Source organism: Mauremys reevesii, linkage group 12, assembly GCF_016161935.1.
Source record: "Mauremys reevesii isolate NIE-2019 linkage group 12, ASM1616193v1, whole genome shotgun sequence".
NCBI lineage: Eukaryota > Metazoa > Chordata > Testudines > Geoemydidae > Mauremys > Mauremys reevesii.
Genome location: NC_052634.1, coordinates 51,162,869 through 51,303,788, shown reverse-complemented (window position 1 = coordinate 51,303,788; position 140,920 = coordinate 51,162,869). Strand labels below are relative to the sequence as shown.

Here is a 140,920-nt window from a genome sequence, read left to right as displayed (position 1 = left end):
ATGTGTATAAAATCACTGTTGGAAATCTAATAGCTGCAGAAAAATAGCTATTTTTGAATAGAATCTCCAGCTCTGGTAACAAACAAAGATTATGATCCAGCCCTGTATCCAGTCCCTTGCCTGGAACTGTGCCACCAAATTAAAGAAAAGCTGAGCATGTTTCGGGAAGCCAGTGCTTACTAACACTGCTGAAATTTGGAGTGGTTTTGTAAAGGATTCTACTTCAGAGAAGTGTAAATTTACCCTAACCAAGGCCAAGGATTCGGAAAGAACTGGGGTGGAAAGAGCACACACTCCGTTCTTGGTTTCCACCCCAGTAAAGGAAGCTATGATGACCAACGGCCCAAGGAAAATTGTTTGTACAACTCCACTTACTAGTTCAGTGTCACTGGTTACAGTTCCAGAGTTCAGCCAAGGTTAGATTGAGAAGAGTAACTAGGAGTCTGGACTCAAAAATCCAGAGGGCAGCTTAAAAATCATGAGATGTTTATAAATGCTCCCTTTGGGGGTAATGTTATTACTTTCTTGGTTTTTCTGAGACTCTTGGGCCCTGTTTTCTGGCTGAACTTGAAGGCTAAAAATGGACTTTTTAAAATAAACAAATGAAAAGGGAGATTTTTGTATCCTCATTAGGCTCCTAGATTGGGGTCTCATTGGGTTGGGCACTGCAGATACCTATCCAAGAGTGGGTGCCCTAGTTGGGCCAAGCACTGCAGAGACCCTGACCGAGAGTGGGGGCCCTGATTCTGCCAGGTGTTATACAACTCAGAGTGAGAGAGAGAGTCCTTGCTGCCAACACTCACAGGTGAAATAGACAAAAGTGTGGGAGGGCGGTTCCCATTTTACAGATAGGGAAACTGAGGCCTGAAGATGTGCTGTAATTTGTCCATGTTTGCACAGAAAATAATGGGACCAAACTGGGAACTGAATCCAAATTTTCTGAATCACAGCCTGGCCTTTAACCATGAGCCAAGCGTCGTTGATTGCATGGCAGAGGCCTCAATGGAAATTTTCAGAATCTCTGTCATTGGAGGATTTTAAGAAGGGGTTATACAAACACCTGTCAGGGATGGCCTAGGGATACTTGGTCCTGACTCTCGGGATCCCTCCCTGCCCCACCTTTCTATATGATTCAATGGATCATCCTATTTATAATGACCAAACTTTTCTCTCTGGAATTATCCATTAAATGTTTATTATCCCCCCTCTGTTGCCTGGGGTAGAATGGAAGAGGAGAAAAACCTGTCTCAACAGAGGATGCAAACGTCAGTTTGTTCTCTCTTCATGTTTTACAGAAGCTTAGAGAGAGGAAGACACATTACCTGCCTAAGGTGGTAGAGAGGACAGAGAGTTTATTTCATTTTGGGTTGTGAATATAAGTGGAAGAGTGGCTGTCACTACCACCCAATGTGGGGCTTTAATGCACGACCATGGGATTTAAAGTGTTATGTGCTACCAACTGAGCTAGCCAGGTCTGAGTCTGTTCAGCTGCCCAGTCTCTATGTAGAAGGAGCCCTGAGGGTATTTATTTGTGAGCTGAGGTTCCCTTTCTGACATTCGCCTTTTTTCCTGATTATGTCTCCAGCGAGCAAAACGGAGCTGTCACAAGGCTGGTTAGATGCTGCTTTCTAGACCAGAGAGCTGGGGTTGATTTAGCATGCTGTCGCCATCAGCTGGTCAGAGAAACCAGGGTGGGATTTAGGATTCTCCCACAATGGAGAGGTGCTGTTAGACTCATCTAGTGGGAGAGAGTCTGAAAAAGCTCCCAGAGAGGGGGCAGACAAGCTGGTGCCACACACACATTTTCACAGGGAATCAGGCCCCCGTTGGGAAAAACTCAAAAGAAACCCAGGCCCAGGAATGTCAGAGAAGGGAATCAGTTTGCGCTTTAAGAGGTGGGTGAGGTCCTTAGATCCCTCCAGCGCCTGATAGAACCATTTGTGGGGAAGGGCCAGGGAAGCGGAGGCGGACAAGGAGAAGGAAAAAGGGCTTGCAGCTGTTGTGCAATCACCATGCTCCCAGCAGAAGGGTCCGGGGAGTTCAGCACTTTGGCTGCTGGTTGAGGACACAGAACTCACAAGATGGCAAAGCTCAGAACCCCGTTACACGGAGTCACAATGTGATCAGCTGACACCCAGGGGGAGCAACACCCCTCCCTTGGTCTCTGTGCCAGAGCTCCTATCAGCTCAGTGTCCTTCCTGCAAGAGTCGGCTGCTGAGAGGGTTTCGATGGGTTAAATGAAGGCAGAGGACAATTGTTCCTCATGGTTTTTCTTTGTATTGCTCTGTGATCCTGCTGGAGGAAGCTGAAGCATCATTTGAGTTTGTTTCAGTGGCTTGGGCTCAGGTTGTGACCCTGAGTACAGGGATTCCTGCACTCTCTGCTCTTAGCCCCTCAGGGAGTGGACAATGGAGCAGCTTCAGAAATTGGACAGAAAGTAGCCTAAGGAAGTGTAGCATAAGTGAGAAGAAGAACAACATCATCACTCCTTGGTGGTCTAGTGGTTTGGATTTTGGCATTTTCACAGCAATGGTCTGGGTTCAATTCCCAGTCAGGGAAAAGTGACTTCACATCAGAAAACCTTCAATTATTTTTCACTTCCAATTTAAACAAATCCATGTTTTTTCCTGGTTCCCCCATCTTCTACATGATGTTGGGAAGGGCTTTGGAGACCATATAAAAATCAAAGCTTCCCACTGACTAGTAACAATATGGGCATGTTTCCCGTGTGCACCTGGAAGTCCAGGCTGCATGCCCTTTTACACAAATAGATGTGCAAATTATTTTTTCCCCCCCTTGCTAGCTAGCCTAACCAACATTATAATAACAATAATAGACATTCAGGTTGACCCAAGATGAATTTTTTTCCCCAATTTTCTTGCTGAAACAAAACCAAAAAATCATTTTGGGTTAACCAAAATATTTCAGCAAATAAAATATTCAGCCACAAATTTTCATCCCACTCTTTGGAAGTAACTATCCCGGAGAAACTGATCATTAGCCTCTTCCATTCCTGAGGTCTAGCTGCTGAAGTGTTCTAAGCATGGACAATGGGCCTTTCACCTGTTGCCCACTGGGTACTACCTTGCTCAGGTAGCTACTGATGAAAGGGAATGTGATTTAGTGGCAGACCTACTTCTATCTCTCTGCCCAACTAGGGATGTTTGTTTCAAATTGCTTGTAAAAATACAATAAATGCATTTTGTTGGTATCTAAACCTGAGGTCAAGATAAAACATTGTGATTGTAAGTCAGTGAGAAAATCTCTGCTGAGTTCTACAGAAGGAAGGTTTTCTCATCAGGCTCTCACACAAGATAAAAGTTCTGAAGGTTCTTAGAGCTTCCAGACACAGAGCCCAGAGTTTTCAGAAGGTCTCACACTCACCCCTAGAGCCAGAATTTCAGACGAACTCAGCTGCCATTTGGGCAACAAAAATGTTGGCCAGGTTTTCAGAAAGGCTGAACACACTGAGGGCTGAGCTATTTTGAAAACAAAAGGTGGTAGCAGTTTTAACTCAATCATCAGAAATGCTGCAAGAGCTCCTCCAATTTGCCCATCTCACAAGGAGACAAAACACAGTCAAATCTCCCAACCAACAAAGCTCACATCTACTCCCCTTTTCCATGGATATTTGCCTGACAGCTCCCAGGACCCATTCAACAAGACAGGAAATCCAAATTCAGTAAAGTCAAGGGAAAGTTTTTCACTGCAGGTTTCACTGACTGGGAAGGGTCATACAGAAAAGTTTGGTCATTTAATGCAAGACTACTAGGCTCTCCCTTATTCCGTTCCTGTCTCTGACATTTCCTTTTTCTCAGGCACAGGGAGTGACTTATGTCTGGATTCTCTCTGTCTCCCATCAGGTGTTGAGATAGTGAGTGAGAAAGAGGAGGAGAATCCCCAGCAGGAAGATGCTGAGCAAGTAGAACCACATGGGACGTTATCAGGAAGACCCAAAGGAAATGTTTCTGGGAGTTGTGCACTGCCAGAAAAAGCAAAAGCCTGTGAGACTCAGCAGAGGCCAGAGGAAAATTTACGTAGGCTCTCAGACCTTATTACACATGAGAGTATCAACTTGGAAGAGACACGCTACACATGCCATGAGTGTGGGAAAAGCTTCAATGGGAGTTCAGACCTTTTCACACATCAGGGAATCCACAGAGGAGAGAGACCCTACATGTGCTCTGAGTGTGGGAAAAGCTTCAGTCGGAGCTCACACCTTACCTCACATCACATAATCCACACAGGTGAGAAACCTTATGGATGCTCTGAGTGCGGGAAACGCTTCAGTTGGCGCTCACATCTTATCAGACATCAGAGAATCCACACAGGAGAGATGCCCTGCACATGCTCTGAGTGTGGGAAAAGCTTTAATTGGCACTCACAGCTTATCACACATCGTAGAATCCACACAGGAGAGACGCCCTACACGTGCTCTGAGTGCGGGAAACACTTCAGTCGGGGCTCAAGCCTTATCACACATTTGAGAATCCACACAGGAGAAATGCCCTACACATGTGCCGAGTGCGGGAAAAGCTTCAATCAGAACTCGCACCTTATCACACATCAGAGAATCCACACAGGAGAGACGCCCTACACATGCTCCGAGTGCGGGAAAAGCTTCAGTCAGAGCTCTAGCCTGAGCAGACATCAGAGAATCCACACAGGAGAGAGACCCTACACATGCTCTGAGTGTGGGAAAACCTTCATTGAGCGCTCAGACCTTGTCAGACATCGCAGAATCCACAGTGGAGAGAGACCCTACACGTGCTCTGCATTTGGGAAAAGCTTCAATCAGAGGTCATTCCCTATTAGACATCAGAAAATCCAAATGGGAGAGAACTGTAAGAAATGCCTTGATTAGGGCTGGCCAAAGATTTGTTTTTTAAAAAAATCACATTTGCTAATTCCAGTATAGTGATCTTTGCACCATCTTCACCGTGGTCTCTCAGCTCCCCCAGATGAGTTGCCTCTTTCTGCCTTTTGCAGCTCACCCTTCTTTGGGGTCAGTCCTGTGATCTTTTCTATCAACTGCTTTCCTTTTGACTCATAGGAGCGTGCCCCCCTCCAGCCAGGAATGTTCATCAGCTCCAGGTGGGGGAGAGAGGTTTGATTCCCAACAAGCAACACTGAGGCAAAAGCTACCTGTGCCTTCCATCCACTAGGGCTGCACATGGCGTTGGCTGCTCAAGTTAGTGATCTTGGTGTAAAAAGACAGTTATAGTTGTAGAGTGGATGCAGCCCAGGGGCAGTGGTTGGCATTAGCTTTCCCCTGGACCTGACCTAAACTCCATCACTTTTCCTAGTCTAAACAAACCCTGAGCATCACGGTTATACTATTCCCCCATTTCACAGCAATTGTTAGTCATTGAGTTCCCCCTTTGGAAACAAATTGTTTCATTCCCAGTTGCTCTGATGTTGCTTCAGGTTGTGCTGGGGAGCAGATATTTTTCCTACCATTTTCCTCACTTAAAATATATTGAACTATAACGAAGAGCAGCAACAGGGCAGGGATAGGGGAAAATGTCATTTCACCCTCTGTAACAACAGAAGAAGATAGGGTAAGTCAGAGGGATTCCGTTATTCCCCATCACCATCCCAATCCCTCTGTTGTTCAATCTGTTAGGTCAGTATTTTTCTAACGGTCTGGGAAGAGGATTCCCTAGTAAATGACTTTTAACTACACGATACCCCTGCATTGGGCTTCCAAAGCAGTTGTGGCCAGGCCCTGCAGGAGGTTGCTCCTGAAGAGATCTCCTTCCTAATCAGGTGCATGTTGCCTTTTATTTGGGAAATGCAATTCCTATCTAGGTAGAGATGGGAAAATGGAAGTGATGTTTCTGTTCAGCTCACCCCTGGGAGATGCTGCAAATATGTAGAAAATGAAATCCGTGTTGAATGTGACATAGCTGCAGAAAGAGACCTATTTTCCATAGATACCTGACATTTGGTGTTTTACAGGGATTCTAAACCGCACCTGAATTTAGTCCCTAATTTAAATCTGTGCCACCAGATTAAAGAAATGAAAGGGCATATTTGGGGGAGTTGTGCCTCACTATCGCTACTGATCTGTTGTGTGGTTGGTGAAGAATTCTACACCAGAGACGTGTAAAATTACTCCAAGTAAGGTCAAAGATTTGACAAGAACTCAGGGAGAAATTGCAGGTAGTGGTGGTTGATTTTCACCCCAGAGATGGAAGCTATGGTGACCTGTGGCCCAGGTAAACTATTTTTAGAACCCTGCTCCCTAGTTAAGTGACATTAGACACACTCCTAAAGGACGCCATGATTAAATTGGGCACAACTGTCTTTTACCATTTGGATCCAAAGTTTCATGAAGCACAGAAACAGTTGATTCCTTCAGAGTCATTCCATGCCTATGGGCCCCAATCTGGCTGTCTTGTTGGACAAGAAGCACTTCCGTGCTGGGCAAACGATGGTAGCCAATGAGGGAATGTATTAGATTCGAAGTTCAGATTGCAGGATAATTGAATGCTGAGTCCAGAGTCTCTGGTTTAGTCCAGGCCTGCACAACTCATAAAGCGGCGAGGGCAATATTGCTCCAAAGAAAACAGCTGAGGGTTGAAACCCCCCCGGTCCCACTAACCCCGTGCCGCTGAAATACCCCCAAATGCCACGCAGCCCTCCCAAAACAACCCCCAGCACCGCCCGCCCCATGGAAACAAACCCTCCTTCCCCAGCACTGCCCTGCCAAAACAGTGGTATTGCACCTTGGTAATATGTTATAGCAGGCCCCTAAGGTAGTGTAATTAAGGTAAAAGAAAAATGTCCTTTTGCTAGAAGTAGAATAAGATCTTCCCCCCACGTTGTAATCAGTTGCCCTGTTGAATGTATGAGGTGGGACTGAGGAAGGTGTAGAAGGTCAGCCACTGACTCACCACTCGCCTTCTCAGCCCCCCCACCTCCCGCTCACCTCCTCAGCCCCCCTCCACTGCCACCAGCTCACCCCCCCCACCACCACCACTGCCTGCCTGCTCGCCTCCTCAGCCCCCCACAGCTCACCTGCCTGCCCGCCCGCCGCCTCAGCCCCCCACCCCCCGCAGCTCACCTGACCCCCCCCCCACTGCCTGCCTGCTCGCCTCCTCAGCCCCTCACGGCTCACCTGCCTGCCCGCCCACCGCCTCAGCTCTCCTCCCCACCGCCAGCTCACCTGACCCCCACCACTGCCTTCCTGCTCGCCTCCTCAGCCCCCACAGCTCACCTGCCTGCCCGCCCGCCGCCTCAGCCCCCACCCCTGCAGCTCACCTGACCCCTACTGCCTTCCTGCTCGCCTCCTCAGCCCCCACAGCTCACCTGACTGCCCGCCCGCCGCCTCAGCCCCCACCCCGCAGCTCACCTGACCCCCACTGCCTGCCTGCTCGCCTCCTCAGCCCCCACGGCTCACCTGCCTGCCCGCCCACCGCCTCAGCTCTACTCCACCACCGCCAGCTCACCTGACCCCCCACCAATGCCCTCCTGCTCGCCTCCCCAGACCCCCACTCCCGGCTCACCTGCTCCCCGCTCACCTCAGCTCCCCATCCCCGGCTCGCATATTCACCCCCTGCCACTGCCCTTCCGCTCTCCTCCTCAGCCTCCCACCCCCCCGGGCCGTGATGAGCTGCCAAAATCTTAATAACCGGTTCCCGCCGCACCCCACACTGGGGTCATGGCCCACCCCGCCCCCGGGACTTCTGCCCCATCCAACCCCACATTCCTTGACACCCCCAGGGACCCCTACCCCATCCACCCTTCCCTGTCCCCTGACTGCCCCCCATAACCCCCCTCCAACCCCTCCTCTCATTACAGATGGCCCCCCGGGGCTCCATGCCCCCTCCAACCACCCCATCTCCCCGTCCCCTGACCGCCCCTGGAACCCCTGCCCCTGACGGTTCATGCAGGAAGCTTGGGAGGGCCGAGAAGCAAATGGTGGCTCAGGCCCAGGGAGGCAGAGGGGAGGTGAGTGAGCTGGTGTGGGGAGCGGTTCCCCTGTGTGCCCCCTGGGTTACCTGCTGCGGTGCGTGCGGCCCCCCTGCCCCAGCTCATCTTGTCTCTGTCTCCACCTTGCTGGGCCTGAGCGCGAAGCCGCCACACCACTTCTCTTCCCTCCAAGGCTTCCTGCACGAACAGCTGATTTGCGGGAAGCAGGGGGGAGGGGGGAAAGTGGGACGGGGCATTCAGGGGGGAGGCGGAGCGGAGGTGAGCTGGGGCCAGCTACCGGCTCATCTGCCACCCCACCACTGCCTGCCCTCTCGCCTCCTCAGGCCCTCTACCTTGCCGCCGGCTCACTTGTCCCCCCGCCACTGCCCACCCGCTCACCTCCTCCAACCCCCCTCCCTCACCCGCTATTGTGTCATACAGGAGGCCTGTGATATGCAGGGGGTCAGATTAGATGCTCTAATGGTCTTTTCTGGCCATAAAGTCGACTAATTTCTGAAAAACTGAGTGTAGCATTGGGAGCAGCATCTGATGTTTCCCTGTCTAGCCGGCTTGCTTCCTAGAACGAACGCTCCTTGAGTGGGGTGATCCCCAGGGAGTAGCTCAAACCTCCAAAGTGCCTGGGCAGGGGCAGGACATTAGCACAGCAAGGGAGGGGTGTGGCAGTGACATCACAAAGGCTTTTTGCAGGACCTCAGACTATTAGTCAAAGGTGGTGGGGAGGTGGTGACCTCACAGAGAGATGCTGACATCAGCCAGGCAGGACAGGGGCGAGGGGCCAGGGAAACCTCAGTGACCCCTGTGGCTTTGCTTCAGCAAGTCTCCTTCTCCAGGTCTCTCTTTGAGGACTGAGAGAGTATTTGGATTCACATATATGAGCGCCAGGAGGAACCTCTTTTGAGTTTTCTCCTTCCCTTTTCCTGATTTTACTAGAGACCATCCACCCCTGTTTAGAAGGTAAGAGCCTCCTCAAGGTTTGAAATCTGTTCAGTCTGATCCATCTGATGACGAAGTCTAAGCATGAAAAACATGAGCTTGAGGCAGAATTTTATTGCACACCTGGGATTTTGTTCCCTAGAGTTAAGAGGGGAGGGATAGCTCAGTGGTTTGAGCATTGCCTTGCTAAGCCCAGGGTTGTGAGTTCAATCCTTGAGAAGGCCACTTAGGGATCTGGGGCAAAAAATTGGTCCTCCTAGTGAAGGCAGGGGGCTGGACTCAATGACTTAATCAAGGTCCCTTCCAGTTTTAGGAGATTGGTATTTCTCCAATTATTACCTTTTACCTTAGAATTACTGGAGACATTAGGGTTTGTCTTTTGTGTTTCACCTTTTCCTCCATCCCTTCCTCCTTTCTCTTCTCTTGCTTCTTTTGTCCTTTCACCTGTTTCCCCCCCCCCAACACCAAGAGCGGGGTGTGTGTATGTGTTGCAGGGGAGTGCTCGGCAGCTCCCACTGTGGAAGGTCCACCCAAAAATGTGGGGCTGAAATAGTGCTCGGGCAGTGATCCCCACCAGTGACCTGGGCCATCCTTTGGGCTCTCTGGTGAGAACCCTCAGCTTCCCATCCTCAGTCTCTACCCTGATTGGCTGAGCAGGGGGTTATTGACAGGGAGGAGACTCAGGTCCTTGTTGTTCTCTTTTAAGACCAAGTAAATAAGTCAGAACCAGTTCTATGTTTGATGAATTTTGCTGCTTCTCTGCATTAATGGTCTCTGAGCAGTTCATGATTCTCTCTAACATTGCAGTTCTCCTCAAATACTTGCTGAATAATTACTGTGCACTGTTGTTGGTCTGGAGCTCATCTGAGAGCACTTTACTCAGGTCATTCAATGTTTGAAATTCAAGATCTGATGGTTAGTTTGAAAATCAGGGCTCTTGGGTCCTATTCCCAACTCTGCCACTGACTGGCTGTGTGACCTAAGACAAGTCAATTCTCCTTTCTCAGCCTGAGCTTCTCCCTCTTTCCAGTAGGGATAATAATGATCTGCTCCTACCTACCTTATGGTATGTGGAGGCAGGGCTGGCTCTAGGTTTTTTGCCTCCCCGAGCAAAAAATTTTTTGTCTGCCCTCCCATCGCCCTGCTGCCCGAGCCCTGGGTTCTCCCCTCCCCACACCTGCACCCCCTGCCTCCCCAGCTCTGGGCCTCCCACCACTCGCACCCCCCTGCTGCCCCAGCCCTGGGCTCTACCCCCTGACCCTCACCCCCCTGCCACCCCTGCCCTGGGCTCTCCCCCACACACCCTGTGCTGCCCCAGCTCTTGACTCTCCCCTTCCCCCCCCAGTGCTCCCCCACTCACACACCCCTTGCTGCCCCAGCCCTCGGCTCCTCCCCCCACCGCACCCTCCTTCTGCCCCAGCCCTGGGTCACTGGTAACTTGCTCCCAGTTTAATAGAATAGAAAAAAGAGAGGATTCAATGTGTAACAGGGAGTTTGGTAAATCTTGGTTATTTTATTTTTGCAACAGGCTCCTGTCCACCTCCAGTAGAATTTTCAGTCCCAATGGCAACTTACTTACCAAATGTAATACAGACTAGTCCATGCCTCCCAAGGGGATGTGGTTCTTGTTCTTCTGCACATTGTAGCCCGTGGAGGCCAAGGACCTGCAAATGTGTCTTCATGGGCCTTTGTTTAGTTGATGAAAACAAACCTAGACACTTAGAGGATTGGAACTGATTTCAGCTGGTGGACATGTTTGCTAGGTTTTTATGCATTTGCACAGGAAGATGTTGAGTGTTTCCATTCATCCCTAGTCAGTGGAGCTCCTGAACATAATAGAAATGGATATGCAATTACTTTTTGTTGAAGGACCAGGCTTTTAAGGGGGCACTTGGATTTGAACCAAGGACTACTTAAGCTGTAGTCAAACACTCTACCACTGAGCTATACCCCCCAACAATTACATTGGCAAGTCAGTGATCTTAAGGATCTTGAAACCTGAGAGTGGAGTTCGTTTCTTCCACACCAGTATTGCTGTCTGTGCATTCCGGAGCTATGGGGTGAGTGGGAAATGCCCACAACTAGCTTGTCAGTATCAAGAAAGGAGCAGCCGACATCAGGACCAACGAGACGTGTTGCTGGAGCATCAGGAAGAATCCACACTCCCAGAGACTTCTCGGCGAGGGCACAGTACACAATGGGGGCTACCTACCCGCCACGTCCCTGCAAGGGTCTGTCTAGTCCCACTTCAGTGTTACCCAATTTCTAATCAGTCTTTGGCCCAGATTCCCTCCCTGAGCGGCACCAGCACATACCTGGGCCCCCTGATAGTGTTAAATCTGCCTTGAGCTGGGATCCAGCTTGGCAAAGAGCCTGCAGCCCCCTCTGTGCTGGGGAGTGAGAGCAGCCCTGGCACTGGGCAGGGCAGCCCTGAGGGAATGAACCCAATGTGCCCGTGAGGCCCTGATCCAGAACCTCTGCCAGGCAGCTTGTGCTGCTCGGGCTTCTCTAGTCTCCGGTGAGGATTCAAAGCTTCTCTGCTCCAGGGGAATCCCTGGGGGAGGGAGGCAGGGCTCCTGCAGGATAAATCTTCCTGCTGGCAGAGCTCCGGTCCCCTCCTCATGGGCACAGGGCGTTGCACACGGCACCCACCACATGCACACACCCCTTTGTGGGGAGAATCAGCTCTGGGATATTGGGTCAACCCCCCCCCACCTCCTCCCTGCAAAGCTTCTCCTGGCTTCAGTGAGGGAATGGGGGCGTGAGGGGCTAGTGTGGTAACAGCAGCAGCGTGGCCGTGGGGCTCGGCCGGTGGCTGGGGCCAGTCACCTGAGCATGAACCCAGCCGACCCCAGGAGATGGACCTGGGTCACCAGCCCAACCCACCACGCGGCTGCTGCCGCTGCCCCGTTAGTGCGCGAGCTCCCACAGACCACGCTGGGGAGAGCCCCCAGCTGCAGGGGAGACGCCCCTGAGTGCCTGGCAGGGCCCAGCTCCTGGCTGACCTGCACTGCTGGGGGTCAGGGGGCTGGGTGACAGGGAGGCGTTGGCTCTGGGGTGGGACTGTCACTTCCCCCCCCGCCAAGCCAACAGGATCACAGCAAACAAAACCAGCTCGGCCAGCAGGGGAAGAGTTCAGTCCAGGGCCTGGTGCATTCTGGGAGCAGGGGCGGTGCAGAGAAAGGGCAGATAGGGGGCAGTTCTGAACACTCTGCACAGAACTGCCTGTCCTGTCCCACAGTCCCTGTTACAGGGGGCTTTTAGCCATAGTTTTAATCAGGCTGATAAATTGAAACAAACCCCTGTTAAATCATTGCTCAGCCCGAGTCCTTCACCCACATTCCTTAGGGCATTGGGTGTTTCATTTCCTGCCTCAATTTCACACAGAGACACAATTTCATTTGCACAGATCCGTGAACAGCAAAACCTCCCTGTGTCTCTGGTCTGAGCCAGGGCGTTCAATTCCAGTGAACCCTTCTCTCCTGCAATGGTGATGGTCAGACAGAGGGGACGTGGCACCTGCATCCCTGCCAGGGAGATATTGGCTCGGCTCTTTCTTTCTGCTGCTGTTCATAGTCCATGAAACGTCAAGGGTGGAATGCAAGGCTGAGTTCATGCACCAGCCCCCTGAAAAAATTTCAGTGCCCCAGAGAAATCCTGCCCCCTGCTATTGGAACGATGTGCTGGAGATTTGCCTAGGAAAGGGACTGTCTGAATTGTCAGAGTGGGGAATGAACAACAATCTACAGCAATGTCATTAACACAAACACACTCTCATCCTGCTCCAGCTGGAAGGGAAATGGGCAGGAATTCTCGCTGTTCAGCCAAGGACACACTTACGCTGATGCGCAGCCATGAATGTGCTGGGGGAGCTGGTCTGGGCAAACAATTTGAAGTGACAATTCAGTGAGAACAGAATCATCATGTAAGGAGACAGCTCTATATCAAGTAGTTGTGGCCGAGTGGTTAAGGCGATGGACTAGAAATCCATTGGGGTCTCCCTGCGCAGGTTCAAATCCTGCCTGCTGCACTGTAGTTATTATTACTGTAGACTTAGTGCCTGAGCATCCACAGTGCAAACTGAAGCCAGATTTATTTTCACTCTGTTGACACTTAAAACACTGCTGTGGCACTTTGGAGTAGAGGGGTTTTCCCATCCCTGTAATAGCTGCATTGGCAGAACAATTCTTCCTTTTCTTTAGCACTATCTAACCAGGGCTTAGGTCACCTTAACTCTATGGGTTTGGGGGTGAGTCACACCCTGAGACACATCGCTCTGCCAGTGAAGTGCCCAGCGTACACCAGCCCTTAGATCCCTCTTGGTATTTCAATGCAGGCACTGACCTGTGAGAGGAAAACATCAGCTCACAAATACACAGACTGAATTCCCCACATTTAATCTCGCTGCACGTTCCAGAAAGTCATGAAATTCAATTCATTCTTGCTAGGACAGAGAAAAAATAAGTGAGACTAAGTTTTTGGCTTGGTTAAATAAAATTAAGTGTTTAAATAATATAGTAAAAAATCTGTCCTGATTCCTCTAACTAACACCTCAGCGTGAAATAGGAACAGAGACAAATCTTGTCAGTGATGACTAATTTCGCAAATGATCTTCCCATTATTAATTTCCATGCTGCCCCCATTGGAGGTCTGGGCACTTCCAGTGTCATTGCTCTGCGTTCACCTTCCCCTTAGAATTGTTCTCGGACATTCGCCTTCCTCTGAGGCATGGGGCAAGGAGTCACTTGCTGGAGGATTCCCTGCACCTTGAGGTCTTTAAGCCACGATTTGAGGCCTTCAATAACTCAGACATAGGTTAGGGGTTTGTTACAGGAGTGGGTGGGTGAGATTCTGTGGCCTGAATTGTGCAGGAGGTCAGACTAGATGATCATAATGGTCCCTTCTGACCTTAAGTCTATGAATCTATGAATCTAGTCCCAAATTTGGAAAATTGTGCAGTTCAGAATGTGAATAGTGACCCCGGCTCCTTCCTGCACCTGCTCTACATTGCTCCACAGCAGCTTCTCCACCTGCAGTCACCCCAGCACTGCAGTGCAGCCGCCCAGGGTTCAGCAGGGGCCCCTGGCAAGGACAGTGAGTGCAGCTAACAGCCCGGTGTGCCTGGCAGTGAGGCAGCTGTAAAAAAAGCAACACCCCTCTAGAAGTACAGAGACTGAATTCCTCAACTATAACATCATGACCCCCTGTAGAAAGCCACATGTGTCAGTTGTATTGTCACAGGGAGATGCAAAAATCAAGTGACCAATTTTTAAGTTGAGTAAATAAAGTTGAGGAGATAGTTATTAACCTCCCAAAAATATACTAAAGATCCCTCAACATAACACCTGAAGGTGAATTATGAACAGAGACAAACCTTGTCAGCAAAGGCTCATTTCCCAAACGATCCTCAAAATGTTACTAATTCCCACCCCTCCTCCACAGGAGCTCTGTGCAGTGTAACTGTTCTGCAGGCAGCTTCCCATTCAATGCTGTTGGGGGACATTCCCAGACCTGGAAATGTACCAAGGACAGAATTTGAAGAGCAAAACTGGCTCCCCGCACCAGGCGGGATTTGAGTGTTTTGTCCCTGTCACTTAGTGTTTGTCAATAGTACAGACGCCATGGGCAGGACTCCAGGCTCTGCTTGAGGGATTCTGGCACAGGGGCTGGGGGGGAGAAAGGATTGTAGATTCTGACCTGTACTCTGGAGAGGAGGCAATAAGTGAAGGGGGCATTTTTGACTCTTCCCCTCCTCAGTATCCCTGGGCTGGAATTCTACCTTCCACAGGGCCAAATGAAGGCGTGGTGCCCTTTGGTTAATGAAAACCAGTGCTCTAGGTGAGGTTTGAACTCACAACCTCAGCATAGCTCCTCTCAGCACTGCCCTATAAGTACTGTGCACTAACCAATTGCGCCACCAGAGAACCTGTTAATGATGATTCTGTGAGACCCCCCCTAGGTTGATAAAGGTGAGGAGTGACCCCAAAACATTCTCAGTGGGGCTGAGAGCAGGTATCGACAAGTGTTGGCACTTGGTGGGGTGGATTCTTCTTAAAGGTTCCAGGCCCCATTTGACCCTTTTGTTCTTCCCTGTGTAATAACAGAGCTGGTTAAGACTCAATGGAGAGTCTTGCTGCAGACCAACAGAGCTGAAATCACTGATAACCAGCTCTAAGCATTAGTCCTGCTTTGGGACAGTGTCTCTCATGCAAGAAACTGCCCAGTCTGCGCTAGCCGTGAGGCTCCCTCACTAACAGCTGAAATCAGGGAGAGCTGTGTGAAGTGCAGGGCCCCAGGGGTGCCTGTACAGGGGGAAACAACACCCCAGGTGCCCAGAGGAGAAGAGGTGTGTTGGGCTCCAGCCTGGGACTCTGCCTCCCTCCTGCCTAGCCCTGACTGTGAAGCCTGGCCCTGACCCTCCTTCTTTTAAATGCCATGTGGGCAAGAGGAAAAGTGTGGCAGCTGCAGGGACCAAAGTTTTGGACATCAGGTGAAGCAGCAAGAAGCAACCATATGATCAATCCACAGGAATCTCTAGCCAGACTGTTAAGTTCTAGGACCCCAACCTATAGCCGCCATCCTATTGAACCAGCCCGACCAAAGACCTATCTCCCGTGGGGATCGGTCACCCAGCGTGAGGGAAAAACACCTCACTCTAGTTAACCCTGAGAGAAGGTAGCCAAACACATTGAGCTCCAGTGCTTTGTAGCAAAGCAACGTATCGCCATGAAGTCCCACTGAGATTTGAACTCAGATTCCAAGACTCAAATCCTTGAGTGCTGTCCATTACACCATGGGACCTGCTGCTGTTTTGTTTTCTAGACCCCTGTGACTCTTGGCTGGTTTGCACTCTGCACTTATTGCTTCCCACCATCAGCTTCCTCTCGCGGGACTCTCTCTCCTCCTCCAGTGACTGTGGTCCTGCACTATCACATCCGTGGGTCCTGCCCTGAGTCCCTGCATCCCCCTGCTTTGTCTCCGTTCCCTGCAGGCTGCAAAAATGTCAGGGGAGACTGCTCCTCCCTTCACTCGGTGCTCCCGCTCATATCAGCCAACTGCAGCCTCATCTGCTGGAACTCGGGCAGCTGTCGCTTGATCCGATCGTACAGTCACACGCTGACTGGCTCCCCTGCCTGGATGCTCTTGTGGAAATCCCACAGGTGACACTGCAGGACTTGGCACTGTTGGTTTCTTTAATGTTGTGGTGTTTCCCCGGCCGCCGGAACAAAGCCGCCAACTCCTCCCTCACCGACTCCCACCAATCCCTCTGGTAACCACAGAACCCTCTGATGCTTTCCCGTTCTGCCAACACCTCCAGGCCTCGCCCCCCTGCTCCTTTATCTTGCAAGCTCTGGATGTTCAGCTTCCAATATCCTCCTCCCTGGGTCAGGGAATTGCCCACATTGAGCACACGGTGAGAGCTGCGTGATCCGAACAGTCCATTGGCTCCACCCTGCACTGGGCTGTCGACGCGCTCTCCTTCATGTAAATCCGGTCAATGCGACTCCTGGCCTGTCCCCGCAGAAAGGTGTATCCCCTCTGCGGCTGGTGTGAGCTCGGGTCAGAGGAATAGGAGGTTACTGCCCACCCTCCACTGGTTCACTGTGCAGAAACACGTTCTCTAAGCCGACCTCACTACAGACCTGCGCCAGGTAGTGCTCATCATAGAAGAGTTTCCTCTGACGGTTGGGAAAACAGGACCAGCAGTCCTCAGGCCGGTGCAACAATTTAAATCCCCTCCGACACCAAACACCGTGCGGTCCAGAAGAAGGGAGCCAGTTCCTTCATAGAACTTTCCTTTCATGCCTTATCTGGGGACCATACACACTAATATAGCAGTAACCAGTGCCATGGAGCACAAAGCCACCAGTAATGCCCTCCCTGGTCAGAGCTCCACCACCTTCTGTACTCGCACCATGAATGTGAAGAACAAGACTCCAACCCCATCATTCTTCACTGGCCTGGAGGACCAGAGAGATGGGCCCTTCCCCCAATCACCCTCTGCCCATCAAGCTACCCTAGAGTTGTTAATGTGCATTTCCTGAACACCCACCATGTCCAAGCCCAGCTGCTCCAAGGCAATGAACATCAAGTGCCTCCTCCTGGGCCCCCAACTCCCTTCCACCTTCCACACAGCCACTTTCACACATGCCCCTTCCCTGGTACTGCCCTCCCTCAGCTGCACACATGAGTTTTCATCCTCTATACCTGCCTGTCACTGCCCAGCACCCCCTCTAGCACTCTCTTCCTGCCATATTGGGTCCACCAATAACTCACTTAGCAGAGACAGCTCCTGTCCCTCATTGTTAAATGTCAGGCCAGCCAATTAGGGGCAGAAGCCCACAAGATCTTTTCCTACTGCAGAGCCCAAGTTCAGGGACTCACCTTGGGTACAGGGACCACTGTGCTTCCAGAAAACAAGCCACCACTGTGCAGAGGGATGAAAGGGCCTGCCAAAGCCTGGGATTGAACCAGGGACCTTTAGATCTTCAGTCTAACGCTCTCCCAACTGAGCTACTTTGGCAGCTGTGTGGTAGTATTTTGGCCTGTTGCTTCTCTGTCTGGGATGTTGTTGTCAGCAGTTGCACACAAAAAGGACAGGAAAAGGAACGGCTGCTCCACACCCCCACCGGAGGCACCCGACGCCCTTAGCTGCTCCCCTCGCTCCCCCCCCAGCTATGCTACTGAGTGGAAGCGTCCTGTGCCCATAACACAGAGGTCGATCAATCAAAACCCTCTTCTGCCAGCACCAGGCCTCCTGCTTCTTACACTGGGCCTGCAAGCGAGGGGGCGGCTGGCACAGCGCCAAGAGTCTAACCTGTGAGGCAGGAGGTGGCTGACGCCCGCAGCCTGCTGGGGAGCTCCCAGAAGTTATTAAGGGACAGAGACTCCTCAATGCCCTTAGTAACAAGGGTTTGGGGGTCACCGAGGCCAGTAAGGGGGTCACTATGTCGGCCCTATAACCCTGGGTGTCAGGTCACTGTGCAGCTTTGAACTAGAGCTCGGATCCCAACAACCAACCAACAGCCCACAGCCTCCCCCTGGGTCAGCCCCACCTGGTTACTCCTTACAGGCCGACCTTACCTCCCTTCCATCCCCGGATTCGCCCCCTAATCATCCTACTGCCACTCAGAGCCACAGCCGTGGAGGTGCTGAAGGAGGGAGGGGTGACTCTAGGGTGGGGTTCTTCTCTAACGATGGCTGGCAGAAAGGTGGTGCTCAGCTCTGCTAGGGACCTGCCCAGGTGCCTCGCTGCCAGGGGACGCAGACGTTTCTGTAAGGCCATTAAATGGTATTTGGCTTCTGAGTGAATGTGAGGAATGTGCAATCCTGAGAGGGAATTTCCATCCTTCTCTTTACTGCTTTTCAGGGCCCCAGTGGCCTAATGGATAAGGCATTGGCTTCCTAAGCCAGAGATTGTGGGTTCAAGTCCCATCTGGGGTGGAAAAACTCCTTCCTTCTTGTATATTGCAACAAAGCCTTGGTGTTATTTTCCCCAAGGAAGCTGGGAGACGTTTGAACCCAAAGTACTGGATCTTGGGAACAATCCCCCAGAAATGGCATCTTCCACTTGACCAATGCTTTCTAAACCCATCAGTAGCAAACACTTAATACTAGTGTTTGTCTGAGAATAGAAGGAAGGGGGGTGTTTACTCCGACACCTCAATGAGTGAAACAGACAGAAAAAGCAAGGCCGTCCTGAAAGAGAATGGATCTGTCTGGAGACAAAGCAGAACCTGAGAATGAGCAACAGTGTGAAAAGAAGAACTTCAAATGTGTGTTAGGTGTTAGATAGGTTGGTCTGACAAATTTCAAGAAAATACCAATGCTTGTAGACTGATGCGGACACTGGCTGCCTCTGATCTTTTACTGAGAATTCATTGAGAAATATTTTCCTTAACTATGTTAGGGAATATTGGGTGGGCTATGAAGGCAACATTCCTCCTGCTTTCGCCCTTCGAGACAACACGGCTACATGGCATGCGGCCAGTGCTCACCTTCCAGTCAACTGCTAGAGAAGACAACACAGACAGGGATGGCAGCAGGGCAGCCTGGAGCTTCGCGGAGATGGTGGGACCAGGTCTCATCAATGGGGAGGTGGCCACCCCACCATGCACAAGGCTGAGCCAGCAAGTGTGGGGTGTGCTTCACCATGCCCCTACTCACTGCACGTGGTGGTGGAGGGCAGTTACTGAGTTTGGTTCGTCTGGCAAATTTAGGGCTTGGCTACACTTGCAGAGGAAGAGTGCTGGGAGTTAAACCACAGCAGGGAAACCGCTGCTGTGTGTTCACACTGACAGCTGCAAGCGCACTGGAGTGGCCACATTAGCAGCTCTGGCAATGCCACAGAGAGCAGTGCAGTGTGTTAGCTATCCCAGTGTGCAAGTGGCTGCAACGTGCTTTTCAAATGGGGGATGGGGATGGAGTGTGACAGGGAGTGTGTTGTGTGTACGTGGGGGGAGCGGCAGTGTGTGTGGGGGGCTGAGAGTGTGTCAGCATGCTGTCTTGTGTGTTCGGACAGCAGCAGACCCCCCTCTCTCACACACATTCACAACAGCAGCATTCCACACTAATGGTTGCTTTGTCCCAGAGCAGATAAGCAGCCGGCTGTCAGAAACGGAGCTTCGAAAGGGGATATCCGCATGCCTGCAGCCGATTTCAAAACAATGACCAGAGTGGGCACTTGACTTCAGGGGATTATGGGACATTTCCTGATGCCAAACATAGTGCAGTGATGCAACACGTCGTCCACACTGATGCCCGGGTATTTCAGCAGGGCTCAGCGAGCTTTATGCTTCTCATGGAGGTGGATTACCCAGAGTGCTCCACCTGCAGAGCCCAGGTGCTCCATGTGCCTTGCGAGTGTGGACACCTCAGGAGTTAGGGCACCCGGGGCTGCTTTAATGGGCTCTAACTTGCAAGTGTAGCCAAGCCCCTAGACTATGTCACTTGTGTGACTTACTTGTGCCTATTGTAATAAATACAATAGATGTGCAATGGTCAGAAATTGCACCAGCAGAAAAGTATATTGCAGGGAAACCATAAGGAAATTAAGAGTTTAAATTATCCTCCACATGTCCCGCGTCCCACTAAAATGAATCCAACCCACAGGTCACATGGGCAGAAGTATCGGTGTCAGGATGCTACATTGTTAGCACAGTAAATGAAGCTGCAAAATAAATGATGTTTAAATGACCTCACTCTATTTTTTACAATCCTGTGTTAAGAGGTAATAGATACAGATGGACACCAGGCAGGGTCGCTTGGAGGACGAAGCCTTTATGCTTCCATCCCCCACCACTGTCAAGTTTTAGCCAATTAGGACAAGTCAGCAAATAAGAACAACCTCAGGTCTCAGTAACTGCTGCAGGTAGCAAAGTCCTACAGGGAGCAGTTTCTGGCACTACATCCCAGCACAGGAGTTTTGACCTGTGCCGGTTCACCCCTCCTTAGGCAATCTGGGGACCCCAAGCTTGCCCAGGATCACCATATCAATGCCAAACTTAGTGCAGACACCCAATTGGCACAGCCCCCTGCAGCCCAGAACTCCTGAGCTCAAGCAATCCACCGGCCTCAGCCTCCGGGATCACAGGCACCAGCCACAGGGCCTGGCTGGTTACAGGGTCTCCCACTTCCAACTTCAGGCTCAGCCTGGGAGCTCTGCGCTCTGAGCAGGTGGAAGTGGAGCCTGGAGCTGAGCTGATGTGCTGAGGGTTATTTGCACTGTGCGCTTCACATGGAGGTGAAAACACGGGGCACAGATCTTTGAGCACAACCCTCGTCCTGAGGAATGGGGGAGGGGCTGCATAAAGAGAGACCGGCTCTCCCTGGCGGGGCTGCAGCGGCTCTTCACAGGGGCAGTCCCACTGCCAATTGGTACCAGAGTTTTGAAAGCCTCCTTTCCTGGGCTGGCTCCTCTCTCTCTAGGGGGACTGGTGACCCCAAACTTCCCAGAAACCAGCATAGCGAGGCCAACCTGAGCACAGACACCTGCTCAGCACCCCGGGGTGCAGCCCTGAACTCCGGCAATCAGCTACGCTCAGCTGACCACCCAACAAGCGTCACACGCAGGAGCCTTCGTGCCCACGTGTTCAGGTCCCTCCCAGCGCCAGCTTTAAACTCCGCTGCTCAGTTCTAAGCTTTGGCCACACGGGGGCAGCCTGGAGCTCAGCCAACGCCTCCCGTTGCTGGTTGCGTTTCCCGCTCCTCGTGGCAGGTTCACACCCCGCAGGCAGATCTCTGAATCGGAGCCGAACCGTTCCCCAAATCCAGCGCTTTAGCAGCAGCTTTGCTAGGAAAGTGCTGACGTCCCCAAGTAACGTAAGAGCCAGAGCGCTGTGTCCAGGATCTTCTATCGGGCCCCTCACCGTGGTGTCTGTCAGGCGCAAGGAGAAACCAGGGAAATGTTTTCATGGCGTTTAAGGGCAGAAGGGGCCATTAGCTCAGCTAGTCTGACCCCCGAATAACACAGAATTACACCATGACACGTATTGATCCCACAGACCTTAGATAGATCAAAGCGTTTCAGCCCTCAGGAAGGAGGCTAAACTGGGTACCAGAGGCAGCGAACAAGGGGCCCCCAAGGCAATGGCAGGGAGCTGACGAGGTGAAATATGCCCAGATGATCCCAGCAGGCAACCCACCCACATGCTGCAGAGGTGGGAGTCCCTGTTCCTCCTGCCCTTAAGAATCTCTGGTGGTAAGTGGGTCCCCCCAGTTCCCCAGATAAGAATCCTCCATGGGATTTCCCTGGCTTCACCTCCAGATAAGAACATTGTGTGGAGGGAGTGGGAGGAAGGTTGTCTGGCAGATATGTGAAGGGGGACTGTGTCTCCCTGTCTGGCCCAGGCTCCTTGGAGGAAGTGATCTCAGTGTGTCTGGCTATCTCCATTCCTCCCACCCATAAGAATCCCTGGTGTGTGGGTGCACCCTAGATCATTAAGGATCTCTGGTGGGTGGGTGTCGCTCTCGCCCTAGTCAGGATCTCTGGGGTGTGGCTGTATAAAAAGAGACTTTGACTCACCCAGGCTGGGCTGCCATCATGGAACAGACCAGGTCCTTCTGTGGAGGTTTTGCGTTCCTCCAAGGCCGTGATCTCAGTGTGTGGGGGTGTCCCTGTCCCTTCAACCCTTAACAATCCCCGGTGTGTGGGTGCGCTGGGCCCCATTATAATCCCCTCTGTTTTACCCCCCATGAGAGATCCGGTGGATGTGGGGGTTCTCCATGCTACTGGGGGTGTCTGTTGCCCCTGTCCCTCCTGGTTAATAGTGGAGTGTGTGGGTGTCCCCCCGCCCGTTAAGGATCCGTGTTGTGTGGATGCCCCCGTTCTTCTCATTAAGAATGGTGCAACGGAGCATATGGGTGTGTCCCCCACCCCATGAACTAGCTGCCGTCTGTGGTTCCCCTGCCCCCATCCAGGCTCTGTGGTGTGTGGGTGTCGCTGTTCCTCTTTTCAAGATCCGTGTGGCAGGGGGCATCCCTCCCCCCACGTCAGAATCCCCAGCATGTGGGTGCTCCCATTCCCCCCTCCAGGCTCTGCGGGGGGTGTCTGTATAAAAAGAGACTGTGTCTCACTGTCTTGCCCAGGCTACACTGCAGGGGCTATTCACAGGTGTGATCCCACTATTGATCAGCATGGGAATTTTGACCTGCTCCATTTCTGACCTGGGCCAGTTCACCCCTCCTTAGACAACCTGGGTACCCCAAGCTTACCATATTGATGCTGAATGTAGTGTGGACACCCGATCAGCACAGCCCCCTGCAGCCTAGAACTCCTGAGCTCAAGCGATCCGCCAGCCTCAGTCTTCCCAGGTGCTGGGATCACAGGCACCAGCCAAAGGGCCCAGCTTACTTTGCAGCTTGGCAGCTGGAGCTTTAAACTCTGCTTGTGAGCTCTGTGCCTTGGCCAGACGGGGACAGCCTGGAACTGGGAAATGCTTCTGCTCCCCCTGCCCCCATCTCATGTCAAGCTGCAGGCGCCGCTGTCCTCCCAGGTAAGATCCCCGATGTTTCGGTGCCCCCTTCCCCCACCCAGGTGTCCGGGTACCTCTGCCCCCCATACAGAATCCTGGGTGTGTGGGTGTCCGTCCCTCTGCAGAGGATCCCAGAGTGTGGATGCCCTTGTCCCCCCCTACAAGATCCTGGGTGTGTGGGTGCCACTCTCCCCCCCCCGTAGATCTCTGGTGGGTGGGTCCCCAGGGTGTGAGTGCTCCCATCCCCCTATACAGGCTGGGGGGGAGGGGGTATAACTGGCTCTCCCTGTCCTGCCCAGGCGGTGCTACAGCAGCTGTTCACAGGGGCAGCAACCCCACTGTCAACCTGCAGCTTTAACCTGCTCCAGGGGTGACCTGCTTCCCCCTCCTGTGGGAGCCCGGGGACCCCGAACTTCCCAGAATCACCTGACTGATGCCGAGCTTAGCACAGACACCGGCTCAGCCTGGCAGAGAGTTGCCCTGAGCCCTGACAATCAGCTTCCCTCCGCCTCCTGCTGCACAGCGAGGGTCCCACGCGAGAGGCTTTGTGCCCAGTTTGTTCAGGAGCGTCCCAGGCTCCAGCTGTAAACTCTGCTGGTCAGTTCTAGTCTTTGGCCACATGGGGGCGGCACTAACGGTCCCATCTAAACGCTGTTTGCGTTCGGCCCTTCGGATCGCAGATTGTAACCCGCGGGCAGATCTCTGAGTGCAGCCAGATCCCTCCCCAAACTAAACATTGAAGCAGCAGCTCCCATTGGAAAGATCAGGATTTTTGCCTTTAAAAACAAGGGAAATGTCTCCAGCGAGAGACTGAAGAAGCTCAATTGATTCCATTGACTCCATGAATGTTCCTCTGTGTCCCCCTAGGAGTCATGCCCCACTTTTTGGGGACTACTGAACCCTACTCGCTAATCAGGGGCTAGTGATGCCAAAGCCCAGGGAAAGGGAGAACAAGTGCAGGGCCCCCAGCACTGGAACCATGTGAAGGGGCTGCAGGAGAGGGGCAATGACTGGTGGCCCAGGGAGTTAAGGGCAAAGGGGGCACAGGAGGGGGCAGGAGTTAGGGGTGAAGGAGGTGCAAGGGCTGGGAGTGCAGGAGCTAGCAGTAAAGGGGGGAGTGGGGATCGTCCAGGGGCAATGGGGAAGTGCCAAAGTACAAGCTTTGCCCAGGGCACCATTTCCCCTAATGCTGGTCTGAGCAAACAATTGGAAATGACCCTTCAGTGAGACCAGAACCATCATGTAGAAAAGCCCCTTTGTTAAGTGGTGGTGGCTGAGGGAGATGGGTTAGAAAGCAACAGGCATTTGTCTGTGGAGGTTTGATTCTTGCCTGCTAGGCCAGGCTGGTGTGTGGTGTCTCCATGGCTGCACTTTCAGTGTCTGATCTGCCACAGGGAGCCAAGTCTAGACATATTCAGAGGCTCTATGCCAGGGTTTCTCAAACTTCCTTTCACTGCAACCCCTTTCTACCAAAAAAAACCCAACTTACTACCTGACCCTAGAAAGACGCACCAAGCCCCTCTACACTGAGCACAGGCAGAGGAGACAAAGCCTGAGCTCTGCCCCAGTTGGGGGAGGGCAAAACCAGAGCTTGAGGGATTCAGCCCTGGGTGGTGGGGCTCAGACTTTTGGTTTCAGCCCCAGGCACCAACAAGTCTAATGCCAGCCCTGGCGACCCCATTAAAACAGGGTCACATCCCACTTTGGGGTCCTGACCCACAGCTTGAGAACCACTGCTCTATGCTGAGGGGAGAGAGTTTTCCTGTGGGTGCAGTTAATCCACTTCCCAAGAGGTGGCAGCTATGTCAGTGGGAGAAGCTATAGCGGTGGGTGCGCAAGCTGTGGTGTTTGCCACATTTAAGAAGTTTAATCAAACCCCATTTTTAAAACCACCTGTGGTCTGGGAATGGCAAAGGACCTCGATGAAGCAGGGTTTGTCCTTCAAAGTCCTGAAAATCACAATTCTCTATTCAGCTCATTGTGCTGGTATAGCTCAGTGGTAGAGTGGTTGATTGCAGCTCCAGTGATCTTCAGTTTAAACCCCAGTGTTCTCTTATAACCTTCTTTCCTTTTTTTAAAAAAAAGGAAAACATTTTCATTTCCATTCTCCATTCTGTTCAGGGGCTCCTCTATACGGGAGTGCTTGATATCAATGTAAACACTCAAGATTTCGCTGTCCAAATGCATAAAAACCTAGCGAAGCTGTCCATCAGCTGAAATCAGTTCCAATCCTCTAAGTGTCTAGTTTATTTTTTCATCAATTAAACAAAGGTATCATATGAATGCACATTTGCAGATCCCTCTTCTCCAGGAGCTATGTTGTGCAGAAGAACAAGAACCACATACAGCTGTAGTTCAGGAGTCTGATGACAAATGTTCTGAGGGCTGGAAAAAATGCCTTCTAGTGAGCTATTGAACAAGCTCAACCTGTTTATCTTATCAAAAGAAGATTGAAAGGTGACTTCATTGAAGTGTTGAAGGGCCTTAATGGAGAGAAAAGGTTGTGTATTAAAGGGCTCTTGAATCTAGCAAAGAAAGGAATAACAAGACCCAGTGGCTGGAAGGTGAAAAGAGACAAATTCATATTACAAATAAGACACAAATATTCAACAGCGAGGATGATTCACCACAGGAACAAGCTACCAAGGAAAGTGGTGGATTCACCATCTCCTGATGTCACTTAATGAAGATTAAATGCCTTTATGGAATGTGTTTGCTCCAAAAGTAGCTATTGTGTCATACAGGAGGCCTGTGATATGCAGGGGGTCAGATTAGATGCTCTAATGGTCTTTTCTGGCCATAAAGTTGACTAATTTCTGAAAAGCTGAATGTAGTATTGGGAGCAGCGTCTGATGTTTTCCTGTCTAGCCGGCTTGCTGCCTAGAACGAACGCTCCTTGAGTGGGGTGATCCACAGGGAGCAGCTCAAACCTCCAAAGTGCCTGGCCAGGGGCAGGACATTAGCACAGCAAGGGAGGGGTGTGGCAGTGACATCACAAAGGCCTTTTGCAGGACCTCAGACTATTGGTCAAAGGTGGTGGGGAGGTGGTGACCTCACAGAGAGATGCTGACATCAGCCAGGCAGGACAGGGGTGAGGGGCCAGGGAAACCTCAGAGACCCCGGTGGCTTTGCTTCAGCAAGTCTCCTTCTCCAGGTCTCTCTTGGAGGACTGAGAGAGTATTCGGGTTCACGTACGTGAGCGCCAGGAGGAACCTCTTTCGAGTTTTCTCCTTCCCTTTTAGTGATTTTACTAGAAAACAGCCGTCCCTGTTTAGAAGGTAAGAGCCTCCTTGAGGTTTGAAACCTGTTCGGTCTGATTCTTCAGGTGACAATTGTATTCTAGGCATGGAAAACACGAGCTTAAGGAGGCAGAATTTTATTTCACACTTGGGATTATGTCCCATAGAATCACTGGGGACATTAGGGTTTGTCCTTTTTGTTTCACCTTTTCCTCCATCCCTCCCTCCCTCCTTTCTCTTCATCTCTTGCTTCTTTTGTCCTTTCACCTGTTCCCCTCCCAACAGCAGGAACGGTGTGTGTGTGTGTGTGTGTGTGTGTGTGTTTTGCTGGGGAGTGCTCTGCAGCTCCCACTGTGGGAGGTCCACCCAAAAATGTGGGGCTGAAATAGTGCTCGGGCAGTGATCCGCACCGGTGACCTGGGCCATCCTTTGGGCTCTCTGGTGAGAACCCTCAGCCTCCCGTCCTCAGTCTCTACCCTGATTGGCTGAGCAGGGGGTTATTGACAGGGAGGAGACTCAGGTCCTTGTTGTTCTCTTTTAAGACCAAGGAAATAAGTCAGAACCAGTTCTATGTTTGATGAATTTTGCTGCTTCTCTGCATTAATGGTCTCTGAGCAGTTCATGATTCTCTCTAACATTGCAGTTCTCCTCAAATACTTGCTGAATAATTACTGTGCACTGTTGTTGGTCTGGAGCTCATATGAGAGCACTTTATTCAGGTCATTCAATGTTTGAAATTCAAGATCTGATGGTTAGTTTGAAAATCAGGGCTCTTGGGTCCTGTTCCCAACTCTGCCACTGGCTGGCTGTGTGACCTCAGACAAGTCAATTCTCCTGTCTCAGCCTGAGCTTCTCCCTCTTTCAAGTAGGGATAATAATGATCCGCTCCTACCTACCTCACAGTGGGTGGAGGACGGGGATCCATTGGAGCGTGTCACTAGGTGTAGTGCATAATATGAGGTGTCCTATCATGGTTACTCTGATCACATTATGACATAATAGAATACCTGAAATAGTCTAATTGATTTGTATTTTTTTATTTTGCAATTGTTAAGAGCAGCAACTACTTAGCTCAGACTGAAGCATCTTATCTAATGTTTGTGATCTAAGTGTCTCCCCTCTGTGTGTGATGAGACAATTTAACACACTGTGACAAACAGGAGATGCTTTTGTTTGGCAACAAAATATTTTTGCAAAGAACTTTCATCCCACTTGTTTTGATTTCGAGAAACAAACTGGTTTAGTCTGAAGGGGATTTTCTGACATTGAGCAGGCGCAGTGTGTCCCATGACACCCGCCCGCTATACAGCGGCCCCTGCTGAGGGCGCCCTGGCTGCAGCTGCAGCTGGTTCTGCTGGCGCCCTGTGGTTGCCCTCGTTCGGCCAGGAACAAGCCTCAGGTGAGCTGAAAAGAATCCTGTCCAACTGAGTCTGGCAGCTGCCATCATGTAGCCAGAAGTCCCCACACCTGCTGGGGAAACAAACCAGCCACCAGAAAGTGGTCCATTGTCTCACGCGGTGCCAGAGCCTGACACAGCGCCCGTGGGCAAATTTTGCTCTGCACATGCCAGCCGTGCACACGCTGGCCGGTTCCCATGAAAGATGTCACTGCACATCTCGGTACTTAAAAGGTACCTGTGCCACTGGCAGTGAGTTCTGGGGACAGTTGCTCACTTTCAGTGAATGTAACTGTATGTGCAGCTCTGTGCAGTCACATTTGATAGAAGTTTGGTAATTATATTATACAAGAGGGTCAGGTAAAGTGGCTACTACCACCACTATGTTTTGTCCCCAGAAGCCTTTACAGCCATTCTGAGGGGAAATGGGCCCTTTGCCCACAGAAATGGTCTATAGGGGACGGCTGCAGGCAGCAGATGGAGAGATAATCTCATCAAAATGATTTGACTCCTGGGTAATGTAAGCAAAATCACTAAAGGAATGTCCAGGGTTTCTATTGGAACTTAACTTGCCTGCCCCTGGCTGGCTCTGGTTGTACAAGATGGACGTGCAATCGGGGTACAGTTGTGTTAAAAAGAGTAATCGCAGTGCAAGGGATGTTAGGCAAAGGAGAACTGTGTGTGATGATGTAAGGTTTTAAGGACCTAAACTGACACTCATGGTTTGTAAAACTCTTGTTTTGAAGGTTTACGATGAATTGGTTTGGTTCTGCTTTGTTGCATTTTTTTATAATAATGCCACTGAAAATCCATTTGAATCATTCAAAGTGGCAAAACTGCCAGACACCTTTTGCCAGACACAGGTAACTAGTGTTGTTTGGGTTTGGGATTTAGCATTTAACCCTTAAGGTACCTCACTACTCTATAAAGTTCAAGACCAAAGTTATGGCTTTAGTAAGGGGCAGCCAGAACCAGAAGAATGAAGAAAGAAACATTGGTTGGACAGATGGACAGATGAACAAACTGAATAATTAAGCCTCTGTTTAAAAAACCCACAAAAACGCTTAAAATCATTAAAAGGAAAAAAGGGGCAAAATGTTTCCCTGTTTACCAAAATACCTCAGCCTAGATCTGCCCTTGGGGTTTCGGGGTGGGGGGTGCTGATTGTGGGGTTTGCCTAGGGTGCCAGGTGCTGACAGCTAGTCTAGGGCTGCCCCTGCCCGGAGGCCTTTATTCCTCCAGCCTGCGAGGACAGAGGGGCTGTCAGGAAGTTGCCCCTTCAAACCCCCACACAAAACCCCTTCTTAGGAAAGGCAAAATCCTGAAGAGAAAAAGTAACATCAAGAAGAACTCCAAAGAGAGGGATTTTTAAGACCTTGGGGAGTAGTTAAGTGTCTGACCAGGGACTTGAACCCTGGACCCTCAGATTAAAAGTCTGATGCTCTGCCAACTGAGCTAGCCAGGCTCACAGAGAAAGGGAGCAAGTTCATGCAAAGGAGAAACTACGGAGGAAAAAGGGCGCAGCAAACACTAGAGGAAACCTGCTGGTCTCTCTCTCTCTCTTCTCAGCCCTAGCCCTGGCCTGCTCCTCCCGCCAGCGCCCTGAGGCATTTTGCCAGCACCATGCCCCAGTCACAGCTCCACCCTCCCCAAACGCTGGAAGGCCCAGCTCAGGAACCTGGCAGCTCTCACAGCCGCCTCTTCCGCCCTGACCAAGAGGGAGGGGGATTGAGTCTCCCTCCCTCAGGCCTGTGCTTCAGCATTCCTGGGGAAAGACCAGCGCCACCAAAGTGACTTTGGGCCAGTAGGTCAACCAATAGGGCGGCCTCCTGTGCCTGGCTGCAGGACTCAGAGTAAAGCCAGCTCCCATCCTTCCCTATAGGGCTCCAGACAAGGCCAGCCTGCTGGAACCGGCCTCCCCTCTGGTGCGCAAGTCACAGCAGCCAGCAGGCAAAACACCGGCTCCCATATCATTTGAAACAGCAAGACAAAGCCTTGAAACTCCACCTATGCTTAGGTCTGAAGCAACAGGTCCCAAATTCCCACTGTGATCTGAGCTCAGCTGGCACTAGTCAGTGTTCTGACAGCTGAACTGGCCTGCACAGCAGCTTAAAAGCCAGCTGCTAAAACTAGGGCTCAAACATTGGACCCCCCATGCAGTTAAAAGCCTCATGTTCTTCCCACCAGCAGCTTCCTCTCGCAGGACTCTCTTTCCTCCTCCATCAACTATAATCCTGATCTACCGCGTCCGTGGGGCCTGCCCTGAGTCCCTGCATCCCCCTACTTTGTCTTTGTTCCCTGCAGGCTACAAAAATGTCAGGGGAGGCCACCCCTCCCTTCACTCGGTGCTCCTGCTCATATCGGCCAGCTGGAGCCTCATCTCCTGGAACTCGGGCAGTTGTCACTTGATCCGGTCGTACAGTCACACGCTGACTGGCTCCCCTGCCTGGATGCTCTTGTGGAAATCCCACAGGCAACACTGCAGGACTTGGCACTGTTGGTTTCTTTAATGTTGTGGTGTTTGCCCGACCACTGGAACAAAGCCACCAACCCCTCCCTTACCGACTCCCACCAATCCCCCTGGTTACCATAGGACCCTCTGATGCTTTCCCGTTCTGCCAACACCGCCAGGCCTCCCCCTCTGCTCCTTTATCTTGCAAGCTCTGGATGTTCAGCTTCCAATATCCTCTGCTGTGGGTCAGGGAATTGCCCACACTGAGCACACGGTGAGAGTTGTGTGATCCGAACAGTCCATTGGCACCACCCTGCACTGGGCTGTCGACGTGCTCTCCTTCACGGAAATCTGATTAATGCGACTCCTGGCCTGTCCCCGCAGAAAGGTGTATCCCCTCTGCCGCTGGTGTGAGCTCAGGTCAGAGGACTAGGAGGCTACCACCCACCCTCCACTGGCTCCATTACAGAGAAACACGTTCTCTAAGCCGACCTCACTACAGACCTGTGCCAGGTAGTGCTCATTGTAAAAACATTTCCTCTCACGGTCAAGAAAACAGGACCAGTGGTTCTCAGGCCGGCTGACACAATTAAAATCCACCTCAACACCAAACAGTCCAGAGGAAGGGAGCCAGTTCCTACCATAGATCTTTCCTTTCACACCTTAACATCAAGTTCCTCCTCTTGGGCCTCTGAATCCCTGCTGCGTTCCACATGCCCCTTCCCCAGCACTGTTGTCACTCAGCTTTGCAGAGGAACTTTCTTCCCAAGTCCCTGCCCCATCTCCAAGGGCCATCCTGCCTCACTATGTTCTTGCCATTTTGGGTTGACAAAGAAGTCATGTGGGAAAGACAGGTACCGCATCCTTATAGGTCAGGTGGGCCAACTAGAGGAAGAAACTCATGCTCAGGAGCTCAATATCAGGTATTTGCCTCAGGTCAAGGTGTTGTTGCTCTTCCTGGGAGCAAGCCACCCCTGCACAAAAAGGATGAAAGAATCTGCCAAAGCCTGGGATTGAACCAGGGATCTTTAGATCTTCATTCTAATGCTTTCCCAACTGAGCTACTTTAGCAGCTGTTTGGGAATATTTTGGCCTGCTGCTTCTCTGTCCAGGATGTTTTTGCAGCGGTTGCACACAAAAAGGACATCATGTGAGCGGCCCATGAAGACAAGACTCGCTTTTACCTGCCTTGCTCAGCTTGACTTGCTGCCTCACCCGGTTCCTGCCCTAGTGCCCAGGTTGACCTGGTGGTGGAAGGGGACTGGGGGCCAGTGGCGCGAGGAGGAAGTTGAGCTGGACCCTGAGCTAGACTAGAACCTGGCGGTGAGAGTCTGGCCACCACCTGCCGCCCCACTCTGTTGTCCTGGCTTCCCCCACTGGGCATCACTTCGGGAGGGAAGTGGGGCTTCTCTTAGGTTGGTCATTTCTGTAAGGCGATTAAATGGGGTATTTGGCTTCTGAGTGAATGTGAGGAATGTGCAATTATGAGAGGGAATTTCCATCCCTCTTTCATGCACAGTTAAGAGCCCCAGTAACCTAATGGGCAAGGCATTGGCTTCCTAAGCCAGGGATTGTGGGTTCAAGTCCCATCTGGGGTGAAAAACTCCTTTCTTCTTGTATATTGCAAAGAAACCTTGGTGTTATTTTCACCAAGGAAGTTGGGAGATGTTGGAACACAAAGTACTGCATCTTGGGAGCAATCCCCCAGAAATGGCATCTTCCACTTGACAAATGCTTTCTAAACCCATCAGTAGCAAACAGTTAATACTAGTGTTTGTTTGAGAATAGAGTGAAGGGAAGTGTTTACTCTGACACCTCAATGAAAGAGCAAGGCTGTTCTGAAAGAGAATGGATATGTCTGGAGGCAAAGCAGACCTTGAGAATGAGCAACAGTGTGAAAAAAAGAGGTTCAAATGTGTGTTAGGTGTCAGTTAGGTTGGTCTGACAAATTTCAAGAAAATACCAATGCTCGTAGACTGATGCAGACACTGGCTGTTTCTGATCTTTTACTGAGAGTTCATTGAGAAATATTTTCCTTAACTATGTTATGGAATATTGGGTGGGCTATGAAGGCACCATTCCTCCTGCTTTCGCCCTTTGAGACAATGCGGCTACATGGCATGCGGCCAGTGCTCACCTTCCAGTCAACTGCTAGAGAAGACAACACAGACAGGGATGGCAGCAGGGCAGACTGGAGCTCCATGGAGATGGTGGGACCAGGTCTCATCAACGGGGAGGTGGCCACCCCAGCATGCACAAGGCTGAGCCAGCAAGTGTGGTGTGTGCTCCACAGTGCCCCTACTCCCTGCACATGGTGGTGGAGGGCAGTTACTGAGTTCAGTTGGTCTGGCAAATTTAGGGCTTGGCTACACTTGCAGATGTAGAGCACTGGGAGTGAAACCACAGCAGGGAAACCGCTGCCGTGTGTTCACACTGACAGCTGCAAGCGCACTGGAGTGGCCACATTAGCAGCTCTGGCAATGCCACAGAGAGCAGTGCACTGTGGTAACTATCCCAGTATGCAAGTGGCTGCAACGTGCTTTTCAAATGGGGGACGGGGGTGGAGTGTGACAGGGAGTGTGTTGTGTGTACATGGGGGGGTGAGACAGTGTGTTTGGGGGTCTGAGAGTGTGTCAGCATGCTGTCTTGTGTGTTCGGACAGCAGCAGACCCCCCCTCTCTCACACACACTCACAACAGCAGCATTCCACACTAATGGTTGCTTTGTCCTAGAGCAGATAAGCAGCCGGCTGTCAGAAACGGAGCTTTGAAAGGGGATATCCGCATGCCTGCAGCCGATTTCAAAACAGTGACCAGAGTGGGCACTTGACTTCAGGGGATTATGGGACATTTCCTGAGGCCAATGACAGTGCAGTGATGCCCAGGCGTTTCAGCCGAGGCACAGTGAGCTTTATGCTTCTCATGGAGGTGGATTACCAGGAGAGCTCCAGCGGCAGAGCCCAGGCGCTCCATGTGCCTTGCCAGTGTAGACACCTCAGGAGTTAAGGCTGCTTTAATGCGTTCAAACTTGCAAGTGTTGCCAAGCCCTTAGAACAGGGACAGGGGCACATTTGGAAGAGGGAAACTGCTCCACACGCTAGCCCGGGCAGCCGCCCATTTTCTTTGGCAAGTCAGGAAGGGCAAAGGCGAGACTGGAAGCACCTGGGGCTCATGCCCCAGCCTTTGTGACGCCCAACCCCCAACTCCTTCCCGGGGCTCTAGCTGAAGCCAGAGCATTGGCCTGAGCGGCCAAGAAGAGGTTCCAGCCCTGAAGGGAGCAGGACTTGCAGCACAAAGTGAGCACAACCACGAGGGGACTCAAATCCTGAATCATCCGATCCACAGGGAGATGCCTTATCCTTTAGGCCACATGATGAGGGGGTCTAAGCTCTTCTTTGGAAAAGCCGGACACTGTGTTTCTCGGATCATCTACTGAGCGGGGCTGAGACTCTCTGGGCACAAGAAGTCGAGTTCCCAGTGACACGTGAGACTTAATTCTATGGAGCCAGGTGCAGGGCTTTGGCAGGGAGGCTCAGGCATGGGGGATTGGGGTGCAGCGGATGGACCGGCTGTCTGGTTGCGGAGATTCAGTCGCACTGAGGCACAGGAGGGAGGAGGAGGAGGGATCCTGCTGACAGGCAGTGGCAGTGCAGAAAAAGAGGAGGGGTTCCTGGGACTTTTTTTTGCCTCTTTTGCCTGCCTGCTCGCTCTTGTGGTGAACGGTGAAGATGTTTCTCAACAAGCCCAGGTAGCTCAGTTGGTAAAGCATCAGGCTCTTAATCTGAGGGTCCAGGGTTCAAACCCCTATCTGGGTGCTCAGCTTTTTAAGTTGCCTTGTGTGCCAGGAGCCAAATTCTGTTCACAGCCACACAGGGATTCCCCGAAGCTCTGGCCATTTCCTGGAAAGGTTCCTTTCCTCAGCAATCAGGAGAGAGGCCACATCCACAGGAGCAGGCCTAGACACACAGTTTCTGGCTGCCAGGAAGCGCTGTGGGGCCAGGTGCCGAGAGGGAGAGCAGCAGAGATGGGGGGAGGGGAGAGAGAGAAACAATGACAACAGAGTACAAGTGTAAAGGGGGCATCTGGTCTGGCTATTGTAGCAAACTTCCCTGGTTTATACAGGACCCTGGTGGAATTGGCCAGGGGAAGGATCTGAGTCCCCACCCCCTTACCCAGAGGCTGCCTGACCTCGAGGACTGTTAGGATACAGATGTTCAGGCCTGTCTGCAAAGGCCTGTACTTTAAGAATTTAGGTGTATTTTTATCACTTAATAGTTGTGAAATCCTCCCTTCTGTATTGTTTTGTATGTTTATTTGCATGGTGGAATATAATTGGTTAAATAATCATTTTACAGTATGTTAGGATTGGTTAGTTACATTTCAGTAAAATGATTGGTTAAGGAATAGCTAAGCAGAACTCAGGTTTTACTATATAGTCTACAGTCACTCAGGAAGGCGGGGGGTGGGTGGGAAATGGGAACAGGGACTGGGGATGGGGGAATTGGGATCATGTTTTGCTGCAGGGGGAAATGGGAACAGGGGATGGGAACAGAAACAGGGACACAGACAAGGCTCTGTGGTGTCAGAGCTGGGAAGGGAACACTAAGGAAGGAAACTGGAATCATGCTTGCTGGACGTTCACCCCAATAAACATCAAATTGTTTGCGCCTTTGGACTTCGGGTATTGTTGCTCTCTGTTCATGCTAGAAGGACCAGGGAAGTAAGAGGGTGAAGGAATAAGCCCCCTAACACTGTCATTTGTTGCTCTAGGCTCCATATGTACGTGCACATTCACATCCCACTCCTGACACAATCACTGTCTTCTATCTGACGAAATAGCCTAATTTCAACCTCTCCTGTAACATTACACCACCAACTATTTAGCATTTGTATGAGAGAAGTTGGAGGGAATCCAAACATCTTCAAAAGTGGTGCATCTAGAGCCCCTAGCTGGGTAAATTCCAAGCTCCTTACCCAGAAGAGTCTTGGCCTGGCTTGAGGGGGGCAGGCTTGGCTGGTCAATATAGAGGGGGAGGGAGAAGGGTACATGGACAGTGTAGAATGTGAGACTCATAAGCTGTGGTTATGTGCTCTGAGAGTTATCCCCTTGCTTTCCATTTAAGGTCAGGGAGGGATATTATAACCAAGTGTTCTGGCAAAACTTTTCCCCCGGCCTGGTCAGTGAATCCTACGGTGAGAAACTTTCTGTGCATTTCAGTTTCTTGTATTGCTGGATGGGGCCTGAGGTGCTGGAAGGGAAATGTCCATGGAAAACTTGGACATCACTGTTGTCCGAAAAAAGGCAGGTGTTAGACACTATCGCTTCTTGTATTCCCGTGGAATCCGAGTCTAGCTAAAGAATTTCTGTCTATCCTAGAGAGAATCATTCCATTGTAAATACAAATGAAATGAGATCTTCAGGTCGAGTCAGCACCTTTTAAAAATATTTACTGAGAAAAAAGCCATTCTTTGCCTTGTTGATATGGACAAGAAGCCCTCTTTTCCTTTCCATTTCAAATGCTAAATGAATGGAGATTTTCATTGAAAAACTTCTGGTTTTTAAAGGAATTGATCCCAGGCCATGGCTCTTAAAACACCAGAACCTACTGCTTAAAGCACCAGGGAGGGCTGTTTTTTTTTTGACAGCCAGTGTTGTTTTTCTCAGCCTCCTACTTCACCAATGTCAGACTCTGAGTGTAGTTAAGCTCTGGAATAGGCTCCCAAAGGCGTCTGTGGTGTCTCTCTCCTCAGAGGTTTTTAAGAACAGGTTGAACAAACCTCTGTCGCGGATACTCTGCATATACTTGGTCCCATAGACAACCTGCTCTGGCTCTATCTGCTACCTTCATCGTGTTTGGATGTAAAGGTGGGAAATGATGGGGAAATTGGCCCCTCTTTCAAGTTTAAATGTTGTAACTTCTACATCTAGACTGGGGTGGCCAACCTGAGACAATGTAACTGCCAAACGTGCACCTTTGTATGCAACTGCTGAGTCAGTTGTGAACCTTGCTACCATTATCATTATCCCTTTGAAATGATGATGGTGATGGACACTTGGCTGTATATCCCAGAGTGCCCTGGACGTCTACAGGCTGCATTAGCCAATCCAACCATTCGGCACTTACAGATGGGCACCTCTGTATTGTGCCTGAATCTTGTACAGCTATGAATGGCTGGTAGATGCCGATATTTTCCCGTCTTTTTAACCAGCACTAATACCCAGCCAGGCCAGGGCTGGGAAGAGAGAGAGAGCAGCAGGTTTCCCCTATTGTGGCCATCTCGCTTTTTCTTGAATAGCTTCACCTCTGCACCAACTTGTACTTTTCCTATGTGAGCCTGGCTAGCTCAGTTGGCAGAGCATCAGACTTTTAATCTGAGGGTCCAGGGTTCAAGTGCCTGTCAGGTGAAAAACTTCTCACTGTGAGTATAAAAATCCATCTTTCTGGAGTCTTGTTCAGTGTTACTCTTTCTTTCCAGGATTTTGCCTTTCCTAAGAAGGGCCTTTCGGGAGGGGGATTGAAGGAGCAACTCCTTGACATCCCCTCTGTCCTTGCAGGCTGGAGGAATAAAGTCCTCTGGCCATATAGCATGTTCCTCCCCTGCAGACACAAACACACAGAATATTCATAAGGAATTAGAATTAGAATCCACCAATTTCCTTGGGAGCTTGTTCCTGTCGTGAATCATCCTCGCTGTTGAATATTTGTGCCTTAGTAGTAATATGAATTTGTCTCTTTTCACCTTCCAGCCATTGGGTCTTGTTATGCCTTTCTCTGCTCAATTAAAGAGCCCTTTCATACCCAATATTTTCTCTCCATTAAGGCCCTTCAACACTTCAATGAAATCACCTTTCAATCTTCTTTTGATAAGCTAAACAGGTTGAGCTCGTTCAATAGCAAAGAGCCACCAACTGTTCTGAGGGCTGGAGAAAAATGTCTTCTAGGGAAAGTGGTGGATTCTCCATCTCCTGATGTCATTTAATGAAGACTAGATGCCTTTCTGGAATGTGTTTGCCCCAAAAGTAGCTCTGGTGTCATACAGGAGGCCTGTGATATGCAGGGGGTCAGATTAGATGCTCTAATGGTCTCTTCTGGCCACAAAGTCGACTAATTTCTGAAAAACTGAGTGTAGCATTGGGAGCAGCGTCTGATGTTTTCCTGTCTAGCCGGCTTGCTGCCTAGAACGAACGCTCCTTGAGTGGGGTGATCCACAGGGAGCAGCTCAAACCTCCAAAGTGCCTGGCCAGGGGCAGGACATTAGCACAGCAAGGGAGGGGTGTGGCAGTGACATCACAAAGGCCTTTTGCAGGACCTCAGACTATTGGTCAAAGGTGGTGGGGAGGTGGTGACCTCACAGAGAGATGCTGACATCAGCCAGGCAGGACGGGGCGAGAGGCCAGGGAAACCTCAGAGACCCCTGTGGCTTTGCTTCAGCAAGTCTCCTTCTCCAGGTCTCTCTTTCAGGACTGAGGGAGTATTCGGGTTCACGGACGTGAGCGCCAGGAGGAACCTCTTTCGAGTTTTCTCCTTCCCTTTTAGGGAGTTTACTAGAGACCAGACGTCCCTGTTTAGAAGGTAAGAGCCTCCTCGAGGTTTGAAACCTGTTCAGTCTGATCCATCTGGTGACAGTTGAATTCTAGGCATGGAAAACACAAGCTTAAGGAGGCAGAATTTTATTCCGTACCTGGGATTTTGTCCCTTAAAATCACTGGGGACATTAGGGTTTTTTCTTTTTGTTTCACCTTTTCCTCCATCCATCCCTCCCTCCTTTCTCTTCGTCTCTTGCTTCTTTTGTCCTTTCTCTGTTCCTCCCAAAACCAGGAGCAGTGTCGGGTGTGTTTGGGGCGGGGCAGAGAGGGGATGGGCGGCACTGGGGAGGGGAGCTTGGGGGTGTTGGGGCGGGGGCAGAGAGGGGATGGGCGGCACTGGGGAGGGGGAGCTCGGGGTGTTAGGGGCGGGGTAGAGAGGGGATGGGCGGCACTGGGGAGGGGAGCCTGGGGGTGTTGGGGCGGGGGCAGAAGAGGGGAGGAGGCACTGGGGGAGGGGAGCTCGGGGTGTTTGAGTGCGGGAGCAGAAGAGGGTATGGGCGGCATCGGGGAGGGGTCCTCGGCGGGATGATGGGGCGGGGCAGAAGAGGGGATGGGCGGCACTGGGGAGGGGAGCTCGGGGCGTGTTTGAGTGCGGGAGCAGAAGAGGGTATGGGCGGCATCGGGGAGCTCGGGGGTGTTGGGGCAGGGGCAGCGAGGAGATGGGCGGCACTGGGGAGGGGAGCCTGGGGTGTTGGGGGCGGGGGCAGAAGAGGGGAGGGGCGGCACTGGGGAGGGGAGCCTGGGGGTGTTTGGGACGGGGTCAGAGAGGGGAGGGGCGGCACTGGGGAGGGGAGCTCAGGGGTTGGGGACGGGGCAGAGAGGGGAAAGGGAGGTCGGGGGCGTGTTGGGGCGGGGCAGAGAGGGGATGGGCGGCACTGGGGAGGGGGAGCTCGGGGTGTTTGAGTGCGGGAGCAGAAGAGGGGATGGGCGGCATCGGGAGCTCGGGGGTGTTGGGGGCAGGGGCAGCAAGGAGACAGGCGGCACTGGGGAGGGGAGCTCAGGGGTTGGGGGCGGGGCAGAGAGGGGAGGGCGGCACTGGGGAGGGGAGCTCTGGGGGTGTTGGGGGCAGGGGCAGAAGAGGGGATGGGCAGCACTGGGGAGGGGAGCTCAGGGGGTGTTGGGGACGGGGCAGAGAGGGGATGGGCGGCACTGGGGAGGGGGAGCTCGGGGGTGTTGGGGGCGGGGCAGGGAGGGGATGGGCGGCAGTGGGGAGGGAGCTCGGGGGTTGGGCTGCTCAGGAGCCGCCTCGCGGACGCTTCAAGGCCACGTGACGCCCTCTCGGAAACTCCGCCTCCCGAGACAGCCAATAGGAAGAGGAGGCAGAGCCCTGACCAATGGGAGCGCGAGAAGAAACTTTCCCCGCCCAGTTCCAGTGTGAGGTTGGGGCTGCACTGACCAGAGCCCCAGCAGGGTGCAGCGGGGGTGCAGTGACCAGAGCCCCAGCAGGGTGCATCGGGGGCTGCAGTGACCAGAGCCCCAGCAGGGTGCATCGGGGGCTGCAGTGACCAGAGCCCCAGCAGGGTGCAGGGGGCTGCAGTGACCAGAGCCCCAGCAGGGTGCATCGGGGGAGCTGCAGTGACCAGAGCCCCCAGCAGGGTGCATCGGGGGCTGCAGTGACCAGACCCCAGCAGGGTGCATCGGGGGCTGCAGTGACCAGACCCCAGCAGGGTGCATCGGGGCTGCAGTGACCAGAGCCCCAGCAGTGTGCATCGGGGCTGCAGTGACCAGAGCCCCAGCAGGGTGCAGCGGGGGCTGCAGTGACTAGACCCCAGCAGGGTGCAGCGGGGCTGCAGTGACCAGAGCCCCAGCAGGGTGCAGCGGGGAGCTGCAGTCACCAGAGCCCCAGCAGGGTGCATCGGGGTGGGGGCTGCAGTGACCAGAGCCCCAGCAGTGTGCATCGGGGGTGCTGGAGTGACCAGAGCCCCAGCAGGGTGCAGCGGGGAGCTGCAGTGACCAGAGCCCCAGCAGGGTGCATCGGGGGCTGCAGTGACCAGAGCCCCAGCAGGGTGCATCGGGGGCTGCAGTGACTAGACCCCCAGCAGTGTGCATCGGGGGCTGCAGTGACCAGAGCCCCCAGCAGTGGGCATCGGGGCTGCAGTGACCAGAGCCCCAGCAGGGTGCATCGGGGGCTGCAGTGACTAGACCCCAGCAGTGTGCATCGGGGCTGCACTGACCAGACCCCCAGCAGGGGCTGCCGGCCGTGGGGGTCCCTGCAGTCTGGTGCCATTCACAGGAGACCCGCAATAGCCTGACCCCACCCCTGTCCGAGCTCCCGCCTGCCCCCAGCCCACTGCCTCTTGAGCAGCCCCCTGCGGTGTCACCACTACCCCCGGCTGTGTCCCCGCAGCTTCCCAGCCCCCAGCTCCTCCGGTGGCCCCACACCTCCTCCCTGCAGCCTGCCCCATTCCCCCCCGGAGTCCCAGCTACCCCCCCCGACATCTCTCCAACCCACCTCCCCCCATCGCAGCCCCTGCCCCCCAGTGCCCCGGCCCTGCTCCCCGGGGGGCTTGAGAGGCCCCCACCCCCCGGCCGCTCCACTCCCCACAGTGGGCAGCTGCTGGCGCTGAGGAAGGGGGGTCCGGGCCAGGCCAGGTGCTGGGCCGATCCTGGTGAAAGAGAGACGAGCCGGCACGGCTGAGAGGCCCCTCCCTTGTCTGGGGGCGGGGACAGGGGCTCCCACAATTTGGCCAGTGTCACCCTCCCCCATCCAGAGGAGACGTCCGCTCCCAGCAGGCCGTGCTCCATCTCCACCCCGCAGGGGGGAGCCCCCAGTCCAGCAGTGCCCCCCACCCCGCCCCCATCAGCAGCCAAGCCGGGAACCTGCCCCTTCTCCCCTGCGAGGGCTGCAGGACTCCCTGCCCCCGCAGCACCAGCCTCCCCCCATGTCCCCGGGGTGGGGTGGGGGAAGGGGGGATTCCTTCTTCCCATTGCCCAGATCCCACCCCCACCCCGGGCTGCCCAGACAGGATCCAGGGGCTGCAGCAGTTGGCTGCTTCCCCAGGGCTACCAAGGAGCCGCCAGGAGAAGGGACGAGATTCTCCACGGCGCTGCAGCCGTTCACACTGGGACCCGTCTCACACGGGGGAAACTGAGGCACCAGGGAGGGCGAGATGGGCTGCACCAGCTCAGATTGGGAGTCTGCGGGAGAGCCAGGAATAGAACCCAGGAGTCCTGGCTCCATGGGCAGCTTGGGACTCCTCCACTTGGGGAGGCTGGGCGGGCCCGGACTGTGGCCCTGCCCCAAGGCCTGCTGCCACTCAGCCTCCTCCTGCCAAAGCCCCGCCCACACGCCCCCTCCACCCCGCCCACACTCCCCCTTCAGCCCCGCCCACACGCCCCTTCAGCCCCGCCCACACGCCCCCCTCAGGACCCCTTTGTTCCACTCCCCTGACCCCCCCCGCCGACCTCTCACGTCTCTTCCCCCGAGGCCCTGCCACTTGTACCTCTTCGCCCCACCCCAAGGCCCCCACCTGCCTCTCTGCCGTTTGCACCCCGGCCTCTCCCACGGCCCCATGTGGCCGGATGGAGCTTGGGGAAGGGCGAAGTGAGGATGGGGCCTTGCGGGGGAGAGGACGAGTGGGAGCAGGGCCTCTGGGTGGAGCACGGGCCAGGTGCCTCCCCTGGGCCCTTACACCCACCGCCCCTGCCTGGCTCCCGGCCTCCCCGGCTCTAACCACTAGACCCAGCGGCACTGGGACAATTTGTATAGTGGGAGGTGCTGAGAGCCAGTGAACAAACCTGTAAACCCTGCACAGGATGGAAACCACTTCAAGCTGGGGGGGTGCACAAGACTGGCCCCCACTCCCTTCCCAGAGCCAGCGGTGGGACCCGGATACCCTGGCTCCCAACCCCCACTCTAACCACTAGCCTGCACTGCCCTGCCACAGCTGGGGAGAAGAACCAGGAGTCCTAGCTCCCAGCCCGGCCGTGGGTGGAGCAGGACGTACTGGCCATGGGCTCAGCTGGGCATCGCTTACCATCAGGCTGGATGGTATCCCAGTGCTGACCTCCAGCCCCACAGCTCTGCTGGTGCCCCTCACTCCCGACATGCAGCCCCTGCTATCCTAGTCCTGACCTCCAGACCCACAGCTCTGCTGGTGCCCCTCACTCCCGACCCGCAGCCCCTGCTATCCTAGTCCTGACCTCCAGCCCCACAGCTCTGCTGGTGCCCCTCACTCCCGACCCGCAGCCCCTCCTATCCCTATCCTGATCTCCACACCCACAGCTCTGCTGGTGCCCCTCACTCCCGACCCGCAGCCCCCTGGATTCCTTGCTGAGCTCCCCAGTTACTGCGCTGCCGGTGCCCCCCACTCCCGACCCGCAGCCCCCTAGTCTCCCTCCAGCTCTGCCGGTGCCCCTCATTCCCGACCCGCAGCCCCTGCTATCCCAGTCCTGATTCCAGACTCACAGTTCTGCTGCTGCCCCCTACTTCCGACCCGGAGCCCCTTAGGCGTCCACCAGCTCTGACGGTGCCCCTCACTCCCGACCCGCAGCCCCCTGGTCTCCCTCCTGCTCTGCCGGTGCCCCTCACTCCCAACTCGCAGCCCCTCCTATCCCAATCCTGATCTCCAGATCCACAGCTCTGCTGGTGCCCCTCACTCCTGACTTGCAGCGACTGGGCTTCCCGCAGAGCTCCCCAGTCACTGTGCTGCCGGTGCCCCTCACTCCCGACCCGCAGCCCCTACTATCCCAGTCCTGACCTCCAGACTCACAGCTCTGCTGGTGCCCCTCACTCCTGACCCACAGACCCCTGGGCTTCCTTCAGCTCTACCGGTGTCCCTCACGCCCGACCCGCAGCCCCCTGGGCTCCCCCCAGCTCTAGTGGTGCCCCTCACTCCTGACCCGCAGCCCCTGCTATCCCAGTCCTGACCTCCAGACTCACAGTTCTGCTGCTGCCCCTCACTCCCGACCCGCAGCCCCTCCTATCCCAATCCTGATCTCCAGACCCAGAGCTCTGCTGGTGCCCCTCACTCCCGACCCGCAGCTCCCTGGATTCCTCGCTGAGCTCCCCAGTTACTGCGCTGCTGGTGCCCCTCACTCCCGACCCGCAGCCCCCTCGATTCCTCGCTGAGCTCCCCAGTTACTGCGCTGCTGGTGCCCCTCACTCCCGACCCGCAGCCCCTTAGGCGTCAACCAGCTCTGACGGTGCCCCTCACTCCCGACCCGCAGCCCCCTGGTCTCCCCCCAGCTCTAGTGGTGCCCCTCACTCCCGACCCGCAGCCCCTGCTATCCCAGTCCTGACCTCCAGACTCTCAGCTCTGCTGGTGCCCCTCACTCCCGACCCGCATGGGTCACCCCTGGAGCAGGTTAAAGCTGCAGGTTGACAGTGGGGTTGCTGCCCCTGTGAACAGCTGCTGTAGCACCGCATGGGCAGGGCAGGGAGACCCAGTTATACCCCTCCCCCGCCCCAGCCTGTATCGGGGGATGGGAGCGCTCACACCCTGGGGGCCCTGAGTTGGGACGGAGGGAGGCCCCCGTGCACCAGGGATGCTGTAAGGGCGAACAGGGGCACCCACCCACCCACCAGAGATCTTCTAGGGGGGGAGAGTGGCACCCACACACCCAGGATCTTGTAGCGGGGGACAAGGGCATCCACACTCCGGGATCCTCTGCAGAGGGACGGACACCCACACACCCAGGATTCTGTATGGGGGGCAGAGGTACCTGGACACCTGGGCGGGGGAAGGGGGCACCGAAACATCCGGGATCTTACCTGGGAGGACAGCGGCGCCTGCAGCTCGACATGAGATGGAGGCGCGGGAAGCAGGAGCATTTCCCAGTTCCAGGCTGTCCCCGTCTGGCCAAGGCACAGAGCTCACAAGCAGAGTTTAAAGCTCCAGCTGCCAGACAGCAAAACAAGCCGGGCCCCGTGGCTGGTGCCTGTGATCCCAGCGCCTGGGGAGGCTGAGGCTGGCGGATCGCTTGAGCTCAGGAGTTCTGGGCTGTAGGGGGCTGTGCCGATCAGGTGTCCGCACTAAGCTCGGCATCAATATGGTGATCCTGGGGAAACTTGGGGTCTCCAGGTTGCCTAAGGAGGGGTGAACCGGCCCTGGTTGGCAATGGAGCAGGTCAAAACTCCCCTGCTGGTCAGTAGTGGGATCACACCTGTGAATAGTCCCTGCAGCGTAGCCCGGGCAAGACAGTGAGACACGGTCTCTTTTTATACAGACACCCCCCACAGAGCCTGCAGGGGGGGATGGGAGCACCCACACGCTGGGGATTCTGACTTGGGGGGAGGGACGCACCCAAGCGACACGGATCTTGAAAAGGGGAACAGAGACACCCACAGATCCTGGATGGGGGCAGGCAGGGGAAACCACACATGGGAGCTAGTTCATGGGGTGGGGGACAGAGACACCCACCAGAGATCCTGGATGGGAGCACCCACATGATGGGGATCTTGAACTGGGAGGAGGGAAGCACCATGTACCAGAGGTTCTGAAGGGGGAACAGGGACACCCACACACCAGGTGTCTTGCAGCAAGAGCTGCGGTCTTGATTTACACAGGGCAGTGATGGGGATTTAACCAATTCCTGCGCAGAACTTGTTCCACTAGATAATTAGCCTCACGGTTAAAAAATGGTAATTTCCAGTTGGCGTTTTGTGACATTGACTGCAAACCAAGGGGGTCGTGTTCAACCTTTGTCTGGTGAATTAAAGAACCCTTTAAAATCAGATATTCCCCCCTCTGGGAATTTTTTAAACTGTGTATTTAAAAATCAGTGACTAAATCCCCTCTTAACCTCCAGTCAATGAAATCAATTGAGTTTCTTCAATCTCTCGCTGTAGACAGAAGAGACCAATGCACATTTTCCTTGTTTTTAAAGGCAAAATTCCTGATCTTTCCAAGGGGATCTTCTGCTTCAGCTGTCAGTTTGGGGAAGGATTTGGCTTCCTGGGCTATAATCTGCCCGCTGGGTTATAATCTGCAGTCTGAAGGGTCAAATTTAGATGAGGCCGTTAGTGCTGCCCCCGTGTGGCCGGAGAGGGGAGCTCACAAGCAGAGTTGAAAGCTGGAGCTGGAACGGACCTGGCTGGACACGCGGGACACAAAGGCTCTCACGTGGGATCCTCGCTGTGCAGCAGGAGGCGGAGGGAAGCTGGTTGTCAGGGGTCAGGGCCATGGGCGCCAACTTATATGGGCTCGTGGAGCTAAAGCCCCAGGAATATTCAAAATCAGGGGCTCTGCTCCACCAATATTTGGAGCTAGGTTTTGCCCCATTAAATCCCAGCCGCGGCTGGGAATCAGAGGGCTCTGGGCTGCCCGCTGCTGCAGGGAGCCCAGAGTTTTAAATCCCAGCCGCGGCTGGGAATCAGAGGCTCTGGGCTGCCTGCAACCGCGGGAGCCCAGCGCCTTAAATCTCAGCCGCGGCTGGGAATCAGAGGCTCTGGGCTGCCTACAAGCGCGGGAGCACAGAGCCCTTTAAATCTCAGCCGGGGCTGGGAATCGGAGGGCTCTGGGCTGCCCGCAGGCAGAGAGCCCAGAGCCCTTTCAATCCCAGCCGCGCGGCTGGGATTTAAAGGGCTCAGGGCTCCCGCGGCTGCCAGCAGCTCAGAGCCCTTTGAATCCCAGCCCTGGCCGCTGATTGCCCCTCCCCAGACCCCTGCCCCAACTGCCCCCAGGACCCCACCCCTATCTAAGCACCACTGGTCCTTGTCCCCCGTTACCCACTCCTGAGACAACTGCCCCTAACTGCCCCTTGGGACCCCAGCCCCTATCTAAGCCTCCCTTCTCCTTGTCCCCAACTGCCCCCACCAGAGCCCCCACCCAACTTTACCGAAGGACCCCACCCCCGACCAGTCCCCAGATAAACCCCCTGGACTCCCATGCCTATCCAATTGCTGCCTGTCCCCTGACTGCCCCTGCAAACCTCTGCCCCATCCAACCCCCCCGGCTCCTTGTCCCTTGACTGGCCGCTGGAACCCCCGACCCCATCTCCAACCTTGTAATCTTGTGGTTCTGACGTGTTGTAGCTTCATTTTATATCGGCTTACAGGGCGGGAGTGGGGGGGGCACCACCATTTTGGGCCCCACCAAAAATTATACAAACCTGCCGCCTATGGTCAGGGCTGCACCCTGCCATGCTGAGCCGGTGTCTGTGCTAAGCTCGGCATCAATCAGGTGACTCTGGGAAGTTCGGGGTCCCCAGGCTCCCACAGGAGGGTGAAGCAGGTCACCCCTGGAGCAGGTTAAAGCTGCAGGGTGACAGTGGGGTTGCTGCCCCTGTGAACAGCTGCTGTAGCACCGCCTGGGCACGACAGGGAGAGCCAGTTATACCCCGTCCCCCAGCCTGTATTGGGGGATGGGAGCACTCACACCCTGGGGACCCACCCACCAGAGATCTACGGGGGGGAGAGTGGCACCCACACACCCAGGATGTTGTAGGGGGGGACAAGGGCATCCACACTCCGGGATCCTCTGCAGAGGGACGGACACCCACACACCCAGGATTCTGTATGGGGGGCAGAGGTACCCGGACACCTGGGCGGGGGATGGGGGGCACCGAAACATCCAGGATCTTACCTAGGAGGACAGCGGCGCCTGCAGCTCGAGATGAGATGGGGGCAGGGGAAGCAGGAGCATTTCCCAGTTCCAGGCTGTCCCTGTCTGGCCAAGGCACAGAGCTCACAAGCAGAGTTTAAAGCTCCAGCTGCCAGATCGCAAAACAAGCCGGGCCCTGTGGCTGGTACCTGTGATCCCAGCTCCTGGGGAGGCTGAGGCCAGCGGATTGCTTGAGCTCAGGAGTTCTGGGCTGTAGGGGGCTGTGTTGATCAGGTGTCCGCACTAAGTTCGGCATCAATATGGTGATCCCAGGGAAGCTTGGGGTCCCCAGGTTGCCTAAGGAGGGGTGAACCGGCCCAGGTCAGAAATGGAGCAGGTCAAAACTCCCATGCTGATCAGTAGTGGGATTGAACCTATGAATAGCCCCTGCAGTGTTGCCTGGGCAAGACAGTGAGACACAGTCTTTTTTTATACAGACACCCCCCGCAGAGCCTGGAGGGGGGATGGGAGCACCCACACGATGGGGATTCTGACTTGGGGGGAGGGACACACCCAAGCAACACAGATCTTGAAAAGGGGAACAGAGACACCCACAGATCCCGGATGGGGGCAGGCAGGGGAAACCACACACGGGAGCTAGTTCATGGTGTGGGGGACAGAGATACCCACCAGAGATCCTGGATGGGAGCACCCACATGATGGGGATCTTGAACTGGGAGGAGGGAAGCACCATGTACCAGAGGTTCTGAAGGGGGAACAGGGACACCCACACACCAGGTGTCTTGCAGCAAGAGCTGCGGTCCTGATTTACACACGGCAGTGATGGGGATTTAACCACGTCCCTTGTGGAGCTTGTTCCACTAGATGATTAGCCTCATTCAACACTACAAGTTTATATCGAATTTAGCAGCGTTAAATCACATTAACCCTGCACCCATCCACACAACGAAGCCCTTTATATCGATCTAAAGGGCTCTTAATACTGGTATCTGTACTCCTCCCCGACAAGGGGAGTAGCACTGAAATCGGTATTGCCATGTCGGATTAGGGTTAGTGTGGCCACAATTCGACGGTATTGGCATCCAGGCGCTATCCCACAGTGCACCATTGTGACCGCTCTGGACAGCAATCTGAACTCGGATGCACTGGCCAGGTTGACAGGAAAAGCCCCATGAACTTTTGATTTTCATTTCCTGTTTGCCCAGCGTGGAGCGCAGATCAGCACAGGTGACCATGCAGTCCCAGAATCCAAAAAGAGCTCCAGCATGGACCGTACAGGAGATACTGAAGCTGATCTCTGTATGGCGAGATGAATCTGTTCTATCAGAACTCCGTTCCAAAAGACAAAATGCCTAAACATTTGACAAAATCTCCAAGGCCATGATAGACAGAGGCCACAACAGGGACTCAATACAGTGCTGAAACTTAAGGAGCTGTAGCTATCCCACAGTTCCCCTCACTCTCCGAAAACCATTTGAATTCTTGGCTGAGTTCCCAAAGCCTGATGGGTCAAAAACATTGTTGCGGGTGGTTCAGGGTATATGTCGTTCCCCCCCCCCTGCCCACCCACCCCGTGAAAGCAAAGGGAAAAAATCATTTCGCCTTTTTCAGTGTCACCGTATGTCTACTGGATGCTGCTGGCAGACGCAGTGCTGCAGCGCTACACAACACCATCCTCCCTTCCCTTCCCGGTACTACAGGACTGATGTTATGGTAGGACTGATATCTGTCATTGTCATCCCGTGAGTGCTCCTGGCTGGCCTTGGTCAGGTCAGCTGGGGGTGCCTGGGCAAAAATGGGAATGACTTCCGGTCATTCTCTTCTTTAAGCTTTGTCTAATGGAGATTCAGTCCTGCCTGGAATATTATAGCAGCTGGAGGCTGCCTTCCCCTCCCACCTTTGAGCTCTACTTGCAGAGGCAATAAAGTCAGTGTTGTTTCAAATTCCTGCATTCTTTATTACTTCATCACACAAATGGGCGGATAACTGCCACGGTAGCCCAGGAGGGGTGGGGGAGGAGGGAAGCAATGGGTGGGGTTGTTGCAGGGGCACCCCCTAGAATGGCATGCAGCTCATCATTTCTGCGGGATGTCTGGGGCTCTGACCTGGAGCGGCCGTTTGCTTCTCTGGTTCTTTTGTAGGCTTGTCTGATAGTCTAGACAGGACTGACCCTCCCTTTAGACAAAACTTAAGGGAATGACCTGGGGAGTCATTCCCATTTTTGTCCACGCACCCCCAGCCAACCTCACCAAGGCAAGCCAGGAGCACCCATGACAGCAGCAAATGGTACAGTATAACTGGCAACTGTCATTGTCAACTTGCAAAGCAGCAGTGGGACGGTATGGCTGGTAACCATCTCTGCTAACTTGCAAAAGGCAAGGGAAGAGAAAGGAAGGGGATGCTGCTGTGTAGCGCTGCAGTACCGCGTCTGTCAGCAGCATCCAGTAGAGATACGGTGACAGTGAAAAAAGGCTGAACGGGCTCCAGGGAAAAGGGCGTGAAATGATTGTCTGCCGTTTCTTTCACGGAGGGAGGATTGACTTACATTTACCCACAACACTGTTTTTGCCCCATAAGGCATTGGGATCTCAACCCAGAATTCCAATGGGTGGGGGAGACTGCGGGAACTATGGGATAGCTATGGGATAGCTACCCACAGTGCAACGATCTGGAAATCGACAGTAGCCTCGGTACATGGACGCACACTGCTGAATTAATGTGCTTAGTGTGTCCGCGTGCACTCGACTTTATACAATCTGTTTCCAAAAAACAGTTTCTGTAAAATCGGAATAATCCTGTAGTGTAGACATACCCTGTGATTAATAACTTTGGTGGCTAAATGAAAGGCTGATGGTTCAAACCCAGGTGAAGATGGAGGTTTTTTTTTTAGTGATGAGAATCCAGTACATTTTAACAGGCAGAAAATCTCCTCAATGCTGCTCTAGCCTCATTGGGCAAGCATAAGTAGCCCTTTTGCCAAATGCATTGGTGGTATAGTGGTGAGCATAGCTGCTTTCCAAGCAATTGACCTGGCTTCAATTCCCAGCCAATGCAGGGATGGGATGTTTTCTCTGCTGGGAATTGGTTTAATTTCAGTCACGTTGTATCAGTTTATCAATAGACTGAGAGAATCAATGTCCTGCAGGTCATTCAACACAGAAGAAAGGGGCGGGACTATACAATGAGCTGTTGGAGTTATCCTGGTATTACAATATTTGGTTTATTTTTTTTTTAATTTCTTTACTTCCCTCTCCCTTTTAGACTCAGAGCCTTTAAGGTCAGAAGGGACCAGTGTGATCATCTAGTCCGACCTGCTGCACCGTGCAGGCCAAAAGACCCCACCCACCCACTCCTGTAATAGACCCGGGACGGGAGGCAGCTCTGTGCTCTGCCCCTACCCCAGGCAGCACATGGGGCCCTCTGCTCCCCTCCCCCCATGGGTGTGCAGAGATGTGCCAGCAGCACTGAGGTGGCTCCCTGCCCACTCTGCCTCCGTCCCTCCATGCCGCTCCCAGAAATGGATGGCATGTCCCAGCATCCCCGGGGCGGGGGGAGTGTCTCCATTCATTGCCCCTGCCCCGAGTACCAACTCTGCAGCGGCCATTGGCCAGGAACTGCAGCCAATGGGAGCTCTGGGGGCGGTGCCTGCAGGCAGCGGTGCACAGAGACCCCCTGGCACGGCCCAGCTAGGAGCTGCTGCCAGAGGGTTGTGTGTACCGGTCACTTTGGGAGCTGCAGTGCCCGGGGTAAGTGCCACCCCTCCTGCACTCCAACCCCCTCCCCCAGCGCAGAGCCAGCACCCCACACCCAAATTTCCTCACAGAGCTTTGCTTGTCTTCCTTTCACCCAGAACTGTCCTTCTCCTGGGCTGCAAGTAGCCATCCCTGGGAAGCCAAGAGGCAGGCACAGGATTCTACCTCCCAGCAGCCAACCGCACCTCCCCAGGCTTTGCAGAACGAATGGTGACGCTCTACTAACCCCACTTAGCCGCACTGAGGTGCTTAGCTTCTGCCCTGCCTTCCTCAGCTCGACTTTCCTCTTTTGCCCCATTCCCGCCTCACTCCGTCCTTTGGTAAGTCACGCAGAGGAGGCAGCAGGAAGAGCCGGCCGCCATAGGCCAATCTCCAAGTTCAGAGGAAGCCAAGCCACAAGGCTTCAAAAGGTGACTGGCCAAGATCCTCTAGCTTTCCCCTGCTGATGCCAAGGCTTTTTTCTCACCACCCTCTATCCTGCAGGGGTTGAGTTTATCGCAGGTGTTACCCAAAATTGGGCCAGCTAGTCAGCGTAGGGAGAACTAATGACACACCAGAGTATGGCAGAAAGCAGCACGTTTATTATACTGACAGCGTATATATATATACACACACACACACAGAGAACATGAAAAATTGGTTGTTGCCATACACACTATAATGAGAGTGATCAGTTAAGGTGAGTTATTATCAGCTGGAGAAAAAAACCTTTTGTAGTGGCTTTCATGGCCTTTGAGAAAGCAAGACAGAGCCTTGGAGGACCCAGCAGGGTTTGTGGCACAGGAATTGTTCTCAGATTCCACTGAGACTTCAACTCAGATTGCAGGATTCAAAGTCCTGAGTGCTGGCCCTTACACCATGGGACCAGCAGAGCACCTGTTGATTACTGTAGACTTCCAGCAGGGAGGACTCTGTGGGCAGGGGCAGCTCTAGGCATTTTGCCGCCCCAAGCACGGCAGGCAGGTTGCCTTCGGCGGCTTGCCTGCGGGAGGTCCGCCAAAGTCGCAGGACCAGCGGACCCTTCACAGGCATTCTGCTGAAGGCAGCCTGCCTGCCACCTTCGCAGCGACCGGCAGAGCGCCCGCAGTGGCTTGCTGTCCCAAGCATGTGCTTGGTGTGCTGGGGCCTGGAGCCGCCCCTGTCTGTGGGGGACAATTTTTTCTGGCAGGGAGGACTCAGTGGAAACATGCCTCTCTGGCCAGCCCTGCATTTGCTCAAAAAGTCAGCACACAGCACTTTGCTGCAGGCCAGAGGCCTTTCTTCCTCCAGACTGTGAGGCCAGTGGACAGATGAGGCAGTAGCACCTTCAGTTCCAGGCAGTAAAGGGCCCTTCCTAGGAAAGGCCATGTCCTGAAAAGGAAAAATGAAAGTCAAGGAGAGTCCTTCTAAAACTCTTTGGGGATGTCACAGGGGAAAGTGTTTTTTGCCTGACCAGGGACTTGAACTCTGGACCCTCAGATTAAAAGGTCTTAGGGTCGACCAACTGAGCTAGCCAGACTCACATTAAAAAAAATTGCTAATTTTGTGCAAAAGAGAAACTAGTCAAGAAAAATGAGGGCAGGAAACAATACAGAAAACCTGCTACTCTCAGTCTCTTAGCAGTCCTAGCCCCCAACCTGCTCCTCCATCTGGGGCCTTGAGGCCGTATTCTTCTTTTTTAATAAATATCAAATCCTGGAGAAAACACAGTTATACAAAGCAAAACAAAATCACAAACAGAAATGTAATTGGAAATACAAATATAAAAAAGGGAAATGCAATTCCCATCACTTTATCATGTCGGGGCCATTCCTGTATCGAGAGCACCCGCGAAGGTCCCTGTGTGCTTACGAGAAACCTGGAGGAACTCATACCACAGTCTGAACATGAAACTCAACTGCTCCCAGGTGCTGCAGTAAAACCCTTTCCCTGCTGTGACATTGCACTCCATTGTGGGAGCCATTGAAATAATCACAGCAAAGTAGTTCAGGGAAACTGTTATTAATGAAGTGTGAGTGAAAGGTGAGAATCTGATGGTGTCAGTGTCACACTAGAGGGTGCTGAGATGGTTTTAAATTTGTCATCCAAACCCAGCCACCACCTAGCACATGTTTTAACCTCTTCTTCTCTTACCGTTGCTCCTTATCAGGGAAGGGGAGAGAGCAAACGAGCAATAGAAACAGAGACCTAGTGACCGAAGCAAACATTTCTTTGCTCCTTGCTTGGCTCTGTCAGTTATTTGGGTACAAACTCACCCCCCCACCCACTGTCTGGGCTGGGCTCAGTGGGCAGGAAGAGCTCAGCTGTCAGTGGGACTTGGGGAGCTCGGTACATTACTGTGAGCTGCTTGAACGTTTAGGTAAAAACCACCTAAACACGGACACAAGGTCTAGGCTGCAGTAACTCATCTTGCATCTGCAGCTGTTGAAGCTACAAGGCAGAGGACTAAGTACAACATTTAAACTGATGTTTGACCTCAGAGAATAAAACAAATGTGTCTGTGAAAAGAGGGGAGTCAAGTTCAATCCCTTGTCACCATCAATGTGCAAACCAGGAACTTGTTGCTTTGCATTCCTGATGTGTCGCCATCATGTGGCTATTCTCATAGACTTTAAGGTCAGAAGGGACCATTATGATCATCTAGTCTGACCTCCTGCACAACGCAGGCCACAGAATCTCACCCACCCCTTCCTGTAACAAACCCCTAACCTATGTCTGAGTAACCTATTCTGTCTCAGTCCCTTTAATTAAAAAATTGTGTTTTTTTCATAGAAACTATATTTTCCTCGTAGACACATAGGGACAGATTAATCTACAAAGGGAAGGTGATTCCAAGGCAGTTCTGGAGGAGAAGGGAACGTTTTCAGCATCACTAAATTATTTCATTGTGCCTCACAGAGAGAGAAAGAGAGAGAGAAAATAAACCTATTAATTTGAGCTACCGACACAGTTCACAGCATGAAATACACAATTTTGTGTTCAATGAGTTGTGTTCATTTACATAATATGAAAAATATGTTTTGGGCAATGCATGAAAACCTCACTGCATTGAACAACCCACTTGATCTAGTCAATGTACTACAGAATATTTAAAGATGTTAAGAAAGATGTGCTTATAAATTAACGTGTTGTGCCATTTACACATGCACAAGACACAGAAGAAACTGAATTATTTGAGCTACTAAAATTTCCACTTTCTCACAGTATTTTAGTTCTCAAGGTTGTTTTAATTCGCTTATTTTTTTGGAACTAGAAATAGAGAAAGAGTACACTGAAGTCAGTGGAATTACCGCAGTGAGGGATTAGTCTCATTATTTGTCACTAACAAAACCTTTGTTAACAGAGAGTTAACTTTGACTGTGAATATCTCTTACCTTCCAGAACATCGAGTTCAGTAAAACTCAAACTCTGGAAAAACAGGGAATACAGAGTGAGGGTACATGCCCAGATGACCCTAACTCTGAGTCTGCCCTCTAGAAGAGAATCCCTGATAGCATATGAGAACAAGGAAAGGTCTGGGGACAAATTACAGCTACTTCCCAAGAGATTGTTTCTCCTGTAATTAATTGATCCTGGCCCCATCAATTGATCCTGGCCTGGTGTCTGGCCGTGGAATTTACTGTTTTTATCCCAGCATAATTGTAAAGCAATGTCTTCTTTAAAAGCTCCTTTATTCTAGGTTATACAAACAGGTCACTTCCCAGCTATTTCAAGGAGATGGAATTTTCCTGACCCACAGGGAACTTAAACTAACATGCTCAAGATCACACATTCCTTAGGAGAAAACAAAGGGGAAAAAACCCAAAACCCACCAAACCGTTGCTGTTTCTACCCAAATGATCAATGAGACCAGAAAGGGAGACTGTGCAATTAACTGTCTGTACTACACTGACTCTGCAGTTACTTGGATGCAGACACACCCAGCTCTACGGTTGGGAAACGTACAGAGACTCTGCTGCTGCTCATGAACTAGCAGCACATGACCTCTGAACAGCTGCCATTCGAATGCATCTGAAAGTCACAAGGAACAACGATCTGTGTTAAAGGAAGGCTGCCATTTACTAGAGCCCCAGTTGATGCCATGTGCACAAACAGAGGATTGAATGTGTAACAGGGAGTTTGTAAATCTTGGTTATTTTAGTTTTGTAACAGGCTCCTGTCCACCCCCAGTAGAGTTTTCAGTCCCAATGGCAACTTACTTACCAAATGTAATACAGACTAGTCCATTCCTCCCAAGTGGATGTGGTTCTTGTTCTTCTGCACATTGTAGCCCATGGAGGCCAAGGACCTGCAAATGTGTCTTCATGTGCCTGTGTTTAGTTGATGAAAACAAAACTAGACACTTAGCGGATTGGAACTGATTTCAGCTGAGGACATGTGTTTGCTAGGTTTTTATGCATTTGCACAGGAAAACATTGAGTGTGTCCATTCATTTCAGGGATCCCTATTTAAAAGGTAATAATTGGAGATATACCAATCTCCTAGAACTGGAAGGGACCTTGAAAGTTCATTGAGTCCAGCCCCCTGCCTTCACTAGCAGGACCAATTTTTGCCCCAGATCCTTAAGTGGCCTCCTCAAGGATTGAACTCACAACCCTCGGTTTAGCAGGCCAATGCTTAAACCACTGAGCTATCCCTCCCCCTGGAGCTCCTGAGCATATGGGAAATAGAATTATTTTTATTTAAGAAATTGGGATACTTGGATTTGAACTAAGGGCCACTTGATTTATAGTTAAACACTCTACCACTGAGCTATACCCCCATAACATTTGCATGGGCAAGTTAGTGATCTTAAGGATTTTGAAGGACGGGCTCTGCCTCAGAGAGCTCCTTTTCTATTCCCAGGCCACAGGGGTTTTAAAAATAGGGTTTGATTAAACTTTATATACACATGTAGATACCACAGCTTGCACACCCACCAACATAGCTTCCCCCACTGACATAGCTACCACCTCTCGGGGAGATGGGTTAACTGCACGGACAGGACAGTTCTCTTCCCTCCGCTTAGAGCAGCTTCATTATTTATGAATAGGTGGGAAATAACCTCCTGAATGGACAGGAACCAATGTATCAGATATTGCTGTGTCTGCATTCAATATTGGTAACTGGTCATATCGGGCTGGATTAGTAGGAGCATTGCCAGCAGATCGAGGGAAGTGATTATTCCCCTCTAGTCAGCACTGGTGAGGCCACATCTGGAGCATTGCGTTCAGTTGGCCCCCGCCCCTCCCCTGAGACCCACCCTGTCCATCCAAACAGCATCTGATGTTTTCCTGTCTAGCCGGCTTGCTTCCTAGAACGAACGCTCCTTGAGTGGGGTGATCCACAGGGAGTAGCTCAAACCTCCAAAGTGCCTAGGCAGGGGCAGGACATTAGAACAGCAAGGGAGGGGTGTGGCAGTGACATCACAAAGGCTTTTTGCAGGACCTCAGACTATTGGTCAAAGGTGGTGGGGAGGTGGTGACCTCACAGAGAGATGCTGACATCAGCCAGGCAGGACAGGGGCGAGGGGCCAGGGAAACCTCAGAGACCCTGTGGCTTTGCTTCAGCAAGTCTCCTTCTCCAGGTCTCTCTTTGAGGACTGACAGAGTATTCAGGTTCACGGACGTGAGCGCCAGGAGGAACCTCTTTTGAGTTTTCTCCTTCCCTTTAGTGATTTTACTAGAAAACAGACGTCCCTGTTTAGAAGGTAAGAGCCTCCTCGAGGGAAGGGGTGTCATGGGCGTGCCACAGTTCGGATGCCGGTGCCCCCTCCCCACTGTAAGGAAGTTCCCACCACCCTGCTCTGTGTTCGCAGGGCGGGAGAGAGCAGCATCCACGGCAGTGATTTGCTCCTGGCTGCAGGAGCAGAGCAGCAGGCTCAGCTGTCAGAACTTCCCAGAGCAATGAAAGGGGAGGGGCCCATGGCTCTGTAGCAGGAATGCAGGGCAGGCGAGTTCACAGAGGGCATTGTGGGATACTGGGGAAGGCGAGTTATGGTGATATAATGAACAGCAGCGTTTACTCTGTTACTTTAAGTTTGCTGCAAAAAGCTCTAGACCTCTCATTGAAGTCGTTTTATTTTGTCAGCAAAACAGGGCACTTTTGTCGCCAGACATGGCATTGCAGTGTGTACACCAGCCACAAGCCACCGACTGAGAGAGTGTTGTGTGTTTTTCACACACCTGAGCAATATAATTCTGCTGAAACAACTTTGTAGTGCAGACCTGGCTAAAGATTCACTCACACACACCTTGCAAGGAAAACCTCACCTGCGCCTCTGCTTTGCAGAATCCAAACACAAGCAAAGCTTGTCAGGCCCTGGTGGCGATGGCAGGGAGTCAGGTGTGGGCAGACAGTGTGTTATAGCTACCCACAGGCACCATGGCTTAGCTGGCTAAAGCATCTGTTTTGTAAACAGGAGATCCTGGGTTCAACTCCCAGTGGTGCCTTGTTGACTGGTTGTTGGGGCACCTCAGAAAACAAGGTTCAGAGCTAGCTGGGCCTTTGGTCTGGCCCAGTGTGTTTTTTCTTATGGTTTAAATTACACTCACAGGCACTGATAATAGAGTTACTGAACGTTTGGGAGTTAGGAGCGGGTAGGTCAGTGGTCCAGTCCCCACACAGATGACCCCTGTTTCCCTCTGTGACAGGGGCAGGTCTGAGCTCTCACACCAAATGCTCATTGTGGCTGCCAGAATCTGTGGGCAGCTCGTTTAGTTTACGGCAAAGGTTGAGTCCTGCTTTGTGCACCGTGTGTGAGAATGAAAATCCTAAACCGCCCTTTGAAATAACGAATGCAGCAGGATGTGTTATTGTCCCTGCCCCAAAGCAGACAGACCAATGGAGAAATGCCGTCGAGTCCAAGGTAATACTCCACTGCCATTTTACCTTTTTTGCTGGCTAAACTCCTTCTTATCTGCCTGGCCCAGGCTGTTCTCTGCCTCAGCTGCTGCTCCCGGCCTGCTCTAGAGTCAAACACGCAGGGCCCCCAGGGGAACAGAGGCTGGGACAGGGCAGCAGCCTGGGTTGGGCTGGGAAGATGCTGGGAGTTCTCGTTCCCTGAGAACTGGCCTGGCTCCCTTCTCAACAGCAAACAAATCAATTCCACGTCCCCTCCCCAGAAAAACCAGCCTGGAGCCAAGGGCAGCAGGGGACGATTCCCTCCAGTTCCCACCGAGGCAGAAGAGAACCCAGGGTGTTTCTAGCAGAGCTTATGGAACTGACGTGGGGAAACCAACCTTTACTAACAGGCAGTTCCAGTTTAAACTCAGTGTTTTTAACAATTTCTACAACATTAAATAACCCTTCAATCGTAGTGTCACCATCCATAACATTGTTTCAGCCTTATAGGTTCCTAAGTGCACAACTAAACATCTCTTGAAACACAAGGGAGTGGAGATTAGTCAATGTTCAGAGTCATCCCACATAAAAGAACCATGTTGTCGTACATACTGGCCCCATCATGTGGCCATCGCCTTTCCCTCCTCTCTGTTAAAAGTTTTAGTATTTTGCACAGAAACTTTCTTCCCTCAGGAGAGTCCTGGGAACCAGGGCTGCCAGCCAGACAAACACCTTTAAGAGGTGGCGTAATCTGCCAAAAAATGATCTCACTCCTTCAGTTCAGTGACACCCTGAAATGTAACTTATCAGGGCAGAGCCAGAGGATTGAAAGCAGCTACATGAAACCCTGTGTAGCTAACAGGAATGAACACAAACACTCCCTGGTATCTGAAGAGATGTTTAGTTTTACCCTTGGTAAACTACAAGACTAAAGGGAAAGGCAGTGGTGGTGCCAGTTATAAAGAGTGAAACACGAGACAATCATCATAGTTATGCCCATAGTGACTGCAAATTATTTCTAAATTCTTCTTATTATCATCAGTGTATTATTTTCTCTGGAGTCTAGACATTGACTATATCTTGACCAAGAAATTTAGATCTTGATAAAATAATCAACTATCCCTGGTTAAGGCAATGGACTTGATACCCACTGGGGTGTCCCTACACAGGTTCAAGTACTAACAACAGTGGCTGCCTTTTAGCCATAGATTTTAATCAGGGCAATAAATTGATACGAACTCCTGTAAAATCATTTTCCAGCCCGACTCCTTCACCCACATTCGTTAGGGCATTGGGCCACCATGTGAACATTTCATTTCCCTCCTCAATTTCACACAGAGACACAATTTCCTTTGCACAGATCCATGAACAGCAAAACCTCCCTGTGTCTCTTGTCTGAGCCAGGGCATTCGATTCCATTGAAACCTTCTCTCCTGCAATGGCGATGGTCAGACAGAGGGGACGTGGCCACCTTCACCTCTGACAGTGAGATATTGGCTCAGCTCTTTCTTTATGCTGCTGCTGTTAGTCCATGAAACATCAGGGATGGAATGCAAGGCTGAGTTCAACCCCCTGAAACATTTCAGTGCCCAGAGAAATCCTGACCCCAGCTGTTGGAATGATATGGTGGAGATTCGAATAGGAAAGGGACTGTCTGAATTGTCAGTGTGGGGAATGAACAACAACCTATAGCAATGTCATTAACCACAAACACACTCTCATCCTGCTCCAGCTGGAAGGGAAATGGGCAGGAACTCTTGCTGTTCAGCCATGGACACACTTACACTAATGCACAGCCAGGAGTGTGCTGGGGGAGCTGGTCTGAGCAATTTGAAGTGACAATTCTGTGAGAACAGAATCATGGTGTAGTGACGTAACTGTACATTAAGTACTTGTGGCTGGGTGGTTAAGATGATAGACTGGAAATCCATTGGGATCTCCCCACACAGGTTTGAATCCTGCCAACTATGGAGGCATTAGTATGTTGGTAGTACCTGAGTGTCCACAAAGCCAAACTGGAGCCATATCTGGTCTCACTGTGAGGCTGGCTACACTTAAATTACTGCTCTAGCACTGTGGAGTAGATTGTTGCTACAGTGAGGGGAGGGGTTTTCCATCCCTGTAATAGCTACATTGACAGAACAATCTTTCCTTAGGACAGCTTAATTATACTGGTTTTGGGGTTTTTCACACCCTGAAAGACCATCATGCTCTACCAACTGAGCTAGCTAGATTTAAAGTCAGTCAACTGCCCAGTCGCAGTGTAGAAGGAGCATGAGGGTGTTTATTTGTGAGCTGAGGTTCCCTGTCTGACATTTGCCTTTTTTCCTGGTTTGTTATGTCTCCAGTGAGCAAACCGGAGCTGTCAGAAGGCTGGTTAGATGCTGCGTTCTAGCCCAGAGAGCTGGGGTTGATTTAACATGCTGTCGCCATCAGCTTGTCAGAGTAACCAGGGTGGGAGGGTGGAATTTAGGATTCTCCCACCAAGGGGAGGTGCTGTTGGACTCATCTAGTGGGGGAGAGTCTGAGTCTGAGTTCCCCACATGCCACACACACATTTTCACAGGGAATCAGGTCCCCTGGGGAAAAACTCAAAAGAAGCCCAGGCCCAGGAGTGTCAGAGAAGGGAATCACTGTTTGCCTTAAGAGGTGGGTGAGGGAAACCTGCAGGTCCTTAGATCCCTCCAGCGCCTGATAGAACCATTTGTGGGGAAGGTCTGGGGAAGCCGAGGAGGACAAGGAGACGGGAAAAGGGCTGGCAGCTGTTGTGCAATCCCCATGCTCCCAGCAGAAGGGTCCGGGGGGCTCAGTGCTCAGAACTCACAAGATGGCAAAGCTCAGAGCCCCATTACACGGAGTCAGAATGTGATCAGCTCACACCCAGGGGAGCAACACCCCTCCCTTGGTCTCTGTGCCAGAGCTCCTATCAGCTCAGTGTCCTTCCTGCAAGAGTCGGCTGCTGAGAGGGTTGTGATGGGGTAAATGAAGGCAGAGGAGGATTGTTCCTCATGTGGTTTTTTTGTGTGGCTCTCTGATCCTGCTGGAGGAAGCATCATTTGAGTTTGTTTCAGTGACTTGGGTTGGGCTGAGGTTGTGACCCTGAGCATAGGGGTTCCTGCACTCTCTGCTCCTAGCCCCTCAGGGAGTGGACAGTGGAACAGTTTCAGAAAGTGGCTAGAAAGTAGCCTAAGAAAGTGTAGTATAAGCGAGAAGAACAACACCATCATTGCCTCCTTGGTGGTCTAGTGGTTAGGATTTGGCACTTTCACTGCCAAGGCCTGGGTTCAATTCCCAGCCAGGGAAAAGTGGCTTTAAATGAGAAAAGCTTCAATTATTCTTCACTTGCAATGTAAACAAATGCATGTTATTTTCCTGATTCCCCCATCTTCCCAGTGTCTCCATGGCAGGGCTGGCTCCAGGCACCAGCGCAGCAAGCAGGTCCCTGGGCTGGTCAATGGAAAGGGGAGGCTTCAGCGGCAATTCGGCCCTCTCAGAGGGAAGGACTTGCCACCAAAAGTGGCAGCGGTAGAGCTGCCATTGATTGCAGCTTATTTTTTTTTCCGCTTGGGGTGCCAAAAACACTGGAACTGGCCCTGCTCCATGAAAGACAATTTGTTAAATCCCAGATGAGTGCAGTTCTATCAGTTCTCAGCCTGAGTCCTTAGGTCTTAATCCTGAGGATAATGTCCCACCATGGGGCCATTTCCTGCCTCTCTTTCCTAGGGAAGCACAATTTTCCTTGCACAGACACAGGAACAGCAAGATTTTTCTCTGTCCCTTGTGCAAAGCAGGGGGCCAAATTCCATGGAAACAAAGGACAAGCAGGGGGCCCTGGGCACATCCAGCCCTGGGTGTGAGATGTTCCCTCCCCTCTTTCTTTATGCCCCTGTTGTTATTTCATGGATTGTGGGATGGGGGAAAAGCTGAGTTCACTGCAGGTGGAGGGGGAAAATGACCCTGAAAATCTCAGGCCCCAACCCCTGCTACCAGGATCACCGAGGTGCGGGGAATCTGCATGGGAAAGGGACGGTGTGAATTGTCAAGGTGGGGAATGAATAACAATCTACAACTAGATCCACCTCATTAACCACTGACACAGGCTAATCCTGCTGCCGATAGAAGGGAAACTGGGAGTGATTCTTTGCTGCTCAGCCATGGAAACAGTGACCCAATTGCAGCGCAGTGAATGTGCTGGGGAAAGCTGGACTTCACAGGCAGGTGGCAATAGCAGATCCTAGAAACACCTGGAGCTCCCCATAGCACTTCTGCCACCAGGGTCAGGTGCTGAGCGACTCACAGCGCCCCTCCCCTCCCATTACCTTCCAGCAGGGGGTGGCAGCGCCCCCCACCCAATGCAGGGGAGAGGGCTGAGTGCATCTCTGCACCCTGAGCCCAGGGCACCCACTCTCTCTGCCCCACACATCGAATCTGGCCCTGCTGCAAAGTGACCCCTAAGAACCAGCAACCTCCAGGACAGCAAGTTTGGCCTCAGAGCAGGGAATGTGTCCCCCATGCTGCTCTTAGGCCACTAGGTGCTCTGGAAACAGGAGGGCTCCGAGTGTAACCTCTAGTACATATACCCCCCATCTGGGGATGTAGCTCAGTGATAGAGCACATGCTTTGCATGTATGAGGTCCTGGGTTCAATCCCCAGCATCTCCAGCTTCATTTTACCCTGCTGCTTTGTTCATGCCCAAAGGGGATGTGGCCCTGCAGGAATTTCACTCCTGCTCAGTGAGGGGCAAGTGCCAATTGCATGGAAGGTCTGGGGGGGTTTCTGCTCCTAAGTCTCCTCTGTACATTTAAGATTCCCACCAGCTGTGCTGCTTGGGACAAGGGTAGATGAGAGAGGAGAATCCTCCAGCACTGGAGGGAAAGGTCCCATCTGCACAGACTGAGAGGCAAAGATTAGACTTATTTCTAGTCTGGGCCCAATCTTTTCTCCTGGTATAGCCCTTGTTCCAGCTCAGGTGGTAGCTGGGGGATGTCTCATGACTGCAGCCATGTTTGTTCAGTTCCACCCCCTTATACAGCTTTGGAATATTTTGTCTCTCTCCTGAGGAAAAGCCCCAGGTTTAAGATGGATTCCTGTACCAGGTGACATGGTCACATGTCCTGTGAGACCCCCAAGCCTTCATTATTCCTGGCCTGACTCACAGATGGTGCAGGACAGAGCCATCTCCAGTAAATTGTCCTGGTTAATGGGAGCCATCAAGATCCAAACCACTATTAATGGCCCACACTTTGCATCATTACAACAGGACCTCAGAGTTATAGTTCATATTTCTAGTTTCAGATCCAAGAATGATCGGTTCATACAAATAGGATGAACACACACAGTAGATTATAAGCTTTCTAATGATACCTTACAAGAGACCTTTTGCATGAAGCATTGTCCAGTCACTTTATATTCACACTCATTAGCATATTTTCATAAAATCCTATGGAGTGCAACGTCACAGCTGGGAAAGGGTTTTACTGCGGCGCCTGAGAGCAGTTGAGTTTCATGTTCAGGCTGTGGTATGAGTTCCTCCAGGTTTCTCGTAAGCACACAGGGACCTTGGCGGGTGCTCTCGATACAGGAATGGCCCAGATACGATAAAGTGATGGGGATTGCATTTTCCCCTTTTATTTCTGTATTTCCAATGATGTTTGTGATTTCGTTTTGCTTTGTATAACTGTGTTTTCTCCTGGATTTGATATTTAATGAAAAAAAGAATATGGTCTCAAGGCACCAGATGGAGGAGCAGGCTGGGGCTAGGACTGCTAAGAGAGCCAGAGTAGCAGGTTTTCTGTATAGTTTCCTGCCCTCATTTTTCTTGACTAGTTTCTCTTCTGCAAGAAATTTGCCTTTTTTTCCCCAACATGACCCTAGCTAGCTCAGTTTTAATCTGAGGGCCCAGGGTTCCAGTCCCTGGTCAAGCAAAGAAACACTTTCCCCCTGTGACATCCCCAAGGATTTTTAGAAGGACTCTCCTTGACTTTAGTTTTTCCTTTTCAGGACATGGCCTTTCCCAGGAAGGGCCCTTTACTGCCTGGGACTGAAGGTGCTACTGCCTCACCTGTCCACTGGCCTCACAGTCTGGAGGAAGAAAGGCCTCTGGGCCTGCAGCAAAGTGCCATGCGCTGACTTTTTCAGCAAATGCAGGGCTGGCCAGAGAGGCATGTTCCCACTGAGTCCTCCCTGACAGAAAAAATTGTCCCCACAGACAGGGGCGGCTCCAGGCCCCAGCACACCAAGCGCGTGCTTGGGACAGCAAGCCACTGGGGGCGCTCTGCCGGTCGCCGCGAGGGCGGCAGGCAGGCTGCCTTCAGCAGCCTGCCTGCGAAGGGTCCGCTGGTCCTGTGACTTCGGCGGACCTCCCGCAGGCTGCTGCCGAAGGCAACCTGCCTGCTGTGCTTGGGGTGGCAAAATGCCTAGAGCCGCCCCTGCCCACAGAGTCCTCCCTGCTGGAAGTCTACAGTAATCAACAGGTGCTCTGCTGGTCCCATGGTGTAAGGGCCAGCACTCAGGACTTTGAATCCTGCAGTCTGAGGTGAAGTCTCAGTGGAATCTGAGAACAATTCCTGTGCCACAAACCCTGCTGGGTCTTCCAACGCTCTGCCTTGCTTTCTCAAAGGCCATGAAAGCCACTACAAAAGGGTTTTTTTCTCCTGCTGATAATAGCTCACCTTAACTGATCACTCTCATTATAGTGTGTATGGCAACACTCAATTTTTCATGTTCTCTCTGTGTGTGTATATATATATATATATATATATATATATATCTTCCTGCTGTATTTTCCACTGCATGCATCCAATTAAGTTGGTTTTAGCCCAGGAAAGCTTATGCTCAAATAAATTTGTTAGTTTCTAAGGTGCCACAAGTACTCCTTGTTCTTTTTGCAGATAAATGAATGGAGGTTAAGTCCATGAATGGCTATTAGCCAGGATGGGTAAGGAATGGTGCCCCTAGCCTCTGTTTGTCAGAGGGTGCAGATGGATGGCAGGAGAGAGATGACTTGATCATTACTGTTAGGTTCACTCCATATGAGGCACCTGGCATTGGCTACTGTTGGCAGATAGGATGCAGGGTTGGATGGACCTTTGGTCTGACCCAGTATGGCCGTTCTTATGGTCTTATGAAGGGAGGGGCACAGTTATGGGACAGAGTTTCTGTAGTGTAGTGGTTATTACGTTTGCCTAACCCACAAAAGGTTCCTAGTTTAAAACCAGGCAGAAACATGCCGGCTTAATTTTCCCAGCTCCTACTGCCCTGTCCCTGCTGTTGTAGGAGCAGCAGTGATTTCTATACTCAGAAGGTCTGTTATACTTCCCCTGCTCCCACTTTTGTCTCCTCTCCCTCTCTGAATGCCTGTGAAGTGGCTTTTCCCCTCCCGCTCCCCCCTGGAATGCTTGTGGGATGAATGGGCTGGTTGAAGAGCAGAAGAGCTCCCAGGTAGACAAGGTGTCTGGGACTCTAATTAGGCAGCGATCACACACCCAGAGCATGGACACTGCCCAAGGTGGAGTGTGACCAACCAGATGCAGCCAAGTCATCTCTAGTCGCAGGCCATGAGGTGCAGGCCCTTAAAAGGGGAAGGGGCCCTGTGCTCAGGAGAGCACTCACAAGCTTGTACCTCCAGTGAATGCCCTTTGTCCGGACCACCTGGCCAGTGGTTCTCTGCGTTGTATTTCATTGTGCCTCAGGAAAAATTACCTTCATCACACCATCCATAGCTGCGCTGTGGGACACTTACCTTGCAGAATCCTGACATCTCCAGTGCTGTGCCTGTCCTGGGCATGAGTGTGTGACACCCTGCCCCGCTTCTTTTGAGCTTACCTATCAATATAATAAATGTGCTGCTTTCTGCCAAACTCTGGTGGGTCATTAGTGCTCCCTACGCTGACTAGCTGGCCCAATTTCGGGTAACACCTGCGATAACGCCAACCCCAGCATGACAGAGGGTAGTGAAATGAGCTGAGAAAAAGCCTTGGCATCAGCAGGGTAAAGCTAGAGGATCTGGGCCAGGCACCTTTTGAAGCCTTGTGGCTTGGTCTCCTCTGCCCTTGGAGATTGGCCTATGGCGGCCGGCTCTTCTGTGTGACTTGCCAAAGGAGGGAGTGAGGCAGGAATGGGGCAAAGGAGGAAAGTCGAGCTGAGGAAGGCAGGGCAGAAGCTAAGCGCCTCAGTGCAGATAAGTGGGGTTAGTAGAGCACCACCAGTCGTTCTGCAAAGCCTGGGGAGGTGCGGTTGGCTGCTGGGAGGTAGAATCCTGTGCCTGCGTCTTGGCTTCCCAGGGATGGCTACTTGCAGCCCAGGAGAAGAAGGATGGTTCTGGGTGAAAGGAAGACAAGCAAAGCTCTGGGAGGAAATTTGGGTGCACGGTGCTGGCTCTGCGCTGGGGGAGGGGGTTGGGGTGCAGGAGGGTGGCGCTACCCCGGGCAGTGCAGTTCCCAAATTGACGCGTAAACACAACCCTCTGGCAGCAGCTCCTAGGTGGGCAGGGCCAGGGGATCTCCGTGTGCCACTGCCTGCAGGCGCTGCCCCCAGAGCTCCAATTGGCTGCAGTTCCTGGCCAATGGGAGCTGCAGAGTTGGTACTCGGGGCAGGGGCAGCGCATGGAGACACTCCCCCCACCCCAGGGGATGCTGGGACATGCCGGACATTTCTGGGAGTGGCACGGAGGGACAGACGCAGAGTGGGCAGGGAGCCACCTTAGTGCTGCTGGCACATCTCTGCACACCCATGGGGGGAGGGGAGCAGAGGGCCTGGGGTAGGGGCAGTGCGCAGAGCTGCCTCCTCCCGGGTCTATTACAGGAGTGGGTGGGTGGGTCTTTTGGCCTGCAAGGTGCAGCAGGTCGGACTAGATGATCACACTGGTCCCTTCTGACCTTAAAGCCTCTGAGTCTAAAAGGGAGAGGGAAGTAAAGGGAAAAAAATAAAAAATAAACCAAATATTGTAATAACCAGGATGACTCCACCTGCTCATTGTATAGTCCTGCCCCTTTCTTCCTCCACTGGGTGTTTAATGACCTGCAGGACATTGATTCTCTCATTTCCATTGCTAAACTGATACAATGTGACTGAAATTAAACCAATTCCCAGCAGAGAAAACATCACATCACTGCATTGGCTGGGAATTGAACCCACATCAGCTACTTGGAAGGCAACTATGCTCACCACTATACCACCAATGCAACTGAGAAAAAGCACCACTTATGCTTGCCCAATGAGGCTAGACCAGAATTGAGGCGTTTTACTGCCTGCTAAAATGTACTGGAGTCTCCTCACTAAAAAAAACAAACTACCTCTATCTTCACCTGGGTTTGAACCATCACCCTCTCAATTAGGTCACCAAAGTGGTTAATCACAGACACAGGTAACCACCCTACTTCCCAAGCTTGTCTATGAAGCACCTACAGGGGCACACCTGGCTAGTGAGGGAGGCGCACTGCTGGGGTTATGAATTCAGGCCTCACCCAAAGCATCGGTTTTCAGTAGCCATGGAGCTTCCCCCACTCACTTTGTCTAATTCACATGGGAAGCGCCCTACAAGGGTGATGAGAGCAAATTCTAAACTCTGAAATGCGGAGGTGGCCCATAGATTGGGATAAGGGGTTTGAAGAGAAAAAGCTCTAAGGATATAAAACCAGACAGTCTCCAGGAGCAGGTACGGTACAACGTCTCAACAGGGAGCCATTTGGGGGAGGGGGTTTCACGTCCTCTGTTAAATGTCCTGAGAGGTATTTTAAGATGAAGATAACACCATGGCTAACAGTTGACTGGCACGTCCTGGGTTAAAGGAAGGAAGGGACTTGGGTTAATAGTCAGAAGATTTGTGTTACCGTCACTGTCTGACCCCCCCCTTCAGTGCAGAGGTTTGTACTTTGTTGGGTGGAACGCACAGACTCCTGGAGAGCAGGGGCAGCTGTTTCCATGGCAGAGAGCCTGGCCCTTAGGAGACTTTCTTGACTTGCTGTTTTGAAGCAATTCAATAAAATAACGGTGGAGCTACAATGTCCAGTCCAAAATTTCAGCCCCCCCAATGCAAAAATGCTATTTTAGGATCTAAACAGGAGGCTTCCGGCGCTAGGACACCTGACCAGAGAGCACAGTGGGGGGTGTAAGAACTGCTGACTCTGAGGGTCCTGGGCTAAATCCACTTGCAGGTGGAAGTGTTTTGATTTATTTGATGGATAATGAGCACCAGCTACCAGGGGAGAAGCCCTGCCAACCAGCTGCCACTCCAGCTGCTGCCCTGGGGGGGGGGGAGCCCCAGGGGGCCTGCTGCAGCTCCGGCCACCCCAGGAGTGCTGCCGGGGGCCACCGAGCTGCAGCTGCTCCTGCTGCCCATGGAACCACAGGAGGGAGATGATTTTTTGACAGTGACGGACGCCTCGTCCTAAAGGCCTTTGTCTGCCCCCTTCTAGTGACTGTTTGGTACAGGAATGCAGCCCCCACTCCTGGGTCTCTCCTGGGGAAATAATGTTTCTGTGCAAAACACCAAAGCTTTTGACAGAAAGGAAGAAAAGGAAATGGCCACACGATGGGACTAGGACATAAGGAATGAAACACAAGATGCTTCTCCCATGTGCATTGACTTTGAACCTTGTTGTTTGCGGTGGTGTTGTATCCATGTTGGTCCCAGGACATGAGACACAAGGGGGAGGAGGTCACATAATATCTTCTAAAGGACCAAGGAAGGGAGTATTATTTACTCCTTCTCATAACACAAGAACTAGGAGGGGTCACCACATGAAATGAATAAGCTGCAGGTTTGAAATGAACACACTTCCCTCAAGCTGCTGGCAATGCTTCTACTAACGCAGCCCAATCTGCTGTTAGCCTTCTTGGCAACAGGGGTACTGTTGACTCATATCCAGCTTCTCATCCACTGTAATCCTCAGGTCCTTTTCTGAAGAACTGCTGCTTAGCCAGTCGGTCCCCAGGCTGTAGCAGTGCAGGGGATTCTTCCTTCCTAAGTGCAGGACTCTGCACTTCTCCTTGTTGAACCTTCTCAGATTTCTTTTGGCCCAATCTGCCAATTTGTCTAGGTCACTCTGGACCCAAACCCTACCCTCCAGCGCTTGGATTCTTAACATGCTTTCACAGAGTGAAGAGCACATGTTCCATGATTTCATATGGCAGAGTTTTATGCTATAGGGAGCTTTCCCTGTGTGAATTTGACAGGTGAATCAACATAGAGACATATTGTGACCCTTCTCAGGGAGCTGAGGGCTGAGAGTTTCCTTGTTGCCACCTTCCACTAGGAAGACGGAGTTTTGCATTTGGCAGCTGGATGTTAGTGACCAAACTCACCCAGCCCGTCAGGCACTCAAAGACCCTCCTCTGAGCTACAGCAGCCACCCTAACCCCTGAGTTCCTTCAATGTGTCCCCCTCTGGGGTCCAGCCCGGATCACCAGATACTCAGAGAAATCCCAGATTCTTTCTGCCCAAAGCAATGGTAGATCCCAGGTTACTAGTTTTACTGTGGACCACTGCTACTGTATCTCACACCGCACTTGTGTATAGTTATCAAACAAGCAGAAATTTATTTAACAACCGATAGAGATTTAAACAAACGTGAGTGATGGAAACCAACTGTTACCAACTAAATAAAATCAGAAAATGCAACCTACACTTAATAGTTACCTTTCCTAAGTAGATTCTCACCTCACACTTTAGTCAATTTCACTGATTCCTAGTCCCTAGTATCAGAGGGGTAGCCGTGTTAGTCTGGTTCTGTAGAAGCAGCAAAGAATCCTGTGGCACCTTATAGACTAACAGATGTTTTGCAGCATGAGCTTTCGTGGGTGAATACCCACTTCTGCTTGCATCCGAAGAAGTGGGTATTCACCCATGAAAGCTCATGCTGCAAAACATCTGTTAGTCTATAAGGTGCCACAGGATTCTTTGCTGCTTCTAGTCCCTAGGACCACAGCCCTGCCTTTCATGAAGTGCCACTGGTCATTAGGAATCTCCTTGGTGAATGGACCCAGAGTGTTTTTCTCCACCCTGTTAGGAACTGAATCAGTCTTTTGTCTTTATTCACAGAAAGGATGATCTCCTCAGTCTCATATTGTCCTTGTCATGTCCACAGGGTTTCGATGTCTATAATTTGTCTTTGATGGTTTTCCATTGGCTTTTCTGGGTTGGTGCAAAGGCTGACAATGGAGCAATACATCACATAACTGGCTAGCAAGGGACAGGTGCCAATTCCCTCCCACTGGAATGGGCCGTCCCCACCAAGAGCTATGGTTGGGGTGACTCACTTTCACAACAATACCATATGGGCATAATTTTCCATGTACTTACATTACCCCTTAACTATGACTCGGACACACCTCTCGCAGTGATTAGGAGTATCAATAATTTACAAGCTTTCAGTAGAGATCTCACTGCTATGCTTCCTGGATAAATATCATAAAAGCAGTGTAGTAGGTGTGGGGAGTTTGTCAGGTCTGAGACAGGAGTTGCTTGTGAAGACCTGTGACCCCCTTTGCCAATTGGCACCAATGAGCTTTTGTCACAGATGCACTGAGCTATACAGTCACATCCTGATAGAACAGAAAGGCCAGCACAAAAACAGAGAGAGGAACAATAAGATACTAAGATGACAATGGCTGGAACTCTCCATTTCTCTCAGTCTTTGCATTCATGGGCACTAAGAGCTGTAGCTACAGTTGAGGAACCAGGTGAGCGGACAGCTGGCTCAGCCCTCCATACGAGTAACTTTCTCACATATAGGGAGATGGGTCAAATTTGGAATTGATGTTAAGGCTGTGTCTACACTTCAAACACTGGAAATATTCTTCTGACAACCTAACACTGTCTACACTGGGGCTCAGGTCACATTAACTACTTCTCTCAGTGGAGAGGACTTTTCACACCCCTGACAGATGTGCTCTGCCAACACAGCTTTTCAACATCGACCAGCCTTTAGCTGGCTTATTGACCTGAAAGGCAATGGATTTCAGTCTTTCTTTATATTGATGGTTGATGAGTGCAGCTGTCCTACCTGCTGGACACATCCTGTGACAGATGTCAGGCCTTTCCTTTGCAAATTAGAGAAGTGGGGAAGACAGTGACCCTTACAGTCTAAGTTGGTAAAAATTTATACAACTTATCACCTCGAGTAGCTTTCCTTTGAATAGAAATTGACTTAGAAACTAAACAAAATAAATTCTATTTGAAAACACAAAATATTAAAATCTATACTGGGCCAATATTCTCTTATACACACTTTCTCACACACATTCTCCCACCCCAACCTTTTTGACCAGAACTCCTTACACTACAGGGGGTAAATTAAATCAAATTAACTTTTCAAGATTAGCCATCATTTCCTGTATGACTAACAAAACAAAACAAAAAAAGACAACTTTCAGTTTTCCAAAATACTTCAGATTATCACACATTTAGTCTCTTCTTCTTTAACTAATAACTTCACCAATAATCTCATTTTAATAGGTAACAAAACATATTCAAAGATCACAAATTCTTATCATATATGTTAGTTTTCTTTTAATGCCCATTGCCAACAACTGAACCTTGGCTCAAGCTGTGGTTTGTCCCAACCACTTCTGTGAGTTCAGATATCTCAGGATCTTCTGCAGTATGTGTTGGTGGAAGGGATCTCCTATGAGGGAATCTTTGCATCATGAGGAAAATGCCTCTCGTGTCACACTTTTAATCTTTCAAAGTGAGAGAAGATAGAGGAGAAGTGATGTAAATGCATAAAACACAAGAGAGAACTGTCTGGTCTGCACTAAAGACATTTATTGGTTAACTATATTACTCCGATGTGTGACAATCCACACCACTGAGCAATGTAGTTACACAGCCCTAACCCCCTGTGTAGATAGCTATACATCAGCAGCAGAACTTCTCCTGCCAAAAGAGCCACTGCCGCTTGCGAGGGTTGGACTAATCAAGTCCGATGGGAGAAATCTCTCCCATTGGCTGAAAGCGTCTGTAATAGCAGCGCTACAGCAGCGCAGCTACATTGGTGCAGCTGCACCAACATCAGCTTTATTGTGTAGCCATAGCATCAGACACAAAACCATAGAATCAGAACTCAACATGCGAGTATCCAGAAGTCTGAAATTGGAGCCTGATACATTCATTGCCTCATTGGTTACTATCATTTCTACAGCCTTGAAGTCCTTGTTACCCAATCAGGCAGCCAGTTTGGGATCCACGGGGAAGGAATGTCCTTTGAAGCGCTCTCTTTGGATCCAAATGGTGAAGGATGATTGTTCTCAATGTAACCTGGCATCCTTTGGAACTGTAATCAGTGACACTGAACTAGGAAATGGAGTTGTACAAACAATTTTCCTTGGGTCATTGGTCACCATAGCTTCCTTTACTGGGGTGGAAACCAAGAACTGGGTGTGGACTCTTTCAGCCACAGCTCTTTCCAAATCCTTGGCCTTGGGTAGGGTAAATTTACACTTCTCCGAAGTAGAATCCTTTACAAAACCACTCCAAATCTCAGCAGTGTTAGTGAGGCTTACCAAAACATGGAGGCTTACCAAAACATGCCAAGCTTTTCTTTAATTTGGTGGCACAGTTCCAGGCAAGGGACTGGATAAAGGGCTGGATCACAATCTTCATTAGTGACCAGAGCTGGAGTTTCTATTCAAAAATAGTTATTTTTCTGCAGCTATTAGATTTCCAAAACTGATTTGATTCGATATACATTTTTAGCACCTACAAAGGATAAATTCAACAAAACTCCACTTCTATTTCCTCAACATCTGCATCATGAAGGGCAGCATCTCCGATACAATAAGATTAGCTAGGAAAGAACTTCTGTAGGGCCTGGGTTACAAAGGCTTTGGAATCAACTACATGGGCATTGTGCCTAGTTCAAAAATCACTTAGCATGGAATTTTCTCCCCAGATCATCTGGGACAATATTGACTTAAACAATTGAACTACACAGTGATCATATGCACTTCCTTCAGTTAGCTGGGGTTTCGCTATTGTTCACCATTTCTGAGTAGAGATTTTAAATCACTGCTGTTTCTTTGTTAGCCTGTCCAGTAAATTGAGAGTTCTCTAATGCTGACAGAACTGCACCTCAACCTTCTCCATGACATCATGCAGGGATGGGGAAAAGCAAAGCTGAAGTGAGAAATGATGACTTTAGCAAATAGTCATTTGTCTTAAATTCTCCAATAAATCTGAGCTACATCCTATCAAACTGAACTAATATCCAACTGAGTGACCAAACAGCCTTCAGGAAAGATAGAAACCCACATCACAGAGAGACAGAATACATGGCAATGGAAGTGTGAAGTGAAATTCCAGAGCAGGTTACATCTGATTATTCAGAATCAGGACAAGAGATTCTCCCATCACATTCTCCTCTGATCCATTCAAACATACTTCACTCAGCACTGTCTCAATAGCCAGTTATGTTATTTACAAAATTTTTAGTATCCGAGCATTGCCATAATGGGGGACAAAACCACTCACCTTGCCAGAAGTGGCTTTACCAATAGATGGAACCTGGGATTTAAACTCCCAATGAGCACACTGTGTTTGGGATCCATTTGAATTCCCCTTCCAGGTCTTTGCCACTTTCATCTCCAGTCAGAGTGACTCTGATATAAGATTAAAGAAGTCAAAGCATCATCTCCAAGCGTAGCAGCTGAGAACTCTTCCTCACAGGACACTTTGAGAAGTGGATGGATAGAATGGGATGATGATAACCTCTGCATGGCTCAGACAAAAGGTAACAGTTCTGCAGTGATGGGGAAGGAGGGAATCTCTGCATCTCCCCATCTCCTTCCAGTGTCACAGAGGCTGAAATTACACTTTTTTTCCAGCCCCTGCTCCTCTTCATTTAACTATAATTTGAAAAATTCCCATTATATCTGCTCTTCAGCACAACCCAGAGCAACGTGAGAACAACTGGCAATGATACAATCTGTATCACTGGTGACTGACAATAACTTTGAAATAGGAAGAATAGTATAAATGTGATGCTCTCTGGTTCCTGATAGGAAGGGCACACTCGAATTACTCATGGGATAATGGAGTTGATAGAAAGGACAAATGGGTCCACCTCAAAATAGGGAAAACTGAAAAAGGCAAAAATGGGCCCCTCATCTGGTCAAACTGAGGGATAACCATGCTGCAAACAGTTCAAACAGCTTTAAAAGTTACTATGTGGGAATCAGGAAAATTATTAGAGAAAAAAAAAGTATTGATAGCCCTAGAGGTGTTTATGTTGTTGATCTCCCTTGCAGATTCTCTGATGACTAACATGGGCTAAGTGCCCACAGAAGGTTTTCCCGCACTCACTGCATTTATAGGGTCTCCACCAGTGTGGATTCTCTGATGCCTAATAAGGTCTGAGCTGGTAATAAAGGTTTTCCCACACTCACTGCATTCAGAGGGCCTCTCCCCTGTGTGGATTCTCTGATGTTGATAAAGGACTGAGCTGCGATTGAAGGTTTTCCCACACTCACGGCATTCATAGGGCCTCTCCCCTGTGTGGATTCTCTGATGTTGATAAAGGCCTGAGTTGCTAGTGAAGCATTTTCCACACTCACTGCATTCATAGGGCCTCTCCCCTGTGTGGATTCTCTGATGGGTCAGCAGGATTGAGCTGGTAGTGTAGCGTTTTCCACACTCACGGCGTTCATAGGGCGTCTCCCCGGTGTGGAATCTCTGATGCCTAAGCAGGAATGAGCTGCAACGCCAGTTTTTCCCACACTCACTGCATTCTGAGGGCTCCTCACCTGTGTGGATTCTCTGATGGGTAAGAAGGTTTGAGCTGCAATTGAAGGTTTTCCCACACTCACTGCATTCATAGGGCCTCTGCCCTGTGTGGATTCTCTGATGTTTAGTAAGGCCTGAGCTGCTAGTGAAGCATTTTCCACACTCACGGCATTCATAGGGCCTCTCCCCTGTGTGGATTCTCTGATGGGTAAGAAGGTTTGAGCTGCTAGTGAAGCATTTTCCACACTCACGGCATTCATAGGGCCTCTCCCCTGTGTGGATTCTCTGATGGGTAAGAAGGATTGAGCTGCAACTGAAGGTTTTCCCACAGTCACTGCATTCATAGGGCCTCTCCCCTGTGTGGATTCTCTGATGGGTAAGAAGGTTTGAGCTGCAATTGAAGGTTTTCCCACACTCACTGCATTCATAGGGCCTCTGCCCTGTGTGGATTCTCTGATGTTTAGTAAGGTCTGAGCTGCTAGTGAAGCATTTTCCACACTCACGGCATTCATAGGGCCTCTCCCCTGTGTGGATTCTCTGATGGGTAAGAAGGATTGAGCTGCAACTGAAGGTTTTCCCACAGTCACTGCATTCATAGGGCCTCTCCCCTGTGTGGATTCTCTGATGTTTAGAAAGGCTTGAACTGCTAGTGAAGCTTTTCCCACACTCACTGCATTCATAGGGTCTCTTCCCTGTGTGGATTCCCTGATGCCTAATAAGGTGTGAATTTTGACTGAAGGTTTTCCCGCACTCACTGCATTCATAGGGCCTCTCCCCTGTGTGGATTCTCTGATGTTGATAAAGGCCTGAGCTGCTAGTGAAGCATTTCCCACACTCACTGCATTCATAGAGCCTCTTCCCTGTGTGGATTCTGTGATGCTTTATAAGGATGGAGTAATCACATACGTTTTCCCCAAACTCACTGCATGTATTTTTTCTCTTTCTGCTGAGGATTTCCTGTTGTGTTGTGGTTTCCTTGAGGTCCTTCTGAGTTTCCTGACAGGAAATACATTTACCCACTTTCTCCCCTGGCTGGTTTCCCTGCTCTCCTTCTGGTCTGTGCTGAATGTCATGGGATTTTTCCTGCTCATGACTCCAGGACACATTCCTTTTCGATCTTTGCGATAATTCTCTGTGTTTATCCACTTGCTCAACATTTTCCTGCTGAGAATTCTGCTCCTCTTTCTCACATACCATTGCGTCACCTGCTGTGATAGAGACAGAAACCTCAAACAGGGATGGAAAGGGGAAGGCCAAACCAATACAAGTACTGGAGAGAGGTCAAATAAAAATCAGGAACTGAACTCCCCCAAGTTCTTCCCCAAACAGGAGAGAGGAGGGGATCAATTCAGGCTTCACATCCCATCCAAATTCACAGGGGGAAGGGAGGAAGCTACTTCCTGGTGTCTGCTAGGGTCTACAGGAAGCCATGAGCTATATTTACCCTAAGGATACGACCCCTGCTAGGGACAATATTGAACTGAGAGACCTTCCAAGGGCATTGTAGGGCATCCCAGATGTTTCCTTCAGGCACTTACAGATTCTGAGTTGGTTTAATATTTCCTCACCTGTGCAGGGAGCTCTCAGGATCTCTCTTTCCTCTGAACCCTGGAGGTCTGGGACCCATGGCTCTTCCCCTTGTTCCAGCTGGGAGATCACATCAGGTTGGGAAATTGGAAACCCTGCTCAGATGAAAGAAAACAAAGGAGGTCACTTGATTTCATAACTTTGTCATAAAAAACATTCTATTAATTTAACTTCAGTGCTTAGTGTGACGGGTGTGCCTGGGGCAGTCCACACTGAAAATGCCAGGGTCAGGGCAGGCTGAAAAAGGGAGAGCAGATGCTCCCAAAACTGGTGGTTAACACTGAAGTTAAACTCAACGACCAGTCACAAACTGTGCTTCTGATCCCACACACGGGTTATCGAGAAGCTGAAAAAAGAAATCACATGGCCCCCTTTATTGCATTCCAGTTCTCCAACTCCCAATCAGCACCTAGGTCCAGTACAGTGAGAGGTTATTTAAAAACTCTGCTCATATACAAAATGTTTTTCTGACCCCAAAAGGTCAGCCACATTACAAGATCACTATAGGTTTGGATCTTACCTAAAAGACCACACTGCCAGCCAATCCTTTAGCATGGAAAGACAAGACAGGACACGACACAAAAAGTTGTTAAATGGGAAAGCAGTGAGATGCATTCCAAAATCTATATATCAGGTTATTAGCAGTATTGTTGAGCTGCTGGCTTGAAAGTCCGTCTGGAACACATCCACAAGTTCGATGGGTCTTTCAGTCCTTTGTTCCAGGCTTCAATTTGTAGAGAAGTGGCTCCAGAGGTAGGAAGAGGGATTGAAGACAAAATGGAGATGATGCAGCTGCCCTTTATATTCCTTTTGCCATGTGGCTTGTACTACCTGTGTCCCAAACACAAGCTTCACAGCACAGGGCATGGAAAAGCCTCGGAAGTCTCAGCACACAGACATACCCCTGCATGTCTTGCTGACTCAATAGGTTTATGCCCTTGATCAGGGATGGGCAAATTACGGCCCACGGGCCACATCCAGCAGACAGGACCATCCTGCCCGGTCCCTGAGCTCCTGGCTGGGGAGGCTAGCCCCTCCCCCACAGCCACACCACCGTGCGGGCAGCGCTCCTGTGGGGCGGGGCTGTGCGCTCCTGCTGGGCAGTGTGTCTGGCTCTGCGTGGTGCACGTGGCTGCCAGACACGCTGCTCTGAGCAGCATGGTAAGGAGGTGGGGGCGTTGGATAAGGGGCAGGGAGTCCCAGGGGGCAGTCAGGGGACAGTTGGATGGGGCGGAGGTTCGGGGGGGACGGGGGCTGGATAGGTGTGGGAGTCCCAAGGGTCTGTCAGTGGGCAGGGGGGTGGATAGAGGTCAGGGCAGTCAAGGGACAGGTAGCAGCGGGGTTGGGTAGGGGGTGGGGTCCTGGATATGAACCCATATCCACACCCCACCCCTGACAGACCCTGGGACTCCCACGCCGAGCCAACCCCCCAGTTCTCCATCCCCGGCCCACCCGCCCAATCGGCCCCGGCGCCCTGTCCCCGGACTGCCCCCCAGGGCTCTCGGCCCCTTATCCACCCCCCTGGCCCCCTTACCACAGCCACACGGCCTGCTGCAGCTAGACACGGGGTCCCTCAGGAGCGCGCAGACCAGCCCCTTACCATGCCACTCAGAGCAGTAGGAGTCGCAGCCCCACCACTGCAGCACTGCCCAGGAGCGGTGGGCCAGAGCGCTGAGGGCGCGGCACGTTGAGGCTGCAGGGGGACAGGGGGGGCGAGGGGACAGCAGGGGAGAGATGGGGAGGGGAGGGGACGGGGGAGCCTCCCCGGCCGGGAGCTCAGGGGCCGGATGTGGCCTGCGGGCTGTAGTTTACCCACCCTGACTTACACGTTAGTTTGTAAAAGAACAGGAGTACTTGTGGCACCTTAGAGACTAACAAATTTATTTGTGGTTTATCTGCATTTCTTTTGTAAACAATTCTGACTTTTATGACTTGTTACCTGTAGTCACTTAAAATCTTTTTTTTTGGTAATTAACAATCTTGTTTTATTGTTTTATCCAACTAGCGTGTTTGGATTAAAGTGTGTTGGAAACTGCATTTGGGATGTAGCGGGGTGGACGTCCGCTCCTGCTCTGAAGGGTTAAAAACAGCCCTGGGAGGGGCTGTGGCTGGAGAAAGCAGCTTTAGGCTGGGCTGCTTGGGGGAAGTGGCTGCAGCTGGGGCCAGGCCCCAAACAGACTCAGCTGCCCTATAAAGGCAGAGAAGCCAGGGGCAGATAGAGTCTCTCTCTGTTTGTAGAGGGAGATGGGCCCGGCTGCAGGGAGCTGGACACAGGGTACCTGAGTGAAGCAGGACTGGGGAAAGGCAGAGGAGCTGGGGAGCTCCAGCCTGGAAAGCCCCAGGCCGCGGCCTAGCAGAAGGCAATAGGTACTGGGGGGTTGCAGAGGGCAGCCCAGCGGTAGGCAAAGGCAGCAGGTCCAAACCCTCCTTACCAGTGATGAGTGGCTGATCCTGCAGCCTGCCCCAGGGTGTGGGGCTAGACGATGACTGGCCTTATACTGAGCCGAGGTGGGAATAGTGGGTGGGAGTTCCCTGGGGAGGGGAGACCCCAAGACTGAGGGGTTACTGCCAGAGGGCAGCACCCCAGGTAAAAGGGGCACCAGATCCAGGGAGGGACATGGGGGGCCAGAGGACAGGCGTATCACCAGCCTGCAGAGGGTGCGCTGGAGCTGGAATGAGCTAATTCCCAGAAGTCTCCAGCAGGGGGTGCTGCAGGGATGAGTCCCCTCATCTACATGGGATAACAAGGCTGGTGCATGTCAGTTTCCACTGATGAAATGACAGACTTCATATGAGCTTGCCTTGTTCAGTGGTGTGCTGGACAGGGAAAGATGCATATTTCTGGGGAAGTCTGGGAACAGAGACTTTTCTGGGGTTTTCCTGTGCTGCACTGTAACTCATGAGTTGCTGACTAGCAGCACTAAATACTGTGTAGCTGGGAGCGAGTTACATGCTGAGACTGTGTGATAACTGCCCAGGAGTGGCTGCTCTCACAGTAAAACAGAGTAAAAGTCACCCCAGCTTGGGAAACTGAGGGGACACAGCTGTTCAACACTCCAGGTTGCACTGTAGTTACTGTCACAGACACTCAATTTCAAAGAGGCTCCTAAAACACAGAGAAAGTAAATCCATGTCCCAGAAATCCAAGACTCCAGAGAGAGGCAAGTCTCCTGCCACTGCTTCTTGCTGACGGAGAGGTCCAGAGACAATGAGAGAGTCCTGGAGAAGCTGGGAACAGGAAGCATGGGCTGGTGGGGTTCAATGGAGAAAGGGAACAGGAAGGGCAGGGATAGTACTGAATGCAGGATCTCAGCAGTACTAGATGTCAGGATAGCACATAGTGCAGCCCATTGGAAAACATAATCCCAACTAGACATATAAAATGATGAGGTGTAAATTAGCTGTTTCCACTCAAGAGAGATCTTGGAGTCATGGATAGTTCTCTGAAAACATCCACTCAATGCAGCAGCAGTCAAAAAGCGAATGGAACATTGGGAATCATTAAGCAAGGGATAGAAAAGACAGAAAATATCATATTGCCTGTATATAAATCTATGGTACGCCCACATCTCGAATACGGCTGTAGGAGCTGGATTTTATAATGTACTGGGAGAATTTAATGTACGATTTGATTTCATCCTGTCAGCCACCCTGTTTGAATAGCAGAAAGGAATGACAGACCAGAACAATCCTTCTGACTGATTATGGTCACCTTTTGTTTTAGGATAAGTTACACTGTCTACTATGGTTTCCTCTATGTATTACAAATTAGGCACTCTAGTTAAATCTACATGTCTTTGTTTTAAGGTTTAGTAAGTAAGAGACAGGATTCACTATTGTGTCTATGTTAAGTAGATTAGAGAAACATTGAAGGCAAGGTTTCATTTGCAATGCCTTTTGCTCGATATAAAACACTACTGTTTGTATTCGCAGTGGGTTTGTGTGAATGAGGATGTATGCATCAGGAAAAGAGAAGGTGTAAAGACCATTGTTATAGCCAGAGTCAAGGAAGAAGGAGTCAAGAGACTTAAAGGACATCAAAGAATCATCAATGTGCATCCATAACGAAGGGCAGATTGATGACCCTGAGGTCAAGGCTGGCACCCTGAGGACAATTGATTAAATCAGAACAAAGGTCAGGCTGACCCTCTTGGAGGTGCAGTGGAATGTTTACACCAGTTAAGAAGTAACCGATCACAAACAGATACAGCAAAATCCATAGAGTTCAACAAAGGAAAAAGCCTATAAGAACCAGGGTGCTTGGCCATGGGACTTTGGGTTCATCTTGCCACACTCCCGGAGCATTGGATTGCGACCACCACGAGCCCAGCCCCACACTCGTGCTCAATCTAACTGGCCATTAGATTGACTTGAGCTACCAGAGACGGGTAACTATGAACATCACGGGTGGAGTGACTAAAAGAGCAGATGCTAACTGTTGTATTCTCAATAAATGCTGTGTATTTACCTTCCTCTACAAAGATCCCATGTGCTTTGTAGGAGCATAACACTGCATGCAGATGTGGTGGCCCCATCTCAAAGAAGTTTACTTATGCAAACAGGAGATATTTGACACTGTGTGACACTTCTCCTGTGCTCTGTTCCCAAACTGTTCTGCAGCAGGGGAGGGTCTGTGGCAGTGTGTGGGTCACTGGCATATTGGGGTGATGCAGAGACAGGACAGAGCAGAGGTGGCATTGTGGGGCTGGCATGAACCTTTTCTCTTCATTTCCCCTTCCAAGGACTGAGGGGACGGGAATCCTTACCCAGCGAGGTCACATTCTCATAGTTCTCCTGCATGACGTCTCTGTAGAGGGCTCTCTGAGCAGGGTCCAGCAGAGCCCACTCTTCCCTGGAGAAATACACAGCCACCTCCTTGAAGGTCACTGGCCTCTGAAAGAGCAAGAGTCCAACACTCAGTACCTGCTGCCTCACTCACAGCCCCACTATTTGTGGGGGAGAGAAGTCAATCAAATGCAAGCTCTGGGTGGATCACAGTCAGAGTCCCACCTCCACCCCACTCAGAGCATCCTGGAAACACCAGGTTAAGGGGACGAATAGAGAGTCCCTTTTCTCTCCCAGCAGATCCATCACACTCCTACTAGCCACAGACGGATAAAGGAGATGGAGCCCCTAGCAGGGACCAGGGAGAGATCTCCGGTAGGAAGCCCAACACCCTCCTCATTGTGCAGAGCTGGATACGAAAGGAGGGGAATCTCCCCTAAACCTCACTAGTGGGTGTCCCCTTCATATCTCACAGCAGCCACTGGTTAGTCAGGTCAGGCTCCAGCACTGGGAGTCTGGTCAGTTTTCCTAGCCCCATGTAGGAGGGTTAGTTTCTGTTTCACAAATTAGGTTATTTCCACCTCCTAATCTCATGGGTCTGTTCCTAGAATCTGGGCCATTCATTAAACTCCCCCAGCAGGAATGTCACAAGCTGTCCTCCTCCCTTCCCCACCCTGTGCATTTCCTGCCCTGCTCCAAACCAGACTGTGCAAATCTTCCCATCTCCAGTGTATTTGCTGTCCCTCTCCCTCCTGCAGGAACCCACCAGCTACCCCCCGATAGTCCCTACCTGAACAGGCTCCTCTGCAGCCATTTCTCTCCCCTGTCCCATGGCAGGATGGGATGAGCTGGAGTGAAACAGGGACGTCATTCTGCAGCCTGGGAGGGTGAGAAGGGCAGTTGTGGGGGTTACAGAACAGGCTTTAGTTAATGTCACAGGATGATTCCCCCAGGCCCTTTCCCTGCAGACAGACATCCTAGATTCTGCCATCCTGGGAAAATGCTCAATCTCTGTATTACAGTGTAGACCTGGCCCCTCCTGCCAGGCTAAGCCCACAGAGAGATTTTTAACCTTCCTTCTCCCTCTCCCAATCTCATAACTAAGTCTCTGAACACAAGGCTAGAAAAGAGCAGAACCAAAGGAGTCACTGTGGGGATTCCTCGACACTGACCCCACGGCAGTCACACCCCAGCAGGGGGAATATGGAGTCAAGAACCAGCTTTTCCTCTGTCTGATCCTTTTCTTGTTCACTGGAAAGTGGTTCTGCCCAGGGATGCTGCAATACATGTGTCTGGGTGGACTAGAGACCTGGAAATCTCTCCCCACTCATTTCTCCCACTGCCCCTTTCAGTCTCTCCTCTGTCCTCTCTCCTGCCCCTCTGGCTGGGAAAGTCCCAGTCCTGGGGGCTTTGCTCTCCCATGGCTGGATTTGCTCCTGGCAATTGCTAATGGGAGGAGAGGCTGTTTGTGCAGAGTCACTTTCTTGCCAGTCCCCAGCACTTTCCCAGAGGACTTTCAGTTACCTGGAGTCTGTGGTAGAATTTGTATTAACAGGGCCCAGGGCTGCCCCAAGGGGCTAGGACCAGCTGGAGAAAGTCATCACCTGGGCCAGGCAGAGAAGCAGCTTTAGTTAAGGTCACATCCCAGCACAGAGCCCCTGCTGGGGGAGCAGCAGCTGCTAAGCCTGGTCTCCCAGATCACAATGGAGGCTGCAGCGTCTGACCCAGGAAGCTGAACCCCAATTTCCTGAGCAGAGAGGGACAGAGCGTTTGAGCAGCTTCCGTCCTTTAGCTCTCTGGGGAGAGCAGCTAATGAGAGCCCCTCCTCACAGGGAGAACTGCTGATCTCATTTGCCCCACTGTCCATCTGGAGTCACTCCCTGTCTTTCCATACAGTGACTCTGGATTAACAATGGTCTCAATGAAACCAGATTTTAGAATGAATGAGTCCAGAATGCTGTGGAAGAGACCACTGTGTGGCATTTCTAGCCCCCTTCCCACCTGCCGCACCCTCAAGATCTAGTATAAGGACTCGGGGGACAAATTTTCCCAATGGAACTGGAAGGTCCTGGAGTTTTCAAGATGTTTGATAAGTGGATAGAAAGTTATCATGGTGACTGGGCCTGGCTGGGGAATGCTGGGATGTGCTTGGAGTCAGGATTCTGGCACAAGCTGATCAGAGAGAAGGAGCATGGTTAGTAGCAGCCCCCAGAGCCTCCATCCAGGGCCCCCCAGACACCCCCAGTACCCAGAGCCCAGACCCCGCAGCCAGATATTCCCTGGGACCCAACCCCCAAAAACCCTGAACAGGACTCCAGATACCCTCAGCACCCCACTGGCCAGAGAACCCCACCAGACCATCACTGGCAGGCTGGGAATCCTAAAGGTTCCCCACCAAGAGCCCCCAACAACCAGGGACCACCCCAGGGGACCGCTCACTGGGAATTCAGTCCTCACTGCCTGCCCAGGATTCCCTACTGCCTGCCTAGGACCCCCACCTGTCCTCCAGCAGGACCTGCCAGGCCATTTGCCTGGGACCCCTGATGCTTTACAACGGGACCCCTCCTCTGCTTGCCTGGCATCCTGACCTAGCGCCTGGCACTCCCACCCAGCTCTGTGCATTGGGCACGACTGAGCCCCTGGCACAGCACCAGGCTCCCTCCAGCCCCTGCCCCGCCTCCCCAAGAGACGCCACCCTCACTGTTCTGCACCAATGTGTCCCCAGTGCTACCCACCTCCAGGACCCACAGCCTCAGGGCTGGGCACATCAGAACCCACCCCAAACCTCCAGAACCCCTGCCCAGTCACCCAGAGGCCTCCTCCCACAATGCCCCTTCAGCTCCAGCTGCAATCTCCCCACACAGACACCCCATCCCCTACCCCAGCAACAGTTACCTCACTGTGTCTGCTAAGTGGATAGAAAGTTATCACTGCCCCTGCTGGCCAGTCACCCGGGCAGAGGGATCCTGGGGGTGCTGCTTTAACAGGAGAATGGAAGGGCAAGAAAGGTCCATGCCCTGTCACTAGCTACATCTTCGCACTGGAAGCAACCCTCCCAGAGACCATTTGTCATGGGCTTTGGGATACTGCTGACCCACGCTGCACTCAGAGTGACCTCCTCACCCAGTGCCAGCTGGAGAAAAGGAAAGGGTCCAGCCAACTCTCCTGTTACCAGCTGGGAACTACTGATCCCCAAACAGGAGGCCTCTGGGTTTGATGGGTATTAAATACGTTTAGAGAGGAAAGTGGAAAATCAGAGGGATTTTATATCAGTTGTTGATACGAGGTAAAATCTGAGTGTTTCACATCAATATCTGATAACTGAATAGAGAGAAAATGGGCAACATTTGCCAATATTTTATATCCATGTTCAGGAATCTGAGAAAGGTGTAAATCTGAGATTTTCTTAGTATTTTATAATTAAAGAGACAGGGAAAAATCTCAGGCCATAGTCATTTAGAAATAGACAATTAGAGAAAAAGTGGGGCTTAGGATAATTTTTAGATTTGCAGAGAATACATATCAGAAACTACGCAAGTGATAACATGAGAGGGGGGAGGAATAGCTCAGTGGTTGGAGCACTGCCCTGCTAAACCCGGGGTTGTGAGCTCAATCCTTGAGGGGGCCATTTAGGGAACTGGGGTAAAAATCTGTTGGAGGATTTAGTTGGGGATTGTTCTTGCTTTGAGCAGGGGGTTGGACTAGATACCTCCTGAGGGTCCCTTCCAACCCTGATAGTCTATGAACACCGTCGAGATCTGAGGGGATTTTATATTACTGCTAAATAGCTAGAGGGAAAAGGGGGGCTGTTGGACTGGATTTTATATTACAGTCCAATACATATACAGAAAGTGATGGCTCCCCCCACCATTCCCACAGGCAGCAGGGAGCCCTGTGAGGAGCTGCTTTAAGAGGGCAAAGTGGGGGGGAGCTGGCAGGTCCCTGGATGAGGGAAGGGGGCAGTGGGGACGGGCAGGTGGCTGGTGGCTGTGTTGGTAGTTGGGGGCAGTAACTGGGAAACCAGGGTCCGGGCAGCCCCACGGGGACACGTGCCCTCCCGCCCTGGCAGAGAACTGGCATCTCACCCCGCGCCAGGGGCAGCCACGTGCTGGGACTGACCCAGGCAACAATTTCCCACCCGGACAAGGACAAATCGCTGCAGGTAAAACGGGGAGACTGGGGGACAGGGGAGCCGAGAGAGCGGATCATGGGGAGGGGCGCTGGGGCAGTGGGGAGGGGCAGGCTGGCAGCACAGGGCGGGGGCAGGTGCATCCAGCAATGTTGGGTTTGTAACCAGTGCCCTGTGCTGGGCTGAGTGGGGCCGCTCACTGCCCTGCGCGTCCTCGCCCCAGCCGGCCCCTCGCACAGGCTCCATTGCCCAGGGGCCCACAAATATGTTTGGTGCCAGGGACACAAAGTTAATCTGCCCCTGGGGAGGGGGCGAATCTCCCGGACGTTACAGCCCGAGCGAGACCTCGAGAGAGAAACGGGGCAGAACCGGAGAGACTCTGTACGGGGGGGGGGGGCGAGAGGCGCCAACCGGGACAGGAGCCAATTCACTCCCCGCCCCCGGGTCTCTCACTCACCGGCTCGCACGGAGGAGGCGGCAGCAGCAGCTTTGTTCTCCGCACCAGCGGGGCTCGCAGGAGCATGCGCAGTTCCAGCTGCTGACCCTCCTCACCCGGGCTGGAGAGGGCGGACGCGCCCCGGGGCAGGCTGGGAGATGTAGTTCCGGGCCTCAGTGGAGCGGAAGTGACGTCGGAGAGGGAGCTGAACGGGAGCGCGACGCGCTGCGGTTCTGTCTGGCTCGTGCGGGGCCGTTGAGCCTCTTGGGCCGCAGAAGGGTTTGTGCCGTTGGGGCTCTGGGCATGCGCACATCGCGGCGGGAGAGACCTTCATTAACTCCCCCCCATGCCCGGCCCCTCCGTGGGAAAGGGGCGGGGGGGGAGCCGGTGCCCCCGAGGAGCGGGGAGAGAAAGGGGGCTGAGACCCTCGGATTTACTGCTGCCCCCGTGGGGACCCCGCCCCTTTCTCCCTAGAGCCACGAGCAGCCCCCAGGGTGACCCCCTCCCCACCCCTGAGAAGTTCCCTGTCCCCCTGATTGTGCCCCATTTTCTCCCCTTCGCCAGTGCCCAGCCTCCCTGGGGCTGGGGGCTCTGGGGTGTCTGGGGCCCTGGCCAGGGGCTCTGGGGACTGGGGCCAGGAAGATCTGGCAGGACCCTGGCTGGGGCTGTGGGGTGTCTGGGGCCCTGGCTGTGGGTCTGGGCACTGGGGTGTGAAGGGCCTTAATGGAGAGAAAAGATTGGGTATTAAAGCAGAGAAAGGCATAACAAGCCCCAATGGCTGGACGGTGAAAAGAGACAAATTCATATTACAACTAAGGCACAAATATTCAACAGCGAAGATGATTCACCACAGGAACAAGCTACCAAGGAAAGTGGTGGATTCTCCATCTCCTGATGTCATTTGATGAAGACTAGATGCCTTTCTGGAATATGTTTGCCCCAAAAGTAGCTCTTGTGTCATACAGGAGGCCTGTGATATGCAGGAGGTCAGATTAGATGCTCTAATGGTCTCTTCTGGCCATAAAGTCAACTAATTTCTGAAAAACTGAGTGTAGTATTGGGAGCAGCATCTGATGTTTTACTGTCTAGCCGACTTGCTTTCTAGAACGAACGCTCCTTGAGTGGGGTGATCCACAGGAGTAGCTCAAACCCCAAAGTGCCTGGCCAGGGGCAGGACATTAGCACAGCAAGGGAGGGTGTGGCAGTGTCATCACAAAGGCCTTTGCAGGACCTCAGACTATTGGTCAAAGGTGGTGGGGAGGTGGTGACCTCACAGAGAGATGCTGACATCAGCCAGGCAGGACAGGAGCGAGGGGCCAGGGAAACCTCAGAAACCCCTGTGGCTTTGCTTCAGCAAGTCTCCTTCTCCAGGTCTCTCTCTGAGGACTGAGGGAGTATTCGGGTTCACGTACGTGAGCGCCAGGAGGAACCTCTTTCGAGTTTTCTCCTTCCCTTTTAGGGAGTTTACTAGAGACCAGCCGTCCCTGTTTAGAAGGTAAGAGCCTCCTTGAGGTTTGAAACCTGTTCGGTCTGATCCATCTGGTGATGAAATCTAAGCATGGAAAACATGAGCTTAAGGAGGCAGAATTTTATTCCGCACCAGGGATTTTGTCCCCTAGAATTACTGGAGACATTAGGGTTTATCCTTTGTGTTTCACCTTTTCCTCCATCCCTTCCTCCTTTCTCTTCTCTTGCTTCTTTTGTCCTTTCACCTGTTTCCTCCCAACACCAAGAGCGGGGTGTGTGTATGTGTTATGGGGAGTGTTTGGCAGCTCCCACTATGGGAGGTCCACCAAAAATGTGGGGCTGAAATAGTGCTCGGGCAGTGATCCCCACCAGTGACCTGAACCATCCTTTAGACTCCCTGCTGAGAACCTCAGCCTCCCGTCCTCAGTCTCTACCCTGATTGCCTGAGCAGGGGATTATTGACAGGAGGAGACTCAGGTCCTTGTTGTTCTCTTTAAGACCAAGGAAATAACTCATAACCAGTCATATGTTTGAATTTTGCTGCTTCTCTGCATTAATGGTCTCTGAGCAGGTCATGATTCTCTCTAACATTGCAGTTCTCCTCAAATACTTGCTGAATAATTACTGTGCACTGTTGGTCTGGAGCTCATCTGAGAGCACTTTATTCAGGTCATTCAATGGATGAAATTCAAGATCCGATGGTTAGTTTGAAAATCAGGGGTCTTCGGTCCTATTCCCAGCTCTGCCACTGGCTGGCCGTGTGACCTAAGACAAGTCAATTCTCCTGTCTCAGCCTGAGCTTCTCCCTCTTCAAGTAGGGATAATAATGATCCGCTCCTACCTACCTTACGGTATGTGGAGGCAGGGCTGGCTCTAGGTTTTGCCTCCCAAGCAAAAATAAAAATTTGTCTGCCCTCCCATCCCCTGCTGCCTGAGCCCTGGGTTCTCCTCCCTACACCTGCACCCCTTGCCTCCCCAGCTCTGGGCCTCCCACCACTTTCACTCCCTGCCAACCCAGCCCTGGGCTCTCCCCCACACACCCCCGGTGCTGCCCCAGCCTCAACTCTCCCCTTCCTCTACCAGTGCTCCCCCACCCACACACCCCCAGCTGCCCCCGCCCTGGGCTCCTCCCCGCACTTGCACCTTCTTCCACCCCAGCCCTGGGTCACTGGTAACTTGCTCCCAGGTTAATAAAATAGAAAAAAGAGAGGATTGAATGTGTAACAGGGAGTTTGGTAAATCTTGGTTATTTTATTTTTTCAACAGGCTCCTGTCCACCTCCAGTAGAATTTTCAGTCCCAGTGGCAACTTACTTACCAAATGTAATACAGACTAGTCCATGCCTCCCAAGTGGATGTGGTTCTTGTCCTTCTGCACATTGTAGCCCGTGGAGGCCAAGGACCTGCAAATGTGTCTTCACGTGCCTTTGTTTCATTGATGAAAACATAAACTAGACTCTTAGAGGATTGGAACTGATTTCAGCTGGGGGACATATTTGCTAGATTTTTATGCATTTGCACAGGAAAATGTTGAGTGTTTCCATTCATCCCTAGTCAGTGGAGCTCCTGAACATAATGGAAATGGATATGCAATTACTTTTTGTTGAAGGGCCAGGCTTTTAAGGGGGTACTTGGATTTGAACCAAGGCCCGTTTGATTTGCAGTCAAACACTCTACCACTGAGCTATACCCCCTGACAATTACATTGGCAAGTCAGTGATCTCAAGGATCTTGAAACCTGAGAGTGGAGTTCGTTTCTTCCACACCAGTGTTGCTGTCTGTGCATCCCGGAGCTATGGGGTGAGTGGGAAACGCCCACAACTAGCTTGTCAGTATCAAGAAAGGAGCAGCCGACATCAGGACCAACGAGTCGTGTTGGTGGCGCATCAAGAAGAATCCACACTCCCAGAGACTTCTCGGTGAGGGCACGGTACACAATGGGGGCTACCTACCCGCCACGTCCCATCAAGGGTCTTTCTAGTTCCACTTCAGTGTTACCCAATTTCTACTCAGTCGTTGGCCCAGATTCCTCCTGAGCGGCACCAGCACATACCTGGGCCCCCTGCTAGTGTTAAATCTGCCTTGAGCTGGGACCCAGCTTGGCAAAGAGCCGGCAGCCCCCTCTGTGCTGGAGGAGTGAGAGCAGCCCTGGCACTGGGCAGGGCAGCCCTGAGGGAATGAACCCCATGTGCCCGTGAGGCCCTGATCCAGAACCTCTGCCAGGCAGCTTGTGCTGCTCAGGCGTCTCTAGTCTCCGGCGAGGATTCAAAGATTCTCTGCTCCAGGGGAACCCCTGGGGGAGGGAGGCAGGGCTCCTGCAGGATAAATCTTCCTGCCGGCAGAGCCCCGGTCCCCTCCTCATGGGCACAGGGCGCTGCACACGGCACCCACCACATGCACACACCCCTTTGTGGGGAGAATCAGCTCTGGGATATTGGGGTCAACCCCCCCTCCTCCCTGCAAACCTTCTCCTGGCTTCAGTGAGGGAATGGGGGCGTGAGGGGCTAGTGCGGTAACAGCAGCAGCGTGGCCGTGGGGCTCGGCCGGTGGCTGGGGCCAGTCACCTGAGCATGAACCCAGCCGACCCCAGGAGATGGACCCGGGTCACCAGCCCAACCCACCACGCGGCTGCTGCCGCTGCCCCGTTAGTGCGCGAGCTCCCACAGACCACGCTGGGGAGAGCCCCCAGCTGCAGGGGAGACGCCCCTGAGTGCCTGGCAGGGCCCAGCTCCTGGCTGACCTGCCCTGCTGGGGGTCAGGGGGCTGGGTGACAGGGGGGCGTTGGCTCTGGGGTGGGACTGTCACTTCCCCCCTGCCAAGCCAACAGGATCACAGCAAACGAAACCAGCTCGGCCGGCAGGGGAAGAGTTCAGTCCAGGGCCTGGTGCATTCTGGGAGCAGGGGCGGGGCAGAGAAAGGGCAGATACGGGGCAGCTCTGAACACTGTGCGCAGAACTGCCTGTCCTGTCCCGCAACCTCTGTTACAGGGGGCTTTTAGCCATAGATTTAATCAGGCCAATAAATTGAAACAAACCCCTGTTAAATCATTGCTCAGCCCGAGTCCTTCACCCACATTCCTTAGGGCATTGGGTGTTTCATTTCCTGCCTCCATTTCCCACAGAGACACAATTTCCTTTGCACAGATCCATGAACAGCAAACCTCCCTGTGTCTCTGGTCTGAGCCAGGCATCTGATTCCAGTGAAATCTTCTCTCCTGCAATGTGATGGTCAGACAGAGGGGACGTGGCACCTGCATCCCTGCCAGGGAGATATTGGCTCGGCTCTTTCTTTCTGCTGCTGTTGTTAGTCCATGAAACATCAAGGGTGGAATGCAAGGCTCAGTTCATGCAACAGCCCCTGAAAATTTCAGTGCCCCAGAGAAATCCTGCCACCTGATATTGGAATGATGTGCTGAGATTTGACTAGGAAAGGGACTGGCTGAGTTGTCAGAGTGGGGAATGAACAACAATCTACAGCAATGTCGTTCACACAAACACACTCTCATCCTGCTCCAGCCGGAAGGGAAATGGGCAGGAATTCTCGCTGTTCACCCAAGGACACACTTACACTGATGCACAGCCATGAATGTGCTGGGGAAGCTGGTCTGAGCAAACACTTGAAGAGACAATTCAGTGAGAACTGAATTATCGTGTAGTAAAACAATTATACTTCAAGTAGTTGTGGCCGAGTGGTTAAGGCGATGGACTAGAAATCCATTGGGGTTGCCCCGCGCAGGTTCAAATCCTGCCAACTACGCAAGCTCTGCACTGTTGTTATGATTACTGTAGTTTTAGTGCCTGAGCATTCACAGTGCAAACTGGAGCTAAATCTAGTTTCACTCTGTCTACACTTAAAATGCTGCTGTGGCACTGCTATAGCACTCTGGAGTAGACAGTCAGTGGAGAGGTTTTCCATCCCTGTAATAGCTGCATTGACAGAAAAATTCTTCCTTTTCTTTAGCACTATCTAACCAGGGTTTAGGTCACTGTAACTATATGGGTGGACGGGGTTTCATACCCTGAGAGACGTTGCTCTGCCAGTGAAGTGCCCAGCGTACACCAGCCCTTAGATCCCTTTTGGTATTTCAATGCAGGCACTGACCTGTGAGAGGAAAACATCAGCTCACAAACACAGAGACTGAATTCCCACATTTAATCTCGCTGCACTTTCCAGAAAGTCACAAAATTCAATTCATTCTTGCTAGGACAGAGAAAAATAAGTGACACTAAGTTTTTGTCTTGGTTAAATAAAATTAAGTGTTTAATTAATATAGTAAAAATCTGTACTGATTCCTCTAACTAACACCACAGCGTGAAATAGGAACAGAGACAAAGCTTGTCAGTGATGACTAATTTTGCAAGTGATCTTCCCATTATTAATTTCCATGCTGCCCCATTGGAGGTCTGGGCATCTCCAATGTCATAGCTCTGCATTCACCTTCCCTTAGAATTGTTATCGGACATTCGCCTTTCTCTGCAGCATGGGGCACGGGTCACTTGCTGGAGGATTCCTGCACGTTGAAGTCCTTAAACCACGATTTGAGGACTTCGATAACTCAGACATAGGTTAGGTTTGTTACAGGAGTGGGTGGGTGAGATTCTGTGGCTCATGCGTTGCGCAGGAGGTCAGACTAGATGATCATAATGGTCCCTTCTGACCTTAAGTCTATGAATCGATTAATCTATTCCCAAATTTGGAAAATTGTGCAGTTCAGAATGTGAATAGTGACCCTGTCTCCTTCCTGCACCTGCTCTACATTGCTCCACAGCAGCTTCTCCACCTGCAGTCACCCCAGCACTGCAGTGCAGCTGCCCAGGGTTCAGCAGGCGCCCTGGCAAGGACCGTGGGTGCAGCTAACAGCTCAGGTGCCTGGCCGTGAGGCAGCTGTAAAAAGCAACACCCCCGGCCAGAAGTAGAGACTGAATTCTCAACTTTAACATCATGACCCTGTGTAGAAAGCCACACGTGTCAGTTGTATTTTCACAGGAGATGCAAAATCAAGTGACACCAATTTTGTTGAGTAAATAAAGTTGAGGAGATAGTTAATAACTTCCCAAAAATATACTAAAGATCCCTCAACATAACACCTGAAGGTGAACTCTGAACAGAGACAAACCTTGTCAGCAAAGGCTCATTTCCCAAACGATCCTCAAAATGTTACTAATTCCCACCCCTCCCGCAGGAGCTCTGTGCAGTGTCACTGTTCTGCAGGCAGCTTCCCATTCAATGTTGTTGGGGACATTCCCAGGCCTGGAAATGTACCAACGACAGAATTTGAAGAGCAACCTGGCTCCTGCACCAGGCGGATTTGAGTGTTTTGTCTTTGTCACTTAGTCTTTGTCAATAGTACAGACGCCAGGGGCAGGACTCCAGGCTCTGCTTGAGGGATCCTGGCACAGGGCTGAGGGAGGAGAAAGGATTGTAGATTCTCACCTGCCCTCTGGAGAGGAGGTAATAATTGAAGGGGGCATTTCCCACTCCTCCCCTCCTCAGTGTCCCAGGGCTGGAATTCTACATTCCACAGGGCCAAATGGGGGGGTGATGCCATGTGGTTAATGAAAACCACTGTTCCAGGTGAGATTTGAACTCACAACCTCAGCATAGCTTCTCTCAGCACTGCCCTATAAGTACTGTACACTAACCAATTGTACCACTGGAGCACCTGCTGGATAGTATTTTCTGAAACCCCCCTAGGCTGATAAAGCCAAGGCGTGACCCCCAAAACATTCTCAGTGGGGCTGAGAGCAGGTAGCGACAAGTGTTGTACTCGGTGGGGTGGATTCTTCTTAAGGGTTCCAGGCCCCATTTCACCCTTTTGTTCTTCCCTGTGTAATAACAGAGCTGGTTAAGACTCAATGGAGAGTCTTGCTGCAGACCAACAGATCTGAAATCACTGATAACCAGCTCTAAGCATTAGTCCTGCTTTGGGACAGTGTCTCTCCTGCAAGAAACTGCCCAGTCTGCACTAGCAGTGAGGCTCCCTCACTAACAGCTGAAATCAGGGAGAGCTGTGTGAAGTGCAGGGCCCAGGGGTGCCTGAACAGGGGGGAACAACACCCCAGGGCTTTTAAAAATGGGAGGGCTCTGCCTTGCCACTTTCTAATGACCATAAGGGCGAGTGAGGGTGGGGAGGGGACGGAGAGCAGTGAGCGGGAGGAGGGGTCTTGGGGGATGAGGCAGCGTAGGAGCCTCTTGTGGGAAATATCTCCTGCCCCCCTGCCAAAAGGAGCCCCTTGAGTGGGAACGGTCAGAGGCCCCACTCGGGGGCTGGCCCTGCTTTCCTACCTGCTTTTCAACTGCTGCAAAAACATCCCGAGCAGAGAAGCAGCGGGCCAAAACACTTTGAAGCAGCTGCCAAAGTAGCTCAGTTGGGAGAGTGTTAGACTGAAGATCTAAAGGTCCCTGGTTTAACCCCAGCCTTTGGCAAGTCCTTTGGCAGCTTGTTCTCTGGAAGCACAGCGGTGCCTGTACCCAAGGTGAGCAGAGCTGGCCTAGGGCAAAGCAATTTTGGGGGCCCTTTCCATTAAAAAAGTTGCAATACTGTATTCTCATGGGGCCCCTGAGAGATGAGAGCTGTCTTTCCGAACGTGGTGGCCCTCAGGAATGGTGCCAGAGGGCTGCTGGGCAGTGGCAGGCAGGCATTGGGGATGAAAACTCCTCTGCGCAGTTGAGCAAGGGCAGTACCAGGGAAGGGGCATCTGTGAAATGGCCATGTGGAAGGTGGCAGGGATTTGGGGCCCAGGAGGAGGTGCTTGCTGTTCAGTGCCTTGGAGCAGCTGGACTTGGCCATGGTGGGTGTTCAGGAAATGCACATTAACAATTCTAGGTAGCTCAATAGGCAGAGGTTGATTGGAGGAAAGGCCTCCTGGCCAGGGAAGAATTATGTGGCTGGATTCTTGTTCTTCAGATTCACGGTGCTAGTAAAGAAGGTGGTGGAGCTTTGACCAGGGAGGGCATTTGTGGTGGCTTTGTGCTCTGTGGCACTGGTTACTGCTATATTTGTGTGTATGGTCCCCAGTTAAGGCATGAGAGGGAAGATCAAAGGCTCCTTCCTCTGGACTCCATGATGTTTGGTGTTGGGGGGGATTTTAATTGTGTCAGCCGGCCTGAGCACCGCTGGTCCTGTTTTCCCAACCTTCAGAGGAAACATTTTTACAATGAGCACTACCTGGCACAGGTCTGTAGTGAGGTCGGCTTAGAGGAGCTCACCCAGCCACAGAGGGGTTCACCTTTCTGCAGGGACAGACCAGGACTCGCACTGACCGGATTTATGCTTAGCTTTTGTGTCTTTAGCGTGTTGCTTCTCAGATTCTTTCTTGGCCCGACTTGTAACACTTTGACACTTAACAGGCCAGAGTTTGTGCACCTCCTATTATCCTCACTAGGATCTGATTTCCAAATTTTAAGGAATGACTTTTTGCCTCTAACGGCCTCCATTACTCTGACGTTTACCTAGAGTGGCGTTCTGCTGGTCCTCCTATTGTCGTTTCTGATTTAGGGCAAACGTTTCATCTGAGCCTCTAACTGCGGTGGTTTTAAATGCTCTGCATGCTGCTTGCAGGCACCTAACACTTGTGACAGCAGCTCCTTTTAATTCCCATCTAACCATCTGTACTTATGCCGATAGGTCGACTTTAGGTCTTTAACTTTGAGCAGTAGCTGAGAAGATGTTAAATCGGGCAGAAACCCATTCGACAAACCTCTTCATTTCCTTGTTATTTCCTGACTTAGTCATTCATCGCCTTTTCCTTATTTCCTGGTTGAGGCGGCGGCCTGCCAGGGAGCTCCCCGGCACCTCTGGCTGCCTGGGCTGAAGGCAAGAGGCAGGCCTGGGCGTGGCGAGGGCCTCCTGTCCCGGAATGAGGCTGCAGTGCTTCCTGGTCCCCTTTTCCCACCCACAGCGGCAGGCGGCTGCTGCGGGAGAACACGAGGGAGGCTCTGGGGGCGCTAGGCAGCGCTGTGTGTGTGGCTGTCAGGGGAAAGAGCCGAGGCTCCCGACTCGACCTGCCATTGACTCGCGTGGCTCTGCGCGCTGTCAGCCGGGGCGGGGCGGGCCAGGCTGCGGACGTGACTCAGGCTTGGGCCGCATGGCCGTGCTTTCCTGACGAGGCATGAGGCAGGCCAAGAGCTTTGCACAGCGTACAGGGAAGTGGGAGGGAGGCGTCTTTGAGCCGGCCTGTCTCCTCCGCTTCTCCCTTGCCGCTTGGGCGGAGGCGGGAAGGGAGCGAAATGTTCCCGGCTGAAGGTTTTGCACTCGGCCTTGAGGATTAAACCTGAGGCTCTGGCATGGCTGCTGGGAGATGCGCTTTTGCAGCACGGCCCCCACACTCTTGTAGGCAGCAGGTGAATCCACTGTGTCCAGGAGGGAGCCTTCAACGTGGCAAAAGGGGGACAACACGGCTCCCAGCAGACCTTGAGGAGCCCATGAGGAGCCTTCAGTGGCAGCCCTGGGGGAGCATAACCCCCCCTCCTTTCCATTAACAGCTGCACTCACTGACCCATGATACCACAGAGACACCTACCAGCAGCTGGTTTGCCAGGGCCGCTGCCCAGCACCCTGCAGCGCTTCCTGCCGGTGCCAGAGCTCACCAGGCACTAGCCTGGAGCCAGGGCCGCTAGGCGCTGCTGAAGAAAAGCCAGCAGAGGGACACAGTGGAAGTGTCCTGTGCCCATAACACAGAGGTCGATTAATCAAAACCCTCTTCTGCCAGCACCAGGCCTCCTGCTTCTTACACTGGGCCTGCAAGCGAGGGGGCGGCTGGCACGGTGCCAAGAGTCTAACCTGTGAGGCAGGAGGCGGCTGACGCCCACAGCCTGCTGGGGAGCTCCCAGAAGCTTTAAGTGACAGAGACTCCTCAATGCCCTTAGTAACAAGGGTTTGGGGGTCACCGAGGCCAGTAAGGGGGTCACTATGTCGGCCCTATAACCCTGGGTGTCAGGTCACTGTGCAGCTTTGATCTAGAGCTCGGATCCCAACAACCAACCAGCAGCCCACAGCCTCCCCCTGGGTCAGCCCCACCTGGTCACTCCTTATAGGCCGACCTTACCCCCCTTCCAGCCCCGGATTCACCCCCTAATCATCCTACTGCCACTCAGAGCCACAGCCGTGGAGGTGCTGAAGGAGGGAGGGGTGACTCTAGGGTGGGGTTCTTCTCTAACGATGGCTGGCAGAAAGGTGGTGCTCAGCTCTGTCAGCGACCTGCCCAGTTGCCTCGCTGCCAGGGGATGCAGACATTTCTCTAGGGCACATAAAGGGGCTATTTAGTGTTGAAGCAAATGTGAGGAATGTGCATTTATGAGAGGAAATTTCCATCTCGTCAACAGCTGTACATCAGGGCTCCAGTGGCCTAATGGATAAGGCATTGGCTTCCGAAGCCAGAGATTGTGGGTTCAAGTCCCATCTGGGGTGAAGATCTACTTCTTTCCTCTGTATTGCAAGGAAAGGGCCTTATTTTCAACCAGGAAGCTGGGAGATGTTTCTTTGTTTGAGCACAACGTCCTGGATCTTGGGAACAATCACCAAGGATATTAGAAGGCTCAGTCTGGTGACCTAATGGATGCAACCACACACCCCCATCCCAGGGCAGCCCCATCTGAGAACCAGGATCCATGGAGCAACATTCTCCTGCCCTGACAGGTGGGCTGAGCAGATGATGGTGGAGGGCAGCAGGAGGGGAGGTTGCACTAGCACTGCCTGGGCTGTATCTGCGCCAAGGATAAATGGAAGGGGTCATGCAGCCTGTGCCTGACACTCCACAGTGCTACATTCACTCCAGGAACAAGTCAAATCCTGCACCAAGGGTGGTGAATTCCCATGTGAGCACACAGTGCCCCTGTGCACCACACATGCTGCACACACATCAACTGCAGCAAAAGAGACACAAACTGCACACTGAGGAGACAGCTGGTTTGTTTCCAGGTTGCTTTTATTTCCAAAGGTACTGACGTGTGATCTCTCTTCTTTTTCCGTGGGCAGAAATGCAATGGAGGAGAATCTCACATCCCTGAGCTGCCAGGTGACAGTGGCAGGAAGAAAACGCACTGCAATGAAATTTAAAGACCACTCATAAATAATTTAACAATGAGAAGTAATTAAATAAAAAAAATCCAATGGACACACATGCTGGTGGCTTGTTCCCACCCCAGAGAGCGAGGGGCAGGGAGTGTGTGAAAGGCAGGTAGTTAAGTCTGAGGGAGCATATTCATATTTCATACAAGTTAAACAAATTATAGCAGACAGCTACAAAATACTCCATTTGGTAACATCAATACAGAATATATAAATCTACAAGCAATACAGCCATACACAGGGTGTCCACTTAATACCAGAGTTCCCACGGCCAAATAGCTGGAAGTGCCTTCACAGTCACTGCTAAACGAAACAACATTGTGCAGATCCAAGAGCAGCCCTGCTGTGCTGTTAGGAAGGCCTGCAGGAGACCCAGCAAATCAATCTATGATTCTGTGCTTCTGCTTAGTAGTTACCAAGTGTGATCAATGGAAGCGGGGAGGGTTGTTCTTTTTGGACACCCAGCCAGCCAGTAGCTATAAAATCTCTCGGAGGCCTGGTCTACACTATGACTTTAGGTTGAATTCAGCAGCGTTACCTCGATTTAACCCTGACCCATCCACACGACAAAGCCCTTTTTCAAATTAAAGGGCTCTTTAAATCGATTTCTTTACTCCACCTCCGACGAGGGGATTAGCACTGAACTCAGCCTCGCCTGGTCGAATTTAGGTAGTGGTGTACACAATTTGAAGGTATTAGCCTCCAGAGCTATCCCAGAGTGCTCCATTGTGACCGCTCTGGACAGCACTCTCAACTCAGATGCACTGGCCAGATAGACAGGAAAAGGCCTGCAAACTTCTTAATTTCGTTTCCTGTTTGGCCAGCGTGGTGTGCTGATCAGCACAGGTGACCATGCTGAGCTCATCAGCATGATGTGCACATTGCCGGGGCACATTGCCCGGCCCATACTTTGTGAGAAGTCTATGACCATGTCTATGTCCTCATCACTCTTGTCACCGCACTGCTGTCGCCTCCTTGCCTGGTTTTGCTTTTGCAGCTTCTGGTTCTGCGCTGAGAAAAGGTGTGAAACAATTGTCTGCCATTGCTCTGATGGAGGGAGGGGCGACTGACGGCATGGCTTACAGGGAATTAAAATCAACAAAAGGGGTGGCTTTGCATCAAGGAGAAACACAAACAACTGTCACACAGAATGGCCCCCTCAAGGATTGAACTCAAAACCCTGGGTTTAGCAGGCTGTTGATTTCACAAAACAAATCAGGTCAATTTCTTGTTTTGATCCATCTAGCTTTTACATCTTAGGCTAGTAGCAAACGGGGCAGTACAACTGCTAGCCATCGTCATCGCCTGGCTGCTTGGCAGAAGATGGGAATGAGCTGGCTGAGTCACTCCCTTGTCTGCCCAGGCGCCCCAACTGATTTCACTGAGATCAGCAAAAAGAGCACCTAGGATGATGATGGCTACTAATCAGAACACACACCTTCTGCTGCCAAAAGGCAATGAGCTGCTGCTGTGTAGCAATGCAGTCCCATGTCTGCCAGAACCCAGGAGACGTACGGTGTGACGGTGAGCTGAGCGGGCTCCATGCTTGCCGTGGTATGGCGTCTGCTCAGGTAACCCAGGAAAAAAGGTGCGAAATGATTGTCTGCTGTTGCTTTCACGGAGGGAGGGAGGGCGAGGAGGGTCTGATGACATGTACCCAGAATCACCCGCAACACTGTTTTTGCCCCATCAGGCATTGGGATCTCAACCCAGAATCCCAATGGACAGCGGAGATTGTGGATAGCTACCCACAGCTACCCAAATTGCAACGCTCCAGAAGTCGACGCTCCTTGGTACTGTGGATGCAGTCCAGTGACTTAATGCACTTAGAGCCCCTTGTGTTGGGACACACACAATCGACTGTATAAAAACAATTCCTAAAAACCACTTCTATAAATTTGACCTAATTTCATAGTGTAGATAGACCCCAAGACACTTGATCACAGCATGGATAGGCTAAGAGACTGCTTACACTTTTGCCTGGTTTACACTGTGGGTGGGGGGGGGGGGGAACAGGGTCAATGTAAAACACAAAACTTCAGCTACAAGAATAGTGTAGCTGAAGTTGATATATCTTATTGTGACTTACCTCCTGTCCTCACAGCACAGGATTGACAGGTGGGGCTCCCCCATCCACTCCACTCCCACCTCTTACCCTGGTAAAGTTGCAGAATCAACAGGAGCACATTTGGTGATTGATTTACTACCTGCAGACAAAAGACAATAAATCAAAGTCCAATAGATGACTTACTACCCAACAATCCAGTGAACAGAAGTAATATACCCTTGGATCTGAGCTCTAAAGAGCTGAAAACAAGGTTGACACCCTTGGCTGTTACACAGCCTCTCTGCCCCCACTGCTTTCTACCTCGCCATGATGAGCTCCCAGACACGCACCAAACCCCATTCACATGACTTTGAAAATTAGGTAACTAAGTGAGGATCACTTCCCTGAAATGACTCCAATTGAAGAATTCAAAGCAAGAACCATTAACACAGAATGCTGTTCAAAGAGAGAGAAGTCTTTCAGCCTCCCTCCTCTCACTGGTTCCTCTCCTTCCTTCTGTTCAAAGACAGTTCCCTGTACACTCCTACTTTGCACAAACCCACCCACTGACCTGTGACTAGCAGTCTCTCACTGTTAACTCTTCCAGCAAAACGGACCAAAGAAAGTGTATGCGAGCGCTGTACCACAGCCCCGGTGCTCTTTTCGGTTCCTTCCCACAGAACTTTCGCTCCATACCAGTCCAGTTCCTTGCTGTTGCTTGGCTAACCACTGCATGCGTGTGCTATACCGTACCCTGAGCTGATTCCCGGCTTTTGTGCTCAATACAGCCTCACCCATCTGTGTCTCTGTGGCACAATGGATCAGCGCTTGGCTGTTAACTGAAAGAATGGTGGTTTAAGCCCACCCAGGATGGCGCTAAGCCTGTGCTACTTCCTCGAGGGCTAGGGGAGCCTCAAAGGTCCCATTTTGCTGCCTCTGGCCTCAGTGCTTTCAGCTGGTGGTCCAAAGAGCAGGCTGGATGTTATTCAGAAACCCATCTGCCAGCAGCCGTGCCGGAGGCTCAGGCTTAATCCTCAAGGCCGAGCACAAAAACTTTCAGCCGGGAACATTTCACTCCCTTCCCGCCTCCGCCCAAGCGGCAAGGGAGAAGCGGAGGAGACCGGCCGGCTCAAAGACACCTCCCTCCCACTTCCCTGTACGCTGTGCAAAGCTCTTGGCCTGCCTCATGCCTCGTCAGGAAAGCACGCCATGCGGCCCAAGCCTGAGTCACATCCGCGCCTGGCCCGCCCCGGCTGACGGCCGCGCAGAGCCACGCGAGTCAATGGCAGGTCGAGTCGGGGGCCTCGGCTCTTTCCCCGGACAGCCCCACACACAGCGCTGCCTAGCGCCCCCAGAGCCTCCCTCGTGTTCTCCCGCAGCCGCCTGCCGGTGTGGGTGGGAAAAGGGGACCAGGAAGCACTGCAGCCTCATTCCGGGACAGGAGGCCCTCGCCACGCCCAGGCCTGCCTCTGCCTTCAGCCCAGGCAGCCAGAGGTGCCGGGAGCTCCTGGCAGGCCGCTTCGCCTCAGCCACCTCTGCCTCATGGCCTAGGCTCTGGTGCTCTGCTGGTCACCGGCTCGCTTGAAGGCCCAGAGGGAAAAGAAACAAGCACATGCCTAGCAGAAGATGGTTTTGACCCATCAACCTCTGGGTTATGGGCCCAGCACGCTCCCGCTGCGCCACTCTGCTGGTGCTTGGTGCTGCTTGCCACCCAGCTGCTGCTATCCGGATTAGTGCCTTATACGCCTCGCCTGGCAGGCAGATGCGCAGGCTGCTGATTTTAAAGCTTCTGCAGGGTAAAGGGATCTGTTTGGGGTTTGGACCCCATTGGGAGCTGGGTAGCTGAGTGCCAGAGACGGAGCACTTTAAACTGTTTTCAGTTAAGCCTTCAGCTTGTGGGGGGACGAGTTTCAACCTTGGATCCGTGTCTGCAGCAGGCAAGCGCGTCTGGCACGATCCCCGCCCCCGCCCGCTGTATTAGCAGACTAAAACCCGGAGCAAACGCACACGCCTTGCAAAGGAACAGGAGCCGGGATCTCGAACATATATCAACATTTTATTAAGATGATGCTCAAAGATAAAAAAAAGTGTATGGCACAGCGTTTAGGCGTAGAAGTTTCTGGTGCTCAGGGAACAACGTATGGCTTACCCAAGGGGTGCGAAGTTTGGTTTAAGATCAGGTGGCGTAAGGAATACGTAATCTGCAGTAGCCCTGACTGGGGGTAAAAGTTTAATGTACAGACACTGAGTTAGGAGGGTATGTTGTCCATCTGAGGGCTACGTTGGGGTGTGGAATATAATGAGCGGACACCACGATGAGGATGGATTGACCCATATTTGGTGAGTTTTAACGTTCATTGTTTTTGAATCTTTGCCACAATCTACTTGAAGCAGGGTCAGAATGACGTCTACCCTGCCATCTGTTGGTGATCTGTCGTCAAGGCCTGTCACGGGCTGGTGCTTCAGTTTCCTCTAGGCAGCAGTGCTGCAGGCTCCTTTGGTCAGTTCCCATGCAACTATGTCGGGGGAAGGGGGAGTAGAGGCTCATGCTCCCCAGCCCCACGTCCCTCCCGCAGCAGCTGGGGAATCCAGGCCAAATGTAACCCTGGTAGCTGGGCCGGGATTAGCCTGGGCCGGGGTAGGGCTGGGGAGGAATTGTGGGGGAGACAGATGCACCCGCTGTGAGGGGAGATCCTCCCATTCCCTGCCAACCCTCACTCCTTGCAGCACGGCGCCCCTAGCACTTCTTACTCTGTCGTGGGGTGTCTGCTGCCTTCGTCTCCATTAGCATGAGCTCTCCCAATCCTGGGGCACTGGCGTCACCTGTCCTGTGCAAAAAGGAAGGCCCCGGGGTGCCCTAAGGCCCTGCCCGGGTATTGGGGGGGCAGCTGTGGATGGGGCCATGTCGAAATATGGGGGTGGGCAAGGCTGGGGACCAGGACTCCTGGGTTCTCCCCTCAAATGTGGGAGGGGAGTGGAAGTTAGGAGGTAGAGGGGGGGAGGGGCAGGGCTGGGATCTAGGGCTCCTGCTTTTTCTGGTTTTCTCCACCTCCTGAAGCTGCCTCGGTCCTTTCAGTGCGTTTCCTGTTCCAAATTCATTTGCTGACTTGTGTAACTCACCCCAGAGGTGGCTGCATCTCAGTGTTGGGTGAGGCACCCTTGGCTGCATCACCTCCTAACCGCGTGTCTCTCTCCCTGCAGGTGACCCTGCAGCACTCAGCAAACATCCGCAAGATCGTGGGAGGCGCTTTGAGCATTGGGCAGGCAGGGGCCAGGTGCCCCGTTCCCACCCCCAGAGAATGGGACCCAGCCCCCCCTACTTTTTACAGGAATTAAAAAGGGGCAAATCAGAGGAGGGGGGTGGCCAGGGTCCGAGCAGGGGGTGGAAATTGACTGGTCGGGGGGTCAAGCAGCTGGAGGCAGAGTTAGGAGAGGGGCTGAAGGGCAAAGTCAGGGACGGGGGAAGGAGCCGGAGTTCAGCCCAGGGGGAGGCGCTGCCAGAGGGTTAAACCCCGGCACAGGCAGGGGCAGAGGGGTAACAGTTCGGGGGGCTGAGACTCCAGTGTTTGCAAAGATGCAGGGGGGAGCAGAGGGGCTTTTCTATTTCCCCTCCCACAGGCAGCACCTCTCAGCATGGGCTTCCCAGGGCTGGGCTCTTAAAGGCACAGGCATCCCACTGCCTAGACACTGCAGCTCCTCTCTGATGTGACCTACTGAGGTGCTGCAGTAGGAGACTCAATTCAGTGAAACCGGCATTCCCTATACGCCCCCCAGCCAGGGGGCTGTGCACCCTTCCCGAATTTCCCAACACCCCTAGTGGTCAGGTAGTTACATGCAGCGCTGCCAATGTTGTCACTGGTTGCAAATTTGAATGGAAATTGCAACGTTAACACACACTTTAAAAGCAGATCCAACGTATGAAAAATACTTGTACCTGAGAAAGTAAAATAGGTTTGAAAGTCTGGACAAAGCCGGTTTCTCACCCAGCTGTTGTGTTTGCTGACAATGTCGGTGCATTGGCTTCGCAATGTTGGCCAACCTCAGAATTTCAAATGATGATTTGGAAGCAAGGTGTGAATGAGCTCTCCTTGCCAGCTAGTGACGAGCCAGGGTTGGGGAGGCTTTGGGACCAGACTGTATTTACATGAACTCACCTACTCTGCCGAGGTGTCCAGCAGACAGAGCTGGGCCGCCTCTGCTCTAGGTGCCCAGAGGAGGAGGGAAGGTGTGTGGGCTCCAGCCTGGGAATCTTCCTCCCTCCTGCCAAGCCCTGACTATCAATCCCGGCCCTGACCCTCCTTTCTTCAAGCGCCATGTGGGCCAGAGGAAAAGTGTGGCAGGAAGCACCAGGGCCAAACTCATGGGCATCAGGTGAAGCAGCAAGAATCCCAACCACCAGGGTAGCAAGTTCTAGAGCTCCAACCCATTGTGGCCACCCCAGCCAGAGACCTGGCTCTAGGAGGTGTGAGTCACCCAGCAGGAGGGGAAAGATTGGCTCTTGCACAACTGGAGACAGGGAAGTTGAGCACTGGGAGCTCCAGGTCTTTACCACAAGGTCCCACTGAGATTTGGACTCAGACTGCAGGATTCAGAGTCCTGAGTGCTGCCCGTTACACCATGGTACCAGCTTGTGCTGCTTTCTCTGCACATCGGTGACCCTCACGGGACTGGCTCGAGTAGGGGACTGTTGGCCCCTTACTAAAACTTAGTGGGGTTTTTGGTTGGCTAGTTCCCAGCAGCAATAGAAGGGGGAAGGGCCAATGGGAAATCAGGACCCTGAGACTGACAGTCCCCAGGGGCAATGGGGAGAGGCCAAAGCTCCAAGTTAGCCGCACTGACAGGCCAGGCAGTGTAATGAGGGAGTCAACAGGCCAGGGGGTCCCATCCTCCGTGGGAGCTGGAACTGCCTGGGCCAGAGTGGGGCGGAGCTAAGGAGAGAGCAGGAGCCCGAGAAGAGCCGGGGAGCAGAGCTGCACCAGCCGGGGAGAACCAGAGCAGATCTGTGCTGGGAGCTGAGCCGCAGCAGCACGAGCTGTAGAAGCTGCCCAGGGAGCAGATCTGTGCTGGGAGAAGAGCTGCAGCAAGCGGAGCCAGAGGAGCAGCCCAGGGAGCTGGAGGCAGAGCCGCAGCAGCACTGGGGCTGGAGGTGGGTGCAGTGAGCAGCGTGGGAGAGAGAGGGGGACCCTGGGCAGAAGGCCCAGTGCAAGGAGATGCCACCCGTCAAGAGATCTTGCAGGCCAGACTTTTGGGGGTGGGGGGATCATATCCCCTACATGGGGGCTGACACTGGGAACAAGGGACCTGTCACCTAGAGCACGTGGCCACTGCCAGAGCAAGTGTCCAGCCCGTGGTGTCCCTGCAGCACAGCCAGGGCCTGGGGAGGAGGCCTGGGACATGTGAGGGAGAGACTGTGACCTGCCCTGACCCTCCAGAGACGCTGGTTGTGATCTCCCTGCGCCACAGAACAGGGTGACGTGTTTTCCTTTCCCATCTTTCCTTGTGTTTTACATTGATTGCTGGGTAATAAATGGTGTTTGCTTGAAGCACATGCAATGAGGAGTGGGTCAGGGAAGTGCCCAGAGTGGAGACACTGTAGCCCTGTTCAAGTGATCATGACAAGACTGGGGGTCATCAAAGCCCCCAGGATTCCTGGGCCCAGCCTTGTTGGGGTTACGAGGTCTCTGCCACACAGGAGAGTAGAAAGAGTGTCCTTGGGGTCAGGCAGCCTCTGGGTAAGGGGGTGGGGACTCAGATCCTTTCTCCCGCCAATTGCACCAGGGTCATGTATAAACCAGAGAAGTTCCACACAATAGCCAGACCTGAACCCCCTGTACACTTGTGCTCTGTCCTCATTGCTTCTCTGTCTCTCTTCCCCCATCTCTGCTGCTCCCCCTCTGGGCTTTCTCAGCACCTGGCCCCACAGCACTTCCTGCCAGCCAGAGACTGCGTGTTCTAGGCCTGCTCCTGTGGATGTGGCCTCTCTCCTGATTCCTGAGGAAAGGAACCTTTCCAGGAAATGGCCACGGCTTCTGGGAATCTGCATGTGGCTGGTGGACAGCACCAGGAATCATTTGGCTCCTGGCACACAAGGCAACTTAAAAGCTGAACACCCAAACAGGGGCTTGAACCCTGGACCCTCAGATTAAGAGCCTGATGCTCTACCAACTGAGCTACCTGGGCTTGTTGAGATCACCTTCACTGTTCAGCACAAGAGCGAGGAGGCCGGCAAATGAGAGGCAAAAAAAGTCCCCAGAACCCCTCTTCTTTTTCTGCACAGCCACTGCCTGTCAGCAGGATTCCTCCTCCTCCTCCCTCCTGTGCCTCAGTGCGACTAAATCTCCACACCTAGACAGCCAGTCCCTCCGCTGCACCCCAATCCCGCAGGCCTCAGCCTCCCTGCCAAAGCCCTGCACCTGGCTCCAGAGAATTAAGTCTCACGTGTCGCTGGGAACTTGACTTCTTGTGCCCAGAGAGTCTCGGCCCCCCTCAGCAGATGACCTGAGAAACACAATGTCCATCTTTTCCAAAGAAGGGCTTGGAGGGGTTTTTCTCATGTTACCATGTGGCCTAATGGATAAGGTGTCTGAGTGTGGATCAGAAGACTGAGGCTCTGAGTCCCTTGGTGGTTGTGTTTCTGCAGTTTCACTGTTGTGCTGAACGTCCTGCTCCCTTCAGGGCTGGAACCTCTTCTTGGCCGCTCAGGCCAATGCTCTGGCTTCAGCTAGAGCCCCGGGAAGGAGTTGGGGGGTGGGCGTCACAAAGGCTGGGGCATGAGCCCCAGGTGCTTCCAGTCTCGCCTTTGCCCTTCCTGACTTGCCAAAGAAAATGGGCGGCTGCCCGGGCTAGCATGTGCGCCTGTCCCTGTGCTGGAGGGTACTTGCTACATAGCGTCTTCGGAGCCTGGGTGTTTCTCTGCTTCTCGCCAGCTCGGAAAAGCCTCTTGGGGTTAAATCTCCTGCCCCACTGCAAAAGTGAGCACCTTGAGTGGGAACGGTCAGAGGCCCCACCATGGGGGCTGGCCCTGCTTTCCTACCATCTTGTGATGTTGGCCACAGAGCATCAGCAGCCACCCTGCATGCTGGTGACCTTCAGTGGGTGTTTCATAGGACCTAATCACATCAGACACGCCATCAGGGGCTCGTAAACCTGCACATCTACCAACGTGATATATGCCATCATGTGCCAGCAATGCCCTCTGCCATGTACATTGGCCAAACCGACAGTCTCTACGCAAAAGAATAAATGGACACAAATCTGACATCAGGAATCATAACATTCAAAACCAGTGGGAGAACACTTCAACCTCTCTAACCACTCAGTGACAGACTTAAAGGTGGTGGTTTTGCAACAAAAAAACTTCAAAAACAGACTCCAAAGAGAAACTGCTGAACTTGAATTAATATGCAAATTAGATACAATTAACACTGGCCTAAACAGAGACTGGGAATGGTTGGGTCATTACACTAATTGAATCTATTTCCCTATGTTAAGTTCTCCTCACACCTTCTACGGGCCATCTTATTATCACTTCAAAAAGTTTTTTTTCCTCCTGCTGATGATAGCTCATCTCAATTGATTAGACTTTTCCTGTTGGTATGCATACTTCCACCTTTTCATGTTCTCTGTATGTATAAATATCTCCTGTCTGTATGTTCCATTCTATGCATCCAAAGAAGTGAGCTATAGCTCACGAAAGCTTATGCTAAAATAAATTTGTTAGTCTTTAAGGTGCCACAAGTACTCCTGTTCTTTTTGCTAAATTTTAGTGTTGAACCCCAAACCCCAGCCCACTTGACTTTGGAACCCCTGTCCCCTGCCTAGCAAGTGCTATTGAATTGAGGGTGAGTCCCTCAATCGGGGTCTGCCAAGCACAGTAGCAGATTCACACAACCTCGATTCACACAACAAGGATAACAACCCTTTATTTCTCCTGCTCCTGTAACATGGAGACTGGGAATCCAACACCAGACAAAAGTGATCATTTTGGCAAGCAACCCAACCTATTTCCAACACACTGTAAAATCCACATGCAGACTCATACACGAAACCTTGCAAGAAAATGTTCCTGAGGGGGCCTGAAGCACCTGCTGCTGGAGGGAAGGAGGGAGCTGTGGGTTGGGATTGAGGAGCAGCATGAGGAGGGAGGACCTGTGGGTTGGGATTGAGGGGCACTGGGAATAGGAGGGGGCTGTGGGTTGGGACAGAGGAGAAGGGTGAAGAGGAGCAGGCTCTGGTTGGGAGTGAGGAGCAGTGAGCATAGGAGGGACTGAGGGTTGGGTCTGAGGGGCACTGGGAAAAGAGGGGACATGGGTTTGGGCTGAAGAGCATCTTCATTTGGGGATCCAGCAGGACAGGGGAAGGCAGCAGGTGATTCTAATTCCTTAGGGATATTCTGTGTGTTTGTATGTGTGTGTGTGTGTGTGTGCAGGAAAGGAACATGCTCTATGCCCAGAGGCCTTTATTCCTCCAGGCTGCAAGGACAGTGGGGCTGTCAGAAGTTGCCCTTCAAACCCCCAAAAGGGCCGTCTGAGGAAAGGGAAAATCCTGCAGAGAAAAAGTACCATCCAAGAGGACCTGAGAAAGACAGTTTACAATCTTGGTGAGGAGTTTATCACCTGACCAGGGACTTGAACCCTGGACCTCAGATTAAAAGTCTGATGCTCTGCCAACTGAGCTAGCCAGGCTCACAAAGAACAACACCAAGTTGGTGCAGAGGAGAAACTAGTCAAGAAAACAAGAGCGGTAAATAACAGTGGAAACCTGCTGCCTCTCTGGCCCAGTAAACACTATGAGTTTATATCAAATTTAGCAGCGTTAAATCGCACCAATCCACACAACGAAGCCCTTTATATCGATATAAAGGGCTCTTAATACTGGTATTCGTACTCCTCCCCGACGAGGAGTAGCACTGAAATCGGTATTGCCATGTCGGATTAGGTTAGTGTGGCCACAATTCAATGGTATTGGCCTCCAGGCGCCATCCCACAGTGCACCATTGTGACCGCTCTGGACAGCAATCTGAACTCAGATGCATTGGCCAGGTTTACTGGAATTTACTTTTGAATTTCATTTCCTGTTTGCCCAGCATGGAGCGCTGATCAGCACAGGTGAGCATGCAGTCCCAGAATCAATATGAGCTCCAGCATGGACCGTATGGGAGATACTGAAGCTGATCTCTGTATGGGGAGATGAATCTGTTCTATCAGAACTCCGTTACAAAAGACAAAATGCCAAAGCATTTGAAAAAATCTCCAAGGCCATGATAGACAGAAGCCACAACAGGGACTCAACACAGTGCTGAAACTTAAGGAGCTGAGACAAGCGTACCAGAAAGCCAAAGAATGAAATGGATGCTCATGGAGGGAGGGGCGACTGATGTCTGTAGCTGTCCCACACTTCCCGCACTCTCCGAAAACCATTTGAATTCTTGGCTGAGTTCCCAAAGCCTGAAGGGTCAAAAATATTGTCGCTGGTGGTTCTGGGTATATGTCGCCCCACCCAAAAGCAAATGGAAAAAAATTGTTTCTCACCTTTTTTCAATGTCAACGTATGTCTACTGGACGCTGCTGGCAGACGCGGTGCAGCAGCATCCCCTTCCCTTCTGGACGGCAGACGGTACAGTAGGACTGGTATCTGTCATCGCCGTCCCGTGAGTGCTCCTGGCTGGCCTCAGTGAGGTCGGCCGGGGTGCCTGGCAAAAATGGGAATGACTCCCAGGTCATTCTCTTCTTTAAGCTTTGTCTCCTGGAGATTCAGTCCTGCCTGGAATATCATAGTAGCTGGAGACTGCCCTCCTTCCCCTTTGAGCTCTACTTGCAGAGGCAATAAAGTCAGTGTTGTTTCAAATTCATGCATTCTTTATTACTTCATCACACAAATGGGGGATAACGGTGTGACGTTATTGATATAAATGGGGACCATATAGAACATGGGTTGCAACCAAGGTCCTGTAGTGGCACCAAATCCTAAGTAAAGGGGGTCATATAAGGTGTCTAAGACCAGGTTCTGGGTTGCTGGTTATGATTATGCTGTCTGTATGTCTGTGTATCATTTTGTAGTTGAAGTTATAAGTATTGGCTCTGTAATGTCTATATTTTGTTTTATGCTCTGCCTCTGGGAAGTGTCCCAGACAAGCTGATGTCAGCCCTGCATAGCTGGCTTGATGGCCCATTAAGGGCCATCGGCTACACAATGAACCCATGGAGAGAAGGCAGACACGCCTTGTGACTCAGCAAAGTATGCAGGGACTGGCCCATGTGACTCCAGGCTCCATTTTGCTGTAAATTTCCACCGTGAGGACAAAGGGATTCTTACACCTGGAAAAGTCTATATAAGGCTGATGCATCATCTCCATCTTGTCTTCAATCCTGCTTCTGACCTCTGGAAGGACTTTGCTACAAACTGAAGCTCTGCACGAAGGACTGTTGACCCATCCCAGCAGGGGATGTTCCAGAGACTTGATTTGAACCTGCAGTTTACTCCAGCACTGCTGCAAGCCTGAACTAAGAACTTTGCCATTACTGTATGTGATTGATTCCATTTAACCAATTCTACCTCTCTTCTCTACCTTTTTCCCTTTGTAAATAAACCTTTAGATTCTAGATTCTAAAGGATTGGCAACAGCGTGATTTGTGGGTAAGATCTGATGTGTATATTGACCTGGGTCTGGGGCTTGGTCTTTTGGGATCGAGAGAACCTTTTTCTTTTATTGGGGTGTTGGTTTTCATAACCATTCATCCCCAGGACGAGTGCACTGGTGGTGATGCTGGGAGACTGGAGTGTCTAAGGAAATTGCTTGTGTGACTTGTGGTTAGCCAGTGGGTAAGACCAAAGTCCTTTTGTCTGGCTGGTTTGGTTTGCCTTAGAGGTGGAAAAACCCCAGCCTAGGGCTGTAACTGCCCTGTTTAAGCAATTGGTCCTGATTTGGCACTCTCAGTTGGGTCCCGCCAGAACCGCTCCGTCACAAACGGTAGACCAGGAGAGGTGGGAGAGAAGAGAAGCAATGGGTGGGGTTGTTGCAGGGGCACCCCCTAGAATGGCATGCAGCTCATCATTTCTGCTGGATGTCTGGGGCTCTGACCTGGAGCCACCATTTACCTGTCTGGGTCTTTAATTGGCTTTCCTGATAGTCTAGACAGGACTGACTTTCCATTAGACAAAACTTAAAGAAGGGAATGACCTGGGGAGTCATTCCCATTTTTGTCCATGCACCCCCAGCTGATCTCACTGAGGCTGGCCAAGAGCACCCATGACAGCAGCTGATAGTACAGTATAACTTGTAACTGTCATTGTCAATTTGCAAAGCAGCAGACAGTACACTGTGGCTGGCAACTATCTTTGCTAATTTGCAAAAGGCAAGGGGATACTACTGTGTAGCACTGCAGTACCATGTCTGTCAGCACCATCCAGTAGACATACAGTGACGGTGAAAAAAGGCTGAACGGGCTCCATGATTGCCGTGCTATGGCGTCTGCCCAGGCAATCCAGGGAAAAGGGCGCAAAATGATTGTCTGCCGTTGATTTCACGGAGGGAGGATTGACTGACGACATTTACTCAGAATCACCCACGACACTGTTTTTGCCCCATCATGCACTGGTATCTCAACCCAGAATTCCAATGGGCAGGGGAGACTGCAGGAATTATGGGATAGCTACCCACAGTGCAATGCTCCGGAAATTGATACTAGCCTCGGTACATGGACGCACACTGCCAAATTAATGTGTTTAGTGTGGCCACGTTCACTTGACTTTATATAATCTGTTTCCAAAAACCGGTTTCTGTAAAATCGGAATAATCCCATAGTGTAGACATACCCTGAGACAGCTTTAGAACCCTCTACCCACTATACGGCCAAGAGACAGCTACTCTCAGATCCTGTGTGGATTGTCTGATGGGCTTGGGGCCAAGAGCAAACTGCATACCCCCTGCCAGAGCAGGAGAAGTAAAAATAGGGGCTTCCTGAAAATGGGAAGGGAAGAAGAGAGAAGCGGAGAAGCAAGTGGAAAAGGAAGAGAACGTGCAGACACAGGACCCTACCTAAATTCTTAAATAGATTACAAGAAAAAAAGAGAGAGAGCAGCATAAAGAAATTTAAAAAAAACTTTCAGTAAGTACTGAATTAGAAACCTTTAAAATACCATTTTCACACTACCTTTACTTTTTTTCCAAATTCTACCAAATCAAATTAAGACTTGCTACTAAACAGAACTGCACAAAAGCTTTAAATAAATTCAGATAACAGAAAAAAAACCCAAAACATTTATTTTTAAACTTGTTTTATAAGGACTAACCACTCAGTCTGTGTTTTTTTTCCTCTCAATTTCCCAAAAGGAACACAAGAACACTCATCAATAGCAGATAGCAGATGCATTAAAGCACCACTATCCACTCACTTCATGCTCAGAAGAGAACACTTTAACTCCTCATCGTGGTTAGCAAGGTCAGACACTTTCAACCATACTTCTAGTTACAAACTATAGAAATGATCCCTGAAAGTACAGTCTTAACAAACCTGTGCTCGGCTACACACCCAGGCTAATGTGCGCAAGCTTTCTTCCCACGGTGAATGTTTTCATACAACAGGTTTCACCCCCAGAGAATTAAAGACCAAAAATCTAAAACCAGGTTCCCATTTCATTACACAATTGAGACAGCTTTAGAACACTGTCCATTAGAAGATGTTTATGTCGCTATTTACAGACACACACCTCCTGATTAGCATGTGGAGCTCCTAGCAACTAATCAAACACTCTTGCTTTGGGATACCTCTCACAGGCTCCTCCGTACCACATGACCGCCTGTCAGGCACAGACAATGCGGACAGGTCAGCCCTTTCTAGCATGCTCCGCAGCAGTTTCTCTCTGGCTTGCTCTCAAATTCATCTGCACTAGAAGTTTTTGCAGGGTTCTATTTTACCGGTGATACCTGCACTAAATCAGTGGCTCTCAACCTTTAGAGACACCTGTACCCCTTTCAGGAGTCTGATTTCTCTTGCATACCCCCAAGTTTTACCTCACTTAAAAACTACTGGCTTACATAATCAGATGCAATATTTATAAAAATAAATCACTTGAATATAAGTATTGTACTTACATTTCAGTGTATATTATAGAGAACAGTAGAAACAAATCAATGTATGAATTTTAATTTGTTATGAATTTGCTAGTGCTTTCTATGTAGCCTGTTGTAAAACTAGGCAAATATCTAGATGAGTTGATGTACCCCCTGGAAAACCATTGGATACTCCTGTTTGAGAACCACAGCACTAAATCACCCTTACTTTTAGAACTGGTGCCACTTGACCCAAGGCATTCTGAACCATTTCAGTGCTAGTAGACAGTGGCAACACAGCTGCACTAGGTCTGTTGTTTCTCCCTGCACAATTCCCACTTGGAAAGAAGATATCTTCTGGTCTGACCCTATTTACTATTGTGAGCTGCATAGGCAACTTTCTCTGTGTTATGTGAGCAGAATCCACACACTATATACTACCTGTATGGTCTCTGAGGATGCCACATCGGCCGCAGCTGCCGATTGGGCCACAAGTTGAGAATCACTAGTCTATAATTTTGCAAAGTCCATTGCCACAGGCTTTCCCCATGGCTGCTGTGAGACAAGAGCACATGAAATTCATAGCAATATAAATATGAGTGAAACTACCCAAATATATTTACATAAAAACTAGACAGTCTCATTTTAAAACAAAGAAAAACACAGGCCACACAGGGAGTGGGGCAAGAGTCTCCAATGATTTATACCCTCTCCTACCCACCATTCAGCATAAGAATTAACCTAAATGGATCATGACTATTTACATAGAGCATCTTTCTCCTACAAAGCAGAATAAGACAAAAGGTTGAGGCTGTTCCCCTTCACATTTGAGGGGGAGGGGAGAGGAGAAGAAGGATTTAGATGCTCAATCCACTTCAGATTATGAAAGAAACCAGACTATTAGGTTAGGTTCCAGGGAATTTTTTTTCACCAGACAACAGAGTATAAGGTTTAAACAAACAATTTAATACTGATACACAGTGATGATGATTGTGAAGCTTGGTTGAGGTAGAGGAGTCAGAGGGTGGGATATTTCCCTTACTGCTAAATGATGAACTAGCAATTGGCTGAGCCCTCAAGGGTTAACTCTCTCACTCTGCAAGGCAGCAGGAATGGAGGGAGATATGCACATTTCCTTAAGTACACTGCCTTGTTAATTAGATCAGCTTGTTGAGACCCCAGCTGCTGCAAGCTCTCTCCCTCCTGAGCCCTGCTCTATGGAAGGTAGGGTAAGTGGGGTGCAGGAGCAGGGGGTAGGGGGCACCCTGACATTAGCCCCCCCTTTCTTCCCTCCCCCCAGCACAGCAAGCAGGAGTCTGGGGGAGCAGCTCCAAGGCAGAGGGCAGGAGCAGCACATGGCAGTGGGGGGAGGGACACAGCTGAACTGGAGACAGCTGCAGCACAGGGAAGGTCGGGGAGTGGGGAGCTGATAGGGGGCTGCCGGTCCATCCTGGTCCCAAGCCCCCCTCAGCTAGCTGCAACGGGCTGCTCTTCCTGCAAGCAGTAGACAAAGCAGGGGGCTGCCAAACAACATTAGAAGGGAGCATTACACAACTTTAAATAAGCATTTTCCCTAATTGATCAGCAACATAACGAAACGTTAACCAGGCCAACTTTAAGTGAGGAGTTACTGTAGGAGGGTTTAGGTCAGCTCAGCTACGTCTCTCAGGGGTGTGGATTTTTAATTTACCTCAGACAGAAAAAAAGAGAGTAACAGAAAAGAGAAGAAATAAGATGGGAAGGAAAACACCCAGTGGGGCATGGGAGAGGTTGACATATGCAAATCCTCATGTAAACCCCTCCCCATGCCCTTCATTGTCTCCTCCACCCATTGCAGGGTTCCCAGTCTTTCTCCATGGCAGGGGTTCTGTGTGTTTGATTCCACCCATAGCAAGGTCCTCCATTCTCCCCAATGGCAGGGGCTCTGTGTGAGCCGCTTTTCTCCCCACTCCACCCTCTACTCACTATACGGCCAGGAGACAGCAACTCTCAGATCCTGTGTGGATCATCTGATGTGCTTGGGGCCAAAAGAAAACTGCATATCCTGCCAGAGCAGTAGGAGTAAAAATATAGGGGCTTCCAGAAAATGGGAAGGAAAGAAAAGAAAAGCAGAGAAGAAAGTGGAAAAGGAAGAGAATGTGCAGACACAGGACCCTACCTAAGTTCTGAAATAGATTACAAGAAAGAAAGAGATGGAACAGCACAAAGAAATTTAAAAAATTTTTCAGTAAGTACTGAACTAGAAACCTTTAAAACACCATTTTCACACTAAATTTACTTCTTTTCCAAATCCTACCAAAACAAATTAAGTTTTGTCATTTAACAGACTTATCAGCAAAACTATAAATAGATTAATGTAACAAAAATACAAAAACATATTTTTAAACTTGCTTCATAAGATCCCCTCACTCAGTCCCTGTTCTCTCTCTCACTGCCCCCAATAAAGAAACAGAAAAGCTAATCGATAATAAAAAGCAGCTACATAAAAACAACACACGCTGCTCAGTTTCATGCGATAGAAGAGACACAGTAACTCCTCTTCCTACTTAGCGAAATCAGATGCTTTCAATCATCATTCCCTAGTTACAAACTATAGAAATGAGCTTTGAAATTACAGTTTTAAAGCCCTCCTCCCCCCGCTACAAACCCAGGCTAATGCACACACGCTTGTACCCCACGGTGAGTCTTTTCATACAGGGGGATTTCACCCCCAGCGAACTAAAGGACACAAATCTAAAGCCAGGTCCCCATGCCATGAAGCACACTCGAGACAGCTTTAGCGCACTGGCCATTAGAAGAGGTTTATGTCGCTATTTACAGAAACACGCCTCCTCATTAGCATGCGGAGCTCCTACCGACCAATCAAACCCTCTTGCTGTTACTGCCCGAACCTGCCCCGCCTCTCACAGGCTCTGCTCTGCCACGTGCTGGTGCCGCGCCCGTTTCCCCGCAGGCGGAGCCGGGCCGGCGCAGCTCTGCCCGCCCGGGGCTGCAGCTGGTTCCCTCCGGTTCCCGGCGCCAGAGACTTCGCGTGTCACGTGACCGGGGCAGGCGCCGCCTCTGGCTGCTCCGAGACTGGAGCATCCTGGGGAACCAGATGGGTCATTAGTGCCCAGCAGCAGCAGCCCTGCCCCTTCACTCCTCGCGCTCCCCCAGCGCCTCCTGCCCGCTGACAGGGGGGAGGGAGAGGAGCTGAATGCGGGAGTGGGGCATTGGGGAAAGGGGAGGTGGGGGCAGGGCCTGGGAGGAGCCCGAGGGGGGGAGCAGCCCCCCAGCATAGTGGAAACTCGGCGCCCCTACATCGTACTAGTGCAGGGCCGCCCAGAGGATTCCGGGGGCCCGGGGTCTTCGGCGGCGGGGAGCCCTTCCGTTCCTGGACCCGCCGCCGAAGTGCCCAGAAGACCCGTGGCGGGCCCCCCCCCCCCGCGCCGCCGAATTACCGCCGGCGGGACCCACCGCCGGCGCAGCCCGGTCTCGGCGGTAATTCGGCGGAGGGGGCCCCGCCGCTGGTCTTCGGGCACTTCGCGGCAGGTCCAGGAATGGAAGGGCCCCCGCCGAATTACCGCCAAAGACCGGGCTGAACTTCAGTGGCGGGTCCCGCCCGCTTCGGCGGTAATTCGCCAGCGGGGGTCCTTCCGACCCGAGCGGAAGGACCCTGCCAGCGAAGACAGGAGCGGCAGAAGCTCCTGCGCCCGGCCGCACAAGAGTTTGCCGGGCCCCGGAGGAGTGAAGGACCCCACCCGGGGCCCTGAAAACTCTGGTGGGGGCCCCTGTGGGGCTTGGGGCCTGGGGCAAATTGCCCTCTTGCCCTCTGGGCGGCGCTGAGCGGGCATCAGCGCCAGACAGCAGCTGCATTCGAGCAATCCCGCCTATTCGGTGCCGGATTGGAAGAAAACATGGTAAAATCGTCCTCCAACAATCCCTTTGGAAAGCATGTCTCTAGCTAAGCGCTGGCCATTTCTCCTGCAAAGACACCTCCTACTGCCAATCCCGGCTACCCTGATTAACGCCTTAATGACTCGTTTTTAAAACAAGTGGTCACGAAAGAAAATGGATCGGACCTTTGCAAACAGCCTTTTGTCAACGTTCCATAGAATGGAACACACACATAAATATCTCCTGTCTGTGTGTTCCATTCTATGCATCTGAAGAAGTGAGCTGTAGCTCACGAAAGCTCATGCTAAAATAAATTTGTTAGTCTTTAAGGTGCCACAAGTACTCCTAACCAACTAACAGTTATGGATAAAATATGTTAAATAGGAAACAATTCTAGGTAAAATGTGTCACAGTGGTGTAAATGTAGAATGTGAGGTGTATCAGAGGGAAAAAGTAACCAATGGGGTTTTATGCTAGATTGGGATGGGGGAAGAGGAGCACAAGGCAAAGGCATTATGGAGGAAGATTTAAACTTAGAGAGACACAGAGAACAAACAGACTGTACGTGACTGGGGAAGCCCGTGAGGGAGGGGGGCTAACAGTGGGAAGACAGACTTAATCACAATTATACAGAACACAGCAAAATCTTATCTATGATCTAACTTAACCAAGACTACACAAATTAGCAAGTAACAAACACAATGCAACAATTCTCTAAGCCTAACTTAACCACAGCTATGCAAAATGAAATTACAATTTATCTAGACTAAAGGCTAAACCTAACCTAATGGGTGCACCTTATACTAGGGGTAGTTCCAGAGGGCACAGTGGTGTGTGCCCAGTGGTGGCTGCAGCAGTGGGGCGGCTGCAAGCAGGCTTATTTCTAGCAGCAAAGGCGCTGTGGAGCTAGAAGCAGATTACAGATACAGACCAAGGAGTTAGCTTGGGTCTGTCTGCTGGGGAAACAAGGCCAGCAGCTAAAATAATAAAATAAAAGTATAGAAAGTTTCTCAGAAGGATTCTTACCAGTCCCCAAGGCAGCAGCAAAGGCAGAGACAGGAACAGCAGCAGCATCAGAGGACACAGAGAGGACTCAATTCGCTTACAATAATCAGGAGATTTCCAGGCAAAATTCATTGTTCGTGGGAGGGGAGTTAAAAATGGGGGTATGCTCAAAAATAAAACGAGAGCGGATAAAGGACCCCCCAGAACCCCTGGCTGATCAGACCAGGCAGCAATGCAGAAACCTTTCTGAGGTCTGATCAGAAAATGTCTGGTTATAAAGGCAAACTTAGGCAGTTTCCCACCAGTAATCCTGATAGGCTCCCTCTGTCACAGGGGAGGAGACACAGGGAAAAACTGCAGGTAGGCACAGGACATGCCTGGGCAAGTTCTGAGCTCACAGATATGACTCATATGCTCAGCTATGTGGCCACTTTAGGTCTTGCAGCTCTGGACATTGCCTACCCTACACCAAGCCCAGGTTTAACAAGGTGATAACAGGACTAACTGTTTGAACAGGGCAGTGGTCCCACTTAGCACGCAGCACAAATGGCCATTCCTTTGAGAAGGGCAATGGCTCTTGGTAAACGACTTAAGGGGCCCTCCCTTTGAGAAGGGCAGTGGCCCTGGTAAACAACTTAACAGCCAGGGAGCGGCCACAGGAGGAGAACAAAAACAAAATGGAGTAAGGGGACAGCTGTAAGAAACAAAATGGAATAGGGGATAGCTGTAACAGACAAATGGAATAGGGGGATAGCTGTAACAGACACTACTTAGGGAGACCAATCACTTTGTGTTAAAACAACCTCCCACGGCTATAGTCTAACGTCTAGAGTGCCTATATTTAGTGGTTACAGTGTGTAATTTAATACATCAAATCTCACTATGATCACAGAGACAGCGAGACTGACAAACAGCACACTGTATGCATGTCTCATTGTGGCACCTGACATATGAAGAAACTTTTTAAAATGCCTCTTTAGCTTCTGTTACAAATAAACGTCTTCTCGAATTTCACCAATCACTTCTTCTAACTAAGAGAGGAACACCTCTTCAGCCAATCAGATATTTCTTCCATAGCTTGTACTCACAGAGGCAGGACTAACAAACTGGAACTGGCTACGTTGGAATGACGCATCGGAACAGTTACGCACAAGAAGCACACATTGCAAGAGCCAAAGGTGCTAACGTGCTTCAGAAGAGATGTACACACTAAGCAATCTGCTCTTAAAGCAATGACGTCTGTTCCCCAGAGATCCCTGTTAGGCCTGCTCTACACTACGCGTTTATACCAAATTTAGCAGTGTTAAACCGAATTAACCCTGCACCCTTCCACACACCAAAGCCCTTTACCCCCAATTGGGGCTATTGCAGATTGTGTATTTCTTATGCCACCCGATCTTAAACCGTCTGCCCAGCTCCCAATGGGGTCCAAACTCCAAATAGATCCCTTTTACCCTCTATAAGCTGTAAAATCCTGTGACCAGGGCAGCTGCCTAGCAGCCTGCACATCTGCCTAGCAGCCTGTGCATCTGCCTGCCAGCGCGAGAGCTCGTAAGGCACTAATCCGGATAGTGGTGGCTGGGGGGTAAGAGGATGAAAAGCTAGCAGAGTGGTGCAGTGGAAGTGTGCTGGGCCCAAAGGTCAGTAGATTCAAAACCATCCTCTACTACCTGTGTGCTCATTTGTTTTCCCTCTGGGCCTTCAAGCGAGCGGGTGACCAGCAGAGCCCCAAGAGCCTAGGCCATGAGGCAAGAGGTGGCTGAGGCGAAGCGGCCTGCCAGGGAGCTCCCTGGCACCTCTGGCTGCCTGGGCTGAAGGCAAGAGGCAGGCCTGGGCGTGGCGAGGGCCTCCTGTCCCGCAATGAGGCTGCAGTGCTTCCTGGTCCCCTTTTCCCACCCACACCGGCAGGCGGCTGCTGCGGGAGAACACGAGGGAGGCTCTGGGGGCGCTAGGCAGCGCTGTGTGTGTGGCTGTCAGGGGAAAGAGCCGAGGCTCCTGACTCGACCTGCCATTGACTTGCGTGGCTCTGCGCACCGTCAGCCGGGGCGGGGCGGGCCAGGCCGCGGACGTGACTCAGGCTTGGGCCGCATGGCCGCGCTTTCCTGACGAGGCATGAGGCAGGCCAAGAGCTTTGCACAGCGTACAGGGAAGTGGGAGGGAGGTGTCTTTGAGCCGGCCTGTCTCTCCGCTTCTCCCTTGCCGCTGGGCGGAGGCGGAAGGGAGTGAAACGCTCCCGGCTGAAGGTTTTGCGCTCGGCCTTGAGGATTAAGCCTGCCTCTGGCGTGGCTGCTTGGAGATGGGCTTTGCAGCGTGGCCCCCCACACTCTTGTAGGCAGCAGGTGACCCCATTGTGTCCAGGAGGGAGCCTTCAAGGCGGCAAAAGGGGAACATCACGGCTCCCAGCAGACCTTGAGGAGCCCATGAGGAGCCTTCAGTGGCATCCCTGGGGGAGCATAACCCCCCCTCCTTTCCATTAACAGCTGCACTCACTTTCCCATGATACCACAGAGACACCTACCAGCAGCTGGTTTGCCAGGGCCGCTGCCCAGCACCCTGCAGCGCTTCCTGCCAGTGCCAGAGCTCACCAGGCACTAGCCTGGAGCCAGGGCCGCTAGGCGCTGCTGAAGAAAAGCCAGCAGAGGGACACACAGAGGTCGATCAATCAAAACCCTTTTCTGCCATCACCGAGCCACCTGCTTCTTACATGGGGCCTGCAAGCGAGGGGGCGGCTGGCACAGTGCCAAGAGTCTAACCTGTGAGGCAGGATGCGGCTGATGCCCGCAGCCTGCTGGGGAGCTCCCAGAAGTTATTAAGGGACAGAGACTCCTCAATGCCCTTAGTAACAAGGGTTTGGGGTTCCCCAAGGCCAGTAAGGGGGTCACTATGTCGGCCTTATAACCCTGGGTGTCAGGTCGCAAGTCTAGGGGCTTGGCTACACTTGCAAGTTAGAGCCCATTAAAGCAGCCCCGGGCGCCCTAACTCCTGAGGTGTCCACACTGGCAAGGCACATGGAGCGCCTGGGCTCTGCAGCTGGAGCGCTCCCGGTAACCCACCTCCATGAGAAGCATAAAGTTCACTTTGCCTCAGCTGAAATGCCCAGGTGTGAGTGTGACGACGTGTTGTATTACTGCACTGTGATTGGCCTCTGAAAATGTTCCATAATCCCCTGAAGTCAAGTGCCCACTGTGGTCATTGTTTTGAAATCGGCATGGATATTCCCTTTCAAAGCTCTGTTTCTGACAGCGGCTGCTTATCTGCTCCGGGACAAAGCAACCATTAGTGTGGAATGCTGCTGCCGCTGATGCAGGGTGTGTGTGTGTGAGAAAGAGAGGTGGGGGAGGGGTGGTCTGCTGCTCTCTGAACTTACAAGACAGCATGCTGACACACTCTCAGACCCCCAAAACACACTGTCTCTCCCCCCACATACACACTCCACCCCCGCCCCCCATTTGAAAAGCACATTGCAGCCACTTGCACACTGGGATAGCTACCACAGTGCACTGCTCTCTGTGGCATTTGCAAGAGCTGCTAGTGTGGCCACCCAGTGCACTTGCAGCTGTCAGAGTAAACACACAGCAGCATTTTCCTGCTGTGGTCTCCGAGGGCTGGTTTAACTCCCAGCGCCTACATCTGCAAGTGTAGCCAAGCGCTAAATTTGCCAGGCCAACCTAACTCCTAACATATTTGAACCTCTTCTTTCACACGGTTGCTCAGTCTCACGGGCTGCTTTGTCTCCAGACAGATCCATTCTCTTTCAGAACAGCCTTGCTCTTTCTGTCTGTGTCAGAGTAAACACTCCTTCACTCTATTCTCAGACAAACACTAGTATTAACTGTTTGCTACTGATGGGTTTAGAAAGCATTTGTCAAATGGAAGATGCTGTTCCTGGAGGACAGTTCTGAAGATCCAGTACTTTATACAAGAAGAGAGGAGTTTTTCACCCCAGATGGGGCTTGAACCCACAATAGCTGGTTTAGGAAGCCAATGCCTTATCCATTAGGCCACTGAAGAGCGGTAGAAAGATAGATGGAAATTCCTCTCATAATTGCACATTTCTCACATTCACTCAGAAGCCAAATACCCATTTAATCACCTTACAGAAATGTCTGCATCCCCTGGCAGCGAGGCAACTGGGCAGGTCGCTGACAGAGCTGAGCACCACCTTTCTGCCAGCCATCGTTAGAGAAGAACCCCACCCTAGAGTCACCCCTCCCTCCTTCAGCACCTCCACGGCTGTGGCTCTGAGTGGCAGTAGGATGATTAGGGGTGAATCTGGGGCTGAAGGGGGTAAGGTCGGCCTGTAAGGAGGAACCAGGTGGGGCAGACCCAGGGGGAGGCTGTGGGCTGCTGGTCAGTTTAGATTAAAGCTGCACAGCGACCTGACACCCAGGGTTATACCTCATCAGGAAAGCGCGGCCATGCTGCCCAAGCCTGAGTCACGTCCGCAGCCTGGCCCGCCCCGGCTGACGGCGCGCAGAGCTACACGAGTCAATGGCAGGTCGAGTCGGGAGCCTCGGCTCTTTCCCCTGACAGCCACACACACAGCGCTGCCTAGCGCCCCGAGAGCCTCCCTCGTGTTCTCCCGCAGCAGCCGCCTGCCGGTGTGGGTGGGAAAAGGGGGCCAGGAAGCAGTGCGGCCTCATTCCAGGACAGGAGTCCCTCGCCACGCCCAGGCCTGCCTCTTGCCTTCAGCCCAGGCAGCCAGAGGTGCCGGGGAGCTCCCTGGCAGGCCGCCGCCTCACCCAGGAAATAAGGAAAAGGTGATGAATAAAGAAGTCAGGAAATAGCAAGGAAATGAAGAGGTTTGTCAAATGGGTTTCTGCCCCATTTACCGTCTTCTCAGCTACCGCTCAAAGTTAAAGACCTAAAGTCGACCTATCGGCATAAGTACAGATGGTTGGATGGGAATTAAAAGGAGCTGCTGTCACAAGTGTTAGGTGCCTGCAAGCAGCATGCAGAGCATTTAAAAACACCGCAATTAGAGGCTCAGATGAAACGTTTGCCATAAATCAGAAGCGATAATAGGACCACCACCAGAACGCCACTCTAGGTAAACGGCAGAGTAATGGAGGCTGTTAGAGGCAAAAAGTCATTCCTCAAAATTTGGAAATCAGATCCTAGTGAGGATAATAGGAAGGTGCACAAACTCTGCCCTGTTAAGTGTCAAAGTGTAACAAGTCAGGACAAGAAAGAATCTGAGAAGCAACGTGCTAAAGACACAAAAGCTAAGTATAAATCCGGTCAATGCGAGTCCTGGCCTGTCCCCGCAGAAAGGTGAACCCCTCTGTGGCTGGAGTGAGCTCCTCTGCCGACCTCACTACAGACCTGCGCCAGGTAGTGCTCATTGTAAAAATGTTTCCTCTGACGGTTGGGAAAACAGGACCAGCGGTGCTCAGGCCGGCTGACACAATTAAAATCCCCCCCAACAACAAACATCATGCAGTGCAGAGGAAGGGAGCCTTTGATCTTCCCTCTCAAGCCGTAACTGGGGACCATACACACTAAGATAGCAGTAACCAGTGCCACAGAGCACAAAGCCCACCAGTAATGACCTCCTGGTCGGAGCTCCAGCCCTTCTGTACTAGCACCGTGAATGTGAAAAACAAGCCTCCAGCCCCATCGTTCTTCCCTGGCCAGGAGGCCCTTCCTCCAATCACCCTCTGCCTATTGAGCTACCCTAGAGTTGTTAACGTGCATTTCCTGAACACCCACCATGGCCAAGTCCAGCTGCTCCAAGGCACTGAACATCAAGCGCCTCCCCCTGGGCCCCCAAATCCCTGCCACCTTCCACAGGGCCACTTTTACAGATGCCCCTTCCCTGGTACTGCCCTTGCTCAGCTGCGCAGAGGAGTTTTCACCCCCACTCCCTGCCTGTCACTGCCCAGCAGCCCTCTGGCACCATTCCTGAGGGTCACCCTGCCTTGCTCTCTTCCTGCCATATTGGGAAAGACAGATCCCATCTCTCCTTGGTAAAGGTCAGGTGGGCCAACTAGGGGCAGAAGCCCATTCTATGTTTTCCTACTGCAGAGCCCAAGATCAGAGACTCACCATCAGTGCCACCCAGAGGGGAGGCAAGCAGGGCAATTTACCCCAGGCCCCATGAGAATACAGTATTGCAACTTTTTTTAAATTGAACGGGCTCCCAAAAATGCTTTGTTCCAGACCCCTAAATGCTCTAGGGCAGCCCTGCTCATCTTTGGTGCTGACACACCACTGTGCTCCCAGAGAACAAGCCAGTAGGGCACAAAGAGGGATGAAAGGGCCTGCCAAAGCCTGGGACTGAACCAGGGACCTTTAGATCTTCAGTCTAACGCGCTCCCAACTGAGCTACTTTGGCAGCTGTGTGGTAATGTTTGGGCCTGTTGCTTCTCTGCCCGGGATGTTTTTGCAGCAGTTGCAGACAAAAAGGACGTCATTGGGAGGTGCCCATGAAGACAAGACTCGCTTTTGCCTGCCTTGCTCAGCTTGATTTGCTGCCTCACCCCGTTCCTGCCCTAGTGCCTGCTGACCTGGTGGTGGAAGGGACTGGGGGCCAGTGGCGCGGGGAGGAAGTTGAGCTGGACCCTGAGCTAGACTAGACCCTGGCGGTGAGAGTCTGGCCACCACCTGCCGCCCCACCCTGTTGTCCTGGCTTCCCCCACTGGGCGTCATTTCAGGAGGGAAGTGGGGCTTCTGCCTCCCCTCCCCGATTTTCACACCGCAGAGGAGTGCGAACAGGAAAACGAACGGCTGCTCCACACCCCCAACGGAGGAACCCAACGCCCTTAGCTGTGGGGAGTAAGAAGTGGCTGTTGGCTGACAGGGCCTGTCCCCGAGGAGCTGGAACAGCAGCTGGCGCCTCCCCCTCGGCTCCAGACTGTGGGAAATGCTCATTGCCTGGCTGCATGGGCGGCTGCTGCCCGTGCTCTGGGAGCGCCTGTATTGCTCTGTCAACCCCGTCTTCACTGAGCCAGTCTGGTAAGGTCCCAAGTGCCCCTCCGGCCTGGCAGCTGAGAGTCTGTGCAGACATCAGCCCCTGCCAGCCCCACAGGCAGCAGCAGCGCCAGCCCCCAGCACCACAGGGGCACTCAATGCACGTCCTGTGGGGAAATGGCTCCTTGGCGTCCAGCTGCTAGAGTGAGAGCCAGGAGAGAGCAGTGTCTGGCTCAGCTTGGGGGAGAGAAGAGACCTGGTGAGTGCGGATCTCCCTCAGCCTCCCCACAAGGCTGGTCAGTTGTATTGTCACTGTGATAGTCAGTGCTTCCTTCAGGGCTGGCCCTAGAGGGATCTGTGACAAAGCCCCCCATCTCCACCCCAGGCCCTGCCCCCACTCCACCCCTTCCCCCAAGGCCCCAACCCTTTCCCATCTCTTCCCACCCTGCACCTTCCTGCCCCATTCCTCTCCCTCCCCCACCTCTTCCCGTCCCTGCTCCTCCCCATCCCCCGCCAGCCCCTCCTGCACCCCACTGAACAGCTGATCACTGGCAAGTGGGAGGTGCTGAAGGGGAAGAGCAGGAGCTTGTCAGCAAGGCCTGTAGTGGGGGGGGGGGGAGCTGGCTGCCAGTGGGTGCTGAGCACCTATTTTTCCTCTGTTGGTTCTGCAGCCCCGTAGCTCCCATGGAGTCACTGACTTGGCTCCTTTCACACGCTAGAGAGAGGAGCAGACCCAGGGCTATGGCTGATCTATGGGGCACCAGGTGAGTGGCAGAGGCTTCAGGTGCTGAGAGTTTGCCTGACCCCTCAGGGACACAGTGTGAGGTGGTGTCCCAGGGATCTCTATGAAAGGAGCAGAACAGGATTTACTTGGGGTGGGGAGAGAATTGAGAGTGTCTCAGGGGGTTGTACAGAGGTGTTGCCCGGGTGAGAGACTGGCTAAAATACAGGCCTCGCTGTGAGCAGGATTCAAACCTGTGCAAGGGAACCCTAGTGGATTTCAAGTCCAACTCCTTAACCACTCGGCCATCACAGCTGTGAGCACAAAACTGCCCCAATGCCAGAGAAACTGGTAAAGAATCACAATGCCCAGGTGTGAAGTCATCTGAACTACAGAATTCCCACCGCAAACCTGGCTCCCAAAGCACAGGGGGGATTTGGTGTTTGTTCTCTTTGCTTAACTATGTCAGATGTATTCACCCACGAAACCTCATGCTCCAATATGTCTGTTAGTCTATAAGGTGCCACAGGACTCTTTGCTGCTTTTACAGATCCAGACTAACATGGCTACCCCTCTGATACTCCTAGTGACACTCTCCAATGGATACCCATCCTCCACCCACTGTGAGGTAGGTAGGAGCGGTTCATTATTATCCCTACTTGAAAGAGGAAGAAGCTAAGGCTGAGAAAGGAGAATTGATTTGTCTTAGGTCACACAGCCAGCCAGTGGCAAAGTTGGGAATAGGACCCAAGAGCCCTGATTTTGAAACTAACCATCAGATCGTGAATTTCAAACACTGAATGACCTGAATAAAGTGCTCGCAGATGAGCTCCAGACGAACAACAGTGCATAGTAATTATTCAGCAAGTATTTGAGGAGAACTGCAATGTTAGAGAGAATCATGAACTGCTCAGAGACCATTAATGCAGCAAAGCACTAAAATTTGTCAACATATAACAGGTTATGACTTATTTCCTTGGTCTTCAAAGAGAACAACAAGGACCTGAGTCTCCTCCCTGTCAATAACCCCCTGCTCAGCCAATCAGGGTAGAGACAGGATGGGAGGCTGAGGGTTCTCACCAGAGAGCCCAAAGGATGGCCCAGGTCACAGGTGGGGATCACTGCCCGAGCACTATTTCAGCCCCACATTTTGGGTGGACCTCCCACAGTGGGAGCTGCAGAGCACTCCCCCGCAACACACACACACACACACACACACACACACACCGCTCCTGGTGTTGGGAGGGGAACAGGTGAAAGGACAAAAGAAGCAAGAGACAAAGAGAAAAGAGGGAGGGAGGGATGGAGGAAAAGGTGAAACAGAAAGCACAAACCCTAATGTCCCCACTGATTCTATGGGACAAAATCCCAGGTGCGGAATAAAATTCTGCCTCCTTAAGTTCGTGTTTTTCCATGCCTAGAATTCAACTGTCACCAGATGGATCAGACTGAACAGGTTTCAAACCTCGAGGAGGCTTCAACCTTCTAAACAGGGATGGCTGTTTTCTAGTAAAATCACTAAAAGGGAAGGAGAAAACTCGAAAAAGGTTCCTCCTGGCACTCACGTCCGTGAACCCGAATACTCTCTCAGTCCTCAAAGAGAGACCTGAGAAGGAGACTTGCTGAAGCAAAGCCACAGGGGTCTCTGAGGGTTCCCTGGCCCTCACCCTGTCCTGCCTGGCTGATGTCAGCATCTCTCTGTGAGGTCACCACCTCCCACCACCTTTGACCAATAGTCTGAGGTCCTGCAAAAGGCCTTTGTGATGTCACTGCCACACCCCTCCCTTGCTGTGCTAATGTCCTGCCCCTGGCCAGGCACTTTGGAGGTTTGAGCTACTCCCTGTGGATCACCCCACTCAAGGAGCGTTCGTTCTAGGAAGCAAGCCGGCTAGACAGGAAAACATCAGACACTGCTCCCAATGGTACACTCAGTTTTTCAGAAATTACTCGACCTTATGGCCAGAAGAGACCATTAGAGCATCTAATCTGACCCCCTGCATATCACAGGCCTCCTGTATGATACAATAGCTACTTTTGGGGCAAACACATACCAGAAAGGCATCTAGTCTTCATTAAATGACATCAAGAGATGGAGAATCCACCACTTTCCTTGGCAGGTTGTTCCTGTGGTGAATCATCCTCTCCGTTGAATTTTTGTGCCTTAGTTGTAATATGAATTTATCTCTTTCACCTTTCAGCCATTGGATCTTGTTACGCCTTTCTCTGCTCAATTAAAGAGCCCTTTAATACACAATCTTTTCTCTCCATTAAGGCCTTTCAACACTTCAATGAAGTCACCTTTCAATCTTCTTTTGATAAGCTAAACAGGTGAGCTTGTTCAATAGCTCACTAGAAGGCATTTTTCTCCAGCCCTCAGAACATTTGGTGGCTCTTTGCTGCTCCAGCTCCAATTTCACAACATCTTTTTCAAATGAGGACACCAAAACTGGAGGCAGTATTCCAATATCAGTCTCACTGATGCTGTGTCACCTCCTGTGACGTTATTGACATAATCTGTAACTGCATAGATCACCGTTGCAACCACTGTTGTATATTTGCAGCCAATATTGTAGAAACGTTGTCGTGTAAGGGGTGTATGGAGAGGTTCTGATAGGCTGATTATAATGATGCTATCTCTACAAGTGTATCATTTTTGTAGTTGATGTTATGAATGTTGGCTCTATGCTGCCCGTATTTCAAACTTGTGCTCTGCTTCCGGGGAACACCCCAGCCAGACAAGTTGGTGTTAGTTCTGCCTAGCCTGCTTGATGACCCATTAAGGACCATCAGCTATACAATCGACCCATTGAGAGAAGGCAGATACACCTTGTGACTCAGCAAGGTATGCAGGACCTGCCTATGGACAGAACTCTAAGGTTTTTCTATGCCACGTGCTGGATAGAGTGTCCTTGGGACAAAGAAAGCAAAGACCACATGGCAAGAGACTATAAAAGGCTGATACCTTGTCTCCAATCCTGCTTCATACTTCTGGAGGGACTTTGCTACAAACTGAAGCTCTATGCAAAGGACTGAATGACCCATCCTAGCTGTGGATGGACTCGAGAGACTTGATTTGAACCTGCAGTTTATTCCATCACTGCTACAAGCCTGAACCAAGAACTTTGCCATTACTGTATGTGAAGGGTTAAAATCCATGTGCATTTTATATAACAACCTGGTGTATGTATTGTGCCAGCTCTTTTCCAGACCCAAAGTCCAGAGTATGGTCAAGGGACCAGAGGCCTAGCAAATAGTGATCAGCTAAGAGAAGGTGGGGTAAACAGAAAGCCTTGCTTGCTAAAATAGGCCTGGTCAGCAAATTGCTAGGTGTTGGATCTAAGAACTAAATAATTGTGTCTTATTCAGAGTTGCAGATTGAACAAAGAATCCCTGTTCCTATTGTGTTAGTCTCTTTTGTAGGGAGACGTTCTTCCCACAGATCCAACCTTGAGTTTATGAGAAGTTGGCACATGTCAGTATAAGATATGGCATCCTTCCACCTCTCTTCCCAGGGACCAATGCTGCCTTTAGACACACAGAAAACAATCTTTATTGCCATATACTTTCACTGTTTCTTTGCTTTAACCCCTAGGAATGTACCTGTTGGACAATCAAAAGAGTTGCTCCATTCCTATGGACCTCAAATCAGAATTCAACATATATATTTTATACTACTAACATTTTATCAAAGTATTAATTAAATGTTAACTTGCTAACTTGAGACCATGGGTGGAGACATTATGTAACCTGTTAACCATTGGCTACTGTGCTATCTTGTCTTGTTGCAAAACCTATCCCAGGGTGTGGAACTGCCTACCCCATCACTTTCCCCCGCCCATGGAAAACCTATATATTCTATTGTAATCAATTGATTGGCAGTGTCTCTGAGCTTAATAAGCAAGGTGACACTCCGCCAGTGCTGTGTGTAATAAACTCCTATGCTTGACCTCAACACGGTGTAGATTTATGTCCTTCATAGACACCTGCTGAATAAAGAGGAGATTCAGCATCCAGCACCCAGTGGTGCCTGGCTGAATGCGTCTCCTCTCCCCACAGCTTGGTGATCTTTTGAGGAAATGGAGAAGACTGCCTTTGCCTAGCTGTACATTGCTTGCAAAAGAAACAGGTCTTTCTGGTGACAAGTGTTGAAAGGAGCCACTAGACGAATGCGGAGACAAAAAAAAATCCCCCAACTGAACTTGCATCTGTGGATGCTGAAGCCACAACACAGAGCGCTAAACGCTATATGACCACGGCTGGTGTCAGAAGAGTCTCTACCAAAGCCTTTTTCCACCAGCAGGGGCCTCTCTGTGCACAGAACTCCTGGTCAGTTGATGGCTGCAGGCAGTGGAGAACTCTATTTTGGCATCTCTTTGTCTCTTTTGTGGTGAACATCTGCAGTGACTGTTAAAGGGCCTCTGGATAGTGGTCTTTGGGAAGAGCTGGCTGAAGAGCCTTCCTAGTAACCAGGAAATCCTGGCTTGGCCTGACAGTTCTTCCTTGCTGAACCTAATGTCTCTGTTGGCTCCTTTTTTGTATCTCTTTTCATAAAAAGAAAAGATCTGTCAGCAGAATCCTTCTAAGTGGTGGTTCAAGACAGAGAGAGCCTTCCTTGCGGCTGAGTCTTGGTGCCATGGGGCATGTCTCACCACTGCAGTGCCTCCTGTTGGCCGTCCTGGCAGTTAGCTCTGGTCCCCCGGTGCGCCTTTTTCTAGTGGCGTCTGGCTGCCATCTGTTCTATCATTAGGACTCATGTCGCTCTCAGGACTTCAATGTCCTCTTATGGACACAGCCCTCTGGCTGTGCCCCACTCAGTTCTCTCTCCTCTTCCAGGGGGCAACTGTCCTCTACCCAGATGCTTGCCTCAGTGGCCAGCTGCAGTCCAGGGTGTAGCCACCTGTGTCAGCGGCGACTGAGGCAAAAGGGGTGCACCTTCAACCCCACCATCTGTTTCCCTGGACCACTTCCCCACAGACCTAGCACCTTCCTCCGCCTTTGTATCAGGGCCTCAGTCTGGCAGTAGTCGGCCAGGAGGTCACTCATGCTCCCCATACCCACCCAGCACTACTCTGATCATGGTGCCCTTCCTTCAGGGCAGCCAATCCTCCCTCCTCAAACTCCAAGGATGGACTGACTCTTGCTGTGCTCAGCAGTCCTTTATATACGGGTTGCTCCAGCAAGCCTTCTCCTGATTGGGTCTCCCAAGAAGCCCTTTCCTGACTGGCTGAGTTCTGCACAGCCTCTGCAAGGCTGCCTTAATCTTTCTCCTGTTTGTTTGGGGCAGCCACCCCACCACACTTGGAAAGCGGCAAAGGAGAAGTCTAGAGCTGAAGGAAAGGTGACCATGACTCAGAACTGAGCCAAGGTTGCTGCGACTGAAACACAGATCACTAACCGCTATATGATCACAGTGGCTGGTGGGAGAAGACATGTTAGAAGCCCTCTGTCAACTCAGCTGTGGCTTGCTGTGCACGGAGAGCCAGACACCTGAAGGTTTGCAAGTCTTGAGGGAAATGGGGAACGTCTGTACTTTGGAATGTGCAGGCGTTGTCCTGGGCCATCAAATGGAACAGTTGTAAACACCTTTTTGAGACAGGCACCATGGCTTAGTTGGCTAAAGCACCTGTCTAGTAAACAAGAGATTCTGGGTTCAACTCCCAGAGGTGCCTTGTTGCATGGCTTTTGTCTCCTCTGCTCACATTTTCCTGTGTCATCTTAAGAAACAGAAGAGACCTCCCTTGGTATCCAAGTAATTGCTTGCTAAGGAAAAGGCTTCTTTGGAAAGAGGCATTGGAAAGAATCAAATCACAAGCCTGAGCTGATGAAAAGGCTGCTGTGACTGGCATTGGCATGGCGGTTGCTTCGACTGCAATTGCTGCAACACGAGAGCCTGTGCCACACGTCCTTGTGATTCGCTGGGGATGTCCACACACAGAGGCCATGTCACCTTCCTTTGATTGTCAGTGATGAGAAATGGAGCAGCTGGGAGAAAAGTCCCAGAGAGCGGCACCGTGGCTAAGCTGACCAAGGCACCTGCCAGGTAAAGTGGAGGTTAGGGATGCAGCACCCAGTGGTGCCTTGCCAAATGTGTCTGCTCTTCCCACCTTTGGTCAATCTTTCGAGGAAGCAAAGAAGACTGCCTCTGCCTTGCAGTGCAAATGCTTCAAAAAGAAACCGGTCCTTTTTTCTGACACGTGTCGGACGAGGCACCTAAGAAACGTGGGGACAAGGAAAAGGTCATCGTAACTCAACTTGCATCCATGGCTCTTGAGGCCACAACGCAGAGCACTTTTCTGAGATAGCACAGCGACAATGGACACTGCTTGACTCGCATCGTAGCAAAGGAGCTTCCTAGCAAGTTGGAAGAAACTATGAAAGAGGGGAAGAGATATCATGACTTGGACTCTCTCCCCCCACAACTCAACATCTGGAAACACACCTGGAGAACAAAGCCTGAACTGAACTGATTCAGAAATCAGAAGAGAATAATATTAATACATTTAAACCAAAGTCCCCAAACAGACTAGCGTTGGTTTCTCAGCAGAAAATTTTCAGTTTGGGGAATTTTGTTTTCTCAGTCAGACTTTGCCAAGGGAAGCAGGGAGAAAATGTTTGAGTTGCCTCCTTCAGAACAGCTTGGCCTAGACACTAGCTCTGGTTCACTGTTGTGGCCTTGCTCAGGATGGGTGTATTTTAATTATTTGGGGAGGTCTCAGGGTGTTTGGGGAAATGATGAGGATGTTACCTTTTGAGATAAAAATTAAGAAATACGGGACTAGAGAATTTTTTAAAAAATCTGGGATTTAGACATTTTATTTAAAGCAAGGGGGGGGGATCTGAGTTTCTGAGAAGGTTTTTGTTTGCAAGAAGCAACATTGTTTGATCTGTCATTGTACCAAAGGAGGAGATGTTTGTCAATAAAGAAGCTGTGAAGACTAAATGCACCCAGTGAGGATGGGATTCAAACCCATGCATGCAAAGCACAATGGATCAGTAATACATCACCTTAACCACTCAGCCACCTCATCTGAACTATCAAAAAGACATGAGGAGAAATCTAAGGCCAGCAGAGATCCGGCCAATATGGAGTTTTAAATACTAAGCGTAAGCAGGGGCTGAATGAGCTCCCCTCCAACCCCATCCAACCCCGTGTTCCTTGACGCCTCCCCACCCCAGGGACCCTGCCCCATCCACCCTCCTTCCCTGTACCCTGACTGCCCCCGCCACCCCATCCAATTCCTGATGGCCCCCAGCACCCCTGCCCCATCCAACCACCCTTCTCTCTGTCCCCTGACTGCCCCTGGAACCCTTGCCCTGACTGCCCCCACCGCCCCATCCAACCCCTGCTCCTTCCTGACTGCCCCACCAGGACCCTTGCCACTATTCAATCCCCCTGTTCCCTGCCCTCTGACCCCACCCCCCCAAACTCCCCGACACTCTCTACAACACCCCCTCCCTGCCCCCGTACCGCGCAGCCTGGACGTGGCGGGCGGCGCTACAGTGCAGCCGCTGCTGAGCCGGGAGCCCGGGACACGGGGCCGACAGGAGTCGCGCGGCCGGAGCTGGAGGATGTGGCAGGAGCCCAGCGGCCGGAGCCAGGCGGCTGGCCGGGCGGAGCCAGAGCTGGAACCGGGCAGCCGGGGCTGCCGCCACGCCCGGACCCGCGCTGCCGGAGCCCGGCCCCCTGGCAAAACAGCAGGAGACGGGCGGCTGGAGCCATGGGGCCAGGCCGGGCCAGAGCTGGGGCCGGTCCGAGCCGGGTAGGTGGGGTCGCGGCCACCGCCGTGCCCGCACCCACACTACCGGAGCCGCAGCCGGGATGCAGGCCTGGGAGGGTCGGGACGCTGGGCTGGGGAGGGTCGCAGCTGGAGCCGGGCGGCCGGGACGCGGGCGGTCCGCGGCCGAGCCGGGCGGCTGGGGACGCGGGGTGAGCCGGACGTGGGGCTGGGAGGGTTGGGGCCGGGCGGCCGCGGAGGGTCGGGGACACTGGGCCGGGGCTGGGGGGCCGGGGACGTGGGACCAGGCGGCGGGGGCGGGTCGGGGACGCGGGGCCGGGCCGGGCGGCCGGGACGGGACCAGGCGGCCGGGAGGGTCGGGACGCGGGCCGGGCGGCCGGGGATGCGGGGCTGGGAGGGTCGGGGCTGGGGACACGGGGCTGGGAGGGTCAGGTCGGGACGCGGGAGGGCCGCGCCAGAGCTGGGCGGTCGGGGACACGGGGCCGGGGTGGTAGCGCCAGGGCCGGGCGGCCGAGGAGGGTCGGGACGCGGGGCCGGGGCCGGGCGGCCGGGACGAGGGCTGGGAGGGTCGGGGCCGGGCGGCCGGGCCGCGGGGCTGGGGAGGGTCAGGCCGAACGCGGGCCGGGCGGCCGGGGCGCGGGGCCGGGCGGCTGGGGACGCTGGGCTTGGGTGGGCCGCGGCTGGGGACCAGCCGGGGCACACGGCCCCCCTAATTCCCTACCTCAGCATCGTCTTCCTTGTCCTGAGCGGGAAGCCTGCTTGCTTCTCAGCCCTCCCAGGCTTCCCGTGCGAACAGCTGATTCGCGGGAAGCAGGGCGGGAGGAGAAGCAGGAGGAGCATTCATGGCAGGAGGTGGAGGCAGAGCTGAGGTGAGCTGGGGCCGCAGCAGGAGCACTTGTTAATTTAAATGTTCTTTTAGAACCAGTTTGTCCCACAGGGAACAAACGGTTCTAAAAGGGCTTCTAAATTTAACAACCGGTTCCCGCGAACCGGCTGCAGCTCACCACTGTACCTAGTCCGTCCTGATGGAGGGGTAGGTGGGTGAGGAATAGCTTTTATTGGACTGCATAGAAGTGATTGAGAACATCACCCTAAACCAGTGATTCCCCAAACATTTCACACTGTGCCCTCTTAGCCATGCCTGTGGCCCCTCGGAAGCCACGGTTGAGAAACGGGTAAGTGGTTCGAGGCTGGGCTGGAAGCCAGGGGCCCAGGCTGAGGGTGGGGTTAGGGAAGAGCTGGGGCAGAGTGGGGCTGAATGGGGCTCCCTCCCTGCCCTCCATGGGGGCTGGCTCAGGCCCTGAGGTGCCCCCATGAATGTTCCTCTGTGTCCCCCTAGGAGTCATGCCCCACATTATGGGGACCACTGAACCCTACTCACTAAGCAGTGTAGCCTGATTTGGGGAGGGTTAGTAGGGATAGTGGAATTTATCCACTTAATTTAGTTTTATTTAATAATTAATTTTCTAATTAATTAGTTATGTTAATAATAATTGATAGATATTAATAATATGGATATGGCTCACAATATGTGTGATCAGAAGATAAAGTTCGTCTTGAATCAGGCTTCACAGAATTTAATACAAGGAGATTGAGGTATGTGACAGAAAAACTATACTGAGACAGAATTAGTCAAACAAGACCTTTATTTAAAATCAATGAAGCAATAAGTAAATATAAAATGTTAAAAGCAGTTTGAGATTACAAAGTTACAAATATCACAGTTCTAAATGTTCTTTGCAACAGTAGTACTAGAGTGAATTTTACACCTTTGCTAGAGGAAGTTACAAAGAAACTGGTTATGAGTTAAACCCTTTTAGTTTAGATGTTTTAAAGTAAAACAGAAATAAGTTCATACTTACAACTTTGAAAAGAATTAATACTACGACTTAGTATTGACAGCTTTCATAGGAGAGAGAGGCTTCGAAGCAGGTTGAGACGATAAGAAAATAGAGAGGTGTATCGCCTGCCCTAATGGAGGATTGTCACCCTTTTTATAGGGAGAAATCCTTCCTCCTATGCCCAAATTTGTCTTTCCCCCATGGAAAGGTGAGGGTACCTGTTTCCATAGGCTGACCTTTGTGTACGTATTAAATGACGCATCTGCAGGTATATGTGTGAAATTTGTGGGCAAAATCCCCACTTTGCACCTAACTAGGTGAAAGGTTAGCAGATATTCAAAAGTCCCTAGACAATTTCGTAGGTTTATCTCCTATTATTACTTTTCTGAGTAAGGGTCTTAAAGGTTGCTTTCAGCATCACAGAGGAAATAGGCCAGGATGTCTGGCCTAGAAGCTTCTAGGTATCTTGCATTACAGCTTATTGCAAATTCTATTAATCTATGCAGCCTACACACTTTTATCAAAAGACATTTTATACAGACCAATAGATTAATCCTCAGGGCTACAGCAGCGGCTAGTGATGCCAAAGCCCAGGGACAGGGAGAACAAGTGTGGGGCCCCAGAACCGGAACCATGCCCCCCCACTTCTGTCTGTGGCTCCGCCCCCTTCCACACCTTCCACCCACGGCCCCATCCACTGTCACCTCTGTTCCACCCCTTCCCCCACTGGCCCCACCATGTCACTCCTTTACCCCTGCCCCGCTGCGGCCCCGAGACCAGAGAAGCTGCAGCCCCCGGGCCATAGCAGGGAGTGGGAGCTCCTCCAGCCCTGGGGCTGACATGGGGGAGACTTTTCCAGGGGGGGCCAATTTGGCCAGGGCCCCTAGTCATGGGCCCCACTGCCCCCTTGGTGACGCAAGGTTTGGGGAGGCTGAGCCCCCCCCCCCCGAGCCTCCATTAGGAGCCGCCCAGGCTACCACTGCTCAGTGGGTGGCCAGTCTCCCTGTGTCTCTGCTGTTCGTGCTGGGGAGCCCGGCCGGCCTTAGGGGTGGGGCCCCCCGGCAGCCGCCCAGGGCTCCAGGGGGTCAAAGGGCACCGTGTGGCAGTGCAAAGGTGCTCACTGCTCTCCCTGCCCCAGTGCTCCTCCGTGGCCCCATAGAGGGCTGGGGGGAGCGAGGAGCAACACTATGTGCTCCATGCGTCCTGGTCACTTTCCCCAGCTGGGCTGTGCTGTGAGGGGAGCATCAGAAGCTGCTGCTCTCTGCCCTCCCCTGATGCAGCCCGGCTGAGGAAAGTGACCTGGATGCAGGAGCTCGGATGATGTCACTTCTCGCCCCTCCCCACGCCCTGCAGCCCCTCGGGGTGCCCGGAGGAGCAGCATCCCAGGGAGGAGCAGGCAGCAATGCCGGCAGCTCCATGTACACAGATCAGTGTCCCCACATGGGTGCAGGAGGGGGTGCAGGGGTTAGGGATGAAGGGGGTGCAGCAGAGGGGCAATGGCTGGTGGCACAGGAGCAGGGGCGGCTCTAGGATTTGCGCTGCCCCAGTAGGGCGGCACGCCACGGGGACGCCTGGCGGTCGCTGGTCCGCGGCTCCGGTGTATCTCCTGCAGACGTGGCTGCAGAGTGTCCGCTGGTCCCGCGGCCCGTGGACCTCCCACAGGCATGCCTGTGGATGCTCCACCAAAGCCACGGGACCAGGGACCCTCCGCAGGCACGCCTGCAGGAGGTCCACCGAGCCGCCTGCCGCCTCCCGTGGGATGCTGCCCTGGCGCGCGCTTAGCGCTGGGGTCTGGAGTCGGCCCTGCACAGGAGGGGAGTGTGGGAGCAAGGGCAAAGGCGACAGTGTAGGGTTAGGGGCACAGGAGGGGCAGGAGTTAGGGGTGAAGGAGGCACAAGGGTTGGGAGTGCAGGAGCTAGCTGTAAACGGGGAGGCGGATCGTCCGGGGCAATGGGAAGTGCCAGTACAAGTTTTGCCCTGGCACCATTTCGCCTAACGCTGGTCCTGGTCACATTTCTTGCTGGGAGGGGGAGGGGAGAAGAGGCGTTTTCTCTCTGTTTCTTTCCTCTCCATTTTCTGCTCCTTCCTTCAATTCCAGAAACCTCCCTTGTGTTTCAGACTGTGCAGTGATGCCCTCCCCACCCCAGGCCTCTGGAGCCTTTGGAGCAGAAAGTTCCCAGGAGCTGAGGGTGAATCCAGGGGTGAGTAGCTGGCAGGAAGGAGCCCTAGCAGCTCTTCTGGGAGCACAGGGGAGGAATGACTCCCCCCTCTCTAGATTCTCCCCATGGGGCTCTGGGGAGCAGGGAGGGTTGTGTGATAAATTCCATCCAACATTCCCCTTTGATCCAAGCCGAGGGACGTCTCAGCTCTGCACGATCCCCTTGGCAGCACCAAACAAGAGATGTTTTCCACTGCCCAGGAGACACCAGCCGGAGACTGATGTGCTGGAAATATGTTGGGAAAAGGGACTGTCTGAATTGCCAAGGCAGGGAATGAACAATCTACAGTAACATCATTAACCACAGACACACTCTAGCCATGCTCCAGCCAGAAGGGAAATGGGCAGGAATTCTTGCTGTTCAGCCATGGCCACACGTACAGAGCTGCACAGCAGTGAGTGTGCTGGGGAAGCTGGTGTGAGCAAACAATTGGAAATGACCCTTCAGTGAGAACAGAACCTGAGTGTAGAAAGACCCATGTGTTAAGTGGTTGTGGCTGAGGGCTTAGGGAGCTGGGCTATGACACCATAGGGGCTTTTCTGTGAAGTTTGATTCTTGCCAGCTAGGGAAGGCTGGTGTGTGGTGTCTCCATGGCTGTACTTTCAGTGATGCAGATTTCTCTCCCATCGTTTTGTGGGCATCCTACTAGATTGCCAGCTGCCTTTCAACTGCAGTGTGGAGACTTTGTGTGTGTGGGGAGAGACAGTGAGTGTGTTGAGGTAGGTAGGAGCGGATCATTATTATCCCTACTTGAAAGAGGGAGGAGCTAAGGCTGAGAAAGGAGAATTGACTAGTCTCAGGTCACACAGCCAGCCCATGGCAGAGTTGGGAATAGGACCCAAGAGCCCTGATTTTCAAACTAACCATCACATCTTGAATTTCAGACATTGAATGACCTGAATAAAGTGCTTTCAGATGAGCTCCACACCAACAACAGTGCACAGTAATTATTCAGCAAGTATTTGAGGAGAACTGCAATGTTAGAGAGAATCATGAACTGCTCAGAGACCATTAATGCAGCAAAGCAGCAAAATTCATCAAACATAGAACTGGTTCTGACTTATTTCCTTGGTCTTAAAAGAGAACAAGGACCTGAGTCTCCTCCCTGTCAATAACCCCCTGCTCAGCCAATCAGGGTAGAGACTGAGGACGGGAGGCTGAGGGTTCTCACCAACGAGCCCAAAGGATGGCCCAGGTCACCGGTGGGGATCACTGCCTGAGCACTATTTCAGCCCCACATTTTTGGGTGGACCTCCCACAGTGGGAGCTGCCGAGCACTCCCCCGCAACACACACACACACACACACACACACACACACACACACACACACCTCGCTCCTGGTGTTGGGAGGGGAACAGGAAAACAGACAAAAGAAGCAAGAGACAAAGAGAAAGGAGGAAGGGATGGATAGAGGAAAAGGTGAAACAAAAAGGACAAACCCTAATGACCCCAGTGATTCTAAGGGACAAAATCCCAGGTGCGCAATAAAATTCTACCTCTTTAAGCTTGTGTTTTCCATGCCTAGAATTCAACGGTCACCAGATGGATCAGACTGAACAGGTTTCAAACCTCGGGGAGGCTCTTACCTTCTAAACAGGGACGGCTGTTTTCTAGTAAAATCACTAAAAGGGAAGGAGAAAACTCTAAAGAGGTTCCTCCTGGCGCTCACGTACCTGAACCCAAATACTCTCTCAGTCCTCAAAGAGAGACCTGGAGAAGGAGACTTGCTGAAGCAAAGCCACAGGGGTCTCTGAGGTTTCCCTGGCCCCTCGCCCCTGTCCTGCCTGGCTGATGTCAGCATCTCTCTGTGAGGTCACCCCCTTCCGCACCACCTTTGACCAATAGTCTGATGTCCTGCAAAATGCTTTGTGATGTCACTGCCACACCCCTCCCTTGCTGTGCTAATGTCCTGCCCCTGCCCAGACACTTTGTAGGTTTGAGCTACTCCCTGTGGATCACCCCAGTCAAGGAGTGTTCGTTCTAGGAAGCAAGCCGGTAGTTTTGGATCATCTGCACATTTTGTCAGCTCACTGTTTAGCAGATCGTTTATGAATATGTTGACTAGTCCTGGTCCCAGTACAGACACCACTAGTTACCTGTTTCCATCCTGAAAACTGACCATTTATTCCTACCCTTTGTTTCCTATCTTTTAACCAGTTATTGATCCACGTGAGGACCTTCTGGAGGTGAAAGTGCCGGTATGTTCCGGTATGGGGTACCGGCAAGAGTGCACGCTGTGCCAGCCTGGCCCGGCTTCCAGGCTGGTGATTTAAAGGGCCCAGGGCTTCCTGCTGCGGCTGGAGCCCCGGGCCCTTTAAATCACCTCCCGAGCCCGCCTGCCAGAGCCCTGGGGAACAAATCACTGCCATGGATGCTGCTCTCTCCTGCTCTGCCAACACAGAGCAGGGGTGGCAGAAGCTTCCTTACAGTGGCGGGGGCACCGTTGTCCGAACTGTGGCACCCCATGACACCCTTCCTAAGGACCCCACTCACAGCACCTCTCCCCTGAGGCCACACCCACAGACGCCTCTTCCCCAAGGCTGCACCCTCCTCCCATCATTTGTCCTAACAGCCAGTACAGAGTGGTGGGGCCATGGCCCTCTAACCCCCCTGTTCCAGCACCCCTGACACAGAGCTAAGCAGGCAGCAGTGTGTGTGTGTGTGACAGAGAGTGCTGTGCTGTGCTGAGCCAGGGAGAGAAGGGGGGCTGATGTCGGGGCTGCCCGTGCCTCAGGACTGGTTGCTTCCAGCAGCTGTCTGAACTTAGAGACAGTGTGACACACTCACTCTTCCGCAATGCACACACTGTCTCTCCCCACACACACATGCCTCTACCCGACCACGCACATTGCAGTTGAAAAGCAGCTGGCAATCTAGTAAGATGCCCATGGAACAATGGGATAGAAACCTCCATCATGTGGTGCTGTACCAGCCCGTGAGGCATTGCAAACCCTTCCCAGCACCCTGCAGCCAGTTGCACAGTGGGATAGCTACCCACAGTGCACTGCTCTCTGTGGCAATCAGAGATGCTAGCATGGATGTGCTCTGGTGACACAGGGCATAGGGTGGACATGCAACAGCTGTTCAATTAAAACACTTTAACTTAAGCCACATTATTCTTTCATGTAGACATAACTGAAGAGTGAGACAAGACCCAGCTCCATTGAAACTAAAGAACCACAACTTCCTGCGTAGTTGGCAGGATTTGAACCTGCACAGGGAGACCCCAATGGATTTCTAGTCCAGCGCCTTAACCACTCGGCCACAACTACTTGCTTGATATGTGGCTTTCACTGCACTCTAGTTCTGTTCTCACTGAGTGATCAATTCCAGTTGTTTCCTCAGACCAGCTTCCACAACACACACACTGCTGTGCCCTTGTGTAAGTGTGTCCATGGCTGAACTGGTAAGAATTCCTGCTCCTTTCCCTTCTGGCTGGAGCACGAGGAGAGTGTGTTTGTGGTTAATGATGTTGCTGTAGATTTTTGTCCATTTCCTGCCTCGATCATTCAGACAGTCCCTTTCCCGTCATATCCCCAGTACATCAGTGATTGTGATAGCAGGGGGCAGGTTTTCTCTGGGGCACTGAGCTTTGCCAGGGGGTTGATGGCTCCTTTCTTTCCTCACCCTGGAGTAAACTTGCTTTTTATTCCATCCTTGATGTTTCAAGGAATAACAACAGATGATCAAAGAAAGAGGTGGACAGGGTAGGTCTCAAGGGAGGGGCAGAGAGGTGTGGGCGATGGACAGGGGAGGGGGCAGATAGGTGTGGGCAGGGCAGGTCTCAGGGGAGGGGGCAGAGAGGGGTGGGTGATGGGCAGGGCGGGTCTCAGGAGGGGGCAGAGAGGTGGGGGCAGCAGGCAGACCTTGGGGTTGGGGGTGGAGAGGCGCGTGGTGGCCTGGGGGGAGGAGAGGAGCGAGCGACCAGCAGGCCTCAGCCAAAGAGCAGGGGTGGGAAGTGGCCAAATGGGAGTGAGGGTGGAGCACAGGGGGGGCCTCGGAGGGAGGACAACGAGGGAAGGGTGGAGTGGGGACAGCACCACGGTCTGGGCAGGGAGCCGCCACAGGATTCAGGGGGCCTGGGGCAAAACAATTTCAGGGCCCCTTCCATAAAAAAGTTGCAATACTATAGAATCCTGTATTCTCCTGGGGCCCTGCGGCAAACTGCCCCCTGCCCACCCACCTCTGGGCGGCCCTGCCCTCAGCCGCTCCTCGTAAGTCCCTGCCCCTAATCATTTTTTGTTACCCTCCCTAGACTCTCTCCAATTTGTTTCTGTAGTGTGTGTGTGTGTGTATGTGGGGAACTGGACGCAGTGCTCCAGATGTGGCCTCACCAGTGCTGAATAGAGGGGAATAATCACTTCCCTCGATCTGCTGGCAACGCTCCTACTAATCCAGCCCAATATGACCAGTTACCCATATTGAATGCAGACACAGCAATATCTGATAAATTGGTTCCTGTGTGTGTATCCATTCAGGAGGTTATTTCCCACCTATTCATAAATAATGAAGCTGCTCTAAGCGGAGGAGAGAGAGTTGTCCTGTCCGTGCAGTTAACCCATCTCCCCGAGAGGTGGTAGCTATGTCAGAGGGAAAAGCTATGTTGGTGGGTGTGCAAGCTGTGGTGTCTACATGTGTATATAAAGTTTAATCAAACCCCATTTTTTAAACCCCTGAGGTCTGGGAATAGAAAAGGAGATCTCTGAGGCAGAGCCCGTCCTTCAAAATCCTTAAGATCACTGACTTGCCTATGCAAATGTCATGGGAGTATAGCTCCAGTGGTAGAGTGTTTGACTGCAGATCAAACGGTCTCTTGGTTCAAATCAAGTGCTCCACTTACAAAACTTGTACCTTCAGTAAAAAGTAATTCCATCTCCAGTGTGTTCAGGAGCTCTCCTAAATAGGGATCCCTGTAAATGAATTAACACACTCAATGCTTTCCCAGTGCAGAATGCACTGTGAAACCTAGCAAACATATCCCCAGCTGAAATCAGTTCCAATCACTCTAAATGTCTATTTTCATCAATTAAACAAAGCGTAGCATGAAGTCACATTTGCAGGTCTTTGGTCTCTATGGGCTACAATGTGCAGGAAGAACCAAGAACCACATCCACGCGGAGGCATGGACTAGTCTGTATTACACATTTGGTAGAAAGTAAGTTGGGCCATTGGGACTGAAAAGCTCTACTGGAGGTGGACAGGAGCCTGTTACAAAACTAAAATAACCAAGATTTACCAAACTCCCTACTACACATTCAATCCTCTCTTTATTACACACAGCGGCATCAATTGGGGCTCTAATAAATGGCAGCCTTCCTTTTAACACAGATCGTTTGTTCCTTGTGACTTTCAGATGCATTCAGATGATGGCAGCTGTTCAGAGGTCATGTGCTGCTAGTTCATGAGCAGCAGCAGAGTCTCCTGTATGTTTACCAACTGTAGAGCTGCGTGTGTCTGCATCCAAGTAACTGCAGAGCCAGGCTATGGCTACATTAGCACTTCAAAGCGCCATGCCAGCGCAGCGCTCAGCGGCTGCAGCGCTTTGAAGCGCTAAGTGTAGTCAAAGCGCCAGCGCTGGGAGAAAGCTCTCCCAGCGCTGTCCCGGCTGACTCCACCTCCCTGTGGGGAATAACCCGGACAGTGCTGGGCCGCGCTCCAGCGCTGGGGCTTCACTACTGCTGGCGCTTTAGGTATCAGCAATTTGCAGCAGCCTGCAGAGGGTGTTTTTTCACGCCTGCTGCAGC

At 51.9% G+C, this 140,920-nt stretch overlaps 22 non-coding genes across 22 annotated transcripts; 9 read left to right on the top strand and 13 right to left on the bottom strand.

The window, feature by feature from the left end:
* Positions 1–10,753: 10,753 nt before the first annotated feature.
* On the bottom strand, positions 10,754–10,825 carry TRNAC-ACA. Its single transcript has one exon. It is a non-coding gene; the product is annotated as a tRNA-Cys (tRNA).
* A 1,994-nt stretch (positions 10,826–12,819) lies between these two features.
* Positions 12,820–12,901, top strand: TRNAS-AGA. Its single transcript has one exon. It is a non-coding gene; the product is annotated as a tRNA-Ser (tRNA).
* Positions 12,902–14,701: 1,800 nt separating this feature from the next.
* Positions 14,702–14,795, bottom strand: TRNAI-UAU. The gene is made up of 2 exons: positions 14,758–14,795; positions 14,702–14,737 (listed from the first exon to the last, which is right to left on the bottom strand). It is a non-coding gene; the product is annotated as a tRNA-Ile (tRNA).
* A 2,527-nt stretch (positions 14,796–17,322) lies between these two features.
* On the bottom strand, positions 17,323–17,395 carry TRNAF-GAA. Its single transcript has one exon. It is a non-coding gene; the product is annotated as a tRNA-Phe (tRNA).
* Positions 17,396–18,242: 847 nt separating this feature from the next.
* Positions 18,243–18,315, top strand: TRNAR-CCU. The gene has a single exon. It is a non-coding gene; the product is annotated as a tRNA-Arg (tRNA).
* A 10,556-nt stretch (positions 18,316–28,871) lies between these two features.
* On the bottom strand, positions 28,872–28,944 carry TRNAK-UUU. The gene has a single exon. It is a non-coding gene; the product is annotated as a tRNA-Lys (tRNA).
* A 4,728-nt stretch (positions 28,945–33,672) lies between these two features.
* Positions 33,673–33,745, top strand: TRNAK-CUU. The gene has a single exon. It is a non-coding gene; the product is annotated as a tRNA-Lys (tRNA).
* Positions 33,746–54,443: 20,698 nt separating this feature from the next.
* On the bottom strand, positions 54,444–54,516 carry TRNAY-AUA. Its single transcript has one exon. It is a non-coding gene; the product is annotated as a tRNA-Tyr (tRNA).
* Positions 54,517–56,110: 1,594 nt separating this feature from the next.
* On the top strand, positions 56,111–56,184 carry TRNAT-UGU. The gene has a single exon. It is a non-coding gene; the product is annotated as a tRNA-Thr (tRNA).
* A 3,622-nt stretch (positions 56,185–59,806) lies between these two features.
* Positions 59,807–59,878, top strand: TRNAE-UUC. Its single transcript has one exon. It is a non-coding gene; the product is annotated as a tRNA-Glu (tRNA).
* A 1,286-nt stretch (positions 59,879–61,164) lies between these two features.
* Positions 61,165–61,236, top strand: TRNAA-UGC. The gene has a single exon. It is a non-coding gene; the product is annotated as a tRNA-Ala (tRNA).
* A 26,084-nt stretch (positions 61,237–87,320) lies between these two features.
* On the bottom strand, positions 87,321–87,392 carry TRNAC-GCA. The gene has a single exon. It is a non-coding gene; the product is annotated as a tRNA-Cys (tRNA).
* Positions 87,393–89,372: 1,980 nt separating this feature from the next.
* On the top strand, positions 89,373–89,454 carry TRNAS-AGA. The gene has a single exon. It is a non-coding gene; the product is annotated as a tRNA-Ser (tRNA).
* Positions 89,455–91,264: 1,810 nt separating this feature from the next.
* TRNAI-UAU lies at positions 91,265–91,358 on the bottom strand. The gene is made up of 2 exons: positions 91,321–91,358; positions 91,265–91,300 (listed from the first exon to the last, which is right to left on the bottom strand). It is a non-coding gene; the product is annotated as a tRNA-Ile (tRNA).
* Positions 91,359–95,034: 3,676 nt separating this feature from the next.
* On the top strand, positions 95,035–95,107 carry TRNAR-CCG. Its single transcript has one exon. It is a non-coding gene; the product is annotated as a tRNA-Arg (tRNA).
* Positions 95,108–103,921: 8,814 nt separating this feature from the next.
* Positions 103,922–103,994, bottom strand: TRNAK-CUU. The gene has a single exon. It is a non-coding gene; the product is annotated as a tRNA-Lys (tRNA).
* A 2,432-nt stretch (positions 103,995–106,426) lies between these two features.
* On the bottom strand, positions 106,427–106,498 carry TRNAK-UUU. Its single transcript has one exon. It is a non-coding gene; the product is annotated as a tRNA-Lys (tRNA).
* Positions 106,499–110,103: 3,605 nt separating this feature from the next.
* On the bottom strand, positions 110,104–110,319 carry LOC120376581. The gene has a single exon (XR_005587439.1). It is a non-coding gene; the product is annotated as a small nucleolar RNA U3 (small nucleolar RNA).
* Positions 110,320–113,272: 2,953 nt separating this feature from the next.
* Positions 113,273–113,486, bottom strand: LOC120375934. Its single transcript, XR_005586868.1, has one exon. It is a non-coding gene; the product is annotated as a small nucleolar RNA U3 (small nucleolar RNA).
* Positions 113,487–123,612: 10,126 nt separating this feature from the next.
* TRNAS-UGA lies at positions 123,613–123,694 on the bottom strand. The gene has a single exon. It is a non-coding gene; the product is annotated as a tRNA-Ser (tRNA).
* A 5,280-nt stretch (positions 123,695–128,974) lies between these two features.
* Positions 128,975–129,048, top strand: TRNAT-AGU. The gene has a single exon. It is a non-coding gene; the product is annotated as a tRNA-Thr (tRNA).
* Positions 129,049–138,366: 9,318 nt separating this feature from the next.
* On the bottom strand, positions 138,367–138,448 carry TRNAS-AGA. The gene has a single exon. It is a non-coding gene; the product is annotated as a tRNA-Ser (tRNA).
* Positions 138,449–140,920: the final 2,472 nt, after the last annotated feature.